Genomic DNA, 144,179 nt, shown 5'->3' with positions numbered 1-144,179 from the left:
AAAAATGCACTGTTCAAAACCTTCTGTGGATAAGCAGGCCTCCTCAGAAGTCTTTCAATGGGAAGTATATAATCACTCATCCTCATACTGGGCAACGATTTTGCTTTTAGTCTTTGATCCTATTGTCCTCAGCTAATGAGAAGTAACTTCGTGTTTGGGAAGGGTGGGAAGGGCTTATGGTTGAAGGAAATAACATTGTCTTGTTTCGCAAAGCTCCATAAAGTTTTAAATCCTTAACAGATTGAAGAGTGGTGACACATGAATTCAGAAAAAGTTTTTTGTTGTTTTCTGTTTCAGCCACCAAGGTTTCCCTTTCCCAGCTTACTTTCAAATGGACAGATCTGGAGAGGTTTTTGTTTACATGACAAAATTACTTCTAAGTAAAGATGTATGCACACAAGTGGACACATGCCAGTAGACGTAGTCATCACCATTGTATTTGGACTGATATTTGAGAACTGGCCAAGAACTCCCACAGGCAATGACTGTCCTCAGCAAGGTCCCAGGAGTCTACAGCACTGGCCTAGGCTGGATTGTATTCCTTCCTTCACCTGGTCTGCTCTAGGCATGCAACTGTCCCTCCACTCTGCATGTTTCTTAAAGACTTCTTGAGTTTCCTGACCTAATGTTGAAAACCTGGAGCTATCAGTGCTTGGCATGCTTGGCACCGAGTCCTTCTGAAATGATGAATCTGACATAGGAGGGATCTTCCATGTTGGCTGTCCTCTTTGCCAGAGTGGATGCAGAGATGTCCTTGCATGAAGTTCGATGGGAAAAAAAAAAAAAAAAAAAAAAGTGGTTCCTCAATTCCTCAATATTATATTTTCTCTGGAATTCTTTGCTTTGCAAAGCACAGACTGAAAAGGCTGCTTCTGGATGGCATTATGACCTGAGTTTTGACCACTCAGTTACACATGAAAAAAACCCAGAATACACTTAAGCAAAGATTTAAGCAAATAATCATTTCTGTTGCTGCTGGGCAGGGCAAGCATTTGACATCTGAAGATGAATCTAATCATAAATTACAGTGCAATTCACCTGTGTCAGCTTCAGTTGAAGACCAGTACATCTAGAAAACCTTGATATCTAGAGAGGATGAAGCAGAAAAGGTCAGCAAAGTCTTGACAAGAAGTACTAAACCTGGCACAAGAATGATTATTATTATATAACATAAGGACTAATACCAAGGAAATGGAATTTATGTCATTGACCCTACTTAGGAGCACCTAATCTTTTGTATCATTCATCAAGTTACTTGTCTCATATACCTGAGAAAGGGAGAGACTCCAACTTAGTTTTTGGTATGCCAAGTATTTATATGCTCAGGTCCATACACGTATCACCTCTACATAAAAATGAACAGTCCCAGCAGGCTGCATCACCTGGTTATGATGGGAAAAGTCTCTACCATAATGATCTGCCTGAGTTCTCTGGTCAGTTAAAAAGTCAAAATCAAAATGGATAATTTTTCATTTCTGTATCTTTTCATTCTCTTTTCACAGAATCCAGTTGCTTCATGACGCTCAGCTTTCTCTTTTCTATTGCTGTGCTTATCCTCCCCTTTATTTCATTACATCTTTCTCCAACAGTGAGAAGATTTCCATATTTGTAATTTGATCTTTCTCTCTCTCTACTTTAAACTCCCCCTGAAATGAACAAACAACAGAAAAACAACCAAATCTGTAAGTCCAAAAAACAGAACAAAAACATACAAAAAAAAAACACAGTATGGTATCATTTTACTTTCACTTATCTTTACCACTTTTTTCCTTTTTCAAGTTTTTTTCTGAGTTCATATAATCACAGAATGGTTTGGGTTGGAACGGACCTTAAAGCCCGTCTAATTCCAACCTCCGCTGCCACGGGCAGGGACACCTCCTACCAGACCAAGTTGCTCAAAGCCCCATCTAACCTGGCCCTAAATACTTCCAGGGATGGGGCATCCAATTCCTGTTTTCAACCCATTCCTTGAAGTATAAAGGAATACATCATCTTCAGGAAAGCCGCAACAGATCAAAGGGAATTCTTTTGACTCTTGGACTGTGTAATCAACAGAAGTGAAACAAATAAGCATACGTTTGTGCCTAGAATAAGTTTATAGGATTTGAATTTAGGATGGAAGAAGCTTTTCAGTGGTAAATTATGCAGACACCCTATGGAACCAGAGAAATACAATAAATCTGGCATTTCAAGCCAACATTTCTACGGTATTACATTTTGATTTTAAAATGTGACTTTGGAAAATGCTCCAGAACTCTTAAAAAGTATCAGGAATACCTAGCACATATAAAACAGTTAATCACTTTTTTCCCCTGTGTTTTTTTTTCTTTTTTCTTTTCTTTTTTTCCTTACTCAAGATGTTAAAGAAGTCTTCCTGTAAGATGACACCTACCATTTTCTAGTATTTTTACACAGCCTTTCCTTTACAAATAAATTTCCAAGTTTCCTAATGACCTGCTGCAGCTATTACAGCTTCTAAACTCTAGTTTCTTGTTTCCATACACCCTCCAAATAATAGCTCAGAAATTTACTTGGGATAGGCCTCTCTCACACCTTGCTGCAGGTACCAGAACCATGCTTTCTGGGAAGCCCAGGAGCTTCAGACAGAAGCCCAGGAGCTGCAGATGGATTGGTCTCATTGGTGGCCTCAGGACAATTGTGCCACCCTTGCTTGGTTCCCACTGCTGTCAGCAGAGTTATCCAGGCATCTCCAGAGGTTCGACTGGTCTACATGAGGCTTGAGTTGCCTCCATCTCAGAAGCTGCCAGTCTCAGAAGAGTTACACAAAGAGCCTAGGTTTTCATTGCTTACAAAACTCTACTACAAGCTGCATTTTGATTCATCAGTGTAAATTCAAGAGGCTCACTTACGCAGTAAAGTCTCGCACAGCATTAAGACATGGCAAGTAGACAGTGTTAAGGTGCTTTAACAGGCATCAAGAAAGCAAGAGCTCTCTGCCTGAGGCTGTGATATCAACAGAGTAATTCCAGAAAAACAACAACAATAAAAATAGTTGCCTGAGATATTGGTGGGGCAAGATCATGGTCTCACAAAGAGGGTATTAAGCTGTTAGTCTTGGCACATGTATTACAAACACCTTTGCTCCAAATACAACTCAAGGAAAAAAAAAGTTGAAATGAAAAATGTGGTCTTCAGAAATTCTGTGTTTGCTTCCAGGTAGCTCAGGACAATGCCTCAAATTTATTGTCTGGAACTCAGATGTCCTGGGGTAAAGTAGGTCAGGATAAAAACAGTCCCAAACTTTGGCTAGCAGTGTAGTGTATAGAAGTCCCAGAAAATTGCAGCAAACACCAGGATAAAAAGCTTACAGAAAAGACATACCTTTAGAAGAAATCATTTTGTATGCTGTTATTATAAGAGGAGACACTGGGTCTACTATGGGGAAAGAGCCCATAGGAAGGGCATAAACATGGATGCATTACCTTCTTGCTGCCTAGGAGAAGGTAAGCAGTCATACAACTTTTTGGAGCTGCTTGGTTGCTCTTCCCATTTGCTTACTTTGAGGTGAGCTGGGATTATTTCTCCTTCCCCCGAAGGTAATGACACCCCCTTCCACATGTAGCCTTCCTTTTAGTCAGTTCCTGAAATTTATAAAACAACACTGGCCCACAGACCACCCCATTCGTGAGGAGACATGCACAGAAACACCCTGCAAAATCTTTATGTGAATTGGTTTAATGTCCCAGAAGGTTGGGCCTTGCCCCAGCCCTGCCTCATTTCTGGTCATTTCCATTCTGGACTCCATTATCTGCTGATTCTGGAGTGCTTATTTCCAAAGGTGAGCAGAGAAAACTCCACCTCCTCTCTCCTGTTTGTGGTGAGGAAAACATAGTGTCTCAGCCCAGCTCCAAGTAGGCCATCACTGATGATCATATGAGTGAGGAGAGGTGGACATTCGCTGATTTGTCTCAGGAATTTAAAAGAAAGATGAGAAATGGCCTTGGAATGCTAACCCCTTGGTTTTGGAACATGCAGCTGGGGGGAGATAGTGTGTGCATAAGGGAGAGGTGAAAGGTTCGTCCCCTTCTCAGCAGCAGGGAAGATGGCTGAGGAAATAGTTCATCATTCCCTTGATGGTGGAGGGGCTGGAAGAGAGGGCTGAGAATCTCATCAGCAAGCATAGATCCACAGGAGGATGAGTGATGAAAGAGCAGAGAGAAATCATTTTTAAATCCTCCTGTCTCACCAGACTACACAGAAAGAGACAGAGAAGATTTGGTACCAATATAGTGGGTAAGGCGACAAGTGGTATCTGCAATGTCAGGTATCCTGTAGGGTGTTTAATGGCCACAAGTGGGAACCCAGGGAGAAGTATGTGAGCTGTCACTGCTGGAGCATTAGGCATGTGCAGGACTTTACTAGGACACATCCTTTAGTTGGAGGGTTTCTGTCCTATCACAAATGCCCACTTTCAGACAGAGACTGAACAGCAGCAATAAAATGAATGGTATGTCACCCGTGGGTTTGAAACTGCCAGAGGTTAAGATGTTAAAGAGTATTTCAAAAGCTGTGGGGAAAGGTTGGTGGTGAAACCATCCAAAGTTGCAAAATACCATTGGATTGAAACCTGAGAAGGAAAACTCACTGCTGAAAGTCCAGGAGTGCTGGAATTTGGCATTGCTGGAAAAGCAAACAGAGATGTGAACACTGCGAGTGTTACCTCTGACGGAAGGACAGGAGCACACCTGGGAGGAAAGCACGCTCAGAGAAATTTTTGGTTTCACTTAAGAGTCTTCATTTTTACAGCTGATAGGCTTGAAAGTTCATGGGACTGGCTTTAATGAAGTGATAAGTGACAAAAGCCTATGAAAAAGAGAAGCGAATGTTAATGTTTTCAGTTGTAGGTGATAGTGTTTTTAAGCTGGAGCCAGGAAAGTTTCCAGAAGTGCTGTGCTTCATAATTAACTGAGGAACTTTAAAACAATATGTACTCTTTAGGATTTCTCATATATTACAGCCATAATTTTCCAATGCTAAGGCTTCATTATTTGATATTTTATTTTGCTCAATGTGATCAATGCAAAGTACAACTATTAAAATAAGAAAATGCCCTAAAATAAAGGTTAATGGACAAATGACAGGACAATTAGAAATTTTACTTTTAATGTAATGCACAATTAATATAAATAAGATGCATGAAAAAGCCTTCAGTAAATGATTGTACTTTAGTGAGTGAAGAAATTTGGTAAAGTTCACTGTGATTTAAGTTCTAGCTTACACAGTATTTACACTTTTTTTTTCTTTCTTTTTTTTTTTTTCTTATAGATAGTAGTACATATCAAATGGGAAATCTAGTGGTACCTAAAGAAGGAGAAAACTGTGGATGAAAATGCACAAAAGGAAATTAAGGAAACTTAGGTGATAAAACAAACTAATCTTTCTTAAAGAAAAGTCTTTTAGACCCAGAGTCTTCTGAAGAGTATCTTAATACATCAGCTGGTAGTGATGAAACTGGTAAACAGACTAGTAAAACAAACAACTCTCATATTTATTCAGTGGCTTAAGATAACTACAATGTAAATAAAATCAGTGTTCTTATAGACAGAAAAAAAGAAGCTATCGTTTTTCCAAAAGATACATTTTTCTATAATAGTACTTTTCTTTAACACAGCAGATCACCCCAGTTTTGCCAGCTTTCTTACAGGCTTCAGAAATTGACGTTCAAATAACGTTGTTATTTGCAGTCAAGCCAGTTTAAGAGTTTACTGATGGTTTAGTGAAATTTTTAATTTGAAAAGCAAAATGTGAGTTAAAAAATAGTGATGTTTTCCATAAGATAGGATAACAATTTCAGAAGACATTATGCCTGGTTGACATTGGAATAACGCTGAGACATGATCACAGAATTGCTTTAAATCTATTAGCAAACATGATATCAAAACGTTGCTTGTTATTTTCAGTTATATATTTAGTTTTTATTTATAGTCACTGTTAACAGTAATACCCAGATACACATGATAATCCATGTTCACTCACTTCATACTATGAGGCTTCTCTATTCAATGAAAATGGGATACACAATTGTGTGCCACCTCTCTCCTCTTACTATATAGGGACAGTGGCTATTTGAGACTCTGAGAAGCTCCTGCCTTTACTCAGCAGATGCCATTCAATATTGTTAATGAGTATGGCAAGTGTAGGAATTCTTTCAATTTTCTTTTAAACATTCTGAAAACATACTGCTAAAGGGGGAACCAAAGACCGGAGAAACTGTGTAATAAAATATATATATATGGAAATTAACCTTAATATTAAGTATCACTTGCACAAAACAACTATGCTAATCCTAAACAGAGCACAAAATGCTTCCCATCAATAGTGTCAATTTGATGATGAGTTTCCATGTCAATACACAAATTCAACATCACTACACGGTGCTGGTAACTTCAGTAAGTTCCGCAGAGCACAAAAATATTTGGTGCCATGCTATCATCCCTTCATTTGTGTCACAACTTCTGGTGATAGGCTATGTATGAACAAAAGTTCTTATGCACTTGAGGCAAAAGCCTCTACATTGTGAGCTCGAAACAGATGAACAAACCTATAAACTGAAGGGAATGCATGTGGCTGACAGCTGCGGAAGCTTTATGTATTTGTGGAGGATCCTTGTGAGCAGTGTAGCTGTACATGAGTTTTAAAACTGACTGTGTGAAGGGGGATGGAAGCACTGACTTCCTATAGTGCAAGCCTACTGAAAATCTTATGCATTTTCTGGTACTTTTTTATTTCTTGCTGAGTATCAAAGGTTTCATGGCAGTGTTCTTGGTTGCATCAACAATAGAGACAGAGCAAAGCCTTAGGAGCTCTCCCTCCTCAACTAATGGAAAGCTCCTTCTTCCAAAATGTTTATTGGTCTGGAGGTTAGACATTTTGCAAAAAAAGGGCTTCCTCCTTGGCACAGAGCAAACCAGCACATTTTCAGGCTGAGGCTGAAATTAAGTGCAAGTATGCTAAGGTGGATTTCCACATTTCTGGAAAGGCCAGGTCTGGACCCTGGCAAGGAGCTCTGTCTTGATGACAAGCTCTGTAAGTACAGTAACATTTATGGTACTGCATATAATGAGCTTAGGTGAAACCCCAGAGCAACCAGCCAGCTGCTGTTCACTTAGAAAACTGTGGTGGGTCTCGTCTGCAGGTTGGTGGGAGAGACAAGTAAATGGTCTGCCTCTGCTGACCCAAAGCTGGCCCATGCCAACACAGGAGACAAGGGAAGACCGAGCTAGGAGCCTGGAGATCTCTCCTTCTCCGTGTTGGCCTGGACAAAGACAGTGATCACCGTCATTTGGGTGCCCCAGAATCACAAGCTTTTCTTCTTCAGCCTCACAGTCAACATACCTCTTGTCTCTGTGTTGCTCTCTCCCACCACGACCCCCTGCGCTCACTGCCTCCAACTTCCCCTCCCCCTCAGCCTTATTTTTTTTGTTGCTGAGTGTGAGATTTATAAACCCTTTGAAACATGTTGTTTCCAGATGCAGTCTCCAGGAGCCCTGTCCGTGGCTTCCTGCCCTGCTCCAGGCTGGGGCTGAGCTCAGGGAGGCACGTGCTCCCCCAGCCTGCCCACTGTCCCCTCCCCAGAGCCCTCCAGAAGTTGCTCTGATCCTGGCAAAACCCCTTCTGCACCCCCTTGCTTGACACACTGAATTACCAGCTCATTAGAACTGCTGGTTTTCCACTGACCGGGTGTCCCGGACCTGCATTTCCCCCTGGTCTTTCTAATTATCTGGTAATAGTGTGGTGTGCTGTGTTTGTACACCCCACCTGCACCAGCACATAGCACTAGAAAATCCTCACAGGTCTGAATGAATTGCTACTTTACAATATTAATAAACTGCGTCTCAAGCGCCAAAGAACGATGAGGTAACATTAATTATTTCTGCAGACAAGGTTGACTTAAAAGAGCAGATGACAGCAACTTATGTCAAATACCTGTTATGAGGCTTTGAAAGCATGCCAGCCTCTTCACTAAGCCAGGTCAAAAAAGATTAATAAAACAAAACCAAGCAAGCATTGCATATTGTGAGTTCAAAAGCAGACAACATTAAAAAAAAAAAAAAAAAAAAAAAAAAAAAAGCTTTGTTAATCGTCAGCTGTAATTATGCCACACACAAAAAGAAAAGCTTTAAAACTTGTTACTTATGTGCAGAAAATTAAAACCATAAAATTTTCATTCAACATTTTACTCCCACTATTTCTTCTCTTTGATGACGGAGGTTAAGAATAAAAAATTAAGTTCAAACTGAGTTGGAAGGGAACTTCAGTGAAACACTTTCAGCTCTGTCAGATTTTAAAATGGCTTTCTGCCAGCTCCAAGCTGGACCCTGTGGCCTGTCAGTGCATACAGCTGAGCATCCTCATGCACACTGACAGCCAGAGAGGAAGACCTTCCCAGCAGGCTGAGGTGGCAGCATGATTGGATTGAACCTCAAATATCCATGTACTTACAAAGCTTTCTTGTCAGAACAATGGAAGACAGTGGGGAAGAGGCACCTGAGGACCCATACTCATGATACAGCTGATACGTGCCCTTGTGGGGTTGCTCTACCAGTCCTAAAAGGGCACCTTGCAACTTGATTAGGAACTGGTGATCCCCTGCCCCTGCTCTGAAGCTCACCCATGATGCATGAGGACTCTTGCTGTGTTCATGTTGAAGCTGTGACACTTTGGGGCCTCCTGCTCCTTGCTGTCTTCTGGGCACTTTATTAGGCATGTCCATCTTGCCTTGAAGCCCCACACCCAGGAAGCTGCTCTTTTTGCTGGAGGACTTTATCTCTTCCCAGGCACCAGGTCAAAGATGAAAACCACACATTGTCTTTCACCTGGACCACCTGAACTTTGCTGATGGCCTAGCCAGGCAGGCCACCATCCTTCCCCACTCTGCTCTGAGCTCAGAAGACCCTGCCTGCGGGATATAAAGGCCTCATGCTGTCTTCCTAATTAAAAGCTGGTGAAACAAAAACATAATTGTAAGCAATCTTACAAACACTAACAACAAGGGACTCCTGTCAATGACTTCAGAGTGTCTGTCATTAATTTCATGATATTATTTGATGTGCTTTTTCTGTTTATATGTCACACTGAAGCAGCTACTTCTGTCAGTTTCTTCACCACATTGTCAGAAGTTAAAAGTAATTCAACTGCTTGTTCAGTACAATAATCTGAATAATCTGGTGAAAAACAACCAGTTGACCATGGTTCTAGTCCCAAGCATAAAACTAGAAAGCTGAAACCAACGAGCTCACTTCCGAATAGAGGCAAATAGAGCCCCTCACGTAGAACTTCTGCTGGCTGCTGCAGCCTTCCTTAGAGAACACCACATGTGCCCACTGGAAACATGAGAAAAAGCATGCAGAGCTGGTGCACTCTCTCAAATAATGGTTAATGAGGAGGAAAACTAGAAATATGAAGCGATAGTTTCTTGCTCATATACAGACATAACTAAAAAGCATGCAATTTCAGTTTTCATAATGCATTTTAAATGCCACAGTAAGGACTTGCCATTGCAGTTTCCCACTTCTAAGTTTATTGATCCAGAATGACCTTTTTTTTTTTTTTTTTTTTTTTTTGTGTGTGTGTGTGTGTGTGTGTGTCTACAAATTTATATATATTTAAAATATATTTCAAATACATATATATGTGAAGTGTTGAAAACAGAGATGATATAGCTGCCATGGTCATCGCGAATTTCTGTTGAACTAATCTGTGTCTAGCCATTGTAGATTTCCAGGTGTGAGCCAAGGATTTGAGGATGGAGTGAAAAAGAAAAACCCAGGTAATACATGGTAATGCACAGTCAGTGTTGGTTGAGTAGCTCAATAACAGAAAAAATGTGTCAAAGATATATCTGTACTATGAAATAAACATTTAAAGAATCTATATGGAAAAGTGATATTTTACAAGAAGATGAAGCCTAGGGCTCCAGTTCAGTATTGCTAAATCACACTTACACTGACTTTGCCTTAAGCTAGCCAGAGACTTCTGTGACATGTCTTTCCTCACTTTACAACATATCTGACCAGGCAAGAGAACAACCACAACAGCAGCAGCAGGTTCTGTCCAGTTAGATGCACACACCCCTTTCCATTAATTAAGTAGAAAGAATCCAGTGTAATGAGATGTCTAGCTGTGTAAGTATGCATGTGCCTGCTTGTGGCCACACACGGGAGCAGCAGTATGGGGATCAGAATTGGTGAGGTTCCCCTGCGGATTGTTTCTTGCTATAGTTTAATAACTTCTACGTGTGTGGAAATATCACCCAGGCACTGGATTCTAAACCAAGGAGTTAGTGGGATCAGTCCAAAAGTAAACTAGAGAGAGACAGGTCAACCTGCACAACCCATAGCAAAGATGTCCGTGTTTGCCATCCGGGCAAAGGTCTGTTCCATGGTTTTGGCCTTGCTGTGCCACTGACTAATGCTATCTTTTTTTAGATGGAGGCTAACAGCAAATGCTTTGACAAACTGGAGCCAACAAAGTGACCTTACAAAGAGGACTCTGTTCAAAAATGGATTTCGTTTCATTGGTTTCAAGAGAAACAATAGCTATTAGCTGTTGTAGTAAATCACTGGTTGCTAATTTATGAAGGCTTTCAAACCCTTATGATTATCTGTGTGAGTGATGGGTCCCATTGTGCAAGCTGCGAAGCATCCTGAGCCTGCTCCAGCAAAGCTATTAAGCATGTGCTTCATATTAAGCATGCGAGGAAACACAGTAAGATCAACATGTCTGCGTTAGGCATGTGTTTAAGTGCTTTACTGGACTAAGGTCAGAGTGCGTCGCAACTTGCAGGATGGAGTTCTACGGGAATTTAAGTGCCTGTGTCCGAAAACAACTGTCTGTGATGGACACCTAGCTGAAACTGCAGTATGTTCAGTATGTTCCCAGACATATTAAGATTATTATTACTTTTTTAATGTTCTATTTGGTAAAGAAATTGTGCTTAATTAGAAGAACTATTTGCAGATTGAAATTGATTAATGGCAGTGTCCTAGTCACCTACCTGACCTACCTTTGAAGCAGAGCACCTAAGAAAGAAATTCAATGACACACATGGCAGAATCTTCTTTTTCATTTTAGAAAGCATTGGCATAATCTAGGTGTTACATCTAGATTTCATCTGTCCTAATTGCCATCTCTTGCCAGACAGGAATCTAAATCTAGCCTCAGAAAGATGAGGAAAAGTACACAATAAGAGAAGTGCTAAAAGAATTATATTGTCACAGTCTGCTTGCGATGCAAAATAAGAGGATTGCAGCTGTTCATTCCCTCCCTCCTTTCCCTCTTCCAGCAACCACAATGACAGATTTGTTCAGTCCTTTTTTAAGTTTTACATGACATCAGTGAACTTCTTACATTTCTACGGGATTTTCGTGACCTGTGGCAACTCATTCCTGCTCAGGTTGGTGGAACGCATGTCCACAGCACAAGAACTGAGTCAAGTTGCCTTCTCAATTAAAACCATAAACCTCCCTAAAGCCAACACTGTTGTACATATGCAAAGTAAGTGGAGAACTGGGCCCACGACGTACATGCCAAAGAATGAGTGACTGAAGAAGGCAAGATAAAACTGCAGCTGGAAAAGAAAAGCAAACATATTGTAGTTGGAAAAACAGTGATGAGTGCAAGGTCCTAGCCAGCTGCCCTTTTCTTCCTGACTCAGGAAAGAAAATAGTGTTGAAGTCCTAAGGTCACAGACAGAGGAGAAGAGAGGGCAAGAGCCAGACCTGAAGCTGAAGCACTTCCACACTTCAAGGGGTGTTGCGGTGAAAAAAAACCTGACAGAATATTGGGAGGGGAAATGAAGCGCCTTCAAGGGAAATTAATGAATCAAAGCAGGAAAATCTCTCCCTAATGGTATAATATTTCACAAGCCTTTGTCCATACAACATCGAGTGCAAGTTTTTATTTGTTCTTTCTACTAGGCACCTGCAGCAACATTCCCCTTACTTAGTACAATTCCTTGCTGGGAAGATTGAATTCTGTTCATGTGCAAATTGTAGCATTTTTATTGTTTTTGTTTTTTCTTTTTTTTTTTTTTTCTTTTTTCACCATGAAGTCTTCTACATCTGGACATCTGTGTTCAATCTCATGATCCATGAATACAAGGAGTAAAATAAGGTGGTGTTATCTATTCATTCTTTCTTATAATATGTGGGATGAACCTCTTACAAGCATAAATCAGTGTAAGTCCTCTGAAGTGAATGGAACAAGGCAGATTTGTGCATGCAGAGTAGCTGTCCACAAGGAATAATGAATCTGTTTTAATGAGCAAATTCCATAGCTGAGGAATAAACCATACCTATATAAAGTAAAGGTATAGAAGCCCTTACCAAGCATTGTATTCCCTTGTTTGCTGTCCCTAGTGTGCATGATGCTTTGAAAATGTTCCTGCTATTAGCTTGTGGATTTCTCCCTGGCCCTGACCCCTTGGTGAAAGAAGGCATGGAAACTGAGATGAAGCTGTATGTCTTCAGCCCTGTGCAACTTGAGGAGGTGAAGGAACGGGCTGTCACACAGGCACAGAAATGAGGAGTACTGGAAGTCTTTGAAGAGATCCTCTGTAAGTCTGATCTTGTTCTGATGTCTGATTAACCTTTCTGGAAGAAGCAGAGAACCCCTTGCAATTCCTCCCCCTTAGTGTTGAGGAGAAAGCCAGCTTGCAGATAAGGAGGTGGTCAGGGAACAAAAGGCATAACATGGGCAGATTGGATATGATGAATGGATACTAATAACAGCCAAGTGAAACATCAGGCCTGAGCTGCTGGAAAGTTCTTGTTGACACTTGAAGCCAAATACACAAGCAAGAAAATAACTGAAGTTACACGATGTCTTTGTGGGGGGTGGAATATAGCAGTAGTGAGAGGAAGATAAGACACAATAGCTTCTGACATCTTGTAGATGAAGGGAATAATTGGTTTCAACACTTCATATATATATATGTTTGAAATAATTAGCTGAGCACAAGGTAACCCCTGCCTGTGTGCCTGTGAGTAATGCTGCACCCTCTGTTTCCCTCTGAATACTGTCAGGTGTGACACCAGCTGAGTTCCACAGACAAGCAACGGGGGAAGAAAAGAAGATAAGCTCTTTGTTTGTTCCAGTGTTGCTAAAAAGAGTTCACTCTGTCATGTCCCGGTCCTAAATATACACAATATTACGTATACACAAATACACACTAATAATCACTACTGTGTTGTTTCTCTGTAGCATATTCCATGCAGGAATCTCAAAAGTTTTTAGAATGCCACAGGCAAAACTTTTCTTACCTTGGAGTTTCAGTATATAGGAAATGAGATGGGACATCCTTAAGAGGACATCTAGTTTATCTGTTTACATCAAAGTAAGCCCAATTATTCCTGTGTCATTCCTGCCAGCCTAAGTGATTTTTATATATTTCCCATGGTTCAAGACTGCATGGAGCCCAATCCAGTCAGTCCCTAGATCCTTGCTCCATCCTTACCAAGAGAATATCGTTTCTGATGCTGAACCTTCCTTAGTGGAAGGAATCATAGATAATGTCCGCCCTTTTTGCAGTGGGCATTCATATCCTCTGTTCTCCCTTTACAAGTCCTTGCAAACTAAATAACTTTGTGTAGCTCTCCCTCACCAGCCACGTTTCACAGTTTGTTCTCATTGGCCTCCACAAACTCCAACTGTTTCCAAGTGATAACATCCTTTCCTAGACTCTTCCAACGATATGACATCAGAAGATACAAATAAGCTATTTTGACCTTGGAGTAAGGCAGTCAGTGTTATATTTTACCTAAGGCAATTAAGACACTAGATTTTCTCCTCTGAGCATTACTACTGATATATTCCATTCTTAAGCAAAATGCTCCTCCACTGGGCATCTACAGCTGACCATATGTCTCATTTATTTAGATTTGTAACTTTCCTGGAAAGGAGTTCTGTGTCAGTATAGTGCCTTCCAAATCTTGGCTTAAGCACCTTTAAAATCATTTATAAAGAGAATTGGACATGATACTCTTTATTTTTCCAGCTTTCCCAGAAATGAATATCTAGGCCAGAATCTTCAAAACTGTGCCTCTCAGATCAATTTAAATCATTTTTATCCATAAATAATGTTATTTTCAGGCTCTGGTAAGCTCTCCTAAATTTTGTTTTCACAACTGAGATCTCTATCTTCAAATAAAGACAGAAGAAAATATGCAGGCAGGCAGTCCTAATCTGTTCCATTACCCATTCATTTGTAACAGAATAACTATGCAGGCTGAAATTTCATGTTTTCCTTTGAGAATGAGAACTGCATTTGCACTTGCCTCCTAGACTCAAGTGCACAGATAGCCTACTGAGCTAACGTGTTACCTACAGGTAATGCTGCTGCTTTGAGGGGGATGAACCACTTTGTCCCTCTGCCCATAAGCTCTTTCGTTCTTTCTCCTTCACTCTAGTCCTTCAGGAAGCCCTGTGGCACAATTATACCCTCTGCATTGAAAAAGCAGCTGCTCTTTTTCTCCCTTGGAGGTCCCTGGGACTGTTACAGTACAGCTGTTTTTTTTTTAGGCCTGCTGCTTTCCTGTTCCTGTGAGCTGGCAAGGCTGGCACTGCAACCAGACCCTGCTTGACTTCCAGGCTGAGGTGACACATCTTGGACTCCAGGACGTGAGGGAGCTAGCTTAAATATCTGTGAATACTTTAAAATAGTCTCAACGCTTTCTGAATCTCTGTAGTATACTTGCCTTGTTCAAGGTTTTATCCACAGTTAAGACATTACAAATATCTATAAGGGTGTTAAGTCAATGAAGATGAGTTTCTCTTTCACTCTGCTGAACCCAGTAGATGAGACTGTAAGAAACAAATTAAAAACTTTAGTATCTGTGATGGACTAGTGGAAACTTCATTTGTTATTCCAAAAACCAAAGGCCATGTTTCAAAATGAAATCAAGCTGTATTTCATCAAGACATGACTTCACTTTTGTCTCACTGAAGAGACATGGAACAGACAAGTTTACGTGTTTCATGCCATGCCTACAATTTCGGGTACAGTTTACGTCTGCAGAGATGCCTGGAAAGAGATCTACACATCTGGTGAGACTTGACCAAACTCAGACATTGTGAACATTTCTTTCATTCACCAACTGAATCCTACTCCTCTAAAAGGGTCAATAACAACATTAAATGACATTTTCATTAAAAGGGATCCAGTTGTTCCTCATTTTTTTACAAGTTGATATTGACATCTTAGGCAAACAAACAAACAAACAAAAAAAAAAAAAAACAAAAAACAAAAACAAACACAAATGCTCCTAATGTATAGAACAAAAACGGGGGGACCGTCTCAAAACAAGAAAAGGAAACTATCAACCATTCTTTGGGCATAAGATGTGATGTCTATTTTCTTGCAAGGTTTAACGTCTTTCACCACATCTCTGCCTCGCAAGGGGCACTTGACTACCAGACAAAGTGGGTTAATGGATGTGTAATCACCTGGGAAAATGTACTACTACTTACCCGTTCCCAGCTTCCACACCACCTCCTCAAAACAAATCCAGACTGTGAGAAGAACCAGAACGGGCCTAGCTCTGCTGTTGCAACAAAGTGAGGACAAGTCCTCACATCCGATCAGTCCACACGTGGATTTACTTTTCTACCCTCCTACTTTTCCATTTAGTGTTGATTTAGAGTGATTTCCCTATGAAAGAATCCTCGAACACTATGTTTTTGTTTTGTTTTGTCTGATTTTGTTGATTTTTTTTTTTTGGGGGGGGGGGGGGTATTTATATTTTCACTTTGTTTTGCCTTTTTTTTTTTTCCCTAATTTTAATTTTTTTGGGAGGGTGCAGGGACTGCAAGGGAAAAGGTCTGAAGAAATAACAACTGCATGTGAGCTGGTGGCCAGCTTTGCACAAAGCATGTGTCATTCTTTCCCTCTACTATTCACATACAGTAATTCCCCAGCGACAGTGTTTTATTCTCCCACATCATCATGGGGGGAATGACTGCAACAGATTTCAACAGTCTAGTAGCCAATGGAGCGACGGACGGTACTGGGGAAAATGTAAGCTGAGAAGACAGACTAGCCAGCTAATGAAAAAAAAAGCAAGCTGTGAGATATATTACTGGAATCTGGACAAGAAAAATGTCTGTTCTGGCACCACTACAACCAAACAACAATAACAGGTTATGACCCATGCTGTACTTGGGGAATTAGGCATACAGCCTTTGCATTCAGCCTTCTCACAGGGGTATGAGGTAAGGCCACACCGTGCTGGTTCACAACCTTCTGTAACTCATCATCTTATGAAATACAAATTGGCAGATGGAGAGGGAGAAAAGGGAAAAGGAGTGGATACTTTGGCTAGGCTGTTTCCATCCACCCCTCTCATGCTCTGACAAAACCCTTCAGCCACACACTTGGACATTCCTCATTTATTTTATTTCTGTAGAGAGTGTACTGTATTGTTTACATGTCATGTTTCACTGGAGTTGGTGAGGGAGGGACTGGAACATCTGGAATTTCAGGCAGCTATTTGCAACTCTTGGTGTTTGAAGAGGGGGAAACACTGTTTTCAGTTACCTCTGCATTGTCAAGTCAGCTCCAGTCTGTGGACTGGAAATATGTGTGCATTTCTTTCTTTCTACTGCTTAGATGAACAACACTTATGCACATATATATAGAGAGAAAATATGCTGAGTGTTTTAGGACCCTCTCTGAAAGCTTAACCACCCCCCTTTTTTATGCAAAAGATGTCTATTAGTAAATTAATATAGCTGGAACTTTTTTTCCATACCAGAAAAATCTGTTGCCAGATCAGTTTTCATTAATCTTAAACCTATCTTGTTACTTTACTGTACAGCCCTTGATCAGACAGCTCTGTTTTGAATGTGTGCTACAGTTCTTTTACATGTTCTAAAATATAGCTTTGCACAGAGTCAGCACAAGACATAGACAAGGTTTATATTCAGCTCAGTCCCAGAAAATAGGTGATGTTTAAACAGAGTGCAGACATTATTCAAGTTCTCTGTGAAGGATTTCAGAACTCACCTGCAAATGTGAATTTAACCTATGAGGAAATCCAAGTTACTGGGGTGTTATACCATTAAACCTATAATATGGACAAGATGACACATGGGAAAGTATATGGTAGCAATTTCTCTATGAGACAAAGATTTTTCAATATGTCTTTCTAATAAATCACAGTATGATTTCTGGGCTACCCTCTCCTTTCACACACACACACATCTTTTAGAGAGTATTAGTCATTTAGCACAGATGACTTATTTCTTTCTCTCTAACTTTTTCCTAAAAATCAGAGCTGTTGGAAGCTCCTGTAATGCCGTACATTTTCCACAGTCTACAGCTGGAGAGTGTCAGGAGGTGTAGGCTTTCATGAAGCAAGCATCGTGAGCAAAACAAGAATGATGCCCCTTACAGCTCAGAGAATTATTTCCATAAAGTGGAAGCTCTGGAGACATTTGGTCCCTACTCACAGAGCTTGTTCTCTTCCTCTGCCATCGTGAAGCCCAGGGGAGCAGAAATCTCACTAATTTTTCTTAATTAGAATTTTCTCTTTCTACAGGTCCAAAAGACCAGCACTGAATACTTCATGTCAGGTTGCCTGCAGGTAGGCTGTGCATCAGCACCCCTGAGGTGAGCACATTGCCTATTGAAGTAGCTCTGCCAACATTAACCCTGTGCTGGAGAAATCATGCCCTTGGTACAGTCCAGACTTCTAACACAGGACAGACTGCCATGCATCCCTTCCCCTTGTACCGACCTGTATCCTAATTTACACTTTATTTCACTGAAACCACAAGGGTTTGTCACAAAAAAAAAAAAAAAAAAAAAAAAGCAGTGCATTTCTAGGGATTAGTAGTTGCATAAGTAGATCCTCTTATCCACAATATCTGCCTTCTCATGCACAGTGGGTTGACTTTGACTGAATAAGTGGAGAAAGCCTGAAATGCTCTAATTCATTCATCCATTCATCAGAATTTAAGAGAACTATGTATGAAAGGATGTGCATGTGAAGGATTGTAACAGCACTATTCACTTTAATTTTAACTATTTTTAATATTTAAAAGCATTTCTTATTTCTTGGTGTGTGTTACATCAACAGAAACATTCCTCCCACATGGGCATGAAAGAGCAGGCTAGCTGTAGTGCTCTCCTCACTCTAAGTGGGTCTGCTTTATCACAGAAAGAATCTGGCACTTCAGTTATCTCATGCCCATGAAATCTTCAAATATAAAAGTAATAAATGAAACCCAAGTGTGTGCTTCTTTTCTGATGAACATCCACAAATATTATCGGCAGCTTACCCCAACTGACCTAATAACTGCCCCAAGGACATTTGAGTAAGGAAGGTCTTTGTTTTACTCTTCTCCATCTCTCCTCTCTAGTCATTTGCTAGACATCTCATGCAAAAGTGACTTGCTGTAGGAAGCTTGAGCATATCTGTAAATTCACCTAAAATTTTAGTTGTGGAGTGTGCATTGTTTCTCGGAACAGTTCAATGCTCGTTATTACACATGTGTAATTAGTAGGTGGTTTGGGCTTTTTATTTATTTATTTATTTATTTTTTTCTTCTGGAAAGGCGAACTAGAAAGGGCTCCTAAGAGAACTGAAAATGGACGTTGTCAGAATTGTCATCTATCTTTGTGCTGGCAGTCCTCCCACTCCTCTGTCAAATAGGGAGCTTCTGTGGATTTGCTCATTTAGCAAAATGTCTCTATCCAAGATGGGTAAAAAAAGATCGAGGACTTCAGCTTAGTTTAAAAGCTAACCTACACCTTAAGCATGAGACATGATTTGAGTTAAATAAAAAAAATGATCTTATGATCATGAAAAGATTCCTATCAGTTTCTAAATCAACCCTTAAAAAGGAAGACTGTCTTAAAAAAATAGTATAGAACCTTTTGGATCTCTAAAATGATACCAAGAACAGCAGCAATGCTGAAGTTTAGCAACAGATTAAGTATATCTTCAACTGCTAAACACACTGAAAAGTCTTCTTCACTCTCTTTTGAACTAAACATTTTGACATTATGTTACTTTTTTTGCCAACCAGTAGGTGTTATGTACAATGTCCAGACATCACAATAATGGTGTTGGAGGAAAAAAAAAAAAAAAATCTGCAGTCTGGCCAGTGTACCTAACTCTCAAAAGGACAAAAATGAAGGGAGTAGGTTGCAATGGAAAACAAGTGATTTTTGTTTGTTTGTTTGTTTGTTTTTCAGAAAAGAATAGAATAGCTGTTCCAGTTTATACCACTGGGCTCCATGTGCTTGGATACTTTTAGATCTAATCTGGGTCGTGGTGGGGGAATGGGATCAGGGCAACACTATATGAGGACTCTTGACTTGACTCTTTATTAGAAAAAATAATAAATCAAAGATGAAAGAATAGCTGTGTTAGAAAAATATAATGAGACAGGTAGAAAAAAAACTGGGACCAATATTTCATATAAATATATGACCATTTTCTGCTTTATGCACCAGTAATTCTCCAAGTCATGAGTATAACTGGATTTGGTTAATATTCAAATACAATGGGAAAGTGTACTTTAGGTTCCCCAAAATTGTTACCTTTTTTTTTTTTTTTTTTTTTTTTTCCTAAGCTAATAGATAAACATCTGAGAAAAATGATGCTTCTGCTGTTAGTCATTGTGCATATAATTTTTGTGTCTGCTACATCATCTTATATGATTAATTAAATTTTGCATGTCAGTAAAAATTACATTTGGAAGTAAATAAAGGGTTGTATCCCCAACTTTCAAAAATCTGTCTAGCAAGATGAAAAAACTCTCCTTCGTCCTTCCATTCCCCATCCCTTCTCTCACAATTTTACATTTCTTGCTCTGTTCTTTTCAATATCTTTTACCCATTTTTACTGTTCTCTTGGTTCTTCTCTTTCACTGTTGGCTGTCTTCTGTCCTTGTGTTTTCTCAGTCACAACATGTCTGTGCATTTGTAACCTTTTCCTTATCGCAGTCCTGATGACTGCATTATTAGGTGTTAGAATAAGGCTAGCAATTTTCCTGTTGCTAATATCAGGCATGTTAAGTAGCTGATATTTTAGTGTTTGGGAACGGAGCACAACAGCGGTGAAGTGACCCGATGAAGGTTACATACAGAGCATAAGACAGAGCACTGAGTGCAGAGGTCCCTCTTTTTTTGGCCCTAATTTTGCAAAATGTTATTAAAGACACTTGATTTTGCAAAAGACTCAAACTCTGTGGGACTGCTTGTATGTGAAAACTGAAGTATGTATCTAAATAGGATCACTGCCATATTCTGTCTTAAATATGTGTTTGCTTTGGATATATATACTTGGCTTAATAGGAACAGATTTAGGAGTGTCTGGAATAAAGTGCAAATAGAGAAAGATATAATGGCTTCTAAACGTTTAAGAAAACGAAGCATTCAAAGCAGACCAGTGCAAACTAACAAAAGCTGGGAAGGCTCAGAAGTCATTCAGGCATGGCTTTCACCCTGATCTGAAAGATAGCTAAATATTTCCTCTTGTTCTATTTATTTTTTTTCCCCCATTTGTTTTATGGTGGAGTGAAATAAGAATATTCTGGCTTGCAGGTTAAACAATATTACATCAAGCATTTGAATCAGCTTTGTTTAGCTTGGTTCTGCCTTGGCTCCGGAAAGAAAGAGTACAAGGATATGGCATCCATGTAGGACAGAAGCAAGCACTGTTTACCACTTAACAGAGGTGCTTAGTTCTTCAAAAATAAAAAACAAAACAAAACAAAACAACCAAACAATATCCCTCCTGCCCCCAGATGCTGCAAAGTGTCCCATTGGCAGCAGAAACTGTGAAATCCTGATTTTCCAATTTTTTTCCTTTCTTCTGAAGTTCTTTCACCCACAAGATTGCAGAGCTGTGCAGATGGTGAGGATGATGAGGATCTCTGTATATGTGCTTGGCGCCAGCTCCAGCTGCTGCTGAACATTTCTACCTGCCAGCCCATCTCACTATTGCTGGGCATCTCCTCAGCCAGCTGCAGGTTTTGCAAAGGCTGCATGCCTCTACCTTCTCTCTCAAGCCTGGCTGAAATCACCCTCCAAGCTAACATGCTGTTTGTCTGCCTCTCCCCTTTCATCCTCTTTCCAAAATAGACAGACAGGGCAATTGAATAAGTCTTATTTCTTTTGGAAGCAAAGCTAAAAAAGAAGCTCTGTACAAAGACTGTCTTGTAGATACGTAGTCATAATGGGAAATATGCAAGATAACATTCAGAGAAAACTTATCAGCCTTTGATGGGGATGAAAACAGTACTGAATACTGAACATACTGGCCACTGTCAAATTTCTTCAGGCCATATTCTTACATGGTGTAAATCCAGACTGCTCTGTTAACTTTAACATAGCTATGCTATTTTCAGTAACAACTGATCCAAATTTTGGAATTTAACAACTACTTTTTTCTTTCTTTTCTTTTTTTTTTTTTTTTTTTTTTTTTTTTTTTTAAATTGCAGCATAAAAAATACTAACTGAGACATGTTTTCTGTCAAAATTTTTAAGGGACTTGAAAAAGGGTTAAATTTTCCAGTTAAATTTTAAAGCTTTTCCATATGGAGGGCAAGCTGTTAAAGATCAAATAATAAAACAGTGTCAACTTAGTTTCCAGAGGGTTTTTTTCCTGTCTAAGCAGAAATATAAAGCCAAGTGACAGCCCCGTGGATTTTACTTTATTTAGATTGTATTATTTTATTTTATTTTTTAATTCTGGGCCATATAATCTAGGCAGTGAAATGTGCCCTAGGAAATGGTTTGTACTCACTTTTTTTAATTCCATGCTGCAGCAGAACTGCACCAAGTGATGTCAATAGAAATTTTGACACAAACTGACAATGGATCTCACTTAACTCAGTGTGGTAGGAGTAACCAGTGGTGAAATTAATGTACTCCTCCACAATACTTACAAACATTACAGGGGTTAGGCAACACTGCTCTCTGTAACTTGACACAGCCTCTCCAATTCTTCCCTACACTGTTTCTCAGTGCCCTGTGTTGGTATGGACCTTTAATTATGGGGTTAGGTTGAACAAACTGGAAATGGAGGCTGTATAGTGGAGTGATTGCCTTGTTCCATTGGCTCATGGGCAGGTGATGTGCTCCTTTGTAGGGCTGTTAACATGAGCATCATTAGTCATCATGTTAGGATGTTAATTAGCACTCTGGAGTATCAGCCTCATAAAGTACATGTAGAATTTCCACAGAAATATCCTTGTAGAACATTTATATAACTACTGCTAGCATATGGATACTCAAACAAAAAGCAAAGCCCATTCTGAAAAAAAGCATTCAGACTGCTTCTGATATTAATACTTAAAGTCCATCCTTTTTCATTTTTTCTATTTGCTGTGTTTTATTCCTTGAATGTTACCATATGTCCTTTATGTGCACAGTATTTTATTTAACAAGATTTAGCACTAGCTAAGAACAACGATATTTTCTTCATGAAAACTGGGGGCTTATTACATTGACATTTAAAAATAATTGAGGTAAATGTTATGGAGGTACTGTCAAAAACAAATGTCTCAAACGTTTTCTTTCGAGAAACATGTTTTTGAAATCTCTTAACTCTTTTTAGACTTCAAAAATGTTAAGACATGAACGTACTTCAAATTTAGACTAGGTGGGCTTATTAGACATTTACTGGAATGCATAGCTATTTGTCTGGCATATAAGTTTCTGCAGTATTCTTAGGACATACAATATTTTAAATAGATTTCACAGTTGAGAATATAGGCAGGAAAAATAAAGGAAATATCCTGGGAAACCAAAAGAGTACTGATTTTCTATGCTACTAATCTCTGAATCACTTCTCTTTTTCCAGCAGTAAAGCAACTGCAAATGTATATTCCTATGAAAGTAAACAAATTCCTGCTGAAGTATACAACACCATGCATAAACATGAGAATCAGATTTTGGACAGTGGTAAATGATTCCAGCATTCCATTTGTTGTCACAGAAACATATACGGGTGTAAAGCTGAATCCATAGCCTGACTGTGTTTTGGCCTGAGAGTCCCTTTAGAGAATAAGTCACAAAGCTTTGGTTTGGTTGACGCAGCAGTTCAGAGGCAGTTGTCCCCCTGGCAGACTGTAGCTACTTGTGGCTACCACACCAGGAAATGGGACTGAGTCTTAGGAGACAGTGACACAAATGAGACATTGAACAATCCCCGCGATGACTATGCTGTTGAACAGTCTTATCTTATGTCTGTCTCATACCAGGTGCTGGCTTGTTGTTTTCTTGATTTATTATGGAGTTTTAGTATATCTCCTTGTAGCCTGAACAAGTGGACTAAAGCAACAACAAAAGATACTCCAACTTCCACTTTTATGCATGAAAGCAATGTGTATGTGTATCCTGTCTTGCTAGCTCAAGCTGGAAAACATGACCTGTCTGTAATCCAGTGGCTCACAAAACAAATAAAAACAATATTATTATGATCAGCATTGTGATTTTAAGTCAGCATCAGGTTTGTGCAGGGCCTGAAACCTGCTGGAGCTGGCCAAACTACAAACAAGGCACTAGTGTAACTGGGTGTAAATGAGGAAACCAGGTTTACCAACTTCCAATTTAAGTAATAAAGATTTTATCCACTTCTTCCCTCCTACTTCAGATACCCATCAATTGGGATTACTTTCATTTATTAGGTGGATATATCTCCTCTCCTCCTCCCCCCCCCCCCCCCCCCCCCCTTTTCTTTATATGAGATATGGACTATTAAACTTCTAATGCTTGTAATTTTTCCCTCTGCTTACTGTGCACATGACTCTAGCATTTCAGTAATGTAAAACTCATACATTGCCCAGGTCTTCTCCACTTACTCTTTAAGGAGAACAGGATACATTTTTTGCTGTGAAAAAGACTGATCACAAAGCTAACTTTTCCCTTTCCTAATTACTTTTCCTGCCAGCACCAATTAGCGTAATTATACATTAATACCAACTCCCATGAGGAAATCTCTTTCAGCTCGTAGACCATGAAGTTCGCTCCATTCAGAAAAACCAGTGAAAGACCTGGGAATCATTAACTGTTCAGGGGGGTGTCTGAAGCTACACTTGAGTAATGCATATCTAAACCCAGCCCATGGGTACTGTTAGCCATTCTTCATGCCCATTGCACAGAGGTATGAGCTGGAGGGACAAACAGAAGCTCAGGTGCAAGTGTGAGAAGCTCACGTCTGTCTTTCCAAGGATCTCCAGTCCCCAGAAGTTGATGGGTACCATCAGACCCAAGTCTGCTTTTGCAGTTCTGCACAGGAGTTCCTCCCCAAGAGCTTGTGATCAGCAATACCTACAGGACTAATGGCTAAAATGGCAGGGATGGTGCTGTTGGTGGGAACACTAGCAGAAAGCAGTTTCCATCACAGTTCATTCCAGTGCTGGAGCACACATGGTGAGGTGGACTCTTCAGAGTGACAGCACGTGAGCTGAGTGAAAATGGTGTGTTTCACTGTACAGACAGACTGCACCTCCTGTCACCTGCCCAAAGATGTGCACAGCTGGCAACTTTTAAGAGAAATAATAATAATAATAAAATCTAGCACAAACAAAAACCCTCTCATAACCTACCAGCTGTGGGTGTCTTGCTGTCACATGCTGACTTTTCAATGAGGCAGATTTGTCTGACAGCTACTTTCCCTCTCTGATTGTGGGTTGTGGTCTGGGGGGCCACAAGCATGATTAGAAAGTGATACCATTTTTCTAGGGCCTGCCATTCTCCCCCACACTCTGATATGAAACAAGCAAAGCCTTTCTGCTTTACATCTGACCTTGACAAGGGTGTTTCTCATTTCCTCTCCACTTTTTCCCTCCTAATCCTTCCTGAAAACATGTTTCTGCTGAGTAAATTAGATCCAGTGTTTTTAATTGGCATCTTTCTTTCCTTTTTTTTTTTTTCTTTTTCTTTTTTCTTTTTTTTTTTTCTTTTTTTTTTTTTTCTTTTTTTCTTTTTTTTTTCCCCTGTGATTGTCTTTTACACGTGTAATGTCCATTTGGGGAAGATGATTTGTCCTTTGACAATGTACCAGCCACGATCTTTCCTTCTGTTACCAGTCCCCAACTCCATGTTCTTGTGGAGTATAGCTGCTCTGCCTGCTGGTATGGTGTGGTTTGATGAATGCCATGCTTCAAAAACACTTCAGCAAATCAACCTTCCTCAGTGAGGCGCTGAAAAGCAGAGGCAAGAAATGAGGCAGCCTGTTTACACAGGTTATTTAACAGAGTCTGTTTTTCTTTTCTCCATAGGTGGGTCATTTTGACTAGAAAGTGAGGTATGAATGGTCATTTATTCATAGAAATCTTCCACTTAAATCTCATAATAGGTAAAAGACAAAAGAAAAAAGTGGGCACAGCTGCAAGGAAAACTCAGGTCAATTCAACACTTACGCAGATCAGACTTGGGACTGCGATAACGGCATTGCAGTCTCTAGTAGTGTATAATGTTCCCTCCTGAAAACAAAAATATCTATCAAGTCTAGCAGGCTTCTGTTTAAAAGCTAAAGGAGCAGCATCACCTGACCATTTTCTCTCTTAGGGACCATATTAATTTTATACAATAGCCAAAGACAGAATATATTTGTCTCTCCAGATGAGACTAGTCCTAAATTTCAGAATTGCAGCAGTCTTCCATAAAACCTGGAGAATTTTTTTCTTTTTTTCCCTCTTTCTATACAACCATTACAAATTAACTAGTGCTGAAGCCTCTGCAGAAGTGACTTACTGAGAACTATGAAAAATTGGATGTGTACTCATTTTTAAAATTATAACTGCATGCTCACTTCCTGATTCTCATTAAACGGCCCTCTTTATGAGACCTTCACCAATAAAATGCCACATTCAGCAATGTGCGCTGTTAAATGTCACATTAGCATCCCCTGACCTTCGTGTATTGACAGGATGTGGCTGAATGCCTGCTGCTACAGGCAGCCTGCAGTGGGACACACACAGGGCGCAAGTGAGAGACCACTTGAGCAACAAAGACATTAAATGGTTTGCAGAAGTCCACAGCTCCCTTATGGTTTGAGGAGAAAAGGGTGACTGCAATCCAGATGCAGTAGGCAGCCCCCTTCCATGGAGGCAGGCTCGAGCACTGGGAACCCAAGACAAGCAGGAAAGCCAAGTTCTGCAAGGCTGACACAGAGGAAGCAAAACATCAGCTTGTCGTGAGATCAAGGAGACATTCAGAGTCATCATGCCCAGCTAAAATATTTCCTTCAAGATGTCCTGACCAGACTTGATTTCCTACGTAAAAGATTTGTTACACAAAGCTTTCAAACACTGGGGTGATGAATAAAAATAATCAAGCTCTTCTATCAGGAAACATTTTACTAAGAAAAACTACAGGGAATGCACTCATCACAACGCTTCAGATTTCGTTCACTTGAGCAGAAGATGCAACTGGGAAAAAAAAATCAAAAACGAGTCCAGCCCTCTATCAGGAAATCCTATGACATTATGAAAGGATAAAAAATAAAAATTCAAAATAAAAGATAAAAATAAAGTGACAGAATTCAACAGTATAATTTAATAAAATGCTATTAGAGGGAATTCTTTGGTCTGGTTTAATAGTTGGTTTCCTAAGACTGTTGAAATTCCTTTCTGTTGCAGTAATTTCCATACATAGAAGAAATCTTTATTTCTGTGCAGCCTTATCAATTTCACTGTTTTCTTACTCTTTATTAAAAGAACACTAAATGAAAACAACACAGCAAATCTGCTCTGGGGAAAACAGCAGTTTCTAATCATTCCTGCTCCCGGTACCTCGCCGTATCACACAGAGAGGAAAGTAGCATTCAGACAAATACGCCACATTAAAGAGCCAGCATGTGGTTTAAGACACTTACAGGCTAGGGTGTTTTTTGTGGTTTTTTTTTGGATGTGGGGTAGCTGGGGTGTGAGCGAGGGAGGGGAGAGTGGGAGGTGTTGCTTTCCATTAAATTTGGCATAATCACATGGAAGAGGTGGCACTGGGCCAAAATTTTAGAGAATCCAAAGTTTTCCTGCCGACTTCCCAGGCCCTGATAACACACAGAACTCTGCATTGGCAGGATCATATACATGAATGAAAGATCTGGGATGCAGTCTGTGTGTTTCAGTTTCTGAAATGTCAAATATTCACGTTCAGCATAGGCTACTGGGACAAGGACGGACTGCCGCAGAAATCTTCCAGGAGGTAACAGAAAAGGCAAGCATCAATAGCTCCTCTGAAGCCCAAGAGAGCTAGAGAAGGGCTCAGCACTTAATGAGATCTGTCCCCTATTACAGCATGGATCTCAGATGACCTGGCTTCAGGACAGGCTGGACTCTGAACAACTCTGGCTGGTTCTCTGGTGGCACCACATGAGGACCCAAGGTCTGGCCCAGTGAATGGACAGGATCACCCCAATGGTGGCATGTATGGCACCACTTGATCACAGCCCTCTGCTGACTGAGGGAAAGAGAAATAAAAGATCCAACAAGTTCAGAACTTGAATTAGAGATTTGGAAAAAGTGACTCAGTGATTGGGTCTTCATTGTGGTCTCATGCTTGTTTCTCGTTCCTACATCATTTTATTCCAGTGCTTTGAGCCAACAATAACAAAAAATGTCAAGGCTGTCATAACTAGATTTAGGCATATCTCTGTCCATTGACAAGTTCATGCAGCAAAGCCAGGATGAAACAGCTGCAGTGCTTCTTGGACTAGAAAGCTCTGTTTCTAGGAATGTATTCTCTATTAGAAATACATTATCTCAACTATATCTTAGAAATAAATCTGTAGATTTTACTATGTAAAGAACCAGTGCTCAGCTTCTAGATTCCAAAAATTTGTGGCCAAAAGTTATCACTACGCATGCTGTGAAACAAAGGCTACATACTCTTATTTTAGCACAGGGAAAATGGTCCCTAAAAGGCAGTATTCAAAAACCAACAGTAAGATTTGTCCCCAGGGGTAAGATTTGTCTCTAGGAAGACAACCAGCACAAAATTCGTCAGTTTGCCGAAGACAAATGACATCTATAACGCAAATCCTAATACTGCCCTAGATATCTCATTGCTTCATTGTTTGGATTTTAATTCTGCATACTCATGTAAGCAAGCCAAACAAAGCCTCGTTTGCTGGCTACCACAGAAAACAAAACACAACTAAACCCAAAAAGATATTAACTTGATTTATGATCTGTGCCTTCAAATGTAAGGAGAAAGACACCGGTCTGATACTGATTTGAGCAAGGGAGGAAGCTGTGGTCTCCTCTGCATATTTAAGAAAAAAAAATAAAAGGAAGCACCACTTCGTGCTGAAAAGTAGAAGGACAAAGTAATTCCAGAAGCACAAAGGGCAAAGCAACAACCAAAAAACTTTCTGCTGCCTGCATGGTACCATAACTAGCAAGTAACTTTTCTTTGTGTCAGGAATTTACCTTACAGAATAAGTTATTATTAAAAAATGCAGAAAGGGAAGTTGGATTTTTGGTCCTGCAGGAACACAGACATTGGGCACTGGAGCCCTGCAAGCAGAGCTTGTGCAGCACACGGACTGCTGGGCTAAAAATGAGATCACCGCCTCTCCTCAGCCTGAAAGGAGGCGAGCAGGAGAGGTGAGCCAGAGGGCGGACAGATGTGAGTCAGTACTGGGGAGGGAAGCGAGGAGAAGGGCAGAACAGGCAGACGTGGAACACGCACAGAGAGCCGGAGCGCTGCAAATTGTCCTCTTCAGCACTTTTTCCCCACATCCCAGCACCTTCAGATTGGATGGGCTGAGACTCATTGCATTGTTGCCAGATACACTCTTTTTTTTTTTAAAGAAAAGTTGAGCAGCTGGAAGTCTGAAAACGTCAAGGGAGAGGGAAAAAAACCCAACAACAACAAAAAATCAACCCTACACAACAAAACAAGCAAACAAAAAACCCAACTAATCTCTGGATTTCAACACAGAAGTGAGAGTCAAAGGCTTGAATGTAACATTCACTAGGAATAAAAATGCCATGCTGTCTCAACCAACGAATCAAACCTGCCATGGCTGACTCAGCCGATGAGCACAGGCTGAGGCTAGAACCTCAGGACAGAATTCAGGCCAGCATTAAAGTGAGATCTTGCCCTTTAAAAGCATAGATGTGGCAGCAGAAATTAGTTTCTGAGATCCCTGAGGAGCCCAGAAAGCATGCCTGACCTTGGACCAAATCACATCAGCAGCTCACACGAAGAGTATCAAGAGCCTGTATATTTCGGCAAATGTTATAATCAGGTCTTTGGGAAACAATAAAAATGGTCATATTAAGCTTAGTAATATCATTGTCCTTATCAGACCAGCATTCCTCTGGTCTGGGACCCTGCACTGACTGTACCAGCCATTCCAACCATTCTTCTCGGTTCTGCTGTGCTTTGTATACACAGTGATGCTTGTAGCAGTGAGATCCAAAGGCTAACTTCACTCTTTCAAACTTCCATGTAATTTTCTAATTTCTCTAGCCTTCAATTTAACTGACACCAACGTTATGAAATTATTTAAATAAGACACCAGGACAACCCACTTTTCCATGTTCATTTTTAATTCTATAACATCCCTCTTCTCTCCCTTAGACCTAATAATTTCATTCTTTTTCATCTTTTCATAAAAAAACATCTTGTTATCTTCAAAAACAAGCCATTGACTGTCCAGACATGAAGATACAGGGGCATGATGGCAACATTCATGAGTGATAACACTGCAATTAATTTCACGTCCACTTTATGAGCTCTTCTTTATGTTCCTATCCTTAATATTTTATTAAGATGCATCAAACAGACATTTTAATAACAGCTCAGCCTTTCTGACAACATAGAAAAGGTTGCAGTTCAGTATGCCCAGCTGCAGTACAAAGACTGTGTGGCTTTTGAGCATAAAAACTTGTCTTGAAACACTAGAAGGTACATAAAGCTGCACTAAAGAACAGGATTTGCTATTGCCAGTGTCACAGTTACTGTGTGTGCAAGTCCTCCTATTTGTCCACACGCCTAGAGCTGTGCCTCACAGAGATGAAAGCACAGCAGTCACCCCCTTCCAGGAAACTTCTTTGGCAAGAGATTTCAATCTCTGGCATAATACCATTTCAAGCAGCCAACTTGCCTGCAAATCCAGAGGCTAGCACATCTGGGTGATCTTGCAGGCCACCTAAGTCACAAGGATGGCCTATAGGAGATATCTGAGATGCCTGTTAAGGTCTTCAAACTGAAAGTTAGAGGCAGCCTCAGTCTTGACAAACCCCCTCCTCTAATACAGTCACTCACAGTCTTTTATCATTTTCTGTGTTAGCTCAATTAAAGAAACATCAGCTCTAAGGGAAGTAGCCCCAGTAGAGCAGGGGCATGGTCGAACCTCAAAATGTCCCTGGAAACATCTGCCAAAAGTTGGTGGAGCACTTGTAAACCTTGTGAGGCGCTGACCCAGGAGTGGCCTGGCACTGACACCCTGCCTGCCACCCCTCCATAACGCTGATGGCCAGTGTGCCAGTGGGAAGGGACAAGTCCCAGGACTTGGTCATCATAAACAAAGACAGGCACAGACTTTGGCAAGATCCATTTGCAGTCCCAATGGAACTGCGTGGGTTGTTTGAAATTTAATGTGCCTGCTAGCATGTTGGAGGCTACAAGTAATTTATTTTAGTGCCAATGTTGCAGGGACTCCATTGACAATGTGATCGTTCTGGTTATGCACTGAGGAGACAAAGGAGAGAATATGTGGATTTTCTGGTTTTTAATTAAAACTCCGGCTGCAGAACAAACTTACAAAATGCTCCTTGCTGAGCTGTAAAATACCAGAGCAAAAAGTTGTCTTTTCCTCTTTTTGCACTATGCCAACACTTGCCATTTTTATTTGTAGTTTCCTTCCTTTAAAGAAAGGAAGACTTTTTTTTTTTTCCCCTTGCAAACACCTGATGTAACACAGCCTGCAGCACAGGGAATAAATATATCCTTTATTGCCATAGCTAGCTAAACACTGCTCACTTGCTCTTGTGCCCTAAAGAAAACACAGTTATATTCATTCACAGAGAATGACCACATTCATGGCACTCGGTATGCTGCTATTTTTATTTCAACCATATAGTTACATTCTATATTTTCAACAGTAGGAGAGGGAGAAGAGGAACTTTTTCAATGGAAGCTGTTTCCTGTTTAATAGGAACACATTAAATTAAGGACACTGTCCAGTAATTGTTTGAGAGAAACAGAAAAAACATGGGATTAAAAATGTGGTTTTGTTTTATAAAAGGCTATTTGGTGTACTACAAATGGACTATTTAGACAGCTAATTCTTTTATATGATTTTGTTGGTTTCCTACAATTTGGACAACTCCATGTACTAGTTAAATATATTCTCACATGTTAATACTCACTGCATGAGTGAACCAGTATGACTTTTGAAATCAGGCAAACCACAATGTACCACAACTGCACCTACGTGTTTCCCAGATTGCACCTTCAGCAAAGAGAGAGATGAATTAGAAGTACAAGTCTCATAAAGCTAAAGGAAACAAACTACATGGTTCCATTTCACTTTATTTATTTATTTATTTATTTTTTATTTTTTTTATTTACAGTGGCTTTCAAAGGAATTAGGTTTATAACCTCAATGTTAGACCCACAACCTTACGGCTTCCTTAAGATTTCATTATTTTCTTTTCTTACACCAAGCAGGTACTGTGCAATGGATGAATGGCAAAAATTTAATTGTTCCAAACTTGCTCTCAAATTATGCTGGTGTAAATCCCTTTTTAAAGCATTGCTTCAATTTCAATGTAATTTTACTTAAACCTTGATCTGTTCTTTTCCAGAGAGACAAAATACTGGGCCTTCATCCTTAGGATAAGATTGCTTGAAATGTGGTATGGTTAATGATAATTTTAACATGAGAGCCACAGTAGGTAACTACCCAGTAACCTCTCCAGTGGCACAAATTTTTCCATAAAAATACATATAACTTTTAGAAAATACCTATTTGTATTTCAGCACAAGGTGCAGAAGCAAAGAGATCCAAAATGTAATTCACCAAGACATCAGTTATATCAATTGTGAAGAAATCAGAGTGACAATTTCTTTGTTGAAGAACTTCAAGCTTTTTTCATCCACTCAAAAAAAAAAAAAAAAAAAAAAAAATGCAGTTGTGATATATATCACAAAAAGCAGTATATTTGTGTCATGAATTCCTTAAACATCTCCACGTTTCAGAGAAAGACAAATTTCTATTTCAAGGAACTAATTACAGGTAACAAAAACAATTTTTGGTAGCCTGAGAAAAAAATAATTGTTCAAATACAAGGGTTTTTGAATCCTATGATGTTTATTTGCCCTGTTTTTTCCTAACATCAATGATTATTCTAAATATGTTAGATCTTCATATGCACAGTAGGAAATGAGGTAGTACATGTATTTGCTATGGTGTTCCACAGGGGATAGTCACTTGATATGGTAAAATATTTGGAGAAGAATATATCAGGTGCATGCAATTTCCATGGCAAGCATTTCTCAACCACGTGAGCTAGCTGTTTGAGGGTGTATGAGCAAAGGTTCTGCTGTCACAAATTTACAAACTTAGGAAGTATTCTAAATCAAAGGATGAGTAGTCTTTCAGTTGTCATAAAACCAGAACTATTTCCTTTTTTTTATTCACCCCTAAAAAATAAAAACATTGACACCACTGAAGCTGGAAGAATTAAGAGTTCCCCCAATATCTGCACCCCTTTTAGGACATTTTCCACCCCATTGCTCTACAAGTTCAAAGGACCAGGAAGTTTGCAGTCCCCTGGGTTTTCAGTCTTTGAATGCAGAAACATTACAAAAGTGAGCACCAGACTCGTTTCTTGCTTCCCAGACAGGCTGTGACCCCAGCAGTCTTCTGGCAACCTCAGCCACTCACCCTGACCCTTTTGTGCCTGCCATACAGAGCAGAGGAGGTATTTTGTCTGTTGTGGGGAAGTTTGCATGGTGGTGAAGGTCTACCCACTGAAAGAAACTCCAAGGGACAAACTGAGCAGGATGGATCAACCTGATTCAGCTGCTCCACATCACATTCAGCTGCTCCCCATCTCTCCCCCTTCCTTGCCATGCAAGAGGTCTCAAAAGTTATGAAAATATTGAATCCCGGTGCTTTTCATTTTTTTAACAGGGGGAAGGGAGACTTCTGGGGCTGGGGCATTCTGTCAGTCAGCAAAGCACAGCCCCATGTGCTAACAGGAAGGACTCATCCAGCAAGCAAGGACAATAGCTTGCTTGTGCTGGGCTCCACCACATCACTGTCACACAGGAAGGGTATCTGAAGGTCACGAGGAGCACACTACTGCCCAACTATATTTTCACAGGAGGAGACATAAACCTGACGGATGGAAGGAACATTACATGCTAGACCTTGCTGGGAGGCTGGTCATATACAATAACAAATTTGCAGTTAAAGAGCACAGGGTTTTAATGAGCTTCCCTTATTTCAAAGAAACCCCTTCCTTTCAGCCAGGTTTGGGGTTTTTCTTTCTGATTCAGTGCTATACTACAGCACCTCAGTTATAATCCTAATTAGGCTTCACAACTGACATGACTAGTAATTACTCTGTTGGGTAGCCATGAAACCCAATTAATTGGATTTCAAAGAAAAAAAAAATCATCCAAACACTTGTTCATATGAATAGTGTTCCTAACCAGCCTGCAGAATAATCTGAATTCATGCTCACTAATTATTTTATAAGCCTCTGGAACAGAATTGACAACTTGGTGAATTCTGTCCCTCTCCCACAGGGCTCCAGACTCAGAATGTGATATTTGCAGTTACTGGGTAGAAACACCATCTCAAACCCTCTGTTTTTTCAGAATGACCTGCGAAATTGGAGATGAGTAAGCCATTCTCTACAGCTGTAAAAGAGATTTCACAAGAGGTTCAGAACATATATTAGGAGAAACTTTTAATGATGTATAGAGTCAGCAGTGTAGAAACACAGGAGTGAAAAGCAGGCCTGCTTGGACAAGCTCTGTTTCATGAAGCCAACAAGGAACTGTGTACTAAATGTTCCCTCCTGTTAGAAGTCGCACAATCACCAGCACTTGTTCTCATGGAGGACTACAGTTCAAAGAATCACAGTCATAGAATGGTTCAGTTTGGAAGGGACATTAAAGACCACCCAGTTCCACCCTCCTGCCACAGGCAGGGACCCCTTCCACCAGCCCAGACTGCCCAAAGTCCCATCCAGCCTGGCCTTGAACATCTCCAGGGATGGGGCATCCACAGCTTCTCTGGGCAACCTGTGCCAGGGCCTCACCACCCTATGAGTGAAGAACTTCTTCCTAACATCTAATCTAAATCTCCCCTCTTTTAGTTTAAAACCATTCCCCCTTACCCTATCACTATCTGCCTGAGCAAAAGGTTTTTCTCCGTCTTTTTTTGTAAGTCCCCTTCAAGTATTGAAAAGCTGCAATGAGGTCTCCTTGGGGCCTTCTCTTCTCCAGGCTGAACACCCCAGCTCCCTCAGCCTGTCTTAACAGGAGAGGTGTTCTAGCCCTCTGATCATCCTCATGGCCCTACTTTGGACTTGCTCTAACAGGTCCCTGTCCTTCTTCTGCTGGGGCTCCAGACTTGGATGCAGTACTCCAAGTACTACATGCTCGTCAGCCTGACCTTGCTGCCAGGAAAGGTGATGGAACAGGTCATCCTGAATACAATCACACAGCATATATGCGACTACCAGGGTATCAGGCCCAGCCAGCATGCATTCATGAAAGGCAAGTCCTGCCTTACCAACTTCATCTTCTTCTATGACCAGGTGACCCGCCTGGTGGATGAGGGAAAGCCTGTTGATGTAGTCTACTAAGACTTCAGCAAGGCATTTGATATGGTCTCCCACAGTATTCTCCTGGAGAAGATGGCAGAAGGTGAGGTTCAACATGGCCAAGTGCCGCGTCTGCACTTTGGCCACACCAACCCCATGCAGTGCTGCAGGCTTGGGGCAGAGTGCCTGAAACGCTGTGCAGAGGAAAGGATCTGGGGGTGCTGGTTGATGCTCACCTGAACAGGAGCCAGCAGTGTGCCCAGGTGGCCAAGAAGGCCAGCGGCATCCTGGCTGTGTCAGGAGCAGTGCAGCCAGCAGGAGCAGGGAGGGGATTGTCCCCCTGTGCTCTGCTCTGGTGAGGCCACACCTCGAGTGCTGCGCTCAGCTTTGGGCCCCTCACTACAAGAAGGACATCAAGGTACTCGAACATGTCCGGAGCAGGGCTACGAAGCTGGTGAAGGGCCTGGGACTCAAGTCCTGTGAGGAGCGGCTGAGGGAGCTGGGGTTGTTTAGTCTGGAGAAGAGGAGGCTCAGGGGAGACCTCATTGCTGTCTGCAACTGCCCGAAAGGAAGGTGTGGGGAGCTGGGGGTTGGTCTCTTCTCACGGGTAACTAGCAATAGGATGAGAGGGAATGGCCTCAAGTTGTGCCAGGGGAGGATCAGGTTGGAAATGAGGAGACATTTCTTTTCAGAAAGAGTGGTCAGGCACAGTGGATTAGAGAAAGAGAAAAACCTTGGAACCCTACAGGACCAGAAAACAAATAAGCTGAATATGCCTAGAAACTGAGCTGCAGTACACATTGCAGAGGAAGGCAATTATTTACCTCATCCCAAACAACTGTTGCTACTGTTTTGACAGTATAAGGGAATACCCTTTTCTGACTAAATCTTAAAAATGGTTTAAGACAATCAAATGAGATACATTGTCCAGGTGCTTGAGAAACTGAGCAGCAGCCACAGAAAACCTCACAAAGCTCTGGTGTCCCGTCACATATACTTTTACTGCCATGCATCTACTGTGTCAATGCTTCTTTCAGGCTTGTCATCCAAAGTGTGTAGTACTACAGACAGACAACTGTAGTGCAGAAGTCATATGTTCTAAAGATGATGAGCAGTTGCAATTCTCTCTTGATTAGCTCATCTAGCTTTCTCACAAGGTGGAATATCAAAGGTCTTTCATAGTGGCTATCAAGCACTGCAAGGACTGGCAACTTCTGCCTTCAACCATTCATTCAGTGAAGAAAACCATTTCAAGGTAACCTGCATTTTTAATTTCCAAATAGGCAAATACCAGTACAACTTAAAATGACAGGCCATGGCCAAATGTGTGCCACTACAACAGGATTAACATGGTGCATGTGCAAAAAAGACTATAAATTCTGTGATAGTTTTGGGGGGAATGTAAGTGTGAAAATTCATGTCAGACTCCAGGAACAGAATGAGAACAGAATTTTGTCAGACAGCTCCTATTCAGTGTCCTGCAATGAAGCTCTAGAAAGCACAGGTGTCCTTTACATCCAATGGGCCATTGCAAAGCTTCTGTTGTGCATGCAGAATTAGGAGCCCAGCTATGCCTGGATTGTGAATAACGTTATCTCTTGGTTTGCTTCTCAATGTGAGATCAACCTTCTCAGTGATAAGTTCATGGTCAACAGGAATTTTGGAAGAGGGCTTCTTTCTCCTGTAGTTTGGCTGAATAAGCCCTGGCAGTGAGCATTTTTGCTGCTCCCCAATTTTGCAAACTTATTGACACATAAACCTAGAGATGAGCAGGAGAAAGCCCATCTTTTGGGGTAATATGCTTCTGGAATTTGACTAAAGTCAAGCAAGCTTTCATTAGCCTTGGCCAAGGAGGCACAGAAGGTTGGACTAACAGTTCTCTAGACTCACTTTATTGTGATAATTCATTAATGCATAGAATAACCTATTTACTTCATTCAGGCCCCTACTTAGGTTGCAGGTTAAGTTATCCAAAAGTTCCAGGTCCCCATGGGATTTCCTCCACCCTGCAACAGCCACCCCATGGCCGTCCTATTAGCTTTAAAGCCCACTGCACAACCTGCAAGGCAACACCAACTTGAAGAGAGACTCTGCCTCCGGCCAGCAACAGTCTGGTAAATGGTATTTCATCATCATCAAGGTGCTAATTAGCAACATTTCTGACCTTTCACACTGTTCTTCAGGGTCCTCCATATCCCCCCTACCATAAGTTATTTTCTATTTTTTTGGACTTTTTATAGTTGTGATATGATATTTATTTTTTATTTTTTTTCATACTGCAACCTATGGTATATCTTTAGTAGCTGTCTAGACATTGTCCTTTCCAGTTGTATTCACATAAAAATAAAAAATAAAATTATTAAAAAAAAAAAAAAGTATATTTGTGCAGATGGGTAACTGTACTTTATTTATTTAATGAATAAAGGAATCTGGGAAGCAAAAGCAACACCCAGTCCCTCAGAAAACCTGTAGATTAAGATTACCTTCATGTTGTTTTACAGACACTAGTATGCTACTGAACAAACAAGAACCTCTTCCAAAACCTTAACTGAAAACAAAATGAAGAAAATAAAGGGAAAAATACCTATTTCTAGTAATTTTTTGAGGAATTATTTTTCCACCCTTTTCTCTGTAGGAATCCAGATAGGTAGAAAATTTCTTGTAAGCTTTTCCAGATACAAACATGGCAGTTGAAGAGATAATAGTACTGGTTTGACAGAATGGGCTTTCTGGAGAGGTTTTAATTTACTGAGGGGGAATCTGGACTTACTTGCTTAGCTTTCGGTACACTTATGGTAACATATTTGAAAATTTGTAGATACAAAATGAAGATGTGGGGAGTACAGAAATCAAATTCTCACTAAAAGAATGCAAGACTTGGAAGAAGGAAATTATATTATTTAAAATTATTAATTTTTATTATTACAATATCACATTACAATTGTAACCTTCAACCATTCTAGAAATTATGTAGATTCGTTAACTTCCCCTAAAGCAGCTGCCAGTGCCAAGGACAGGATACCAGACTGGATAGCCCACTGATCTGAATAATTTCTGTGAATCAGTGCCAGTTATATGACAGGAAATACTAGCCATTGTAATTACAAAGTTTTTAATTTAAAACATATTTTGCCACCCACTTGTAACATTGTGGGTGTCAGAAACATACACCCTCTGAGGCCAGGTGTTTAGACCAAGAATATAATCGTCCCATGTTATGTAGAAGTTATGTTTTGGTTTTGAGCCTGCTGACAGTGATATTCCTTTGAAGTTTACTCTACCATAAAAGTTTTGAAGAGGGGATGAAAAATAATCAGAATTGCATTGCAGGGAGATTAGTGCATGATTTGCTTGGGTGGCAATGTGAAGCACAGAGCCAGCAAGGAGCAACTTCATCTAACAAGTTTAGAAGTTGACTGGCAAATCTTCACAGTTATAGAAAACCAGAGTAGAGCAATAGGATAATGCCTAGCATGACTTAGCTACAGGGATGTGGTATCAGCACTAAATATCCATCGTTTCATCTTATGATAGTCTCCATATGCTCAGCTGAAGTACACAGATATTGTTGGTGTGTACTACCTGAGACAGAAGGAAATGGAAAATTTTACTGCTTTGGGGTTAAGCATTCAGTAATCCCTGCGGGTCATGGTTAACATTTAAAGTCTAAACTACACCACTGAAGAAAACAAATCAATTCACTCTGAGGCTGACAGTCTGCTCATCAGACTGCAGAATTCCTGGCCTGATTACTTGAATATGCTTAATTTTAAACACTGAAACTTTATGCAAAAGTGCCCTGAGCAGAAGGATGGGCTGAAAATTTTGTTGATAGATGATTATTCCTTTAGATACCATATTACAGCCACAGGAGGGAGAGTTTGGTGCACGGGTATCTAGATGTAAGCAACAGCAAGTGCCAGCCAGCTGCAAATAATGTGGTTCACAAATATGGGACTGGTGAAGCAACACAACAGCATTTTGAAAGAAAAATATTTTTGCTTAGGGGACATCCATTTCCCTCAGAGAGAGAGAGATTGAAAGAGAAAGAAGGCTTTCTCATACAACAGTGATTACTTCTATTTTCTTAAAGTCATTTTCTATCAAGACATATTTTGAAAGAAAAGTTTCAAGCACCACAGTCGTTGATGACTAACTACCACACATAAATGTTTCTCTGGTCTTGAGACTAAATGAGACTTTCATTGAATTATTTCCACGCATAGCATTATGTATTGCTTCTGTGATTCTGTGATAATAATGGTATAAGTTAATCAGATATGAATCAAATAATAAATTATTTTTCTGAAGGATCTTCCATCCAAAACCAAAATCCCATTATACACTGTTTAGATAGTTAACTTTCAAAACCCAACTATGAGGACTGTCTGGCTTAACAATTTCTGGAATTAGCTCAGAACAGAAAACACTTTCACAGGCATCCCTGCAGATTCTTTTCTCCTACCTGGGTTAACTGTCAAATTTTAGAAAGCACCCAAAGGGTGTTCAGAAAAAAACACTGAGTTCAAGACTGTGTGTTTTTAGGCCACCACAGAGCTGCTGTTGGTATCCTGAGACCACCAGGAGCCAGATACCACACAAGCTTAAGTGAATCTGGGCCTTCAGATTACACACCTTCCTCAGGATCACCTCTTGAGTGAGAGAGAGGCCTAAAGCCAGAGCACCTCATCTTCCAGACACAACATTACCCATTAACTTTATCCAGAAAAAAAAAAAAAAATACACCTGTGTGAAAGCAAGGAAAATATTGTGACCCTGTCACTGTAATGAGTAGTGCCTCATCTCCCTAGCAGATTTGTGTGAAGAAACAATACTGAGGTGTATTTTGCTGTCTTTTCCTAGAATAAGGCAATATTTTGCATAAGAGCAACTTTGTGCTCTGACTGCTTAGTGCTAGATGTGACTTGTGTTATAGCTCCTCCACTATATTCTGTTACCTCTGGTACTGAATCTGGACGTCTATGATTAGGGCACTCTTCTTTCTCAGCAAGTGGTTGGAGACAGAATAATTTATGGGTTCCTGGGATGCTAGGACCCCCACTGAGAGGGTGGTCGGGCACTGGAACGGGCTCCACAGGGCAGTGGTCATGGCACCCAGTCTGCTCGAGTTGAAGGAGTATTTGAATATTGCTCTCACACGTATGGTCAGATTTTTGGGTGGTCCTATGTGGAGATGGGGGCTGGACTTGAGGATCTGTGTGGGTCCCTTCCAACTCGAGATGTTCCATGATTCTATAATTCTAAGCTAGTACATTTATTTATTTATTTATTTATTTATTTATTTATTTATTTATTATGTAGATCATTAGCAAACGACTTCTCAGGGCAAAAGAAAGACAGTGTTGAAATGGCCAGCCAATTTTGGGATAGTAGAGTTCTTTTCTCTTTCAAGGCCTCTGTCCCAGGGTGCCTTACCTTTTGTGGAGTCTACCCCTTAGTTTATGAAAACAAAACAAACAAAAAAAAAAAAGAGAGAGAGAAAAAAAAGAGAGAGAAAAAAAAAGAGAAAGAGGAGAAGGAGAAGGAGAAGGAGAAGGAGAAGGAGAAGGAGAAGGAGAAGGAGAAGGAGAAGGAGAAGGAGAAGGAGAAGGAGAAGGAGAAGGAGAAGGAGAAGGAGAAGGAGAAGGAGAAGGAGAAGGAGAAGGAGAAGGAGAAGGAGAAGGAGAAAAAAAAAAGAAGGTTAAGGGAGTAAGATGTTAAAAGATGTGGAGAATGCAGGATGCAATTCATTATACCTAGAGTGAAAATCCTCACTGTGATATGCATACACTGAGCCAGCAATTCCTAAAGCCCTTTTGCCCTACTTACTTCCCCCTGCCTCCCAATTTCCCTGTAGTGTCCCACCCGAAACACACAGCAACACCGAGTTCCCAGCCACATAGCCATGCAAGTGTTAGCACAGGGTCACCAGGAGTAATGCAGGCAAACAGCAGGGCATTGAGAACGAGTTTCCAGAGTTCCTGGAAAAATACACTGGCTACATTATGTTTTGCCCAGTGGAGCCCAGCCAGCCTTGCCCTGATTGCTCTGCTTTCCAAGAAGTTGCATTTAGATAGTAAGTCACTTACATGCCTTCTTTGGCTGATGCTGCTAAGCACAGTGGCACACAGAAGCTGCAATGTCTCTCCTGACTGTCACGTACAGAACTTCATGAGTCGAACACACAGCCTTCATGTTGTTATTTCACATACAAGACCTGCCTTGCTCTTCTGTGGATTCCTCATTTACCTGAAAGGTTCTAGTTCAGGTGGAGTTATCAAATGCACGCACTGAGTCAATGTCTAGGGTCAGATTAATGGCACAGTGATTTAGAAATGACTTCAGAGCCCTCCTTCAAAAGGACGAGAAATTGAATACTTGAAACTTCTCTGGATTTGCTAAGGAAACATCTGGGCCATTGATGGAAAGCAGAGCTCAGTCAAAAGTGATGCTGCTGAGACTGAATGTCTGTGATATGGCAAAGCTACCCGTTTGCAGGGAGTTGGATGGGACCAGGACAGAGACTGCAAGGGTATCTCCAGCTTTCACTTCAGCAGTAGCTAATGAGTGCTACAGGTACCTTCATCTTTTCCAGGACTTGGAGATCACATGAAGGTAACTCTGCATTATGCCCTTGACGTATGACGTATTAGTTGATACAGCTTAAAAATATAAATGGGAAGTTAAAAATGATAGCACACACCTTTTGCTGTTATTTCTATAATGTTTCAAGCTTCCCTGCATATATCTGGCAGCATGGTCACAATCCTTTTTGATTTTTGAGAGCTTTTTCCTTTTTTGGGTAAATAATCCTGTTGGGAACTGCAGGTGTGTGAAGAGAGGGCTGGAGCAGACGGGGGACAGTCAATGCAGGTAGGTTAGGAGGCAGAGCGCTAGGGGTGAAAAGAACTAGCACAGATCATCACCCAATTTGTGCACAGAAACACTATTGGATTAAACCTTTCCCAATCAAATTAGCATGAAAATGAAAGAAAGAAAGAAAGAAAAAAAAAAGGACAATTATAATCATGGATGGATGGATGGATGGAGCTGCAATCTGACAGGTTTTCTCTCCTTAAATATCTCTATCATTTCATGTCTGCATTCACATGTTCTTTGTGTCCATTCTTCAGGGACATCCTGCAGACCATCCTTCAGTGTTAAGTGGTTGTCAGCCTTCACTTGCGTCAAGAACCAGTTTTCATAGGAAGAGGTTTCAGGTGAAACTTAGTGTCTGCATCTCCATGTCTTGGGTGGGGTGCAAGTCTTCTATTTTGCCCACGGGAAAGTTTGCATGTCTTTGCGTAGCGGCACTGAAAAGCCCTACGAGGAGCTGTCTCTTGCAACCAGAAGCCTTGCTCATGCTGGAATCTGCTCCTGGGTGGTCTCATGCATGTGCAAGGAGTCTGGGAGAGTGCTGTGTGGCTCCACCCATGCAGCACTCACTGCAGTTTGCAGCCTCAGGCTGGCGGGCAGGTCGGGTTGTCTGCTGTCAAAGTCAGGAACACAGAGGGGCTTAAATCTGTGAATGAATCTATTTTGGCTCTGAAAAGAGTTTTGAGAATGTTTCATATGAAATCAGAAATCGGGGTTAGGGGAAAAATAATTTCATTGCAGATATCTGGAATTTCTTAGCATGAAAGAAAAATAACTGTGTTACTTGCAGAAAAACAAACCGTTCCTCTTTATGTGATTTTGGGAAAGTCTATGAAACCACAGTTCTGCTGAAGAGTAGCTCACCTCTTGCCTTTCAGAAATCTGGTTTTCCTCAGAAGGCCTCTGACACCAAGACACAGAGCTTAAAGAGAGGGCTTGTGTGTGCACAGAAAGGTTTACCATGTTCCTGTGTACTGAAATTCTCACTCGCATATGCAGCTGGGACCTACAGTTCACAAATTGTTTTGATTTCTTCTAAGCAGCTAACATTTATTCAAATTCACAAGGCACCTATCCACCTGCCAGGAGAATACTAACAAGTTTAACAGCTCCATTATGTTATGGAACCAAATCACACCTAAAATACTGATGCCACTTTCCTCTGACAGAGGGTGAGTTTCTATAACCAGCTGCTAATGTATTCTCTCAAATACCAGGGTCTACATTTCCTACCCCGAAAAGCATATACTATGAAGGCTATAAGTGTGCAATTTTGTTTTCTCTTTAAGTACAAATTTATTTATTTTGTTTAGTTATAGAGGCTAAAGATCTTTCAGTTTCGTGCTTTGTTTCATGACAAAATGTCAGGAGTAGTTGAATGAAAATGGTATGTACACAGTACAAGAGGGAAAGGGGATAATGAGAAGAGAGAAATAAAACACACACAGCAGTGTGTGCTCTTCAGTTCATTCACGCACTGATTTGCCTTTCAAACACCTAATTGTACTCTCAGGGAAGGTTACAAGAGGGCAGCTTTGTCTGAAATTGTTGTATGTGCTCAACATCAGTGGTCACTGCACTCCCTTGAAGGTGAGCAGGTAAAGGGAAGCAGAAAGGAAAAGAAAATCTCTGAAGAGATGACTTCCACTTCTCACTGATAAAAACCACAACTATAAAAGAGACTCCAAGTTCAAATGGATGTACAGCTTGCTAAAACCACTGATTTCTGAAAATTATGCAAAGCAAGATGTTAGTAATTAAAAGCAAAGGGATTTTCAACACATTGCAGAAGTTGCAAGATGGAAGAGACCAGCTAAGCTGTCTCATTATGTCCAGAAGCATATATCCTGGCAGCATATTTCCAGAGCTGTGCCCAGTCCAGGTTTAAATGGTCAGGCAGTGCCTGTTCTTTAAGGCATGCCAGATACACAGGTGTAACACCAAAAACTACGTAGATGTTATGGCAGCACAAGGCCAGTCATGCAGACAAGTAGAAGAATGCTATCATTAGGTGAGTGGCAGTGTTGAAGGGAAGCTGGAGCCTTTCACAGGACTTAGGAAGAAATCTAGTTCAAGCAATTCTCACCCAACTACTGCCCCATTAATACTGATAGCAATGAGACAGTGATTAGAAGTCAGGAGGACTCACATGCAGAGAGTGTTTCACCTACTGATTTCACCCCACCAGAATTTTTAGATTATCTGCAGAGAGCACAGCTTCACCAACCAGCAATGCAGGGGCTGTGCCTGACCTCTAGGAGATACAGCCCATGCTACAAAAAGAACCGAAGGTGAAGCTTGCTTGGAAGTCACCTTGTGTTGCGTGTACCACTGCCGGGTAGGTCAAGATGCAGCACTTTGGTATCTGACCAACTTAATACCTCATTGGTTGAATTGGGATGACTTTATCTACAGCTAGATGGGAAAGTTTCCATCAGAGACAGCTTGGACTTACTGTATACCCATAAGAAGCCAGATTACTCAGTCTGAAAGTACCAGCTAGAGCAAATGAAGACAAGAGGTTTGCTTCCTGCTTTCTGCTTCTGCCAGTCTTCTCCTGGGGACACCTCCTGGCTGCTCTACACCCTAGAATAACCCAATCTACATGGTTTGTCCCAGCAGCTGTACTTCCATTCTTTTTGCACTTACCATCATTTCATTTTCTGGTCTTTCTACTGCACTCTCTCTAATGTTCACTTACATATATATATATATATATATATATATTTAGTAGGTCACCTCTTTGCTTCTTCTGCAGTGGAGTTGATTCCTACTTGATCTGTATTGCAGCATTAGCTAAAGCCGCAATTTTTCTTTATCCAGGAGCTCTCAAGCATGCTGTTTGGAAGGGGTTCTTGCCCTTGTTTTATGCGAACTCTGTATTTGCGTTAATACTTTTCATTTGGGGGAACTGGAGGAAAAGGGAAGAGAGGGGAGTGTTTTTTTCAATTCAATTAGAGGTGCTCAGGGTAACCAGTATCCAGCACAGTGCTGCTCTGCATTACTGCCACATGGATTTCATTTGGAATTAAACACAGAATCAGAGCTTCTCATGTAATTTCCTAATGAAAACAAGGTGCTTCCAACCCAGAAGTGCCATGCAAGTACCATGCCATATTTTCTCTGAAAAGGTTAAAAAGCTACAAACGTGACAAGAAAATTGGCTTACTTACCAGTCTTTGAAACAAAGAAGATGGAGAAAGAAGAACCCTCTTTTTCATTACTTGTAAATCAGCATCTGGGAGAAGTCTGTCTGCTTAAGACACTGACCTACTCTCCTCTCAGAGTCCTCACTATCATTATTCTGTGAGAAGTTTATTTCAAAGCTGCTTTCAAAAATAGATGGTTGCAAAGATCTGCAAAACAGTTTTGCAAGATGTTGCCCTGTGCATACCCCAGATGTAATGGACACCTGGGCAAGTGAGAGTAGCATAAACAAACTGCTTGCCCACAATAGGGAAGATACCAGCACAGAGCAAAGAAAGCCGCAGCTCTTTGGCCTGTTCCTGGAAATGAGGGAAGGGAACAGGAAAAAACTGTGAGTTCACTCTGAAGAACATGAAAAAATGATTTCCTGCTATATGAATTTATATCAGTCCTCTCTAACCGCACTCAGAGAAATGGTTAAAGAGCTACCGTCCTTGGACGAAACTGAGACCATGAACATGTAACACGGAGACTGAGTTCTGAGGGAGAAATTGGGTTCTTCAGAGTGTGCGGTGTCTCCCAAATACTGCAGCATGAATGCACAACAAACTCACTGTTTCTTACCTATTAAAGCAAGTCATATTTCTAGAGGCAAATAGCCTCCTGAAGGGCAATAAACACTAACTAATCATGAACACATTATTGAAGCAGGAAGATTAAATAACAAAGCAAAACAGAATTTAATGTGTTTAATAGACCTCAGTTTGTGATCAAGTTACTTGGAAGATCAGACTTCCATGACATTCTATACAGTGCTGCTGTTTCACTGTCCCAGATGACACAGCTTGCCTGACACACTAGAAAGTGTAACCTTGGATCCTCATAATTCATGTAGGAAACCTAACAGCAGCAGAATTTTCACCTCGTGCTACACATATGTAAGTCCTTGAACATGAAATGGAAGAACAGGAACAACTGCTGAATGAAAGTTTTACCGGAGTACGTTCAGTCCTATCAGTTACTGGCTACACTGCTCTCTGAATAACAGCATTTTGGTGGTGGTGGATTCCTCTGGTTTTGTAGTCTGAAGTCAGCATTATGTCAGAAAAAGCCATACTGTATTATCCTCCCCTGCTTTTTTGGCTTACAGTTTCCCTTATGGCACTTCACAGAATCACAGAATAGTTGAGGTTGGAAGGGATCTCTGGGTCCATCTGGTCCAACCCCCTGTTCAAGCAGGGCCACCTAAAGCATGTTTTAGGTTGACCATGGCTTTTGAAGATCTCCAGAAGAGACTCTGCAGCCTCTAGGCAACCTGCACTAGTGCTCTGTCACCTTCACAGTAAAGAGTTGTCTCCTGATGTTCAGCAGAAAACTCACATGTTTCCTCCAGTTTGTGCCCATTGCCTCTTGTCTTGGCACTGGACACCACTGAAAAGAGCCAGACTCTTGTCTTCCTTGCACTGTCCCTTCAGGTATTTACAGACCTTTTCTGCCAGGCTGCTTCCCAGCTGGATGGCCCCCAGTACATCCCGGTGCCTGGGGTTGTTCCTCCCCACGAGATGGACTTTGCATTTCTCCTTGTTGAACTTCATGAGGTTTCTGTTTTACCGACCTGTCCAGGTTCCTCTGGGTGGCACCACAACCTACTGATGTTTCTGCCATTTTTTTGATGACATAGAACACTATAAAATTAATATAATGTAATATTTAAAATTTAATATAAAATATATATTATAAAAACTTTGTAGATTTAGGTTTTCTCTGTTGCATCACAACTAATTAGAGGGTGGCTGGCATTCGATAGGATTCTGGCATTTAAGTCCTTGAACTGCTGGGTAGCATAGTGATTCATATAACCAGCTATCTTAAAAAGAAATAATAATAAAATAACAACTAAACCTAACACATTTAGCTACTAAAACACATATTTCTAGCACGTTTTATTCTCATGTTAATTTTAGACACCTTGGGTGCAAATGCATTTGATGCTTCCAGATACAAACTCAGAAAACTTCTGAGAAGAGATTCCCTTCTCATATAATGGGAACAGTGCTGCTTGTCTCCTCTCCCTCAAAAAAAAAAAATAATTGGAGGACTGCGAACACAGTTAAACAAGTACTGAAGACTCCTATTCACACCCCAATCAGATTTATTGAATCATATTATGAAGGGACCCACAGGGATCATCGAGTTCAACTCGTACTTAAAGGTTATTACTTACAGGTGCATGAGCAGCAAGCTATAAAGTTCATATCGTTGTTCAAGTGGACATTTTAAATTAAGACAAAAGGGGCCCCTCAAAAAGATGAAATTGTGGTATTCAGTACAAAGCAGAAGGCGTGCTTCAGTGTGCAGCGAGAACTGCTAATCATTACACTCCACCATAAATGCAGTTCTTTTTGACTCCTCAGAAAAACTCAGATTGCAAAAGGAAGTTGCCACATGACTTTCTAGAAATACGGCATTGGATGGAGAACTGGAAGATAAGGCAATATGACTATCTTTCTGAGAAAGCAATAAACATTTTCAGGCAAGTCCTCTCAAATCAAAGCCACTACCTAGGAACAAAGATGTTACACAAATTTGAACAAATTTTAGCAAAAATGCTTGTCTTTGTCAACAGTAGTAAATCTGTTTTCAGGTCAAAACAATATTTTCCACACTGAAGAAAAGAAAATGCCCTTTATAATGAATAAATTTTGCTACCTTAGCAAATACCTGTGATACCCTGAGGAATATCACAACCACTTCAACTAATAAAATCCTGCAAAAGGACAGAACAAACAGACGTGTCTTTTCCTTTTTCTCTTAAAAAACACTTCTGTTGAATGTTATTCAGCATCCAGAAAGGGACCTAGCTGTATGTACACAGTCATGACTATAAACATTAGGAACTCCTCTAGAGTTTTCTAGCATTAATTTCCTTCTGTAATGACATAATCTGGTCTTCAGTGATATGGAAAAAAGACAGAAAAGGATAGGAAGGGAGAGAGTATTGGGACTGAATCCTCCTCTCAGCCAAGGAGGAGAAGACACTCCGAAATTGTTCCTACATTGTCCCCTCTCCTTCCTCTTTTTAAATCTCTCTGTTTTTATTTATTTTTAAAAACCCCAGACTGCTCTCTGTCAAATAAGCTGACATCCAATCTTTTTTAAAAATGTTGCTTTTGTTTACAAACAGCTATTTTATGATCAGACACACTGCACAATTATCTGTAGCCATCTATGAGCCTTCCCTAAACACATTCATGAAGAGAAGAACAAAGAATACAATTTCTGTAAAGTCCAAATTCACTACAAATAAATTATCTTCATAACATGACCTCAAGAAGATTTCTGGATGAGTAAGCAGAAAACGAATTATGAGGTAAAAGGAAAGCCTTTTAAATCTGCCTCAGTACCAGCAGCAGGTTGAATAAATTACGTATATTCAGAAAAGGCATGTGATATCTCCCCTGGTCTAGATCCTAAGTGCATTATCGCTTAAGCCGTGGGGCACTTTATGAGCCACACTTTCCTGAAAGAGTTTTACTTCAGTGACTGGAAGCACTGCTAAATAATCTTGGCTATTTGTTCTGGTGAGTGGTTCAGACACATTTCTGGGAGAGACCAGACATGCCTGTTCCTTGTAACATTTGTGGGCTCATTTGGAAAATTCTGTTTCTGTGCATCTCTGTGAAGGTCTGACCTACAAGACCAAATGTTATCAACAACAGAAAAATGCCCCCAGCTTTAACAGTAAGCATTAAGTCATATCAGCCACCTATGTTTCCTTTCTGAAAGCACAGTACAGTCTTCAGTCTATTTCCATTACAGACAGAAACTATTTTTCTTTGTATATCGAGGGTCAAGCATCAGTCTATGACCATGTCACTACAGGTACGAATAAACAATTATTCTTCATGCCACGGGGTAAATGTCTGGCTTTTACGAGCACTCTCATGACTTGAAATTCTGCAGCAAAGCCAAACTGTTCTTATTTGCATTTTAATGGAGCCAGCTGTACCCGAGGAGAGCCAGAGTTGCCACCTACTTAGGTAATCTTAAATTTCAAGGATAACATTATATGTCATGTAATGACATAATATACTTTGGACCCTACCTCATTCTAATGGAACCCGATATTCATGTAGAGGAAGCCATGGTCGCTGCACTGACTTCAGAAGAGTTTTACTTCCACCATCTGATGAGTTGGTCCAAACAATGGTAGTTTTAAACACAGAGAAAGCAAGGTTCATGTTAAGGGTGCTGCAAAATTCAAAGAAGCCAGGGTGCTGCTACCTGATTTGCTGGTACCCAAGACCTGGAAATTCAAGCTATTTGCTCTTTCAGGCATCTGTTGCAGCCCCTAAAGCCTGAAAGAGTGGTAAGCCTGAGCCTTCAGACATCTGCCCCGCTTCCTGTTTATGTCCTAACTTTTCTCATCCTTGTGTTTTCTCCCTGAGGCAAAAGTAGACCTGTTTCTCATCTTTGGTTAGCAAAGCTTTGTTACCAAGGCTTGAAAGTCCTCACCTGGCTCTCATTCAGAATGGCTCCATCAGGTGAGAGGATAAGGTTTCTCCCTGGTACAATCTCTCAGAATAACCTTGCTAAAACAAAACCCTGGTCCTACTAAGCCAATAGGAATTTTATCAGCTTTATTAGGGGCAAGATTCAGTAATATGTGTCAGCTCTCCATGTTTAACCCTTAGCTGAAAATTAATTTTCTGTAAGCAGCAAAATTGATGCTTCCACTCAGGAAAAAAAAAAAATCCATCCTATTTAAAATGACATAAGATCTCATTGTCTGGAAGACAGGGACAGCAGTGTTTGTTGGTATTTCCAAGCATTTCTGCTCAAAGAGGACCTTTGTCTGAGTAGTAAAGAAAAGTTCAGCATAAAAATCACTGTATTCCATTAGCTGGAGCACACTCACAAATATCCCTTATTAGCTGGGGTACGCTTCTCCAGAAGAGCCAAAATAACATTAAGCTAGCAGCCAGAGAGAACTCCAAAAGGATTGCTCTGAAGTTTTGTAAGGCTAATTTCCCCAAAGTATTAAAATGTTTATACTGGGAAGAATATTCAGAATTCTAATAGAGAATATTCAGAATTCTAATAGTAAATTTGTAAAAACTAAGTAAAATGCATAGGACTTTGAAATTGCCAGCTTCTGGAAATATCATTTACTACAGGGACAATTATTTACTACAATGGTCAGGAAAATTTATTGCAGAGGAAGGTTATTCCATAATAAAAAATAAATAAATTAAGATTGACTTGGTATTGATCAATGCTGAGAATCACTGCACATTAAGCTAATTACAGTACAATTGTTGTTATTCTATTATTCTACAGTAAATATCCATAGGAAATTTGCCATCAGCCTCAAGAATTCAGAAACACTGACATTCACAGCCGTATCAAAAAGGATGTGATAGCTATCAACAAAAACAAAAACAAAAACAAGCAAACAAAAAAAAAGCAATTATATTATTTTCAGCAAAATAGCTTGCACTTAGAGAAAGCTAGCTTAGAATCAAGCCCTTTTCCTAGAAAATCATATTAAATTTATTCTACTAATTCCTCACCACCGTCCATAAACCACACAAAAAGTAATTTCAGTTGAATACAATTTTCATTGACGTCTTGCATGAAGAAGAAAGTTTTTGAGTAATTTGATTGAGACCCAGCCCAATGAATTGATCAGTCAACACAGTGTCACTCAAGTGCCAGGAAAAATTTCTTGCCAAGGGATAAAATGTCTGATTTGGGAGCTTTTAACTTTAGAATAGCCCTGATACAAATTACAAAGACTTGTCTTCTATATAGATTTCTCTTCCTCTGGATTGCTAACCTGGCTCAAACACAATATCTACAACATGGAAAACATGCTGAATCTTACAGGATTTAATTTCTGGTAGGTGAAGAGTCCACTCACTGATGGAGCTTGTACCAGCACTACAGCAGCCCTGCTCATCTGTGCTCTTTTGGTGTCACTATCAACAGAGAGATTTGCAACCACACAGGGGCAAGGGTAGAACACTGTGTCCTCCAAAATACAATAGATTGCTTTCTAAACTTACACATGATATAGTCTTTTTCCTCCCTCATCCTTTGACGTGATAAAATTGAGGTTTTGAAGAATGCTAACACAAGAGAGATAACAATAAGGTTGTCTGCAACCTAACAGTAGCCTATGGTGTAATTGCTGGGCCTACTAGAAATCAAGGTCCTGAAGGATGAAGCTTTAACTCATGACTTTTGCAGCAACACAGGATCATTCCAACCACCATTACTCACATAAATACAGAATCACAGAATCATCTAGCCTGGAAGAGACCTCCAAGATTGCCTAGTCCAACCTCTGACCTAACACTAACATACTACTAAACCATATCACTAAGTGCTACATCTAAATGTCTTTTAAAGACCTCCAGGGATGGTGACTCAACCACTTCCCTGGGCAGCCCATTCCAATGCCTAACAACCTTTTTGGTAAAGAAGTTCTTCCTAATATCCAACCTAAGCCTCCCCTGGCACAACTTCAGCCCATTCCCCCTTGTCCTGTCACCACGCACATGGGAGAATAGACCAACCCTCACCTACAAGACCTCGTTCCCCTGTACTCTGCTCTGGTGGGCCTGCACCTCAAGTACTGTACTCAGTTTTGGGCCCCTCACTACAAGAAGGACATCAAGGCCCTGGAAAAGGGCCCACATGTCCCGATATGGGCTACAAAGCTGGTGAAGGGCCTGGGACACGTGTCCCATGAGGAGCGGCTGAGGGAACTGGGGTTGTTTAGTCTGGAGAAGAGGAGGCTCGGGGGAGACCTCATTGCTGTCTGCAACTACCTGAAATGAAGGTGTGGGGAGCTGGGGGTCAGCCTCTTCTCATGAGTAACTAGCAATAGGATGAGAGGGAATGGCCTCAAGTTATGCCAGGGGAGGTTCAGGTTGGAAATGAGGAGACATTTCTTTTCAGAAAGAGTGGTCAGGCATTGGAACAGGTTGCTCAGGCAGGTGTTGGAGTCACCATTCCAGTGGGTGTTTAAGGGAAGGCTGGATGCGGTGCTTAGGGACATGGCTTAGTGGGTGACATTGGTGGTACGGGGATGGTTGGGCCAGATGGTCTTAGAGGTCCTTTCCAACTTTAATGATTCTATGATTCTACGTTTCTAAATGTTTTCTAGGTTGCTTGTGACTGGAGGTGCAACAGGCCATTTGTGAGGCATTTGATAGAGAGTATGAAGAGCCAGTGATTTCAGTCCTTCACTGACAGCACCCACATTACATTGTATGAAGCTTTCCTTCCTACTGTTTTTTTTAAAGACAGGATGGATTGGGTCCATTTGCTTTATGCAAAGAAAAAGCTCAGGATACTGCATACCCTCAGGAGGACATGGACAGGTGGGCCTGTACAGCAGTGTTCACAGACAGGTACTTAAAGAATGCCAGATTATTATGGTGTTTTCCACTGAAAAAAAGTGTACTTATATATAGATACCTCCCCAACCAATATTCAAGAAACACTGTGTTACAGAGGAAAAGGATTATACTATGTCCAGTTCTACTTCTCATTCTCTTCCTTCATGTACAGCTATTTACATTCCCAAAATGAAGAAAAAATGAAAGAAGGAAAGACAAGGCAGTTTTATAGTTACTAGACAAAAATTTGTACCTGTAGAAAAATTAGAAGTATCACTCAGCTCTGGTGAAACCATCAGCTTCAGATGCCCTAAGGGAAAATAAAAGTCTTCACTTAATTTCAAGCATGAAAATATGAGAAATTCTTCAGCAACTTAAAATCAAGCATCCCTTTAAATAATGCACTGAACCATGACCACATGGATTGGTGAACAGAGAATGTTACCAGGTGAATGCATTGAGCTCAAAGTTATTGTGAGTTGATCACTTCTTCTTTTAAAATAATGGCTATGGCTATGATCCCTAAGCACAAAATTGCAACACTATTTAGTGTCCATTTCTAAGTCCGCTTGCATTCTTCACACTTGGAGTACCCCTTTGTCTCACAAAGAGCGTTTCCTAACAGCCTCACTGTACCTCTGTGCAGGATAAGAAATTTAAGCAGACAATGGAACAGTGTAAAAATGCCTTTGTGCCTTTCTGCTCCATCAATTCCCAGCCAAAACAGGAGAAACCCACACTGTAACATGCACATGAACTGAGTGATGTGAGTTTGCCCCTAGTGTTCAGAAAGCAGGCCAGCTAAAAGCAGGTGAGAAGAGCACAAAGGTCAAGAAGTGAGACCTAAAAATAACTTGCTATGGTGCGTGTCACTCACAAGGCACTCCATTATACATTTAGTTGCAGGCATATGCACAGAAAAACAACAGGATAAAAGAAAATCATCTGAGAAGTACTGTGGCAACAGACTAAGTACCCAGGCTGTAAGCTTTAATAAAACCAAACAGGATAATTCTCCCTATCTCACCTCACAAGCTTTTACTGTATATTATTTCAAAATTATTTTGCATGGTGTTCACTGGAAGTATTGTTCTCAGTAATTATCAGCTCAAGTAACAAGCATCACTACAAGGTATGTAACTCCCATTCAACACAAAGCTTTGGTGCATCCTTGATATGATTCAGGTAGCCAAAAATATTTCTGCTTAACATATGCACGTGCTTGAAGCTCTGGCTTCTGCAACATGTAGCTCTATGCCATCAACCGTAAGCAAATTATCTGCTCCTTGTTCTCTGTAATATATTTTCCTTAATAAGAGACCAGGTTTTCACACTGCTGCCCAAGTCTTGGCAGTTCATGTAAAATAGGATGCATATGCCCCATACTGTAAGTAGGAAGGTCTTCATGGCTGCAAAATAAACTGGTGACAGGTCTGTGGGTTGGAAGTGTAATGTACTATTTTATCAAGAAGCAACTTCTCTTGTAGTAAAAGATGTCTTGGCGGTGTCATCCTCCAAAAAAAACAGGTCAACACAAGGAATCTTCTAAGAAGAGCATATGTGGAGATGGAGAGGCAGAAGGGAGAAAGCAGGACTGGGATTCCTGCAAATCACTACTTTCAGCAAGAACCTGTCCTCTGACATCTAGAACATGAGAAAATGTTAGGTATCTTATCACGCATAGCCTGCTCACTAACTGAGCACACCATCAGAGTGTGGTATCAGCAGTCTGCACAACATGCCACACTACCTCTACTGAGCCTAGACTTCCACTCTCACCTATCCAGGTTAATCTTTTCTCCTTGGTCCCTTCCAATTTCTTCTCCTGACAAGTCAAAGTCCTCCAGCCATCAAATCTCCCCTTGTTCCTTGTCATCCTGAAAAGTCATTTCAAATGCAAAGCCCCATCTCTGACTCTAGTGTCTCCACTCCAAAACTTCAAGTACGTATGTTGCCACCATCCTACCACTGTTTTCCAACCGTTTCCTTCACTCTCAGCATCTAGTCCTAAAGAGTCTCCATACACACACAGATGTTTAGCTCCTGTAGCCTTGGTATTTAAAGCATCTTCCTTTCCTCTCTAATAATGTGGTCTCAACAGTAGGGTCAGTGGGAGCCAAGAGAAACTCCCTGAATATACCTCCCACAGCTGCAGCTGCAGCTGCAGTTGTTGCTGAGGCTGTTGAGGACAGAATTATTAGGCTTGGCCAAAGACATAGTAATAGGGACTGGACAAACGCACCAGAATTTCAGTAAGAAACTTAATCTCAACTCTAAGACCTTCATTCTATAAAAGTTAAGTTGCTTTTCAAAGTGAGAGTAGAATTATTCCAAAGAAAAAGATAAACTAGATTAATTTGTGCTTTTTAACATGGGTATGACTTAGTATTTTCTCCCTTTACTTTATTTGCAAACTTGTTGCACTACAGCTGAAGACAAAGAAAAGACACTTGCCTCTCCAAACAAGTCCACCTCTTCTGTCTCCTTCCTCCAACACTTGAAGTGGACTTCCTAACACCTCCTTTGTTCCTTTAACAAAGTTTAAGCCTGGGGTTTGTCTCAGACTGTTTCACCACCCTGTCAGCTAGAGCAGTCTTTCAGATTTGTGGTCCAGCAGGGAAGAACATAGAGGAAACTTCACCAATGCTCAAGTCATGTGAATCGTGCCATGGGTATAAGGATGGAACAGTTTGCTCCCCAATATATTGGCTCCAGTATTTTGCAAGCTGTGAGTACTTTTTAGTGTCTTGCTTCTCTGTGAGTGCAGGGATTACTGAGAAAGAGGTAAAAAGGCAAGCCAAGAGTTTTCCCATATGGTCTTGCAACAAGGTCCTGTTGCTCTTTGACCTTTAGGTGCCAGAGAGCAAATTAACTGTGAGTTTCTCTCTAAGTGAGTTTCTTACATTTTTTATCATTTGAAAGGAACCTTCAAGGATATATTTTGGAAATACTAGGAAAACAGGAAATTATAAACCATAAATTGCAGAGAATAAAAGAAATGAAAATTCTTGGAGGATCTTTAAGACATACACAGATCCTGTGGATTACTGACAGAATAACCCGTAACACAGCTATATCAGCTGTGTCAATGGGAGTAGAGGTTTTCAGAAAATGAAGCAACCTAAAGCACACAGAGTTTTAGCTCTGACAACTTCTATTCTACTGATTGTTTTATTAAACAAAAGAAAAATCTCTTCAGTACAGACTCTTCTCACATCTGAAACAAGAAGCAGCTCAATTTAGAGCAATATTGGGATAAACAGAAGTGATCTGCACGGTCCAGTGTATAATACTTACAGTGTGGAATAGGCAGAGCCCTAAAGAACCAAAGCTGCTGTTTAACAGAGATTCCAGCAGCCACAGAGATGAATATGTATGTAAACACATGCCTACAACATATGGCATGTGTTTCACAGTAGTTCCTCTGTATCTGATGAGAGGAAGAATTCCTTTCCTAAGAGCACAGCAGAAACCAGAGCTGGTTTTGTTCTGAAGACCAACCTACAAGCTTGGCCTAAGGGTCAAACTGCAGAGGACAAGGCAGAAGTCAGCCACAGTGTACACTGCTGTGGAGACCCAGGAGATGACTTTTTATCCCGAGGTCATCATGTGCCTCTGTTACCTAAACACATGCAAGAGGAAATTAAAATTTCCAGGCTCTGATTCTCAATGGTCTCAGCAATAAATGCAATGAGATGTGGAGGACAGCCATGAACTACCCAGAAGTGATTATGGTTTGCAGTTTTACAGATGCTGTTCTTTGGCATCTCAGAATATAACTGGCGAGCCCTTTCCAAGTTCAGAAAAGTTATGGGCAATACAGCTTTTAAACGTCATCTGCTTCTCTCTGTTCCCTACGTCTTGAATGCACCAAGTATCCTCTGCTGCTCCTGACAGAGCTCAGCAATAGGTATGGGCAAAGAGATCTACACGTGCAGGGGCTTTTATTTTTTATCTACGTCTTGCCCATTTTCCTGGCCTAACTGTCTCTGTCTCTGAGGCTCTCTGCACAACAGGTTGCATGGACCACAACACCTTCACCTGATACCAGAATTTTCTAGTGGAACCAGTCCAAAGATGCTGCTCTCCAGCAAGCTGGTCTTCAGCACAACACAGGCTCAAGGGCAAGTCCTGCTGCATCAGCAACCAAATTATCTCCTAACAGTTTGATCCAGTATCACCCATCCCACAACAATAAGCTCTTCAGCCAGAGAATGAATCATCCAGAGCTGGGAAAAAAGGAAAAAAGACATACAGGTTTAGGTCATCAGTGAGAACAATACTTAAAGAGTCGATAGCATAAAGTAAATAGCTTAATATTACAACTGCATTTGCATCCATACTTGCTTTTCACCAGATCACATTCTTTACCCAACTTATTCCCACTACCAACTTGGAAACAAAACACTGGATTTTTGTAGGAACTGGAAAGAATTTCCTTCTTCTCACCTTATAGTCATAGGATTGTTATTTCAGACCTCAAGGTGTTCTCTGTTCATAATGCAAAGAGCAGCATGGTACAGTTTCATAGTATCCAGAGGAATTTCAGTATGGTTAAGTTTTATGCAAATATAGTTTTGGGACACTTCTGTTTATGCAAGAGGGAGAAAAAAAAAGTCAGTATCTGTTTCTTAACTATAAAGGTATTCACTGATCCTACTTCACAACTGCTTCTGTTTTTGCATTTGAGCAATCAGTACTGCAGATAGAAATAAAGATTCCCGTCACTTCTGATGCACAAACACGCAGGCTTTTTAACATCATCTCCAAAAGCGGTGTTCAGGTCTTTGCTGAGCTGCTGCTCCTCTCTTGCTCTCCCTGTCATCCATATGTTCAATTTTAAATGTTCTCTGGGTGGACTTGAGCACGTGCCCAGGACCAGAGAGTTTGGGATCCTTGCTCTGTAACATCTCACCACTGCTGCCCCTCTCCTGGCAGCTCTGCGGCAGGACTTGACAATGACCCCAGAGAAGCCTTCGCCCTGCCACATCCTGCAGCACCGGGCAGCAGCAGCTGGGCGAGCTATCTGTCATGCCTCTGACATAACACAAACCCGAGGCTGTGGGGGGAAGCAGGTGGCACATTTCTGCAGGTGCCTTGGCAGGAGTGTTGCAGCCAGCGAGTCTGACCATCCCCGGCATGTGGCTGAGCTTCCAGGCACCCTCACCACTGTTTAAAGAAGTCGTGCTATTCCTGCAGGTGCTCCTGGGCAACAGCTTGGAAAGCAAGTGTTCAGCCATATGGGGCCCTGGGCATGGAGCCACCGCTGTGAGATACGTTTGGCACGTAGGCTGCTGTCCGGGAGGAGATTAAAGCACGTCGCTACTGGTGGCAGGGGAAAATGAGACTCACACATGGCATGCCACTGGTCGCAAGCAAGGTGGGTTGAACTCTGACTTCCAAGATGAGGGAGGCAAGGGTGGCATAAAACTAGAAACAGAATGATCACCAGTGTGGGTCTGGCAGGACATCATATACTAGATGTGGCTGAAGAGGAGGGAAATGAGAGCAAGCATCCAAAAGTCTGTGGTTAGTCGTGTCTGCAGGAATCCCCCACGAACACACTTTTTGTCCTTTCAGCTAAGCTCACAGGAGGCAAACTGTGAACGTGAGGGTATATGTCCCTGAAACAGCCATGATCGCAGGCAAATTTGAATAAAGAATTTCAAGGAAATAAATAAATAGATAGCGCACACACACATATTCATACACAAAAGTTGGAAATGATTAAATATTTTGTCCAGAAATTAAAAATAAATAAAAGTACCTGATTTCTTCATGAACTCTTTTACAGTAAGAGTGCAGGCTATAGCTATGTTGCACCCTTAGGTATGCTTCAGTTCAACTAGGTGTTTCTCTCTCTCCTCACTGTTCACTGATTTCCTTCTAAATATAGGGACTTTCTTCTGTGATGGCCTGACTTGACTCATCATGGTAATTTTCATCTTATATTTTACCCAAAAATAAGATTATGCACTTGATATAACTGCATACCAAATAGTAAATACTCAGAGTGGAAAGTTTATGAGCTAAAATGTCTAGATGAATAGGAATGAGGCTGCATATATTTGCAAAACAGAAGGATTCAACAGAGGAGGGGCATAAATTCATTATTTACACTTACAACAAGAAAAGCTATAGTTTTAAAAATTTAGTGACATGCTGTGCATTGCACTGCCTTGCATGATGCCCAGGAGAACATCTATTTTAATTAAACATTGTGTTTTTAGGGTGTTCTACTTATTTTCTCACCCTACATACTAAACTGTCTTGCACAAGAGATCTGGCACCCAGGACTATGGGCAAGACCAGAAAAAAATAAATAAATAGATCTAGATCTTTTGATGACCCATTAAATAATAAGAAACAGCTTTCTCACATTCTTGGTGTCACTGAATACATTAGTTACTGCTTGCTGACCATTAGCAAAACAAACAAACAAACAAACAAAATATTACTGTCCCTTAAAATCAAATTTAATTGCCAACTACACATTCAGGTATGCTGTACCAGTGGAAATTCTTCTATTATCTATCTCCACCACTTTCATAAAAACTTCAGAGTGTTCAACATCAGCAATATAGTTAGGCAATAGTTTAATGGAACAGCATCCAAAAGAATGACACGCAGACCAGCTAAAGTGTGAGACCACAGAGCTCTTGAACTGAATCCACTCCCCATGTTAATAAACTAGCAGAACTCTTTCCTGGCAAGACTGACGACATATGGAAAAAATACAACACTGAATATAAACACCGCAACCTTTAAACTTCATTCTCCAAGCCAGAGCCAAAGAGATGGTATCAGCTTCATGTCACAGAAACTTCAGTTGTGGTACCATTTTACAGGCACTCTGGCATGTGTTTAAAAAAAAAATCAACGTTTAATTGTAAGAAGGTCTTGTAAGATTATGTAGTACAAGCATTGAAGCAGAAATCTGTAGTAGGTGATGAAGAAAACAAACAGTAGGCAATGGCAAGTAATAACAGGCTGCCTCTCAAGTACCTCACAGTGGACAGCAATCCCCTGAGATGAATGGCAGCCTGGCTGCAGCCATCTGGGCACTTTGCTTTGGAAAATAAGGTGGCACAAGGCCACCCCAGCTATCCTACCCTATGTGACTGCAAGAATCCCCTCTACCTGGTGGGAGCACCTCCCTCAGGGTGTGCAGCATGGGAAAGCAGTGCTTGTATTTATTAGTGGTCCTCTCATATGCTAGTTATTAAGAAGACTTTACAGAAACAGTGGGGTTAAAAAGGGAAGCTCCTAAGAACTCCAGACGTTCATGCAAAGCAAACATGAAGGGACTCCCTGCTTAGTATTACAGAGCTTTTTCAGATGCAAGGTACAAAACACGACCTGGAAGGACTTGATGTCATTGCCATTGCTGAAGGTAGACAGCAACAATTCATACAGGAGAGAAATGCAGGGAAATGATACTGTCATGATAATACAACACTGGCACCCAGTGGTTTTACAACGAGGGCACGTTTGTATTCTGTGTTTTCTTAGAAATGTTGCTGTACGAAACAGACTCCTGATGCATCTCTTTGGTTAAGAAACTTAGACACACTTTGCCAGCTAAGACTAGATTAAAGACTATGACTTGTTCCTAAGAAGAATGCACAAAGTTTCAACTATTTGTGATTCAGTTTTGGCACTTGATAATGTCATTTGCTGCAGAAGAAATAAGAAAGTGCTTAGGTTCTGTACAGGTTCACATACCAGGTCATCTGGTTTTCTGCAGTAATCTCCTTCTGTGTGAGAAGATTCGTTGAGCTGGTAGTCCTGTCCTTAACTCACACTTATGCCATGTTCTGTTTTGTTGTTTACCTGCAAAAGTGTTCAGCATAAGACAATACAGTCCCCTGAGCTTTCTTCTTTGTGCTATGCTAAGAGGAGTAGATTACCTTTGAGTTATGCATATGTGCTATTAATATTCCAAGGAACATTTTGAGTATGAGGTACAACAGGAAAAATACTTTTAGCACTTTATTTGTGACGGAATACAAAATGTTGTGGAGAATCAATTTTTCTTAATTTCAGCATATGCAAACTTGTTATCTCTTCATATAATAACTTTACAGTTAGTCAGTGTAATAACCTGAAGAAGAGATCTACATTGCAAGGGCAAAACACAGTAAATAAAGAGGGAAATCATACTCCACTCCTCTCAAAAGGAGTCCAAGGACTCAGAGACTACCACCTTCACAGTTGTAGAGAAGACTGAAGAAGAAAGCTCTACACATTCAGTGATTTTGTGGCCATGGGAACATGGAATCCGTCTTTTTCTTAAATTTCTTTGAAGCTCTTGTCTCTGACAGAGACAAAAGGGAGCAGTCAAGAATATGTTTGGCATGCAGTAGCTTCTTTGCATTACAAGATACAATCCGAAGCCTACTTTCTCTCAGAAAAAAATGAGCAGACGAGAACCAGGAAATAATATGTTGTGAGGGCACTAACAGGAAAGAAAGGAACAGGCATAGGCTTGTTTATGCAGGACTTAATTGCAAATGGTAGCAGTATTAAGCAGGGAACACAGCTGGCCAAAACACGTGGCTTTGCAGTTGAATTCAAGCAGTCAAATACTGTGCGCAGCAGGCAAGGGAAGCAGTTCCTCAATAAATATGCTAGCAGCAATAGCTCTGGGGAGAGCTTTTCTTTGGTCCACAATGAAAAAGAGGTTGAACATGCTCAGATGTGCACATGCATGCTCTGTGTCAGACTGAACTTCCTCTGCTGTCTCCTGCCACTCTGTCCTGGGACTGTAGGAAAGCAGTTCATTCAAGGTAATGCCTTCACCCTCTTGGCAATGGTGGGTGACCGAAGCAGAGGATCAGCAGGTGTTGATAGGGACTTCTCCATCCATCCACAGCATCATCTTTCAGATGCTGCAGAACTCAGCCAGGCTCAACACCATGAGTGTAAAAGCTTCTGCAGACCATTACCTGCATCATGGACTTAGCAGCGTGTTTGTTTTCTTTTATTTTTAACAACTTTGTCCCCAAATTGTGACTTTTTAGGTGTATATCTTACGGTAAACCTCCCAAGAGTGTATATTTGAAATTCTGATTCCTCAATGCTTGTATGCTTGTACATTCACGAATGTACATACATTGCTCAACCAGGATCTTTACTGAAGGAGCAATGCAAATAAAATTAAATAACTCACAAAAATAAACACTCTAAACCTCATTGGCATTCCTGTCTTTACAACAGTTCTCAAATCCTATAATAGCCCAGCCTTAAACCAATACTGAGAAATAATTATCACTTTATCCTGCCTGCAAAACAGTATAAAACTGGATGGTTCTGTTGAGCTAGAGAACGATGGGAGAGCACAGTTTACAAGATGAGACTTGTCACAGCTTGAAACACCCCCCTCTATATGTCTGCTCTTTCTTTTTAAAGAAGCACTTGCACAGTGGCTCACATCTGATCCAGCTCAGTAACATAAGAGTGTTCCCATTTATTTCCATAAGAAAAGAAAGAACGCTATAGCCCCGAGTACATTCCAAGAAAATGGCTTAGACTCAGACTATATTATAGCAGATAATGCAGTTGCCAGTGGGCAGAAGGTTACAAGGCCCACTTCATCTGTGTATGTTTTATCTCTTCCTGTTTTTCCTCAAGCACTCACACCTCCTTCAGACAGAGATTAACTTTTTATTTAATTAGAAAAACAACAGAACAGAGTAAATGTTATTTTTTTTCCCTTTCTTTTCACATTTGAACAGTTTTCAGGATTATAAATTCCACTGTATTAAATATCATTCAAACATGAGACCAGATGTCTTCATGTTTACAACACATTCTTTTGGCGTAGCTTGTCAAAACAAAGTCAGTCTTGGAAAATTTGGATGCGAGTGCTTTCATGCAAGTGGCCTCCAGTGCCTTTGTCAGTCCTGGCTGTTTAAAACCATGTATTTTTAAATCAAGTGCCCAAGTGTCCTCTGGTCCTTCTGAACACAATATCCTCTTTAATTTAGATGCTAGTTTAGCTTCTATCTCTCATTCCTTTGACAGTTTGAAATTCCTTATCTCGTTGTCTGATCAAGCAGGCACCTATGAAGGGTTTGTGCCCTCTTACAGAATCATGGAATGGCTTGGGTTGGAAGGGACCTTAAAGATCAGCCAGTTCCAACTTCCTCCAGATGTCCTTTGCAAGTACATAACACTGACAGGCAAATAAGCACTAAACAGCATGTCTACTTCATGTTTTGGTATCTCCCCTCATCCCACACCAGAAAGTATAGAGTGACAAAAGTAGATTTTAACAGGATGTGTTTGGTGGCTTAAGAAGATACAATATTTACAAATACAGGATTTTGTTCCTTAGATTCAAACATTCAAATACAGCTTTGTCTTCTATATTTGTCAAAATGTATTGTCTTCTAAATTATATAGTCATCTACTTTTTGTTAGAAAGATGTAGGTCTCCACAAGGATTCAAGAAACAAGTGTTTTTAAGAGAACATACTTTGTTGTTGTCTGAAGTGGTCTTCATTAATATCTAAAATGTGTATTCCTGAGATAAATTTACAAGGATTAGTGGAATGGAGAGCTGTCATGAAACTGAATGAAACTGTAATCTTACTAGAGTATGTAGACTTCTACATAAAGCAGGCAAGCAGGCAATTAAAAAGATGCCATGTGCTCTGAAGTCTCTGTTATTCATGCCAGATGCTGCAGTCCCTATTATTTATACAGTTTAAGACCTTTCTGAAAAATATCTCCAACTTTAATATATATTTCCAGACGGAGTTACAGAAATTATCAACACAGAAAGAATGAACCCTGCTCTTGTAGCAAAACTGTGTGCAGCAGAGGTCCAGAAGTTGTACCCAAAATTCATCAGAGGGACACACAGTTGTTGATAAGAGCAAAGCAAGGTTTTGTTTTGCAATGCTTTTCTTTTTTTTTTCTTTTCTTCCATTGTCATTCCCTTAACTGTCTCTTGTTACAGGTGAGCATGGCTTTGTCTGGACTCTTACTTAAAAGCAAATAAAAACCTATATTAAAGTTAAAACCCAGGTTGTATCTTTTTAGAGCTGTGGGACCTACTTCAGGACTTAGCAAATCCTTCAGAAAAACAAACAAACAAACAAACAAGCAAAAAAAACCTTAGTAAATAACTTTTTGTTTGTTTTTTTTTTCACCTCTTAAACTTGTACATGTAATTTCCAGCAAGCAAATCTGAGAGTTTGTATTTTTGAGACAATATTGGACAGATTTCTCGTGGCTATTGAGGATAGTGCCTTTTTTTAAAATACAGTTCTCCAGAAACTACCTATTTTGTAATGCAAAGGGTTGGTTCTGTTACTCACTTTATGATGAATACATGTCTTGCATGGTCACTATTTGAAATTTTACTGTTTTACTGAGGCTTGTAAGGTTACTATTTAGAAGGCTGCAGCTTAGAAAACCATGGAAGTTACAGGAGATCACTGTGCGTTATCAGCAAAGTGATGCAGCTGACAAACTGAGCTTGAGAAGCCACTCAGTGACATGGCAGGATTCTGTGCCAGAGCACAATCCATCTTTTGTCCCCCACATACTGGACCTCCAAACTCGATCACTATGAAATCCAGTCCCTTTTTCTTGAAAACTGTTTAACACACTAAATGCAAGTCCTGCCTTTGCTAGGAAGGGTCAAAATGTAGTCACTCTGTGTTCTGTGCTCTCTGTTATGATATGGGAGACACATGGGAACAGTTCAGAGACAGAATATTTTCTTAGAATATCTTCATAGTGCAGTACAGCCGTGTACCACTAAGTCAGGTGAAGAGACAGGGCATCACACAGCCATAAAACAGAAACTCTTCACTTTTCTAAACTGAATGGCAGCCTGATCTGATGGCAGCCACTGTTAAAAGTGTTCTGCACTAAGTGGTCTAGCACAAAGGTTGTTTTCTTCCCAGCTCACCTTCCGGCTGGTCTCATCTCAGGAGGCCTGATAGCTTGCAGCACATGTTTCCTGCAGGCAGGAGGAAAACAAATCTGTCCTCAGAGTCACTCCTGTGCTCCCTGTGCAACCCAGAAGGAAAGGCAAGGTAATTTAGTGAGGCTTGCTATGGCAGAGTTATTTTAGCCAAGCACTGTGCAATGAATTTGAATTAAACAAAATGATGTGGTTCTGTCAAACATACTACCAAGCTGAAATCAAAAACCCGTTTACATTTTACAGTTCAAAATTGAAATCAGAGTTTCCAAGGCTGCCACATCCTGGAGAAAAACAGAATTCATATAACATGCAAGATACAGAAATTCACTACTCAAGTAACTTAATGACTGCGCTAGTTTTATAATACTCATGGATGTGTAAAGAACACCCCTAAATACTCTAATCCCTTTTTATTTTTTATAAATAAGCCATGAACCTTCAGAATGGTTTCAGAATAACTTGCTGGTAGCTGCTATTCAATGCAAAGCTCACGAGGACAGTGAATATGTATTTTTCCTGAAGTGCTCAATTCAGTACCCAGGAGAAAGTCCAGAACCTTTGTTCTATCTGTCATGTATTCGTGTCTGCTACTTCAGACACTCTTCAAAAGGTTGTGACTCACAGCGTGCTCCAAATGCCTATCAATTCAAGACTTTTCTTCTCTCCTGCCCTTCTAGGCAAAGGGTGGGAAGCTGAAGAGCAAACAATGGACTTACTGTATAAGGAAATAGACTGCACATACTAATTTTTATACACACATCTAAAAGACTTTGACCACGTATGACTTCCTTTTGATATGTGTAACAGTTCTGCTTGCAGAATCTCATAGGATCAACCCCAACACATTGTTTAGTGTGACAAAATTGTCAAAACACTCACACCCAAAAAACTCATTATATTGAACATTTTTTTTAATTATTATTATTTTTTATTTCTTAACAGTGTTTGGATTGGTAATTCATCTTTTTGAATACATATCTGCATGGACTCATGCATGTCTAATGTAAACATAAATGCAAGCATTTTCTAGAAATAATTAACCGGACAATTGGTCACAAAACCTTAACTTTTTGAAAAAGTTTTTTGAGCAAATTAAAAGCAGCATTTTTAATGGTGTTACTTTTGCCCTGTGATTTCTAAGGTGACAGGCTGAATTCAGCCTCGCTCAGCAGGAACTGAAAGCTGCCATTATTTAACAGCTACTTACTGGCACATATGAAATGAACTGACACAGTTAACTTGGCCCAAACAGGGCTATAGTCATGAAAATGGGAACGCTTTTTGCCCTTAAATAGGGCACAAGGATAATTCACCAGCATACACTGTAATTTAATTATGGAATGCAGTAGTGGGTTAGCAGCTATCCAACAAATGCATTTTAAAGCATTCCCATTGGAAAACTTCTGGAATATGTTGTCCAGTAGTGATTTTCACATTTTTTTAAAGTGAGAAATCATAAACTAAATCTAGCTGAAATTTCATACATTTATGAATGACATCATAGGAAGCTATTGTCATATATTTAATTCTACCAAACAGAAAAATGAGATTTTTCTACAAACTTTACTCACACTTAGAAGTGTTTTGCTCTATCCGTTGCTATCTACTAAAATATGTAAGCGATTTATTTCTAAACAGAGTTTCTTCCTCTTCATTAGTCAGGCAGCAAGCTCACTATCCTCCAAGTATGTTATCTGACTTTCAAGCAGGAACGTAGTACATATGCACGATCATACACAGCATGCAGTTCTTTATATTTTACATTTATCTTACATCTCCAGTGACAAAAATTTGGCAAAAGAAAAGGCAGGTTACTAGACAGGCAGTTAGTTCTTTCTTTTAAACTGGCACAGAAAATTTCTTTGTTCTCCTATAATTAATTCTATTAATCTTCAAAGAGCTTAATAGGCAGCGCTATACATTTCTGTACTTAACACTACTCATATTAGTCACATACCTGAAGTTAAGTAAGAACTGAGATTGTGGTATAATAAAATCTGAGCAATGCTAAAGGAGTGTAAAGTCAGAAACCATTTGTTGCGTGGATGGCTAACAGAAATGTCAATACAGCAGCTGTGTTTCCATAGCTGCTTAGGTCTCTTTCCTTCATTGATAATCATGCTCCAAAACATGTATAAGGACCTTACACGAACTACTTCCAAATAAGAAAAAGATCGTTTTCTTAGTATTTCTCTAGCCATTAATGCCTTCCAGTGCACATATTTACAACATATAGCTTAGCTATTCCTACAAATTTAAGAAGTAATGTACATTATCAATATAGCACGGGAAATACAGAAAATGAAAATGTAATGATTGCAAATTCAGAACGGAGTATTAAAAGCTGCAAAACTTACGTCTAATTAAGTATTTTCAAGGTGCTGAAAAAGCTCTGCAGTTTCACGTCGAGCCCCAGTACTCTCCTGCACTTGCTTTTGGTGAGTTTTCTTTGTACCACACAATCAGCAGGGTCATGCAGCCGTTACTTAACAGACTCTCCACAGGTGTGTACACCTGTGAAGGACCCCAATATACCTCATCTTCTGACCGTATACCTGATCTTCTTCACCCTGTACTACAGCCTGCAGGTCTGCCTTGAGACGTTCAAGGTTACTCTGCAACAGGTTACTCTGCAACAGAAATCAGAGTGAGTAGAAGCATCGAAAAACAATTAGCAGCCTTTTACCACCCTGAGCAATCACACTACTGACTAGTATGCAATTTTAAATAGATCGGTACTGCTAATTAGAGACTATTATTCACTTTCATAGCATTTTTTCCCTAAGTTTTTCAGGGCTATATATTCACACCATTTCAGTGTGATAGTCTTAAATATGAAATCCAACTCACCATTTTATCCTCACAACATCAACAGGAAAACACTATCCTAATTTAAGGGAACTATGCCACTGAAGCAGCCTGTTCCAACACAGGATGAGTATGGGTCACCTATGCAGATGACATTACCAATATGCTGCCATGGCAAAACCAGAGAAATTTAAGAATTGTGTTTGAGATCTCTGCTTTACTGAGCAATTCTACCTCTCTTTGGGGACATTTTTATGGAAGAAGGCCAGAAAAAGAGGGCCAAATGACTCTCTAATGGGTGTGCTAGTTAAAAAATGTGTTTATAATAGAACTGGATAGAAGACACTGATGTTTTTGTCATGTTGTCTTACTTCAGTTCAGCAACGCCATCTGGGATAAGTTACTTATGTTTGGTACTGGACCTATATTTGTATTCTGTGAAGTGCATGTTCCCGGTTTAGTATTTGTTTCTACTTGGTTTAGTCTACTGGAACTGCCACAGCTGCTTATGCTCCAGAAATTCCAAGAAAAAAGAAAACTTCTGAACCTACGGCTTTTTTTTTTTTTTTTTTTTTTTTTTTTTTTTTTTTTTCTGAGAAAGCTCTCAGCAAGTTAGACCGCATCACACAGTATGCATTTTTTGCATGAGGAAATTTTATTGTGTGATAATAACCAGTAAGCATTTGGCTCATGTAAGCTCTATCAGCTTGTCTTTCAACAGAGATCAAATAGAGAAGGGGAAAAAGAAAAAAGAAAAAAGTGTTTTTCCCTTTTCCATGAGATATGGACACACAGCTTACAGACCTACCTGAGTACTGACTGAATTTTGCTTTCACGCTATGAATTAAGCTGCAAAACACCCAAGTAGCAAGGAAATCACAACAGGGCTACAGGTTTTCTAGTGTTAGCCTCGATCCGCTGGTCAGTACTTGAAGGTTTTGGCCGCAGTGATCACCTGAATGCTTCCACAGTGAGTGGAGGAGACAACCACAAGGCATGGCACTGAACACTGGTCTTCAAAGAAGTAGAAACTGGGGACACCTGAGTGTCTAAAATGATTTTTTGTTTGTTTGTTTGATTGTTGTTTTTCCTTTTTCTTCCCTGCACCTCATCCAGCTCTTTATACTCTGAGGCAAACAGCAGTTCTCTGTCACATGGAGTAGGTGGGGAAAGCAGCAGGAGCAGCTGTCTGCACCCCGGAGGCCAGAAGGGGAAGGCAGGATGGAGGACAGGTGGAGACAACACCACCCAACAGCTGAAAATCCCCAGAAACGCAAGTGCTGTCCACTCAATGAGGCATCAGGATGGTGGAGTGGGGGGACCCATTTTGGAGAGCCTGCAGCAGCCATGCTGCAGACAACATGAAGGCCAACCCTATAACTGTCCCCCAAGTGGCTGCCAGGTGCCAACTACTCGTGTCTTTCTCCCCGGGCTCCAGCAGGTAGACATCCTCTGACCCTCACTGCCTACCTCCTCCAGCCTCCGCCGTGGCAGGAGGTAGCCCTGACAGCACACCGTGGCTGCCCGGCCATGCCCCCAGGCTACCCGCCGCCATCTTCCCGGGTGGCCCCAGGCCGCCATCTTCCTTCAGGGAGCCGGGGGGAGCAGGGGGCAGCCAATGTGTTATGCAAATCTGCCATCTGCTGGTGTTAAACGGATGTTAAACGTCTTAAATGGATGCTTAGAAGAGCCAGCCTGAGCAAATTAGTAAAGAGCAGCCTCCCCTTTCCACCTCCTTCCCCCCTTCCCCCCCCAAAAAAGTGCGGTGGAGATTGAGAGTTGCACATAGCATACCACATGCTCTCTCTCTCACAGCAGACTTACAAATCCACTGGGTTTGGCATTTTGGACATGCAGTCCTTTACCTTGATTTCTTCCCTGTCAGGCTGCATGTTCTGGTGCTGTGTGGAGCCTTCTGTGCCCCTATAGGTACATACTCCTGAGCTCTGGGCTTCCACTGCACACTCTGCCTTCTCCTATGGCTGCCACCATGCTGTGAGGATGAGAAATATGAAAGCAAAGAGCATAAACTAGGAATCTGGATAAGATCCTTACCCTCAATTACAGGACAGCTTGTTGAAACTGAAGATGAAATACATTTTCAAGCCTAGTAAAACCAGCTGAGAAATGTTTGCTGACCGGTAACTGTCTCTCTCTCCCTCTCTCTTTTTTCCAGTAGGTAACAATGTTGAGATGGAAGCATTTTTCACAACCTTGTCTCATTTTTAACCTGAAGTGATGCTGTAGCTCTGGGACAGCGAGGAATTGATCATATTTCCACATTTCTGCTGGAGCTCTTCTCCACAACCCTTTAGCTGCAGGTATGCTGGTTGTGATGCAGACATTTGGCTACAAAACCAACGTCATCAGTAATAAATAGTCTAATTTTCATTTCAAATAATTGTCTATTAACTTTTACTGAACTAAATCCAATATCTGAAAAAAAGCAACATCTCCTATGATTATATATGGATTTAAATTAAATGTTTTATGACAAAGAATAAACTTTTGTTTGTAACCAGCAGGTGGCAGTTATAGATTGTTACAGCTGCCACTTACTCCTGGTAACTGAGTAACTGCAGGTTATAGGTCTCTTATCAGATACAGGTTTCATTATTTACATTTGACTGTTTTAGCTATCATTCTGTCAGTAAAAATGCTGCCTAAGTGTGGTGGTTTCACCCTGATGGACAGGTAAACTCCACCACAACTGATCTCTCATTCCCCATCTTCAAAGGGAGAGGGGGGAGGAAAGTAGGATGGGAAAGAAAATTTTCTTTTTCTTTCCCTTCAGGGTCACAGGTTGGGATAAGGATAATTTAATTAAGGGGAAATGAAAGAGTAAAACAACAAGAAAACAAACAAACAAAAGACAAACAAAGGTTTTGTGGAAGCCAAGAAAGTGACAAAGTGATTATTCTCTACTTCCCATCAACAAGTAATCTTTGAGCGCATCTTGGGAAACAGGGCCTCAATACATGTAGTGGATATTTGGGAGGACAGACATCTCAGTGATGAGAGTCCCACCCCATTTCTTCCCCTTCCCAGCTTTTACTGCTGAGTGTGACACCATATGGCATAGAATATCCTTATCCTTTATGTCAGTCTAGGGCAGCTCCCCTGGGGATGTACCCTCCCCAGCTCTTGCCTAACCCCAGCCTGCTGGCTCTGGGGGGCACTTGAGAGAGTTTTGATGCTTTGTCAACACTGCTCAGCATCAGAGAAAACATTGGTGTGCTATTAGTGCTATTCTAGCTACAAGTGCAGAGCACAAACTATATGGGATGCTGTGGGGAAAGTTAACTTCATCCCAACCAGACCCAGTACACCAGGGCACCAAGAAAGCAGTTCTGGAAATCAGCTGATTGCAGCAAGACTGTAGATTCCTGACAGGTTTTTCTAGATTTTTGAATGCAGTCCTTAGTTGTTCTCTGGAAAGTCTGACTAGTGCCAAGTAATTGGTTCAATGGCTTACATGATTTTGAACATTTTTCTTTTGCTGTTATTCATCTTCTAAGAAGTAAGGAAGTACAAAGTTTTGAACTAGTTTTCAAGGAACATCTCTGCAAGAAACTTTATGCAGTATTTTGGAAAAGTGACTGATTTGTTTTGATTAGAAAAGTAATTTGCTTTCTTTATTCTTTAATATCTAATTGACACATTCGTTAATATTTGTAGGCAAATTGCACTTTCTCCAACCCAGCACTGTAGCTAAATGGTCAAAAGGCTATGTAACATATTTTCTTTTAGTTGTTTAATTTAACCTGCTACCAAATATTTAAGAAGCTCTGTGTTCTTAAGTATGTAGGGACAGTGTATGAATGGGATAACATTTTCATTACTCATTTGAGATGTTCCTACTTCCAGTCTCACAGGCATTATAGTGAATTGAGAAACAATGCAACTTCAGTGGCCTGGAATAGTGCATTCATATTTTAAACATATTAGTGAGACCCAAAAGTGTGCTTTTGATCCAGAATACCATATACTCTGTGAACATGAGTTCACAGGACATTTTCAATATTAACGGTACCAGTTAATTTTGAGAAATAAAATGACAAGAAAGAAAGTGAAGCTGTAATAGGTACAAAGTCTAGGAATGCCAGGAAAGTCAACAGACTTCTGTTGACTAGACTGGAAGAATAAACTTTCAAGTGTTCCAGTTTTCAAGTGCTGAAGCTATGCAGAATTTCAGTGTCTTTCAGCACAGGCAATTGTCTTGCTGACCAAGGGATGAATGGTGGTTCTCACCATGTATCCTTAGCCTGCACTGTGATCTCTAGCAAGTCACAGAACATTTCCATGCCTTAATTTCTTATCTGCTAGCACAGACCATAAAGCTTTAACCATTGACCTTCAATGCATGCTGGGCTATTTTGAATCTTATCAAGGAGCCAATTTGCAAAAAGACTGCTCAACATGTTAGCTCATGTATAGACGTGCACATCATTAACAAGCATCTTAGGATGGACAGAGACATCATCCAGGTACTACGGTTGCTGAGCGGGAGTTAGCAGGTATAATCTGGTGTTTTATAAAGTGCAAAGTATCCTGCCTGAAGGACAAACTGTCTTGTGCACTGCTAAGTCAGTGCAGTAACAGCAACTGTGTATTCCAGACTGGAGTTACGGTCTGGAGCCACATGGATTGTGGCAATCCAAACTGTCAGTACAGACTGGATGACAAGTGGATTCCCAAGATTACACAACATCTTGAGTCAAGCAGGCCAGTGCATTATAGAGTTTTGAACTGGGTTCTTTGACAATGTTTAAGGCTGCCACTTGACTGCTTTTATTGAAGAAAAATGTAATAATAATAAAAAATAAAATATATTTCACAGGTATTAAAAACTGTCTTCTAAACAGGAGTGGAAACAGATGAGAATAAACACTTAGATCTACATTTATCACAGTCTAACTGGAAGCAGAAACACCAGCATTGGTAATAATATCGGGATATTAGAATTTGCAAATTGTGTTCAGAATCTCTGGTGTTTCAGCTCATTTTTAAGAAAGGGGCTAAAAGGATATTCAGGTTTCTGAATTTTACTTAATGTCAACATGCAACTGCTGTCTAGAGACAAACATGCACACAGATGTAAGGAGTGCTATTTACTTTTACTGGTTGCCCAGCAACAACCATACTTTCACCTTATAAAGATTATTAATTTTTTTTAATCTCCAGGTTGTTATTTAGTCAGTTACGTGCAGCCTTGGTTCAAAAATGTGAAAGATGAAAATAAGTGAAATTAGGCAAAGTACACTGGTACAGAGCAGGTATATGGCAGAGTTATATGCCTCATGTCTGCTGGCCTATAACATCATATGAGCACAATGCCATCTACATTTTGGAAATAAAGTACATATACTTTACAAAATAAATCACCAGACCATTCAAAATCTGTTCATGTAAGGATATCTATTTCCTTTAGGTTTTTGATGTCAGTGGCATCTTAAGAGCATTTTAGTTTAAATCACCTGAGTTAGTGGTAACAGCCTATTCACTGACAGGTTGTTCCCCATCTCTCTTTCTTTCCCTGAAGGAGTTTTCGTCTGTCTACCATTAAGGACTTCACTAACTAAACTGACAGACCATTCTGCTTACACCTGGATAAGAAATTTTTAGACTAGAGCTTTTGAAACGAAAGCTCTAGGGATTGAAATACCCAGATCATTTGGTTAGAAAAGAACAGTAGAGACTTGTAAGTAAGTAGAGACCAGTAAGGTTTTACAAGTAACTTGTAAAACACTTGCAAGATATCTTAAATTAGTCTTCAACAAGAGGGTGTCAGGCACTGGAACAGGCTCCCCTGGGCAGTGGTCACAGCACCAAGCCTGACGGAGTTCAAGAAGCATTTGAGCAGCACTGTCAGACATAAAGTTTGTTTTTTGGGTGTTCCTGGGTCAAGCCAGGAGTTGGACTTGTTGGTCCTTGTTGGACTTGTGGATCCTTATTGGTCCCTTCCAACATGGGATACGCTATGAGTCCATGATTCTAGTCTCATAAGAATGTATACAGGGGTTAAAAATAGCTTGCTTTGCAAAACCACTGAGTAGCTCTTTCACTTTTGGCAAATCAGGACCACATTGATAATGACCAGGCATTTAGGAGTCCTATTTTAAGCAACCATCATAAGTAAGTTTATGTTAAGTGTCTGCACAAGTGCTTTTACCTGCCTCTTTGGCATTGTCTCAGGAGTGATTTACTAAAATTGTACTGCTGTCATTCAGCTGTGCCTACAGAGGGAAAGGTGGAACATGCTTTAACACAATTTCAGTAGCATCCAAATCATCAGCCCCTCTGACATCTTAGCACTGTAGTATTGTTGTTTTTCTGTAAGTAAAAGAAGTGATGAGTCTTTTTTTGATTTTTATTTTTTAACCTCTGGGATCTAGGGTTTTGTCTGTTTGTTTATTCTGACTGCTATACCCTAGGAACTTCAAAGCAGATGTTGTAAAGTCAGTGTTGCCCTGCCTCTCCTATCTACTTAGAGTGCATTCAGTTTTTGAGGTACCCTTGAACAACTACACTTTTAGACTTCCTAAGTCCTCTGAAGTACATTTTCCATTAGAGAGAAAATTGTTGCTTCTTTCTACCACTAGAATATATCCCTTCCCCATCTCCTAGAACCAATTTTCCTCTTTTCTGCAGAAAATAACTCGTAGAGTAAGTGTTTCTAACAGTCTTTTAAACAGGCTAAAAAATATATATCTTTAAATGAAACAGTGAAAAAGCAAGATTTAAGTGAAATCTTTAAGAGCTAAGTTGAAGATAGAGGTCATTAAAAATATATGACTGTCCTCCAAAGAAAAGACATTTAAGTTAGAGATAGAAAAATAGTGGTAAATGAATTATTGTACAAGCATTTTGTTACCATTACTCTACCAATTGTTAAATGAAGGTGAAATTTGCTGACAGGAAAATTGAGTTAATTCTGGCAATTGATATATGCTATATTTTCCCCATAATTTAGCAGAGTAATAAAGGCCAACTGCTCATAATAATAATAATAATAATAATAAAGTTAGAAAGTCCTGAAAAAAGTTAAATCAGTGTGACAGAATCAGTGTCACACAATTATTCATTCTGGGACAGCACACAGAGGGGGAAACAATTTTGAAGGAAATTGAAATATTTCCTGGTGTGCTGAATGCCTGATGCAATCTAGGGAGGGAGAAATTTGGCTCGCAGTTCTGCAGCCAACACTAATTCAAGGTTTGTGAATTTAGAGTAGGATAAGAAAATATAAAGGTTATTCTGTTCTTATTTATCTACACCTTATAAATGCACTGCTGTAATACACATTCATTTTATGCTTTCATTTTACATTGTGACAAAGCTAGAATAAAAAACTTATTTCTGAAGAAATCACTTTCTTGCTGTCATTTCTTTGTGTGGTTCTAACCATCAGTATTTTTACCTTGAACAAATGAGACACTGACCAGAACTTCAAGTCTCTGGTAACAATGAATGAATGTCACATATGCAGAATTACGTTTGTGATTTTTCTCATCCTAGGACCATACGAGTTAAAAGATGTTTGTTGTTGTTGTTGGTTGGTTGGTTATTTTTTAAGTAAGAAACAGTAAGAGTTAATAGAAGAGCAACACCCTGACTAGTGAGATCACTAAAAAAAATATTATGTTAAGAACAGTAATATTTACCCTACCTAAATCCAAGATAGTGAACTTTCAAAGAATTATTACAGAAAACTTATGCATAAAAAGGCCTCATTACCAGAGTTACCCACTAAGACACATTAATCATACATGGTCATTTATGATCTTTAATTATAGTTTTGATTTTGCATGGCTGACCAGGTGGAAACTTGCCTTACTCTTTGGTTGTTTTGTCTAAATGTCCCTGCTGTGAATATGGATCTCTCTCTTTCATTCTAAAAGCAAATCACTTAGTAAGAGTTGAAGGCACAGGCAGAGCCATGAATTTGCAAACATAGTTGAAAAATCTATATTAGACATGTGACTGGAATTTATTTTGCCTACATGAAAACATAATTTGCATGGCATTTCTTAAAAGATGTTTAAATTGCTTGGATTCTGGCAATTTGCCCTAGGACCTGAGACTTTTGTTGCATCAGCAAGTGTTTTTTTTTTTTTTTTTTTTTTGTTTTTTTTTTCTTGTAGATCTCAGACAAGCCAATTCTTTCAGCCCAAAGAAAAATGCAGACCATGCTTTCAGAACAGCAGGCGACACTAACAAACACTGATGCCAGTTCTCACAAGAGACAAGGAAGATGACAATCATGAGGTAATGGCATCATGAGGTAAGTCCAGATATCCCTCGCTTATATCACTCTGGTTCATTTCATGTATCTCCTGAGTATCTCAGAATTCTGAACAGCACTTTGCCATCCCCCCCTAGCAACTGAGACTTATTCTTCCTTTAATGTCCTTTTGTCCTTAGCTAAATCAGACCAAACTAATGTTGAACCTTGTGTTAGGAACCACAGTTCATCAGAGATGACCAGTAAGCCCTGCACCTCTATCTACTTCCTTGCTTGCCTGTCAAGTATCATTCTCCATGAATTCCCATTGCCACCTCCCAGTATCTAGTTTTTATGAAATCACAGGGTGATGTTCCAGTCTTCTGCTGTGCCAGTGGCCAGCACTCAGGAGTAGTCGTCAGAGTTTACAGTAAAGAAAAAGAGGACAGCATAACAGAGCAGTTGGAGTATGTCTACATTCTATCCAGGTCACTTTCAGCCCAGAAATCCAGTGAAACACATTTGTTCAACACTGAAGTAAAAGTACTTTCTCACTGTGTGATGACATGTAAACCACTGTCCTTGCAACTCTGATTTTTGATCCTGCCTGCTACTCTTCGCCTGCTCTCCTGGGTATTTCTTGCTCTGTTCCTTGCTCCTGTAACCACAGGTATTTGAGCTGTTTAGATTCTGTTAGAATACATATAGCCCATAGAACTTCATACAGTCCTATTGTTCATACATGTCTAGGCAAATATGAAATATATTTTCTTTCTGTTTTTCATCTATCCCGGTTTTAACATTTTTCCCCATTTATTGGGCACACTTGTCAACGCTGGTTAACCCAGGTTTCAGTGCACAGTTACAATATGTACACTACAGTGCGCCATATATTGTATATAATATGATTATCTTGCATAACTTGACTTATTTTTAAACAGAAGTGCCTCCCAAGCACACAGGAACAGAGTGAGAAGTGTTGCTTCTTGAGAAAGTCAGAGTCTGGCCTATTGGCTGCCTGCTGTGAACAGAGTGATGATAGGTCATGTTCATTCCATGACTGGAAGTGAAAGTGATCTCAGACTGCTTTTCAGAGAGAAAAGAATTCTCTAGAAAGATCGGGGTTCAAATACATTCTAGTTACAATACAAAAAGATGTAGCTCTACCACAAAAGCTAACTAATTCATTTAATTTGCATCTTCTTCTCTCCACCCCCCCTTCTCCCCTCCCCATCTTTTCTTTTTTTTACCAGAAGAACAAGGTGTAAGTTCGTTTAAGAACTGAACTTATGAGCAGGGTATTTATTGAACCACTGCTACATCAGAAGTAGCAAAAATAACCCCTGTTATTTAAAAGAATGAGCCACTTGTGCTTAACCAAAACCACATAAGTAATCTTGTCTTCAGCTTTACCCTAGCCACAGCTCCCCAGTGGAATTTCAATTTATATCTCTTACATAATCAGAGCACACTTTCAGGGGAGAATTTGACCCTGAGGGAGGCAGGAGGGCTGGAGATACTTGCTAATAGTCATGTGGTAAAAATAATCTTTTCATAAGCCCTGCACGGAACACGAAGAATGCCTTGAAACATGCCCTAGCTAGTATCAGAAATATCCAAGCCAGAGATGAAAAGCATCCTTTTGCTCAAATGTAAAGGGGAAAAATCTCTTAAGATATTCTATAATACTTTTAATGAGTCATGCTCAATGTGCTAATGAGTTCATCACAAGCCACCATTTAAAACGACATACCTTTCTCATCAGCACAGAAGAAGAAATGATACACCAGTTCCCTGGGCATTCAGGTTTTCATGCACCTCTTCTTTCCTTAAATGCAGAATGCATTAACATCAGGCTGATTTCAGGGTCTCCTTACTCTCAGTCTGTATTTGTTCTCCAATATAAAAGTGAACAAGACTGATGATCCCAGGGAAGCAGCGCTTTCTCTAGGAGCTGTTACAAAAGCAGTATTTTATTTTTATTTTTATTTTTATTTTTATTTTTATTTTTATTTTTATTTTTATTTTTATTTTTATTTTTATTATTTTTTTTCTATATAGTGTACCTCATTTTCCTACCCCTTCTGCAGGTAGCGTGGCTCTTTAATTCCCTGTTGTCATGAGGGGAGCACACTCCTTGCTGGTTTTTGTGACTGGGGAAAGAGTGATATTATGAACCAACGCAACAATTGATAGTGGTCATGCAGTAGTGTAGAGCTATCAGTGTTAAGAAAATAAAATGCCCATGTAAATTTAGTAAAAATCTCTAACTCCACAGCCAGTCTCAAGCAGATATTCTAGGATAGGAGTATACTTGGAAATCAAAATAAATCAGTGATGGTATTGTTCATTTACTAATACTACAGAAACCCCAGAAAATCCCCCAAAATCAATAATGCCCATTTTTGAAGTTAAATATACATAGAATTCTGTGCTGATAATTACCTAATTACAATGAAAAAAAAAAAAAAAAAACACCACTTGTTTGTTTTCAAAGCATGAGAGCCCAACCTAAAAGCAGCTCATAGGAGAAAGGTGGAGAGCCCTTGCTAGAGCTTCTCAGGCAGCTCTCCCTCACATAACTTCAAAGCTGGATAGCTGTGCTATCAGTGTTGGCTGTGAGCCTAGGCAGCATAGCTTCCAGCAGGGAAGGATATGCCTAGGGTCCTGATAGCCTCTGTCAGGATTGTTAGTGCCTTGTTTATTCCTCACTGTTCATGCACTTACATAAAGAGAGAGGAGATTATGCCAAAAAAATAAGTGACAGTAAACCATAGGGAGTTTCAGTGGGCATCAGGCCTCTGGCTGCTGTTGGTGCCTTTGAGAATCTCCTGCAAGGTGGCTCTTTTGAGAAGCTTACTAGCCAAGGAATTATACAAATTATAGGGGAAGTGAGGGAGATGTAAGTGAGAAGACACAGTTCAGTTCCTGTCTGATCGTTGTCAGAGCAGAACAAAGAAAACACATGATGGCAGAATCATACTGACACCCTATGTATCTTGTTAGCCTGCCTGTACTGGAAACCATTTATGACAGCACTCTGGAGTGCGCTGTCTGAAGGGAGACATACCAAATGACTCTACTACCAGAGGCAGTAGATAAAGCTAATTGGCTAGTAGCCCTAAGCAATATGAAGGTAAAATCATGGAAACCACAAATCCTCTTTATAAAACCGATTTAGTATGCCTACATTTTTCTTCGCAGTGTGTTCTCAAGTTCTTCAGTCTGAGGCTAGTGTGTCGTTGGAATAAGTGAAGATACGTGCCAGCCATCTCAGTCAAATTGAGGCTAAGTGCTACATCAAATGATAACTGCATGTGACTTTACAAAAGCATATATTAGGTTATCCCTACAGGTGAATTACTTTGGGTATTTAGATAAATTCTAGCCAATTTTCTTTCCTGTGTCTTCTGTCAGCACTTCAGACACTGTTCTTTATGTCAAAGCTACTGTGTAAATAGTAGATTAATCTCCATTTGGGTGCTAACATGACAGAAATAGAAGTTGCTCTCCAGTGTTGTCTGTTAGAAGGACAGCATGTCTGACTTCAGCAGAGGAAGTAATGTACCCAAAGAAGCAGAGAATCCTGAATGGCGTGGCAATCTTTTCACGTTCAGTAGTGTTTGAAAACCCTCACTTCTCTCACTGGACTAGGTCTGACAACTAGTCAGTTGCGAAACAGTCTGCAAGATGGCTTCATGCCAAACTGGACATTTACCAAGTTCACTCCACTTGAGGCACAGATTTACAAAGTTAATTGAGATGAAGCTTCCATCAGCAGATAGACTGGGATGATAAACAAAGAATGTTTCCTACCTCTTTCTGGAAATGTGACATTTATTTTAATTAAAATATGAAAGAGGTTTTGTGATTAAGATCCTGGTCTGCATTTGGGATCACCAGTCTCTGTCCATAGGGAATGTACTCATTCCTACAGTCAACACATCTATTCTGCTTACCATTATGTGTTTTCTTTAATCACTCTGTATTTCAGTATTATGTTGCTCAAACTGGGATAACCCTTTCTCCTTGTGAAGAAATACAGGAAAAACTTTGTGTAAGGCACCTTGGACTAGACTACCAAGGAATGGATAAAGGTCACACTAAAGGTCATTAAAAACAGGTCAAACAAACATCTGTCTTGTCTGACATACACAGAAATGGCCATAACTTGAGGAAATAGTTCAGGACCCCTGTTTCATTTCTGGGTTTTTCCAAAGAGATCATCCAAAGATTAAATGATCTTTCAGTTGCAAAAGGCCAAAAAATGCCCATCCCAGTGACCTCTCAACATCTCTTAGGAATCACTGGTCTCATGAGTCCCAAGAGATTCAGAGGCTATTGTGGCATATAAGGATGTCTTTCTATTTGGGGTGGAGGAAGGGTTGAAACATCAATAAATGTGCAATAATAATGTAGATAAAAATATAGGCAGAAAATCATTCAAGAATTCTGTAAACAGAAATGAGTCATGCAGTGAGAATGGAGGAAGAAAGGAAAACCCCGTTAAGGCAAAATGTAGATTTCAGTCAAATGTCACTGCAACCGGTGGAGTGACCAGTGCATCTATGGAGCATGATGCATGTAAGAACAGAAATATCCCTCAGCTGCTATCACTCACTGACTACTAGATCCTCTCTAGTAGGTCTTAATAACAGACAAGATTTCTGTTTTTAAGAACTGCAGACATCCATAACATTTCTGCCTGTGTAGGAGGACTGAAAGATGGGAGGCATTTGAGAACATCAGTGATGTTCCGCTCAATTTCTTTCCAAACAGAATTGTTCTGTGCTGAACTGGGACCAACTCTCCTTAAGCCTCTTAGACAGTCATCCTGTCAAACTGAAATACATTCTCACGTTCTCTGTCTTACGGAATGCCCTTTCAACAACTACAGCCTTGACATGCTTCATTACAGTAACACAAATCCAATGATTAATTCAAGCAAATCCCTTGGTGCAGAAATCTCTTTTAAGTTATATACTTAGACTAAGATTTTCTAAAGGTTAATCACTTTGAAAATGATTCTGGTAAATGGTTCTGGTAATATTGCTAGAAATTACTTTTCTAAAATATCTCAAAGTACATATTTAACAAGTTTTATTCAGCAATATTTTAACTACTGTTATTTTCTATATATATGGCATATGGATATTTTAGATATAAAATTGTTCACTTTTACAAACTTTAATGAAAATGTACGTCTTTATCAATAGCAACAGTGATATTGCTCATAGAACTTTGAAATATCTTTATTTTCTGTTCATTTGATACTAGAAGTTATTATTAAGTTAAGGAATTACATGGGAAGCATGTTTGTTAAGTGACCATCAGAGCACAGCCAATAGATATAAATCTGCAAAATTGAAGTTATTAAAGAAACTTTATTTAAATCAGGAGAAACGTCCCCCCCCTTCTCCCCCCCCCCTTTTTTTTGTTTTGTTTTGTTTTGTTTTCAGGTGCAAAATCTTTCTAAGAGGGGAAGCCAAAGAGACGTGTTAATGCATTGAGAAAACCAAGTAGCAGTAGGCGGAATACTTTATACTGGACTGAGTCTGACTGTTAATAAAATAACTCATAGTACAATGCAATGTTAAGATGTTAACGCAAATTATGGGGCTGCAGATAATCAGATAATGTGCAAGCAAAAAAAAAAAAAAAAAAAAAAAAAAAAAAAGGAAAAATATTAAGTTCGAGATGACCAACATCTTTATTCAAACCTGTTTTTGATTTCCTTCATATACATAGAGTTGTAGACAGACCTGAATAATGTCTTACTCACTAATCTCTCACTTCTTTTTAGCATGGTGCCTATATTTATATTGCAAAACAGTCACCACTGGTTTTCTTTTTAAAATTTTCAGGATTTAAATGCAGAAGCAGCAGTGTGCTACCCAAATATCTAGGATAGATTGTAAAGTTAGATAATCACCAACCATTCATTTCCATCCATCTTTAATTCAGTATTCCTAGACCGGCTTCTTGTTCTTGGCCACTTTCCAGGAATTCTGAACTCTGTGACGGACAAGTAGCTATAAAGGTAATGTATGGTCCTTACAGTCCTTGAACCATGATATTAATGCCATGTGAATATTTGGCATCCCTACTGAAGAAAATAGGATCAGTCTGGTAATCTGTTGGCTGCTGTAGGATCTAAGAAGTTGTAATCCTTAGCTTTCCTGCCAACAAATTCCTCATTAAGCACAAGATATCCTGAAACAAATCACTAGTAAAACCTCTCCAGGTGTTAATATATGTAGAGTTCTTCTAAGCAGATAATTCTAGCCAAAAATTATGTTTTTTCTACTCTCTTTCTGTCATTGCGCCAAGCTGAAATAGTCTAAAGGTTTCCATATATTGCAATGTGTGATTTGGGTTAAATGCTCATAGTGAAGCACAGGGAAGCACAGCACAACTGAGGTTTATGATTTCATTACCAAAACAAAATTCCAACCTGAAACTTTATGTTAGTTCATTCACTCTTGGTTCATTCAAGCTTTTATGAGTGCACCCAAGCAGATTTTAAATTGACCTACAACCACTTTCAAGATGAATAGGGCACACGTTGCATCAAAGTAACTCTTTCATGCATTTATGATGTGACAGATTGTGAAGTTCAAGCATGTCAACTAAGGTTCTTAAGGTGAATTTGGGCTGAGCCAGAATTCCAGGGAAAATATCCAGAAGAGCTGAATCATAACTGACATTCAGTGTTGACAGTGACTTCAGAAAACAGAAATAGCACTAGACACATCTTTTCAGCATGGCTAGGCAGAGATCTATTTCACCTGTGTACCAGGTCATGTCTCAAACAGAAGTTGTCCATCACCTCCAGGGATGGTGAAATTGGAGTCATCAGACTTAAGATAACTCAGGTTGGAAGGAACCTCAGGAGATCTTTGCCCAGGCCCAACTACGTGTCAGTGTTTATTTCCACAATATTGTTTCATCAACTATAGGACGCTGTCTAAGGGTCAGATGCTACCCAAGCTCAATAAGGCAGTGAAATAAAATCCTTCTGTTGCTCTTCCAGGTTGGAGCTGACAGGGGCACAAACATCAACAGTCTGAAAGTGGGGCTGCCCCTAAGGCAAGTGCTGATTTTTCAGAGAGGTTCAGCAAAAGTGTGGTGGAGTGTTTCCAGCCTGCACTGAGCAGATGTAGGGTAGGGTAAAAGAGGAGGAGGAGGCAGAACATCTGCAGCAGCTGGAGTTGCTAGGATTGGCTTGCCTAGCAACCCCCCTTCTTAGGCAGGGGCATCTAATTCAGCAGCAACAGCAACTACAGAAGCAGCCCAGACACTTGGTGAGCTGGATGCATGTTAGGGAATATGAGAGCTATCAAAACACTTGCCTTAGGGCTCCGAATCCTCCTCAGTTTATTGGTAGGTAAACTATGGAGATCCTTTTACTGTAATGTGTTCCTCTGGTCCATGCATACTATAGGAATGGTAGATGGCTTATTGCAGTGAGATGGCTATTTTATTAATGTGCATCTATACAAGGTTAATAGCAGAATATGTTGGAAAAAATATAATTCTATCTTATTCCTTAAATAACTGGATTAGTAATTGCAAAGTCCAGTAGATGATTATTTTCCAATAATATATAAAGAAAAATAATTATTTTACTAATTGAGGACTAAACCCAGGGTGTATTATCACCTGTTCATATATAGCCTAGAATGTCTATTTTAATACCTGATTCGTATAAATATGTATAAAATTTATAATACATATACAGGCATAATCATTTATATTCTGCAACTGTTCGAATTCACTCTGTATGCTATTATGATGCTGTGTTCTACATTTAATAGGCGTATGCAATCTTAATATTGTCTATAATTACATATTGTAACATATGTATAATTAATTATATTTTATTATTAAATCTATAATGAAAAATGATCATGGAAAGAATTTCAATGTAGGAAGATAGCATTTTAAAAGCAAGGAGAAAAACTCTTTAAATCAAACGTTTCTCTGCATATGGTCCTAGAACTGCCCATATTTTATAGAGGAAAACTTCTGCAAGAGACAGTTTAGTTAAGTCACTACATTATCTCAGGTCTAATTTCTTTTAAGTTATATACTTAGACTAAGATTTTCTAAAGGTTAATCACTTTGAAAATGAAATTCCTGTTGGATTCTCTGAGAACTGCAAGTTCTTTTTTTCTTATCCAGTCCTTTTAAGGGTTTTCCATCATGTGTTTTACCACATTATGAAGACCAACACAATTTTCAGCTAGAGAATCACTATTACTTGCTAGATTTCTCATTACGAGTACTCTGTGAAATTCCAGATGTCATCAGTCTTTCCACCTTCTCTTTAGACAAAGAAAAAATACGGATTGCTTTACACAGTGAAAATCTTAGAATGTTACATGCCTTCCACAACAGCTCATGTACTGGCCAATTGTCTAAACTACAACGTGTTCTCTTAAAGGGAAATACTACTTTGAGTTTGCAATATATCCAAGACAACAGTCTTCATACAACCTGCAGGTTATGTGCTATTTCATGCTTCATGTACCTGCTACTTCATACCTCAAGTTTTGATATACTTTTTAAATCATTTTTGAGATGAATTATATATTTAGTCTTATGTAGTGCTGCAGAGCAAACTCTGCTGCAACAGCAGAACAATTCTTCCTAAGATGCTATATCAATTAGAGTGGACCTAACAAATGCATTTACATGTATAAAAGTGTAAATTTGTTCAGTATGCACAACGACTTAAGAGTCCAGTGCAAACTACTTGTCACCTTACCAATGAATGTTATTTGCATTTTTAAGGTTTGTGTGTGTTGTGAAGTATGTATAACATCCTAGATGGCAGTCAGAAGAAGCAATTTCTTAGTTGTAATTTTCAATGTCCTGTAATTACCTTTTCATAAAAATCTTTCTCTGATCTGTCATGCTTTCATACTGCCTCCCAGCTCCATTCCTTTGTGTAAACTATGTAACTGTTTGTTCCTTCTGCTGCAGTTGAGTTAAACTGTCATCAAAGATTAATCATCTAACATTAAGCTTTCAGGTTGTTAGGAACAAGTATGCCATTACCTCTTTTTTATTTTATGATTATCATGCTTTTAGCCTAAGGCCTCTTTCTTTGGAATTCTTTCAAACTTCCAATATTTGGGAGAGTGAGAGAAATGTAAAGATACTACAAAGATATGTGATGGTGTGCTTTATGCAAGGCTTCAAAGCTTGCTTCCTGTGCTCCAGAATTTCACCATACCCTAATCTGGTGTCAGTTCAACATTTCCAACAAATTGAAGACAATCAATAATGTACAATACAAAATGTATGACAATATTTAGTCTTTTAATTAAATTACCATGTATTCCGGAGAGAATCAGATGTTGTTTCTTGATCTTGCTAATCCAGGCTCATCTATGATCTGAGTTTCACTGAACCACATCATGAGCTCACATAATTTTCACTTTACTTGAATATGAGTTGGTTTGCAGACAGAACAGATGAGGAAAAACAGCGGGTGGGAGGAAAAAACACTTAAGCCAGTTAAAACTAATGCAGTAGAACAAGAGAAATTAAAATAATAATAATATCAGCAGAAAGCCTGGAGTACCAGCAGCATAAGGAGAACGCTCAAGAAGCCCATGCTGGAAGGTCTCTTTTGACATGTACACTTCTTTATGTCAATGTGGAACTACTATACAGGATCAACACTTTTTGTGGGCTGCTAGGTAGAACCGCAAAGCACCTTCTGCAGGGAGATGACATGTGAACAAATGGTTACCATGATCCAGTGGATGTGTAAGTACTTGCTATGCTGAGGTAATGTGTCCATATGCCAAAACCCGGCAATTTCTTGTGGCTCTCCCCACTGCATCACTCTGCTATTATGAAGGGAAGGGAGTACAAGGCCACCAGCTGCTGCCTCACCTCATTCCCAGGAGAGAACCTGAGATAAAGCCAGTTCTGTGCTGCTTGTAGACAGGTGACACTGAAGGTATCCCATTTGTGGCACCTTTTGCATCAAAAGGAAGTTATACTTGAACCAATCTGCGCACACAGAGGAATTGGTCTCCCGTTGTTCTGCTGTTAAACCACTAGAGGGAAGTCTCAGAGTGCTCTGGGCTTTTTTGCAAACATGATGACGGTCCGAAGCTTCTGTTTTATGCCAGGTGGTGCTGGGCTGGTATGTCGCAGTACAAAATGCAGTCAGACCATTCATTTAGCATGCTTTTTATTAGAGCTAAGATTGTAAAAAGAGAATATCAAAAATAATCTTATGTCCTCTCAGAAGCTGGGAACCCAGGCCCTGAAGCACTGAATGGGAATCCAACCAACATGCAGTGTGTCGTGCAGACCTTCTACGTAGCACAGCGTGTCCCCCTTTGGTCATTCACAACATTATATGATTTTCTTTCAAGGAAACAACTCTACTTATAATTTCTACAGTGAAAACAGAAACACCTCGCTCATGAGACCTTCTTTCTGTGCAAAGATAACAGCATGAACACACAAGTGGAATAATCACTGGGTCCAGGGTGTTTGTGCAGCATAACACCAGACTGGTGGCCGCGCAGCCCAGCATGGCACAGGTTCACTGAGTCCTCAAAGTACAGTGGTGTTTTGGTCACGAATGCCTGGAATTTGTTATCTTTAGAGTTATAATATCCCTCTGTGTGAATACATGCATATAGCATATAAGATTTCAACCACTTGCTTCTATAAAAGCCCTCTCTTTAGGAAACATAAATGGTTATGCAATTTTTTCACCAACCCAATCAATTCACTTTACTTAATACTTGCCCAAATTTTCACATTTTTCCCTCAATTGTCCCTCTTGATTCAATACAGAATACATTTGTGTACTCCATCAAAATATTTATAAAAAAAATTATTTTTTTTTCAGTTTCTAAATCTGTCTTTTCCTGTGTACAAATAAAGTGATCTTATAACATCTGGCTAATAACATAATCTGCATAGTAGAATTTCATATTTCAAGGAATTGTGTTTAAAATACTATTTTTTCAAAGAAAAAACAATGCTGAAAAAAAAAGATGTCTTTCAAATTCCATCATTTTGAAATTACAGATGAGACCTAGTATTGATTTTTGAGACTGTTTTATGTGGCAAATAATTGTCTTTCTAGAAAATTTGATCCAATTAAATAGCATAAAAGTCTTTATTTTGACTGCAGCTTGTTACCAAGACAAGAACTGTCTGGAAAGCTTGAATTACATATTAAATAAATATCTTCAAAGATATTTGAAGGTTTAATCATAGAAATTTTTGTTCTGGTAATATTGCTAGAAATTACTTTTCTAAAATATCTCAAAGTACATATTTAACAAGTTTTATTCAGCAATATTTTAACTACTGTTATTTTCTATATATATGGCATATGGATATTTTAGATATAAAATTGTTCACTTTTACAAACTTTAATGAAAATGTACGTCTTTATCAATAGCAACAGTGATATTGCTCATAGAACTTTGAAATATCTTTATTTTCTGTTCATTTGATACTAGAAGTTATTATTAAGTTAAGGAATTACATGGGAAGCATGTTTGTTAAGTGACCATCAGAGCACAGCCAATAGATATAAATCTGCAAAATTGAAGTTATTAAAGAAACTTTATTTAAATCAGGAGAAACGTCCCCCCCCTTCTCCCCCCCCCCTTTTTTTTGTTTTGTTTTGTTTTGTTTTCAGGTGCAAAATCTTTCTAAGAGGGGAAGCCAAAGAGACGTGTTAATGCATTGAGAAAACCAAGTAGCAGTAGGCGGAATACTTTATACTGGACTGAGTCTGACTGTTAATAAAATAACTCATAGTACAATGCAATGTTAAGATGTTAACGCAAATTATGGGGCTGCAGATAATCAGATAATGTGCAAGCAAAAAAAAAAAAAAAAAAAAAAAAAAAAAAAGGAAAAATATTAAGTTCGAGATGACCAACATCTTTATTCAAACCTGTTTTTGATTTCCTTCATATACATAGAGTTGTAGACAGACCTGAATAATGTCTTACTCACTAATCTCTCACTTCTTTTTAGCATGGTGCCTATATTTATATTGCAAAACAGTCACCACTGGTTTTCTTTTTAAAATTTTCAGGATTTAAATGCAGAAGCAGCAGTGTGCTACCCAAATATCTAGGATAGATTGTAAAGTTAGATAATCACCAACCATTCATTTCCATCCATCTTTAATTCAGTATTCCTAGACCGGCTTCTTGTTCTTGGCCACTTTCCAGGAATTCTGAACTCTGTGACGGACAAGTAGCTATAAAGGTAATGTATGGTCCTTACAGTCCTTGAACCATGATATTAATGCCATGTGAATATTTGGCATCCCTACTGAAGAAAATAGGATCAGTCTGGTAATCTGTTGGCTGCTGTAGGATCTAAGAAGTTGTAATCCTTAGCTTTCCTGCCAACAAATTCCTCATTAAGCACAAGATATCCTGAAACAAATCACTAGTAAAACCTCTCCAGGTGTTAATATATGTAGAGTTCTTCTAAGCAGATAATTCTAGCCAAAAATTATGTTTTTTCTACTCTCTTTCTGTCATTGCGCCAAGCTGAAATAGTCTAAAGGTTTCCATATATTGCAATGTGTGATTTGGGTTAAATGCTCATAGTGAAGCACAGGGAAGCACAGCACAACTGAGGTTTATGATTTCATTACCAAAACAAAATTCCAACCTGAAACTTTATGTTAGTTCATTCACTCTTGGTTCATTCAAGCTTTTATGAGTGCACCCAAGCAGATTTTAAATTGACCTACAACCACTTTCAAGATGAATAGGGCACACGTTGCATCAAAGTAACTCTTTCATGCATTTATGATGTGACAGATTGTGAAGTTCAAGCATGTCAACTAAGGTTCTTAAGGTGAATTTGGGCTGAGCCAGAATTCCAGGGAAAATATCCAGAAGAGCTGAATCATAACTGACATTCAGTGTTGACAGTGACTTCAGAAAACAGAAATAGCACTAGACACATCTTTTCAGCATGGCTAGGCAGAGATCTATTTCACCTGTGTACCAGGTCATGTCTCAAACAGAAGTTGTCCATCACCTCCAGGGATGGTGAAATTGGAGTCATCAGACTTAAGATAACTCAGGTTGGAAGGAACCTCAGGAGATCTTTGCCCAGGCCCAACTACGTGTCAGTGTTTATTTCCACAATATTGTTTCATCAACTATAGGACGCTGTCTAAGGGTCAGATGCTACCCAAGCTCAATAAGGCAGTGAAATAAAATCCTTCTGTTGCTCTTCCAGGTTGGAGCTGACAGGGGCACAAACATCAACAGTCTGAAAGTGGGGCTGCCCCTAAGGCAAGTGCTGATTTTTCAGAGAGGTTCAGCAAAAGTGTGGTGGAGTGTTTCCAGCCTGCACTGAGCAGATGTAGGGTAGGGTAAAAGAGGAGGAGGAGGCAGAACATCTGCAGCAGCTGGAGTTGCTAGGATTGGCTTGCCTAGCAACCCCCCTTCTTAGGCAGGGGCATCTAATTCAGCAGCAACAGCAACTACAGAAGCAGCCCAGACACTTGGTGAGCTGGATGCATGTTAGGGAATATGAGAGCTATCAAAACACTTGCCTTAGGGCTCCGAATCCTCCTCAGTTTATTGGTAGGTAAACTATGGAGATCCTTTTACTGTAATGTGTTCCTCTGGTCCATGCATACTATAGGAATGGTAGATGGCTTATTGCAGTGAGATGGCTATTTTATTAATGTGCATCTATACAAGGTTAATAGCAGAATATGTTGGAAAAAATATAATTCTATCTTATTCCTTAAATAACTGGATTAGTAATTGCAAAGTCCAGTAGATGATTATTTTCCAATAATATATAAAGAAAAATAATTATTTTACTAATTGAGGACTAAACCCAGGGTGTATTATCACCTGTTCATATATAGCCTAGAATGTCTATTTTAATACCTGATTCGTATAAATATGTATAAAATTTATAATACATATACAGGCATAATCATTTATATTCTGCAACTGTTCGAATTCACTCTGTATGCTATTATGATGCTGTGTTCTACATTTAATAGGCGTATGCAATCTTAATATTGTCTATAATTACATATTGTAACATATGTATAATTAATTATATTTTATTATTAAATCTATAATGAAAAATGATCATGGAAAGAATTTCAATGTAGGAAGATAGCATTTTAAAAGCAAGGAGAAAAACTCTTTAAATCAAACGTTTCTCTGCATATGGTCCTAGAACTGCCCATATTTTATAGAGGAAAACTTCTGCAAGAGACAGTTTAGTTAAGTCACTACATTATCTCAGGTCTAATTTCTGGCTAGATCAAAGTAATAAACTGATCCCTAAGAAGTTGTCATTTTTTGCTTCAAAAGTTGAAGAAACAAGTCAAAATATGCCAGGTTCTGTTTCTATGCTTGTTTTATTTTCTTTAGAAGAAATACAAACTTTCCAAATGAAACTCATCTTTCCCCTGTTTCTATAGTGTCAATTTGTACGCTTTTTTTTTGGCAGGTCATGTTAGCGGGGGGATGGCATGATTTAGACAACAAAGACTATGACTGTTGGCCCCTGGAAAAACCAGATGAGTATAACATGCTGGACTGCGGAGGTGAGTTCTAAAGCTGCTCATAGAAGATCATATCTTGCTTGAGAAACCCAAACTGAAGTGCTCAGAATAATACCTAACTCATAGCGAATGTTTCATGTGGTGTAAGGCATCTGAGTCAGTAACAACATTTTTTTCTAGAGAAAAAGTGAAAGAAAATAGTCAAAAGAAAGTTCTGAGTAATTATTTGTCCAATATTCATTGATTCCAAAAGAAAAAGTAATAGCAACAGCTGAATCCCTTCCCCCAGAAAATAATTGAAAACATTTCATTTCTCATTAGAAAACCAAATGCAACTTAATCCAAACAAAGCAGGCAGTCAGCTCTGCATTGCAGCAAATTCTATTGAGTCATTCCTGAAATTTTATACTGTCATTTCAAAAGTGGACTGTTTAAATCCTCCAGCCAGTAAATAAAATTACCATTTCTGCACATAGTGCTTCCCTCTCCTTGCTCAACACTGTTCCATGAGTACTTAAAATCTGAGATCTTTAACCACTTATTCCAATCATTTTCAAAATTGAATTTACATGATGATATAATACAAAGTGTGTTGTTTTTTTTTTTTTTAATCTTTGAAATTGCTTGAGATTTAAAAATAATTAAAGAATAATTGAAATATGGGAAATTCAATTTAAATGTAAAAAAAGCTTTTATTCTCTGTGGGTGATGAAACATTGGAAGAGGTTGCCCAGAGATGTGGTTTCTCCATCCTTGGGGATATTCAAAACCCAACTTTGCAAAGGACTGAGCAACATGTGACTGTGCCTTGCAGCAGGGGACTCTGCCTTGAACAAGATCAGGCTGGACTGAATGATTTCCAGAGATAATTTCTGTTTTCAACTGTACTGTGATTCTGTGACTCTGTAACTGGGAATAAAGGGCTAAATAACTGCTGTAAAAGAACACTTTTGTTTGTGTTAGAAAAGATTAGATCAGAGACCTTTTCCCTTCCCTTCCCTTCCCTTCCCTTCCCTTCCCTTCCCTTCCCTTCCCTTCCCTTCCCTTCCCTTCCCTTCCCTTCCCTTCCCTTCCCTTCCCTTCCCTTCCCTTCCCTTCCCTTCCCTTCCCTTCCCTTCCCTTCCCTTCCCTTCCCTTCCCTTCCCTTCCCTTCCCTTCCCTTCCCTTCCCTTCCCTTCCCTTCCCTTCCCTTCCCCCCCTTTTTTTTTAATTTTTAATTTTTTTAGAAAACAACAAGTTTACCTGAGAAATTCTAGTAGTTATATAACACTCCAGGAAATAAACTACTGGGTCCTACTCTGAACTCAATACTGTAGTCAAACATTTTCTGAAGAGTTCGGACTGAAGAGAGGAATTGAAAGACTATCTACATGGCTGTCAACCAAGGATTTTATTCGTGTATAAATTTATTATTGTTTTAACATTGGAACTTATCAGAACATATAACTTGTTTGAAGCTGTTCTTATTAAATCAGTGTGAACTGAGTACAAAGGAAACAAATATGAGCAGGTTTTATGATTAACATATACCCTTTAGAACCAGTTTTAGAATGAACACCAAGCTTTATCCTGCCTTTCTCTGTGATTCTTCCTTGCAATCCCCGGGCACTTATGAAAGCAAAGTGAAAGGCATCTACTGCAGCTTTATTGCTGTCAATTTGACTTCTAACACAAGATCTTCAAAACACTTAGATGTGGGAGTATCTATCATTGAAATAAGAGTTTTGTTTATTTTTGTGAGACCTTTAAAGGTGAGTAAAAAGTAATTTTTCTGAAGTTTATGCTGACCTTCTACATTCATTCTCTTACATTCTCTGAACCTCAGCTCTCTTACCTTTTAGTGCAAATTGCTCTTTGTAGCAAGAGCTTTTTTATTTTTATTTTTTTTATTTTTATTTTTTTTTTAACCTTTGTTTACTTTACTTCTTATAAAACTACTTTGCAAGGGGGAGGTGATGCCTAGAGGTTCTTCTACCATTTGCTTCTTTATATCTGAAAGGGAATTATGTTTAAGAGAAAGAATAATGTCTTATTTCATTATCAGTGCAAGTGAATAATACACTTGTAAAAACTACTCTAGAGTATTAAGAGAATTTATAACGGAACAACAATAAAAAAGTGAGGATCTCTTGAACAGCAGGATGGGAACTCTCTTACCCATCCTCTGCAGAATGGATTTATTTCCTGACAAACTGCATACCTGCATATGTTATTTGACATGTCAAAAATGTAAACCTTCATCCAACAACATACAAAGAGGCTGGTGAAAGGAGTGAAAAGATTTTGTAGTTGTTGTGGTTTAACCTGGCAGACAGCTAAGTACCACATAGCTGTTTGCTCACTCCCCACCAGTGGGATGGAGAATAAAATCAGAAAAAAAAAATGGTAAACACTTGTGGTTTGAAATAACAACAGTTTAATAAGACAAAAAAGAAAGGGATAATATATATAAACATAAACATAAATGTAAACATAGATATACAAAGGAAGTGATGTACAATGCAATTATTCACCATCCACCAAATGATGCCCAGCCAGTTCTTGAGCAGCAGTAACTACCCCACACACTCCCCCACCCCCCCACTGTATTTTATTGTCTCACATGATGCCTTATGGTATCGGACATCCCTTTGGCCAGCTGGGGTCAGCTGTTCCTGGCTGTGTCCCCTCCCAGCTCCTTGTGCACCCCCTGCCTCCTCCTCCTGGGGCAGCACAAGGAGCTCGAAAGGCCTTGGCTCAGTGGGAGCACTGCTCTGCAACAACTAAACCATGGTGTGCTGTCAGCATTGTTCTCATCCTAAATCCAAAACATGGTATCATAGTAGCCACTATGAAGAAAATTAACTCCATCTCAGCCCAAACCACTACATAGCATTGTTTGAGAATATGAATTAAAAGCAGCTCTTACCTCCAATCTCACTTCACTCACAGGCTCAAAGCAGGTAATAAGGTGTCCCAGGGATAAGAGAGATGACCAAGTTAAATTATTTTTCCTGGTAAGGGTGTAAAAATGGAAAATGACAGATGTCTGAGCAGCAGTACTCCCACTGTCCTCTGCTCTAGATGTTATACAGTTTTATAAAAAGAGTGAGCTTTCTTAAGTATGGAATTAGCATAAGTAGTATCTAGTGAGGTTAAAGTTTCTGGCTGAATTTCATGTGTCCTAGAGTTGTCTGTTCTTCTTCAATAAGGAGGTGCACCTCCATGAAACCAGACAGGAATGATGAGCAGTGCTTATTACCTGATCTAAGAGGAATCATAGAATCACATTATCATTAAGGTTGGAAAAGACCTCCAAGATCATCCGTCCCCCTACCACTGATATCACCCACTAAACCACATCCCTATGTACCACATCGACTTTCCTTAAGCACCCCCAGGGACAGTGACTCCACCACCTCCCTGGGCAACCCATTCCAGTCAAAGCAAGCGTATCGGGAAAAGCAGCACTGCATTGTGCTGAGAGTAAATTTATTATAGATAAGATGAACAGACTTTTTATCATATTTCTCCAATTTCTTGATCTTTTCTAAGTGAATGTCAGAATTGTAGTAATGAGCATTTGTGCTTACTTATACAGCCACTAAAATGGATGAGTATTTTGGGCCTGGAAAAAGCAAAAGGAACAATGGATGAAAATTACACTTATTTCCCTTTCAGTACACAATGCTCCCTACCACAGAGGAAGATTTACATTTGTATACAACTGTAAAGTAGAAAAGTACAGCAAATATATTGGCTCATAATTTTATTTTTTCTAGGTCTGGAGATGGCATGGGTGAAAAGGCCTCCAGAAAAGGCTGTGAGTGGGGAATTCTTCAATGTGACCTATGCAGTCTTTGCTTCAGATGGCTTTTATCAATATGCAGTGCAAAATGGAATCCTTTCTCACAGGTATTACCTCCTATAAAATGTTTTCATGGTTATGAGTATATGGGGATTCTATACACACAGACATTTTCTGTAACATAATTGGAACACATGTTCTTGTGCTCCTAGCTAATTCCTTGCACTTCTTGACTTCTCTTCTAGCAGTGTTTGCACTGATATTTGCCCTTCTGGAATGGATGTGCTTTCACAACACCCATCATGGCACACTCACCTGCATGTCAAGGACAGCATGTGTCATCCTGCATCTGTTTAACAGTATCAGTGCAACTCTAAATATCACTTGTTAGCTTCTCTACGTGAAGAAATAAATGTAATTCTAGCAGGAGTCCCAAACTCACTGTGTTCTACGTCTGTTGTAATAATAAGCATATTCAAAGTGCACAATATAAATATAACAAAGGGGTTGGTCCAAACTTGAATCCAGTGTTTCCAGTGAAGAATTTATTTCAATTTCTATGGCATTGAAATCAGTCCAAAAGGAGTCCAATTCAGTCACTTCAGAGACTGTTAGTAACTAGACAACGTAGGCTAAGTACAGTATGTGTCTATGTACAACTTTAGATCACTAAAATGCTAGTATGCTGTGATCTTACAGTTGTAGACTGTACACACCAGTTTTCCAACTGTATAAAGCAATGTCTGGGACAGAGGCTGCAGCCACAATTCCCCATATTCTGCTCTGTATTTGGCTACTCTAAGAGATGCTTATGGAAAAAACTCACATTCTTCTTTGTCTATGTGAGTGTTCACATTGTGAAGTTCATGTTGTAAAAGCTGTTATCCAGGGTGATTTTATTTAAGATTGGAAGATGACATATAATCCATTTGCAATAGAAAATAAATAAATAAATAATCAGAAAACTTGACCAAAAATCATTTTTTTTAGCTGCTTGGAATGAATAAGTTTTTCTGTTCTTTCCAAGGAGAACCACTCTCTTAAATCACTAAGGAATTTAGAAAATCCTGCTCTTTGCGTATGTGCAAATATTTGTTTCTTCTGATACAGTCTTCTCTCTTAAATCTACTCAGTATGGGCTAGTTGTTCTTGCATTAAAAATAAATAAGTAAATAAATAAATAAATATTCGTATATATATGTATATATATATATATATATATATATATAAAAATCCTGGCGTCAATCAGTTTAGAGAGCTATTGTGCATAACATACAAACTAAACTGTACAACTAAATCTGGCTGTATCTGCTGAGTAAGCCATATTTGGAGAAAATGATTTTATTTTAAAGCCAAATCAGTTTATTATGGTCATAACCAGCTTCACAGAAGTTGTTGCTCAACTGAAAGCATAAATCAGAAAACACATTGGAAAAAAGTGTTGTGATGCATATCCAGGGAACTAGATTCGTCTTTCTGTGATGAACTTCCAAAAATCCTAACTTATATATATTTCTTGTAATGTAGTCTTCCCTTTTAAATCTAATCTCCTATGACTAGTTCTACTCAGCACTTGTCAGGCCTGGAGTGCTATGTCCAGTTCTGGTCCCTGAAATTCAAAAAAGGCTGGTCAGGGTCCAAAGGAGAGCCACAAAGATAATCAAAGAGCTGAAGAAATCCTTCTTCAATGAGGAAAGACTGAAGGAGTTAGGTCTTTACACTCTTGAGACAAGACAGCTTAGGGGAAGACCTCATTACAGTATTCCAATGGTGGCTACAAAGTGGATGGAGGCCTCCTAACAAGGAGTCACATGGGGAAGACATGAGGCAAAAACACAAAGGATAAAAGTTGCATTGGGAGACATTTAATCTTGATACTATATATGTATATACATATATATATATATATTTTACAATGAAGACAACCAGTCACAGGAACAACTTTCATAGGGGTGTGCTCAAGTTCCTATCACTGGAGGTTATTAAGATGCAGTTGGACAGCATCCAAAATAATTTCATCTAGTCTCCTTTTTCCCACAAAAGTTCAGACCTGATGGTCTTTTGAGGCCCCTTCCAACCTGGGCTGTTCTGTGATTCTGTGGTTGTTTTGCAGAACAGTCTAAACATACAGACCATTATTTCCTCTAAGTTTTTGGTTTTAGGATTTGTATATGATATTGTAGTAATTATCATTGGTTCTTCAGGTTGTGGAGCAAAGACTGAAGCCAAATAGGAATCACATGCATAGATTTATATAGATTCACATACATAACTGAAAACAGTGAGAATGAAAATAACCAGGGACACATATTTCTGATAGTGGAAGTACAGTAAGTGGTATGTTCTTCTAATCCAGTTGTAGCAGTGCCAAGTAATCTGGTCATGCAGTCAGTCTCAAGACATAAGTGGAGGCTGGTAGCTGCTTGAGGTATAGTACCTGCCAGAGTTGGCAGCAATCTTAATTGCTCTAGGAGTGCTTCAACCAGAAGTAAAACAAAAGAGAAAGAAAAGAGAGAGAAATGGCATTACAGTGTTTCTCTCACTGCATATGTTTTTGTTACTCATTTTTCTATACAGGATTTTCTGCGCTTGTTACAGTTTTGAGGAATAAGTAATGAATATAAAATTATGTCCTTTTCTCTGCTCCTTGGCTAGCAATGCTACTGCTGCAAGGGAATTCTGTGAGGAGCATGAGTGCCCTGCCAGCTGGAAAGATGCAAATGGCGAGAACTGCTGTGTCCATCATGCCAACATTCACTCCTGTCCTTTGGCCTTCATGGTTAGTATAAGTGTGTGACTTCATGTGCTCTGTTTGTGGTATTGGATGAAACAGCATTGCAATAACTTTTGTAAAAACTTTTTGCAATGACTTTTGTGAGGTCTTTTTGGTATTACAGTTAGACCTAATCTATAGTTTACTGAAAAAAGAAAGTGAGAATTTGTCAGTTTCAGAAATCTTTGCACTTGATTCTGAGGCTGCAAAGCAAATAGCTTTATTTTTGTACAAGATGGTATTCAGAAGTACTCATTATTCTTAAAGTGTCTAGTTACATCTCTTCAAGTTTACTTGACTCAAAGCTCTATACAGTCAGTAGAGAAAGAAAGATAGATCATTTCATTCTATAACAAGTAGGATTAATTGTCAGCTGCAAGTATCACTATCTCTCTGCATCTTATAGAGGGAACCTGAATGATTTGCTTGAATTACTAAAATTGACTGGTGTGAGTCATACTGTCTGTGACTTGTAGAATGGAAGCCTGTATACACAGGTGCTAAGATGAACTAGTTTTTCTATATTAGATTAGAAAAAAAAAGAAAAATAAAGGAATGGAAATGCATAATAACAAACTTCCTTTCCCTTTCCCTTTCCCTTTCCCTTTCCCTTTCCCTTTCCCTTTCCCTTTCCCTTTCCCTTTCCCTTTCCCTTTCCCTTTCCCTTTCCCTTTCCCTTTCCCTTTCCCTTTCCCTTTCCCTTTCCCTTTCCCTTTCCCTTTCCCTTTCCCTTTCCCTTTCCCTTTCCCTTTCCCTTTCCCTTTCCCTCTCCCTCTCCCTCTCCCTCTCCCTCTCCCTCTCCCTCTCCCTCTCCCTCTCCCTCTCCCTTTCCCTTTCCCTTTCCCTTTCCCTTTCCCTTTCCCTTTCCCTTTCCCTTTCCCTTTCCCTTTCCCTTTCCCTTTCCCTTTCCCTTTCCCTTTCCCTTTCCCTTTCCCTTTCCCTTCCTTTTCTTTTTTTTCCTCTTCCTCTTCCTTTTCATTTTCCCCTGTGAGGAAAGCCTTACCCAGAAAAATAACCTTCATGCAGTTGCCCAGTTTTTCAAGTTGATTTCCCTTACGGCAACTTACATATTCTTCATGATCAAACACAGTGTAATAGTAAACGTAGCCTTACATGTCTTGTGGCTATTTCATGCACTGTTCTGTGTGAAGGCTTAATGCCTTCTAACAACTCTATTTTACTTCATGGCAGCCCTCTTTGTATGGAGCTGTTTTATTAATGACTCCCTGAGGACCTTAGCTGATACCAAGACTTTTATTTGAAAGAGGAATCCCTGCTGGAACTATCGCATCAAAGCTTTTGGCTAGAATCATACTGAAGAACTTTTTTTTTTTTTTTTTTTGATGGTTGGTTGTGCCTTTTTTTTTAATTATTATTATTTTTTTAATGGTGTAACATTTAAAGCTTTTTGTTGTTGTTGTTGTTTTTGTTTTGTTTTGTTTTGTTTTGTTTTTTGGTTTGCATGTACTGTTTCTTTGGATTAGGTCTGTGCTTTACACTGCATTGAAAGAAGTTCCTGCAGAAATATCTGGAGTTAGTAGACAGACTTAAGCCTTTTGAAACATCAAAACAATGCACGATCTTCAAAGATCCAAAATAATCCTAAGTGTTTGCAATTGTTGAGAAGTTTGCTTTTTCAGAGCTTTACTACAAAATGCTTTGCAAACAGACATTGACACATAACAGATCGCTTCCTGATTTGTTAAAGAAAAAAGCCCTGTCATACTAAAAGTCAAGCTGCAATAAAATACCTTTAGAAAAAATATGAAATATGGGATATGATTCTGTTTCTGGTTCTAGTGCAGCAAAACCTGCTAAAAAGGGATATTAGGTGCATGGAATTACTGGAGCTAAAATATGCAACCAGATTTTGGTTCATGTATTTTAGACAATAATGAGCTTTTGTGAGATTTTGACTCAATTTAAGCCCATTTCTCTCTTACTATCTTTTATTGTATCACAAAACAATGTTGTTTGTACTTTGGCATTTTAATAGAATTTGTTATTTTCTGAAAAAGAATACAAGACATTTTAAGAAGGTGAAAAAGGGAGACCTAGGATTTTCATTGTGTCATCATTTAGTGACATAACCGATCTGTCTGATAAAGGGTAGAGGAGGAATATGTGGTCCATGGATTCCTGATGATGGCCAGATATTTACCCACACTTTATCTACAGCTGGCAAAATGAGCCAAAGAAACTGGACTGCCAAGGTAAGGTGTATTTGTTGTATACAACAAATGCTTTGCTCTTTTCAAAGCTTACTTGCTAGTAGTTTGATACAGTTCATGTGCATGTTCCCTGTCTTGTTAACTGATGTCAGTATTATATATGTAAGCAGTGCATATGGCTGAGTATCACCAATTCAAAACTGACTCGATTGGAAGCAATAGCTTTTCATACTGCTACTACTTATGTAGTTAGTAGAAATAATGGGGATGGGAAAGAAGAAAAGAGCCTAACCTGTTTGTTTAGGGCCTGTACTACCAAAATACTGTGCTCCTGACTAGATTGTGTTACAGGTTAGCATGATCTCTACGGGTTTCTACCAAGCAGAAGTAACAAGCAAGTAAATGTGACAGGGATGCATAGGCTGAAAGCTTTGCCTGATTGAAAGAACAATCACCAGTCAGAGGAATCAGACCTGGCTTTCCAACATGGCTTGCCTCTCCTGCTACTGTTTGTTTCACCAGCCAAGCAACCCTGACCTTCCTGACTCTGAAGAAAACCGCACATATTCTTTTGGAAGACACCATAACTGGGTCATTCTTGCTAAAATGACATACTGTATGCACATGAAGTTTCAATCCTTGCAGCTTTGTTCACTTATTTGGCAGGTTGTTTTGGTTCATGTGGGTGTGACTTCTCTCATCGCACACATCAGAGTTGGGAGAATGCAAGTTGCTCTGGAAGCAAAAACCACAGTCCTTCCTGCAGTAGGTATGATATAGAGTGAGGGAATTGCTTATTAAATGCAAATGCTTTTATCATTCATGTATGCATACCAAGAACAAGAGTAACTCCTACCCTTCCTTACAATTATGTATAAACAAAGATCTTCCTAAAATTCTTCTAAGGCTGAAAATCTAAAAAATTATTTGAGCTTCTTCTTACCTGTGAAAGAAGCTAGAATAGTAGGAAGCCATTCTGGCCAAACATGTAAAGTCAAATATCATGACCAATGGGTTCAGTTGACAGAGATATGAAAATATTCTTCCATCTGGTATGTAGTGAAGATGTGGACATTCTTAATCTGAGGGGGAACAGATTAGCCTTAAGCACATTGGAAAGGTAGAAACCCAGCTTGGTTCCATTATTCACATTAAAATCCAGTTGCTCCCAAAGGCATCAGAGTTCTGTGCAGCTTAGTATAACAGTATAGTATAACAACTGCAGGGAAGCAGAAATAATAATAACAATTCTCTTAGCAAAGCAAAAATAAAAAGTGGGTATTATTTAATAAATTAAACACAACTTGAAGAATATTGGTTAAACAGAAATGTCATCAAAGTTTTCTTGTTAGCTACTCTTCTGGAAGTTTATATTCCTCAATGTTGTTAAAAACAAAAACAAACACAAAAACAAACAAACAGAACCAAAGAAATTCCAGACTGGATGAAAACTGTGGATTTTGTTTTGTTGAGGATTTTTTTTTTAAATATTTTGTAGTGACAGAATAATATCTTGAGCTTGTCTCAGGAGGCTGAAGTAAAGAATTATATTAGTTTAGGCATAGAGGTAAAATTGAAACAGCACTCAGAACATGGGAGAAGGAGTTTTGTCCTCTAGGGCTTTTGTTTTAAATCACGGCTGATGCTGCTGATAATTTTCTTAAGACCTTGGAGGAAAAGAAATCCTTGAAGCATGGGTAGCAAGGTTTCAATCTGAAGTACTCATAGTCTGCTGCTTCTGAGAAAGAATCTTCTACTTCTGGAGGTCTCAAGGGCTGACTTATGTGCAAAAAACTCAAAAGACAATGTCCGCCTTGAGGAACTTCTTGTCTCAGAAAAACAAGCAAACAAACAAATCAGATGGACAATGAGAAACAGAGTAGTAATTAAATTATTTGTACACACAAAAAAATCAAAGACTCTCATTTCATTAACAATTTGATCTGATCAAAGAGCACCTACATCACTTTGAAAACCAAAATAATGAACTCAGCTGCAGTAGTACTATCTCTGGATTCTTCAAGATGTGTTATTTCTGGTACTCTGAGGTTACCTCAGTAACCATGTGTTTAAATCTGAGTTCAACCATGTTGTTGGATGAAACTGCCATAAAATATCCTGATATGGGTTTCCTTTTCTAATCAGTTTGTGGAGATGGCTTTTGTGAGGAAGAAGAAGGCTGCTCTATCTGTCCAGCAGATTGTGGGGAATGTCCGCTATCAGCTGATGCTAAGATAGCAATTGCCTTACCAATAGGTTTAGTCTGCACTGCCTTCATTATGACAGTCCTGGTAAGTAAGCTTTCTCTCCTCTTATTTCTTCTCTCTTATTCCCATTATTCCACTAATTTGAATGAGTATTCTCTTAGGAGAGGTATAGATTTTCTTCCACATCCTGAACCTGCATGCTAGAAAAGAAGCCATTTTTGGCTTCTTTGGCTTTATGAGGGGAGGATAATTGTGCTAGGAAATTTCTTCCCCTAAGAGAGAAGACTAAAGAGGAATGTAACAAGAGGGTTGTATAATGGTAAAGGAAGAAGCAGTAGTTATTAACAGTCTTTCACAACATTGGAAGGAGGGATTGCCAGTGAAGTGAGAGTGCTTTTCACTCAGAATAAAATTGTATTATGATAACTGCTCCAGAACCCTACGGAGACAAGAAGTATAAATGAATTCAAAAACAAATTAGATACATTCATAAAGGCATTAGGTCCACCATAGGTCATTAAGTCTTAGAGTTCAAATACAACATGTAATAGAGTACCTTCAACTATATTTTTAACTTACTGATAGCTAGAGGTTCAAAAGGAATAAGGAGAAGATCTATCTTTTCTCTCTCTCTCTTTTTTTTTTTTTTTTAATTCAGTTATTTTCTTAGTGTAACTGATTTAGTTTGGTTCAGTTGAAAGTGATTCATTTTGCTTAAAATTTACCAGTTATAACAGACTTATGATGGAAAAAAAGAATAATGAGACAGTAGTGTATGAATATAGGAGAAGTACTTTTGGATCCCTTTGAACGGAATAAAGAGATGACAGCAAATTATTATGACTTACTAATTCACAGTGAAGTGGATCTGTACTCCTCATGTATTCACATCTTGAAAAAAAAAATCTGAATTTCAAAACAAAGACATAACAGGTGAATATGCGCAGTGGTAGAGTCATTACGGTGGCTTTGTAATTACAAGATCATTTATTTGGGGTTTGGCCTATAGATCCTCTAAATCAATAGACTCTTGTTTTGTCTGTTTTCATTGCATACTGCATTTGCCATTTGCACTGAGCATCTGAGGTAGTTGAATGTGCTGAAAAGGAATGGGAGGAAAAGTCTCATGGCCCATAAAGGTCAGGAGGCCTCAATAACAATTTTTTTTTTCTTTTTTCTGTTCTGTGCCTTTGTGTGGCTTTGCAACTTAGGAACTGAAACACTTCTGAAAAACAAGACTTAATCTCCCTGTGTCTCTGTTTCTTATTTGAGCATTTGTAATCCACGTGGACACTGTGACAATGTGCTTATAGTAACTGTCCTATAAAACAATATGCTCTGATAGAAATGTGTGGTTGAACAGATGAGAAGTTCAGACAGTTTTAGACAACATGCACTGTACAAAGGGAAAATAGAGTCTGACCTTGCATATATTTACCTAAACCAAAAGTTACTTTATATAGCAAAAGTTACCTATTAGTTTTGCTATTTTTCTGTAGGGTTTGAGTGTGGCTTTTTAGGGGGAGGGGATTTTTATTTCTTTGCAACATATGCATTCTTCTAACTTCTTTACTAGCATTTTTTAAAAAATTATTGAGGTGATGAATAAACAATATAGGAAAGATCTTTTTAACCAATTCAGTTATTAATATCACATAAGAAGAGCCATCTGGGAATCTAATATCTTCTTTAATCATTCAAGCAAAGGAGAGGATTCCTTTGATCTAAGTGTCTGTAGCAAGCATAGTGGTCACTTCTAGCTGATGTGTCTTTGTTCAGTCATACCTTTACAAGATAAAATGTAGATATCTTTTCTCAGAAACCCTTTGAAATAAATGGGATGACTTCATTATTATTTAATGAGCTCAATAGCAGTCATAAATTTCTGCCAAAATATGGGCACAGTCTCCACACCATGTTTCTTGAGTAATATCAGGACTTTTGCTACTTATTTCACTGAATTCATAATTTCTAATGTTCAATTCTACAGTATATAAAATGGTATAGTGATGGTGAACTGTGGCCTTGGTTTGCTACTTTGGTACTGATTGCATGTATTACATGTATGCAGCTGCTCATCTTTTGAAAGTAATTATTTACACTTTTTATATCTGTTTTGCAAATATAGCAAATCAGCTATTTATAAGACCTATGTCTTCTTTAAGAAATAGCCGATTATCGGTGTTCCCAATCTAATATTTTTATGCTAGAGTATTTGACATAACATGGTCTTATTTGTTGGTCAGGGTGTAATTTTGTTACAGGGTACAATATGTACTGACAGTTTTCTTGAGGCTGAGCACTAGAGTATTCTTGTCATGTGTTTAGGCAGCACACGAAATTTCCATGGCATGAGGTGATGTACACAATTCATTTGATGTCCAGTCTGAGACCTAAATGCACTGCATAAGAAGTATTGACAATAATGAAAAGAGTTTATAGCCAATGCAAAATATTACATGTCATTATATTCCAGAGTATGGAATACACTGTTTCAAATATCTTAGATTCTGTTTTCCTCTAGGAATATTAGTTCTAATGTTACTCATATGATGTATATTGTATGCTTAAACATCATAATTTTGGGGGATACTTATAAATTTTCATATTAAAAAAAATAAATAGATGAATTCTTTCAAAATCAGTAGAGCTACATCTGGAATGAATGTTATTTATTTTTGTAGTGGTTTCAATATCAGAAACAAAAGTTGTTTTGGGACGAGAGCTGGATTATAGACTTCAAATGCATCAAACAAGGTCTGTAACTTGTCATTTTGTTACTATTATCAGTTTCATTAATAATTTTAAGAAATAATCTATATCATAATTACATCATGTTTTAATGGTCTTGCAAAAGGTGTACAAATTTGTGAAAGACATATCCAAAGATTAATTCCTGTAACTTCTGTGAGCTGATTACTGGCATTTTTCTTTACTGAAACCTTAGTTATCTAAGCTATTTTAGTTTCTTTCTTATTTATGGTGATGTGTCAATTTAAAAAGACAGGCTTATCCCAGAATAAACAGATAACCTCTGGACTTGGATAAAATAAATTATACTTGCTTCAATGGATACATGAATTTGTATAATTGGCCTCATTAATTTGTTCTGTATTTGCACAAATAGAATGAAAGATCTCCATTTTTCTCAGTGAATACTGAGAACTCTGGCACTTTTGTTGCAAAAAGTAATTCATTGAGACCTGAGGTGGTTTGTTTTGCTTTGTTTTTCCTTTTACCTTCAGGATATAAAATAAATTTTAAATTTGTTGTAACTAAACATGTTAAGAATAAAATGAGATGCTATTTATCTTTTACTATGCTGCACTTAAAATAAATGTAGATTATACAATTCGCTTTGCTGCTCAGTGCTTTAGCACTGAGGAGGAAAGCAGTGCCTAGACCCTCAGAAGAGGAAAATCTGTAGTTTGCTGAAGTTGGTAGGTCTGTATACTCTCTTGTTTTCTGTCTCTATGGGGTATTGCTAGAAAGATATCAGCTTTACCTGTGTTATATCATCGTGCTGCTAGTAGAAATACCAAGACACTGTTATGCTAATGTAGTAGAAATACTTGCAGCCTTAGACTTGAACATTAATTTCTGTGTAGTTTTAATATGAAATCTTCTTCGCAGTCAAGAACAGACTGGCTTAGAAATTAATTTGAGGACATAAAATGAACTTCAATCCAATTTTGTAAAAATGGAAGTAGAACTTTCAAGGACAAGTGTCTTTTGATATGTAAAAAAGGAACATGAGTAGATTTTCATCTGTTAGTCAATTATAAGAGGTCGTAAACACCACAAAGGAGGAGAAACAATAGAGAGAAACTATGGGAAATGAGAGACATTATTTTTAAAAAGTGCTTTGCAATTCATTTTAAAAATTCAAAATTAAAAACTTTTTTTTTTTTTTTTTTGAATAATCTGCAAAACAGCAATAATCACAGAATCACAGAATCACAGAATCATTTAGGTTGGAAGGGAACTCCAAGATCACCTAGTCCAATCTATGACCTAACATTAACAATTCCTCCATGAAACCATATCACTAAGCTCTACATCTAAACATCTTTTAAATACCTCCTTGTTTAAGACCTAGCTAGAAAAATAATTAACAACTTAGAGTAACGAGCACTGTGAATGTGAAGAGACTTTGAAATAGACCGTACGTCTCCTCCAAACAGAGTTACCCAGCAATAGCCACAGTGGCCTGAAATGTACAGTTATTTAGATGGAAATACATCAGCAGTGTTGCAGCCAGGGTATGTAGCCTGTGCCGTGAAATATTACTCCTCTTAAGGACCATTGCACCTATATTTATATTATCAGAGTTATCTCAGGGATCTCTAACATATTTCTAAGTGGAATGACATTGAAAGACTCCAAATGTCTATGCAGTTTTGAACTGCATGTGGATAATACTATGGTGTGGGAACATGACAGTCCTGATGCAAGGTGAGATACTGAACTTCCTCAGCAGCACTTTATTGCATACTGATGATACCAGGGAGAGTTGCTGAGAGTAATTGGCCATACCTGGTGGAGATGGTGAAACAATATGTAATTCATTAAATCTTCTTTGAAACACATTTTTTTTTACCTTGAGCTGGTCAACAGATTAAAAATAAATAAATAAATAAATAAAAATAAAGAAAATGTTGAGATTACTGATTTTTTCATCTAACTGTATTATTGCTCTTCACTGACTTCCTTCTGGTGTCAGAATCACTTCCCACATCGCTGTACTCTACAGTCCTCTAGGAGCTCCAAATAGACTTGTTAAAATCTGGCACAGAGCTTGCTCTGCTTCCCTGGGTTCTGTCCTTTGCATCTCCGTAACCGGAAGGCTGATCTCCATCCAGCAAGGGGTGATCGTACTGAGAGCAGAAAAAATTGCATACAATGCTGAGGTTTAATTGGAAAGATCTCTGGCAGTGCATCACCTCTGGAGGTGTTTTGACTTTTTATGCAGTAGTCGCATTCTGAAAAAAAAATGGCTTTCTGTCTTACGCATTAACAAGACCAGTTCTGCATGCAAAGATTTGGAAATTTCCTTATATTTGTCTGCCTCTGGAGTCTCTACCTTGGTAATAATATTCATCTTCAGCCGCCTTTGCTAATCCCACGTCTCATTTAGATTCCATAGCAGGGGCAGCAACAGGAAGCATGATGAGTGCTCCCCCAGCACCTAGTGAATCCAATATCAGCTGTATCACTGCTCTGAGCTCCTGCACAGCAGCTGCTAATGCATCCAAGAAACTGTACTTCACCCAGACTGGGAGATAGTAAGTTAATGTATTGCTCATTTTCTGCAATATCTATTATCCTATTGTTTCACCATGGTTTCTGGTTCATGCAACTTTGCCATCAACAGGTATCCCAAAAAGCTTGTGCTTCTCTTGTTACATGAAATCCAGTAAGTTAATATCATCATTTGACTTCTGTACCACTTACTGGCTGTAGAAAGTGTAACGTGATGGAGTCTGGTTTTATTATCATTTCTCCTTTTCTTTTCTGGACTTGTTACATGGGTATGACCGTATAATGTGCCTCACATCTATTAATGAATGATGTCTACTGTTAAAATATATTTGTAATCAAGGTTTTGATGTAGCCCTGTTTCTAAAATGCAGGTAGAGCACAGCTAGGTTATTTGAAATGAAGATTGGCAGTGTATTTATACGGGAGGCATCAGTTAAGTTCCTGCATACATCTTCAGTGGATTCTTATAAGGGAAAATTGTTTTGCTATCTGTCAAGCTCAGATGCTTCATTGCATAGAATCCTTCATCCCATGAGAGCAGAAGGATGCTAAATATCAGTGGTGGATCTCCAAAGCAGTAGACAGAGAAATAAAGGATAGCAGGGATATTGTTCTGACATTTCCTTTGCTGCTACTCTATCATCCAGATGCCTAAATCGATTCTAACACTCTCATGTTTCAAATGGCATACACAGATCAAGGATGCTTGAATATAAGCACTAATGCCTCCCTTATCATGGAAGCAGAGCCTTGTCATTTACTCAGATTCAGATTCACACCTGCATATGGAAATGCTCAAATTCCCTGCTTCATCTCGCTGCCCACTCTGGAAAATATATTTGGTCCATTTTCCTAGCCTTATGAAGTTATGAAGTTGGCCTAAAACTCTCTGAACAGCATTTCATTCTGTTTCAGTGATGGTAGAACAGTGGCCATAAAGAAAATAATAAAGAAGGCGTTCACCCTGACCAAATCCATACGTAAGGAAGTAAAGCAAGTAAGGTAAGAAGGGAAACCTGAGAAACATATGCTATTTGATTTTTATACTGGTTCTTTAGACATTACAATCTGTCCTGAGGTTACAATAAATTCATACTCTTCTTCAAACTTTGCTTTGACACTAGATCGAAATCTCCTTAGGACTGTTTTGTTTTTCTTTATATATTTCAAGACAAAGCATTTGGCTTTCCCATTACTCTACAAAAACTAGGAGGGACATCCACAAAAATTTGTGATATCTTGTGTTTTCTGTTAACTTTCACAGGGAACTCGACCATCCCAATCTCTGCAAATTCATTGGTGGTTGTATAGAAGTGCCCAATGTTGCCATAGTGACAGAGTACTGCCCCAAAGGCAGCCTGAGTGATGTTCTACTCAATGAAGACATCCCATTGAACTGGGGATTCAGGTACAAGTTTAAAAAAAAATAAAAAATGAATAAATAAATTGAAAACCTAAAAGATGCAAACTATGCTGATAGATGCTATGTGCTGTTTGGGACAATTTTCTAATTATAAATGAAGTACTTGGAGAGATAGACCTACACTGTAATATGGTGAGAATAAAAAAGAAAGACAGTGAATTCAAATATCTAGTCTTGTCTTCTGGATTTTTGAGCAATTGTACGTTGAGTGCAAGTCATGCTAAGCCAATGACTTTCCGACACCCCTGTTTATTCTGTAAACCCACCCCTGTTCATTCTGTAAAACTGTTCTCAACCCCCCTTTTCCATTCATCGTTTCCCCAAATATCTTGGACATCTGCAATTAATTAAAAAGCACCATAAAGGCACCTAAGTGAAACAATTAGCATATCTCCCAATGCTTTACTTTATTTCCCAATATAGAAAATGAGCACAGCATCCTAATGAAACTTCCACAAAGGCACTTCTATCATTTTTTGAGAATAATCTTTTTGGCATGCTCTTTTTACTTCTGCCTGTTTTTTGCCTTCAGCAAAGAAAAAGAGTATATGGGAGGAAATCCTCCAAAAAAGTGAGAAAGTTAATAAAAATGTGTGTCTTTTGTAAACATTTGAAAAGAACTTGCAAGAATACAAACATACTGGAAAGTTCTAGAAGTTCTAGAGTAAACTGAACTGTCTTAGTAAAGGCTGAAGACCTTGAATCCAGACAATTTAGAGTTGAGGGCTTTCAGCCACCCACTTCAAGTGTTCTGAAAAACGGGCATGTAGTAACAGATTTCAGAAATATTTCGGTCATGAGAAGCCTTTCATGAGGAGCCTTTTGGTCAGCTTCAGTAGGGTTTGTGCCCACTCTTGAGTGAAGATCTGGTTTAGTGGAAATGCTAGCTCATTGGGTTTTGTCTTTCAGGTTTTCTTTTGCTACTGACATTGCCCAAGGAATGGCCTATCTTCACCACCACAAAATTTATCATGGACGGTTGAAGTCTAATAACTGTGTGATAGATGACCGATGGGTTTGTAAAATTGCAGGTAAAGAGAAGATAAATGAAATTTCAAAACTGTCCAGGTAAACTACTAATGCATGTAGATTTCACAGTGAACACTCTTCACAAGCACTTTCATCATGATGTGAAGTTTTTGTGGAAGTGCTGACTTTAACAGCCTTCACTAAAAGTTCCCTGTGCTGATTCAAGCTTCATGTTACATTATCATGTCAAGTCTCTCCTGTAACTTGTTCCTGATGCACACATCAGATCCCTTAAATGTCGGAGTCTATCAACATCAGTCTGAGCAGAAACTCTGTCTCATTCTCAGTTTTGATGCAGAGCAAAAACATTAACCATGGACTTCACTATGAAGATACGGAATAATTCTGATTGGTGAACACAAGATTTGTGTTTATGGAGAGAAGCAGACTCGACACAGAGCTTTGCAGTCCTGTAAACAAAACAGAATTTTATTCTCCGACAGATGGAGCTATAGATCTGTCCTGCGCCTGGTACAGGAGGGCAGTCTATGGGGGCACGAAAACCAGTGGAGAAACCAGTGTTTTATTCGGCAGTTGCCAGAGGGAATGGAAGTTATGTTCATCTCTCCTACTCACTTCCCAAACTAGTTATTGCACTCTATAACCTGCAGCTATCTTAAAAACAACAGCAACTGATTTATCTTTCAAAGGTTCATACTAAGAGTACAGGCCCTACACAAGGCCATGGCTGCTTCTCTACCTCTGTTACTATCCTTCTGCCTGCAGGAATATTTGCTTTGCTCCTTTCCTGAGGAAAAACATAAAAAAAAAAAAAATGAGATAGCTAGACTACATCAACTGCATCATATTAGCACTTCTTGTCTGAATTAGATGAGGTCCCTGTGGGATTGTTGAGATGTTACCTGGTAACACTGTAGAGAATTTGAATAATCTTGGTTTATTCAGATTTTATAATGTAAAACAAACCTCACAAATAACTGATATGGTGACTAATAGAAAAACTTCAATAAGCACCAATATAAAGAATGAAGTTTTAGGACCATCTTAATCAGAGGTCACTCCATAAAAAAGTCAAAGATTTTAATCCTGCCCCCCTAACACTCTGCAGACAGCTGAGTCTAAGAAAACAGATGTCAGTTGTGTTTTTTTTTTTTCTCCTCTACAATGTGGTCAGATGTTGAGAGCGTCTTCTGTGTTAAGCTGAAAGTATAGCTGCAAATATGTTTCACATTTATCTGCCTTTGTTCTCAAGCTAATGGTGTGAAAGTAAAGCTCACCCTCTGATTTCTAGTAGCTTTAGTCTGTCTAACTTGTAATTACTCTTAACAACCTGCCACAGATGAGGATCGGGGGATGAGTAGAACAGAAATCTACATTTGCATACTAAGTCTTGCACTGAAGGGAGCCTACTGTGTCTGAATGTAGTTTTATGAAATGGTAGAATAATTCGTCTTGGAAGTGGCCATTTATTTTAACTGTCCTACTCAAAAGGCTGTTAAACAATCTCATCCAAATATTTGCTGTCCAGATCTTACTTTTTTTTATATAGACAAAAGGCCACCAGGCACACCTCATTTTTAGATAGAGACAAGTATTTCAAAGAGGGAAAATTAATTCCTTTGTCAAGTTGTGTCACTATATACCGATTCATGTGTGTTCAGAGAAATGCTGAACAGTTTTATTTCTTGTTTTCTTCCATGTTAGATTATGGCTTGCAGTCATACAGAAAAGAAGATTCTCCTGAAGGGTTGAGCTCATACCAGCAGCACTTTATACAGGTTTACATAGCTCCTGAAATCCATTCACTTTCAGACTTTGAACCCAATTCTATGACAGACATCTACAGGTAATTTCCTGTTTCTCTCACTTAATAATCCCATCTCAAGTCTAATATTCTTTCATCACTATTAGTCTCAGTGTAATTCTGTGATCATCCCAGGGGTATGTTTGATTGCATTTATAAAAGGATTTTCAATAATGGCAATATTAAAAATAGTTAATGGCATCAATTTTACAGGAGTCATAATATATTTATGCATTCCATCATTCTATAATTTGTGTAAACACATAATTTTTTTCTGCACGCACACAGTGACAATGTTTTGTTTGCAGAGAACAATTAGAGCTAGAAAAAGAATGAATGTACAAGTGAATTGGTCAGTCCCTCTCCTGAAAATCTTTGTGGAAGATCATTGCAATCACTTATTTGGCTATCAAGTTTTGCCTTGTCAGTGATGGAAGGCTAAACCTGTCAGCCAAACAAGTTATTGCAAAGTGATAAAGGAGATCCAACCACTCTTCAGATAAAAAGGATTACTATTGAAATTTCAGAGAATAATAATCTAATAAAAAAGTATCGTACTGCATTAAAAAATCATCAATATTTTTTCCTTTTCCCACATATTTTCTCTATTAAACATTACCGTGTTCTTGGTCTGTGCTGTTTCATAACAGTGATACTTCCCCTATGCTTATTTCCAGTAGTTAAGTAAAAGAAGTTCAAAGGAGAAGTTATAGGACAGATGGGACTACAAAATTTTTGTGTCCCCTCCTCTCCCCCCCAATTTTTTTTCCCTTTTTCCAGTACAGCAGATTGGCAAATCTGCAAAATCTGGCAAATTTAGTAGGTAGCAGAACATAAACTACTGGAATTCAAACAAAGATTGAAATGCAGATTGAGTAGACAAGGATAGTTATTAGCAGTGTTTATTAACAACATTCTGAGTTCTACACTGGGCCACAATAAATGCTGATGGCCTTAAGTGTCTGTTGCAGGGCTTTTACTGAAAATTTAATTACAGTAACAGAAAATGTTTTTTTTTTTTTTGTTCAATTAGGATACATTAAAAATTATGTAGGGTGAAGATGTGATTTTGTATATAAACAGAAGATTTATTGGATTCATGTACATTATTCCCTGGTGTGCATATACAATAACGATACCTGCTAGAACTTTATTATTTTAATCTATTCTATCAGGTCAGATTGTGTAAATAAGAATTTGAGGTCTTTGTAGTGGTTTGTTTTTCTTGCTTGTTTGGTTTTTTATATCTATGGGTGGTCCAAATATGCCATTTTAATTTGCTTCAAAATAGCCAATCTAAAAGCAGTTTGTCACTATGTTGATATATTTGGCTATTGTTTTTCTGTCCTGTGGAGGTCCTTACTTTTCAGTATTGACTGGTCTTCGAAAGTACTGTGCTCCAACTAAACAGTAATTTTAAAGTCATCTTATGCATTGAAACTTATCATTGCTCCACATTCAGAAAGCATTCTATTTTCCAGGAAATGTTATTTCCTTGCTGCTTGCCTGGTTTACTCTTTGCCCATATTCAGGTTAGATGACATTACTTGACTCTGCAGACAACCTGGCCTCCTGAAACCATTTATTGCCAAGGACTCCTCTTAAAATAGTGTTAACAGCTGATTTTCTCATATCATAGATGAATGAACTTTTGACAGGTTTAGTGAATGCTTTCTGAACCTATCTTGCTGTCAGTTCTTGTGTCCGAAAAATGCAGGTCTCTTTGTTGTACTGCAGATAATCCTCGCTTGGTAAAAAAAAAAAAAAAAAAAAAAAAAAAAAAAAAAAAAAAAAAGAGACGAAATATAAAGTCAGGGAAGAAGATGAAGAAAAAGAGACTGAATAAAACGTATCCTGTAGTATTAACAAGTTTTTCTATTTAACTGAGCTAGTCTTCAAACTCTGTGTTTTATCACAGTTTGTGTTCATTGATATGAGCAAGTGGTAAGCCTTCCTGATAAATGTGTGGGATCACCAACTGGGAAGTAGTGACCTAGTCTTGAAATCCTCAGTGTCAAAAATTCCTGTGCAAAAATTCCATTAACATTCCTGAAGATATGGCCCAAATAAAGAAAGAGCAGAGACTGCAGGTTTTGTAATTTTGTGTGCTTTTACAGATGAATCATATGCTTTTAAAGTTCTCCAGGGAATGTGTTGGTCAGATGGGAAAGCTAAAATGGAAATGAGAACAGGAACATGAAAGAACCTCCTAATCCAGCTGAAGTGGCTGTTTCCAGTCACAGTTTCTCCTAGATTGGCTTCTCTTGATTTGTAATGGTTATGTGAATCTCACTTTCCACTCTGTTAGGACCTTTCTTGAACACTGCTGCTAAAGATGAATGAAATCAATACTGCTTTCTTGGAGTTACCATCATTTAATCATTCTCCATGAAAAATCTGAGCTTTGCTGTCTCACCAGGACTGGTAATCCTTTCTGATACCAAATCACCCCCCAAAAGAACATAAAAATCTCATCAGATTAATTCTACATTATTCAATATGGTTTATACAGACGATTCTGTTTGGTAGTGGTGTGCTACCAGTAGTACAGAAGATAGATAGCCATACCCATTGTATGGCTAGGATGCCATGCTGAGCAGAGCAACCACTAGCAATACAACAAATTGCAAAGCAGTTTTCCCCATAAGAATAAATGTATTCAGGAAAAGAAGCGTATAGTGTGTTATTTGTTACGCAGTTTGAATATACAGAGGCAAGAACAGCTTTATCAGTATTGCTGGCTGCAGGAGTTGTTGGCTTCTCAGAGATCACTGTTCCAAAAGGTCTCTTGTGAGTTCAGCAACAAGACTGAACACAAAGTCATTAACCCATTTTTTCCATTCTTCACCCTTGATGAATGTGTTTAACCTTGGTTCATGTAAGGAAGATGTCAATGATGAAAATATCACTCAGAAAGAAGCAGGAAGAATTCATTCTGTATACAATCTGCTCTGCACACTGTGTCTCATTGTTAACTTTACGGAGATTTTCCAGAACAGTAATCTATGCTGAAAAAGGGACCACTCTTCCTGATGATGATTCTGATGAACCTGCTCCTGCCCATTGATTAGAGCACAGACATGTTCTGTATGTTTAATACATGGGTGTCATGTAGTCCCTGCACATAACCCTTCTGGATTCTATTAAATTCCAGAGAAAATTGCTTTGCTGTCCATCAAACTGAAATGCTTCATCTCTGAGAATGTTAACTGTGCAAGTAGGTTACTGTTAAATTATCAGTGATATATCTCCAAAAACACAGAGAAGTAACAGCAGAAAAGTTGCCATCCTCTCTTTTGGGATACTGAGCTTTCAGTCATAAAGTGGGGAAGAATGAGAAGTCCCCACAAGTTAAAATCATTGTCTCCATTAGCTGTTACTTCATTAAGATTTTGGTTTCCTTTTATTCTGCAGTTATGCCATCATTTTACTAGAAATTGCTACAAGAAGTGACCCTATGCCAGTAAGTAAAGGTGAACTTTGATGTCTGCCTGGTAATTTTAATTCTGTTTCTGCTGAAGATACAAATCAAATGCTGAGCACCTGTACCTTTTTTTCATGTTTGTTTAAGCATCCATTTTCCTCTTGATTTTTGTGGTGCAAATTCAGTTCCAAAAGAACATGCAACTAGGGCTTCCACATAAACCTAACAGTCTCTCCTTCAGGACTTTAAAGAAGAGTGTATGAAGAAAATAAGTGTACTTCCAAAATTGCTTTTTGTGTCAGCTCTCTGACATTAAATGTGAGGACAAAGATATGCCTTAGCATCTTTCTTTGTCTGCAGTTGTTCCTTGCCCTTCCTGCCATTCACACACTTTCAGTGGAGTATTGCACTGGTAAGAATATCTTTAAAGAGCAACTGACCTCTTTATAAGGAAAATGTCATCTTTGCGTGTGTCTCATGATCAATCCTGAGTGACAAACAAAAACATGCACCTTGAAAGTGAGACCAGAGGTTCTGGACACGTAACAATGTATTGTCTGAAATAATTTGCACAATGATAGTTCTAAAAACTAAAACTCAAAACTAACATTCTTCCACTTCCAGGGGTTTGTGACAACAGACCAACAAAGATCTTGTAGATTCTCAAAAGTCACCAAATGTCTTGCCAGGTATTAATTTTTAGTTTACCTGGTGCAAACACTGAGACTGAACCCTTCCAGCTATGAAAAAGTTTATAAACAAGGCTGCTCAGATTAGACTGAACTTTATATTATTATTATTATTATTATTATTATTATTAGTAGTAGTAGTAGTAGTAGTAGTAGTAGTAGTTTCTTTCTCTCTGTTCTCTTATTTAAAAATATAAGTGATCTTCTGCTGATGGGAGGTTGTCATAAAAATAATGATAATCACAATAATTTATTGTCAAAAGGATAAAAGTGGTGTAAAAACACACCACTTTTTCAACTTTGTTTAATCCCTTTTTCTCTAGAAAGATGATGTGCATTCAGCTGAATATTCTTGGTGTCCACCTTTGGCAGAACTAATTTCAGGGAAGGCTGAGAATTCTTGCCCATGTCCCACAGATTACATAGAGGTGAGATATAGTATTACATACAAAAATTCTTTGTGGAAGTACACTTAAGAAATGTGACAGAACTTTTATGGCAATGAATGTAACCAACTTAGAAATCGAGAAGCACATCTCAAACAAAGCACAATGAAATTGCTTTAATATCCCTCTTTTTTTTTTTTTTTTTTTTTTAAAAAAAAAAAAAAAAGGTCAATTTTTCCCTTCAAATTTTCAGTGTAATAATCTTTTTTTTTTTCTTTTTTTTTTTTTTGCTTAATATTCAGTCATGATTTGTGTGCAATTTCAGTTTATTTTACTTGTTGATTACATGTGTAATTTATATTAGTTATATCTGTTTAGCTTACAGATAAATTGCTTTCAAATTCTGAAGTATATGTTTCAGGCAAAGTATAAGTTCAATTTGATGCTCATGCAAAATATCTGTGTTTTGTAGCCTCAAACTGACTAAAAAGAAACCTCACTCCATCTCTGTTCAATTAAATCAGAACAAAATTGTGACATCCTTATTTCAGTTTAAGAGCTAAATAATTAATCTTCTGTGGCTTGTAGCAACTTAAATGTATCAAGCTTCTCTTAAGCAGTATTGGATTTCAGTGGGAAGTTAATGTTTTAAAGATATATTTGAGTTTTTAAATGCTTGTGAATATTTTGTACAGACAAGTCTTCATGTGACTCCAGTTGCATAACAATATCTTAAAACACAAGACAAGAGTTTAAGCAGAGTTTGGCAGGAGGAATGTGAACATCTACTTCATGATTTCCCCTAGCTGAATTTTCATGAACTAACATTCTTCATTCAATTATACATATAAATATATACACACATATATATATAGATATCTATATATATGTGTGTATCTATATATATCTATATGTATCTCTCTCTATATATCTAGATATATATCGATTCAGGAAACCTTAGTATAGTCCCACTGTTTTTCACAAGCTGTAGATTGGCTTCACACACATTTTTAGCTCCAAGAAAAAAATACCAGTGCATGAAATGACAAAAGGCTGTTTGTTTCTCTCATTCTCTTTCTGTGTCACAGCTAATCAGAAAGTGCAGAAAAAATAATCCAGTCCAAAGGCCTACATTTGAACAAGTCAAGAAAATGTTATACAAGATGAATCCTAATAAAGTTAGCCCTGTTGACATGATGATGACTCTGGTAATTTTAGATTTTTAATCCAGTTCAAATTAATCTGGTTACAATGGTCTCCACATCTCTACTTCTGGTTTTGTCTGATGTGGGGTTTTGTGTATGTGTTGGTTTATTGTTTTGTTTTGTTTGATCTCATTTATATTTGATAAGAACACTCAGTCATTCACTCACCTCTAGCAGATTAATTGCAATTTGAGCTAAAAAAAAAAAAAAAAAGCTGCAGTTCTGTTGAGGCCCATTTTCCTTCCCATCCCATTTCTGTCAGTTCTTAAATTTTTCAACTTCACAGTGGGACACTTTTGTTTCTTCATTCAAATGCCATTGTGGTTTTTTTTATGCACTTGCAGGAAATTACAGCCTCCCTCCCCCATGGCTAGGAGGTGGTTTGAGGTGGTTTTACAGAGCTGGGGGTATAGAATCCCTGCATACCACAAGTATGTTTACAGATGCATTTTGAGCATCTTAAGCCCACCAGGAGAAAAAAAAGGCTCTTGTCTTCACATTTTGTTGCCTTCCACAGAGGAAGGATGCAAAAAACATAGCATAGCATAGCATAGCATAGCATAGCATAGCATAGCATAGCATAGCATAGCGTAGGAAGCATAGAAAGTTTATGAAAGAGCTTTCTAATATTTTGACAAAAGGTTGAGAATTACATGCTTCTTCGGTTTTGGTAACATATTTAAATATGCATCTGTAGCTTGATCTCTGTATTGGATTTGTCCTCTAATTTTTACATAGACTGAAATCTCTAGGATTGATGTCCACCCTCTTAGGTATAAGCAACAATTTAAAATCTGGAATCATGAATTTACCTATGGAGAAATCTTGTCTTTGGATTTTTAAAGAAAATTTAGTTGTCTCAGACCTGGGCCTTTGCTTATCTAAATATTTTCAAAGCAAAATCATTCAAATGCTTAAATCTTAAATACTACTGTAATACTACTGTAATCTGTTTCAGTAAATGGATTATTTTGTACATTTCTCCATGTTATTTAGATGGAGAAATATAGCAAACACCTGGAGATACTGGTTTCTGAGAGAACTCAGGATTTAATGCATGAAAAACAGAAGACTGATCGTCTGTTGTATAGTAAGTTTTCTAGCAAAAAAAGCTGGATGTTCTTCTCAATAATATTTGATTTTAAATGTATGATTACAAATAGAGAAATGCCTTAATAGGTGATTATTTAATAAATAACGTTTAGTTGGTGATTAATTGATGCATATATTCCTTGCACATTTGAAAAGATATTGAAATGCTTTTTATATTCCCCCCAGTAAAAGTCAATATCGGGAGTCTTTGACTGGATAATCTGCAATGCACTGGCTTATTTTTATCTTGTTTAGCAGTCCTTCTGTATAGTTGTAAATATTGGGGAATTGCTTTTGGATTGATGTTACTTTCAATGGAAGTACATATTCTGGAATTCCTCAGGATAAAAGAAATGTGGAATAGGCAGAACTCTTAGGAGAGGAAAAGGAAAAGGACGTGAAAGTGCAAGATCAGAGAAATAATGAAGATCAAGAAAATCTAAGAGATAATAAACAAGCTTGGAATGTATAGATATTGTTTTATCTTAACCAAAAATCATGGGTCATCTGGAAAATCTGAATTTGTTATCAGTGAGATTTACTGTGAATTCTCACCTTACAACAGAGTGGATTTTGTTGCTGAGCTATTTTCTCCTTAAAAATATTTCACCTTTATGAACATTGTTTTCATACCTTTAAACAAGCATGTTATGATTGCTGTGTTCTTTTATCCATGTCAAAATAGTAACAGTATGCTACCTTCTATAACAGGTATGTTGCCAAAGCAAGTCGCAGATGATCTCAGGCAGGGAAAACGTGCACAAGCTCAAAGTTACTTAAGTGCCACCATCTTTTTCAGGTAAATAAAAATGAAATATATTAATGGAAATGACTCCAGAAGAAACGTCTAGGCTCTTAGCAGAGGTGAAGCTCCTAGCTGAGCGCTGAATCTCTATCAAAACACCACTAATTGTATCAGGTGGCAACATTTGGCTCTGCAAATGAATGTCTTTCAAAATTCTCACGTTTTTATTTCTTTCATTAAAATAATGCAGATAAAAAATAAGACTACTGCGGAGCTCTAAAATCACTCTATGTATGTATTACACAGGATAGGCCTAAGTAAAGGTTCCAGCATTTAGCTATATAGAGGAAGCATATCTTTGCTTAGAGTCCACATACCTTTACAGGTTTTGACACTTGGTGTGGTTATGTGTGCTAGAAGCAACAACTGTGTTATATCTTCACCTGTTATAAATGGATAGCTATTAAGTTATCTTTCTTCATTTGTACATAATTTAAAATTGAAGACTAAGTAGTCTTTGAGAGATTAAAGTCTAGCTGTAAAAAAAAAACAAACCAACAAACAAAAAAACCCTACCACCAACAACAAAAAAGACAGTTTACTCCATTTGTAAGCAGAAAGACTTAGTTCAGTCAGTCCTTTTAAATGGGAGGCATTTATTTTCATTTTAAGCAAATGTTTGAAGGTATAACTATTCTGTAAGATCCTCAGCCGAAGAAATACTAAAAAAAAACACAAAACAAAACAAACAAACAAACAAACAAAAAAAAAAAAAGCACATTGAGTTAATTCAACTGAGAAATTATTACTGTGTGCCTGGGATTATCAGTTTGTTGTGGTTAAGACAGTGGCTATGTGCTTTTTGTTGTGTTTTACAGTGACATAGTTGGCTTCACTCAGCTTTCCAGCAGCAGCACACCTTATCAAGTGGTAGATCTCTTGAACAAGCTTTATACCGCTTTTGATGAAATCATAGATAACTATGATGTCTATAAGGTGGAGACAATAGGAGATGCCTGTAAGTTCCTTGAATTGTGGACAATGATGGGACATCAGCATAGAGACTGATGACAATTAAGAACAGGTGAAGGAGATTTGCAAAGCTTATTGCCACTGAGAACACACAAAACAATTGGGGCAGAAGTCCTAGCACAGCCTTAGCAATCTTTAGGAACATTTTCCTACATACATTTAATCAGTTCTACAGTTGGTGAATGTCATGGATGGGATGTTTGGGCTGAGTGAACAGTCCCTGATGTTTATTTAGTTCCTATGACCTGCAAGGTCTGAATTTAAACCTTGGCAACTGACTAATCCCAATTGGAAACTTCTGTGTCACAGGAACAAGACTGAAAAGTTTATCTTCTGCATGGGAACATAAGTGACATTCTCTAAGCTATACTATATCTGTCTTTGTTCAAAGACAGCAATAGTCTATATGGGTTTGGCTGCCTATTCCTTTTGCATTTTTAGGAAAACAGCATTTTAATTGCCATTATAGAAACCTTCTGGCACCTGACTACCATTATAGCTGAGTTGCATCCAAAACCCAGCAGAATCCAGCAGTTTTGGATGAGACAAACAGGAATTCTTTAGCTAGTAGAGAATTTAAAAAAAAAAAAAAAAAAAAAAAAAAAAAAAGCTAGGTTTTTGATTGAACTCTTTATAGAGCACAGAATTCTTGAAAAAATGCACCTGAGAAATCCCCAAGAGACATGTTTCTTCACCCACATAGTAAGAGTCGCTGCCAGTAGGTATAGAACAGAGTCTGGTGGGAATCATATACCCAAATACAAAAGGTATTAAGCAGCCACTTGCCCAATATCTGTCCCATTTGAAAGATCCAAAGATCCTCAGGAGAGGGAGGGAGGGATATGCCTTATGACAAGTAAGAATGAAATCCACTGTTTTTCAGAGGCAGTGTAATTACATACATGAGCTGTTGCTCTGTACTTCTTGTTTCTGTCTGTCTCTGCACAGCAGGTATAGCTGTGCCTCAGGATATTAAGAAATAGTGCTTTTATTTTTTTCTAACTTAGCAGCAACTGGTAATTATGTGTGTAATTCAAAGGTTAACACAGTTCCATTGTTATTTAAAGATATGGTAGTGTCGGGAGTACCCAGAGAGAACGGGATCCTTCATGCCGGTGAGATCGCAAGCATGGCTTTAGACCTTGTGGCCGTCTGCAAGACATTTAAGATCCCACACAAGCCCAACACCCTCCTAAAGATAAGAGCAGGAATACATTCAGGTACGTTGAGAGGGCTGTGAAAGAATCCCCCTCTGGTTTAACAAATGTTTCTGTACTGTCATTTCCACTCCATTTAAAAATGAAGCAAATTTCCTGACATGGGATGGAGCACCTTATAGAGGTCATCCCAGCAGAATATGTTATTGGGTACATGCAACTTTGGGAAAACAGTGTGGAATTCAACACTGGAAAGACAGCATGGCCCCAGTACTTTAAGGTACTGATCTAAGTGGGGACTGCACTGTGTGTCTGTTACTTGTCCTTTTCATCTGTTCTGTTCTCAGAACAGTGAGTTGCTTCTTCAGTCTTTGTTCTAGCCTTCACTCTCAGACTCCTGGCTCCCTTATCTAAGCTGATATGTGATTGCAGCTCCTTTTTGATAGACAGAGTTGGACATGTATTGTGCAGCTCAGCATCTGCAAGTTGAGTGGCTTATGTTATCTCAGCAAAGATCAGATCTTCTGTATTTCAAATCCCCTGGGGCTGACATGAAGGAATCAAAACTAATATTTGAAGCACATGGTCATTTTCTGCCTTCAGCAAGAGCAGGTTGTTTCCTATTCTCACTTTTCCATATGACTAGAGGATGTTTTGTGGGCAGCTCCTACTGTGAGCATTCCTATCTCCCTGTCCTACAAAATATTCTTTTGTAGTGTTGAAAAATGATTTCTGCAGGTGCAGAAACTCATGCATGATACGTCCATCCCATCCTTACTTCCTCCACTATTCTCTTTTGATGCCCTTTTGAAGTTCCCTTCATGGCTCTCTGCAAGCCATCTGCAAACATGATGTATAATCCATCCAAGATAGTACTGGCATTTCTTCCTTATCATATTAATAAATGGGATATAAGGAAATGTAGGAAGCAGCCAGGAGACTCTGTGGCTAAGTATGTGATTTGAAAACACAACATATTTTATTTTATTAACAGGGGCAGTTGTAGCTGGGGTTGTTGGGACCAAAATGCCACGGTATTGTTTGTTTGGAGATACTGTGAACACAGCTTCCAGGATGGAATCTACCAGTGAAGGTATCAAGCTGCAATCTGCAGGTGCAGTTCTGACCACCCCTTAATGAGTACTGCAGAAATGTTATGCTGAGAAATGTCAAGTCCTGTCCTATTTCAATGACTGCAAGTTCTGTAAGGATGGTGTTGGTTTCTGAACCAAATTTGCAGATGTCGTTCTCTACAATCTTGGTAACCATGCCCTCGATTTCCCAAGTCTTAGAGGGGGATTTTCATGGCTTTGCAGTTCTCTACAATAAGAAATGGTGACAAGAATCAGATTTTAGAGAAGATAAAAGAAAGAGTTAAACGTGTAGGTTAACTGTTCATATTCTTTCCTTGTACCCAGCTGTGTTTATAAGAAAAATATTTTAATGAATCCTATTTTTAATTGATAACTTACGTTCCGTGAAGAACACAGGAGACAGTAAGATGCCAAGGGAGCTGTGTCCATCTTTAGCCAATATAGAAGGTTATATATGTGTTTCCCCCCCCAAAAAAAAGAGATTAGACCCAAAAAAAGAGAGTAGGCAGAAATCTCTGTACCTTAAACCACGGAGGTATCCTCACTTCTTCCCAGGGGATAACAGGACCCCATGTATAGCTAACAAGCTTTATTTTTAGCCAGTACGAGTATCTGAATCTCAGCTTCTGAAATATTTTAGCCTGAACAATAAGAACTGGAAAAATAAAATAAAATAAAATAAAATAAAATAAAATAAAATAAAATAAAATAAAATAAAATAAAATAAAATAAAATAAAATAAAATAAAATAAAATAAAATAAAATAAAATAAAATAAAATAAAATAATAAAGGATGAGGGAATTAATCAAGGCCAGACGTCATGGATGCCATGTTTTTGTTTCTTTCAATCATGAAACGAAGCTAAATAGTTTTATGGCTTATATTGTGATGCTTTCTAAAATGAATTTATGAATTAGGCAAAATCTGAGGTGTTGTCAAATTTAATTTTAGGATAGAAAGTGATCCTCAGTATTTTGCATGATCCACTAAAAACAAAGCAGGAAGGCAGAAGAGTGGTCCTACATCACGGCTTTGGAGGATTAGCCTGGGGATTTGAGAATCAAGCCAGATCCATTCCTTCTTACCATTATAAACATTTTTTTCCAAAGCAAATGCTAGCTAGAGTGGAACACATGCAGCATTTTTCCTCCCGTCACTCTTCCCAAAACCTCCTCTTCTCCTCATCCTCTTTTTAGGCTCCTTGTATGGTCTCATTGAAAGTGTTTTAAAAGTGATGATTTCAAAATCTACTTCCATCATTCTTGATATTTCATTTTTTGTTCTGTATGTATTTCATAAAGAAGAAAAAAAGAAATGAAAATAAAAAATAAAATAAAAATAAAAATAAAAATAAAAAATAAAGGAAAATAAAAGATTTGGGGGGCAATTTTCCACATTGTGCAAAAATCTGCCTTTTTTTTTTTTTCTTTTTTTTTTTTCCAAAAGCAGGAGTATTCTGAACTCATACTATCTGTCCTCCTCTTTGATCTTTATTCTCTGATTTGCAAAAGGCAATCAGCCAAAGTTTCTCAGCTAAGTAAAAAAACATTGTCAAAAATAAATAGATAAATAGATAAAGAAATAGTGGAAGTATCATAGTATTATCTCTTACCCCTGTTTTTATTCACAGGCTTGGAGACAGAGCAAGAATGCCATTTTCCTTTATGGTTAGACTTTGCTGAAAACATTTTGTGTGAAGGCAGTGCTGGGTTTTTATTAACCATGATGTAAAACTACGTGTGTAGAGCTTTCTTCACTAGATGAAAAGGGTGCTTGAGAGTAATTTCAGTCAGGTGGCTATGAGGAGTAGAAAAATAATATTGGATGCAGGATGTGAAGAGTAGAGTTTGCTGACAGCCATGTATTTGTCCCGAGATGCCCTCACAAAGAGGCCAGGATATTGGAGCTTGTGTGTGAACATTTCAAATAACAGAGGAATGACAGCAAAGACATGAAAAAAGCAAGAGGAAGTTCATTAATAAGCCTTGAAGTCTTTGGCACGCAGAGGGATATGTGTCTGTCTCGAATGGTTAAATCATTACAACAATATGACAATTGTCTCTTTTTCCAGCTCTTAAAATACAGTGCAGTTCAAGTGCATACCAGCTGTTGGAGCAGATTGGAGAGTATGTGTTAGTATGCCGTGGGAATTTACAAGTCAAGGTGTGTATGCAACGTTTATACTCAGCTTTTCAGAGAGGAGAGTGTGAAAATACTCTGGAGTTCCTGAATTTTAACCCATGCACTCCTCTGTGTCTCAAAATCCGTGGGTTTTATTTCCTGACTCATAAAAGAGGGCCTTAGGCTTTAAATCAGGACCTTGTTAAAGGACAACCCTGATAATTCAGAGAGTAAGGGACTAAGCCCAACTTGGAAGTACTACTTGGCAAGTCATTCCTTACTGAAATCAAATATGTTAATTAAGAGAAAATATAAATAATAACACTTCCATAAGAAGTCTTCCATAAGACTAGTAATAATAAATAATAACACTTCCATAAGACTAGTCTTCCATAAGAAAAGTATAATCTGGAACTAGTTTTGAATGGGACTTCCATTTTCCATTACAGCACGGTTTTTCAAGGCAAGGTTTTGTGCCTGTTTTCCTATGTGTAAAATGGCTGACATGCACGTCAGTTTCCTTTTGGGACTTACTTTAAGGTGAAATTAGAAGATTATTACACAAATGATGGGTGTTATTCATTCTCTTCCTCAGGGAAAAGGAGACATGGTAACTTACTGGCTTGAAGGTAAGAAAGTCTCTGCCACCCAGAAGGAAGTCCCCAGCCCATCTGTGACTCTTCAAGATCCCAACAGAACTTCGTTTAGTTTAATACCAGGTGTCTTTCAGGGTGATCCTCTCTCAAATCCTGCTTACTAGCCTCTCGCTGACCCCAAGATCCATACTGCTTTCAGCCTGTTAGATGATCCTGCTGGTTTAGAAAGTAAGAAAATAGATAGTGTGTTCCTCTGGCCTCGTGGTTGTATTAGCCTAGATTTTATTCACTGGTGTTCCTCTTCCATCCTTCTTTCAAGATAAAAAATAAAACAAACCAACAAAAACCCTGGGCGTTACTGGGTTATGCCTTGCAAGTAGCCTCCATCACTTCACAGCAGGTCGGCTGGACATTCAAGCCTGTAGCTGCTCTGACAGTAAAGAAACAGATGGAGTAGTGTTGCTGTTTAGTAGTATGATAAACCTTGTGGGTGTGATTGGTTTTGTGGTGAGAAAGGAAAAAAATATATGTAGATTGTGATAGAAAACAAGGCCAAGTCATAGAGGGAATGAAGCAGTGCAATCATAGTGGATACAGGCACAAATGAGAATTTGGATTCGTGCTTTAGTGTCATCTCCATGGCCTGGAGCACAGCAAGAAGAATGGTAAGAAAGTCTGGGGTAGTTCCATAGATTTAACACTCAGCAATACCTTCCATCTTTGTAGAGAGATCTGTAAACCTAAGGAGAGTGATGGAAAGTATTTCAAGCTGTTAAACAGAGGAGAGTCCATTACAGCTGCCCTTGTCTTCAGCTGCTCTGGGACCTCTCTGAAAAACTACACTTAACATTAGCTTGTATTATGGGGTTGCTTTGACTAAAGTGGCTGTGAACCCCCTATTGCTGGCTAGTTATCTGACTGTGAAATCAGGCAGGCCTCTGAGTCACAGTGTAATTTAGGACACGGTTTAGAAAAGGTCATTCCTGAACAAGCATTTCCTGTAAAGAGAGACGCATTACTACAAGTGGAGTAATCTGTTGATGAACATGGTCTGTAAGCATTGCTGGTATTGACTTTCTTTAAAGAAAAAGTGTATGTATGGTAAACCCTGCCTGTACTTTTTAGGGTTCAATTTATGGCAGTAGATAACCTTCCAAGGCTAACATATTTTTGAAGAGTTTGGGCAGTCCAGGTGAACTGATTAAAAGTGCAACAGAATTATATATGTAAAATAGGTGAGGAAAGCATAGTCACAGCAGTTCCACCATAACACCATCTGGACAGGCCAAACCTGACTGGGAGGAGGTGAAAAGGAAGGGCTATAAGTGACACAGCAGCATTTACTCTCCTTTTTCTGCTTCCTTACCCTCCTATCTGTTCCTGATTCTAGGTACATTTACAAAAACGTATATATAAAAGCAGGTTTTTTGTCTGTAAATTTGTGTAACTCAAGCAAGCAGCTGAAGAATTGCCCATGTTCCCATGAAGTCAGAATAATTTTAATGCTGAATATTTGTGTGTGGTAGTGAGAAGAGATTGACGTTACTGCTCCTTCTTCAGCTTCTGTGGGAAGTTAATGCAGCAATAGCATTAGATTTTTCCAAGGTGCTTAATGGAAGTGGAAACCTAAATCTTCTTGTATTACAGAAGACTTATTGGAAATAATAAAGAAAAAAATAATTAAAAAAAAAAAAAAAAAAACACATCCTGAGTGAAATTTTGTCTCTGAAATCTGTGGGAATACCAGCAATCTTGGCAAGGAACATGCAGAGAGCTGATCTTAGAATGTGAGATCCCAACATGGAACCTGTCCTAATTTTTAAAAAGTTGAATTTTAAATTCATTTCCTATTTTTTTCTAAACTTGAAAAGGTCCTTTCTCTATTTTTGATTCTTGTATTAGTACCTGGTGCAGTACAGTTACCTGATTTGTAATCTTAGCAAAATAAACCATTCAGCTGTCCAGAGTATAGTGCTGACTTTTAATAAAAACATTTTCTTTATCCCAGTTATACCTAGATATTTTGAAACTCTCAGCATGTAGTAGTACTGCATGGTGTATAATCTAATTTACATTATCCCTTTAATGAGTTAGCATGCTTTCTGTTCTTACTAGAAAGATGCATATCAAAGGATCTTTTATCAAATATGAATGTGAAAGCATGCGCTTTGTTATATGTTCATCTGTAGAAGCATTGCAGTTTTAACTCATCTGCTTTCTTTTAATGTTTTCGGAATTAAAAGCTTAAAAACGAATGTGTTCTGAGTCTAAAGTTTTCTACATAAAAATGAATTCTGAGTGACCATTAGCAATCTTGTTGGATGGACAGCCTCCACCATGAATATGTCCTTGGGTAGAATTCAAATTCTGCTGATGATAATGGACGGACTCCTGTTGACTTCAAGAGGCTTGGAGTCTGTATGGCTATTTGCAAAAGAGGTACAGCTCAGGGAATACCAGTGCCATCCTAACTCTCAGTTTTTTCACTGTCTCTTCAAGAGAGTATCTCCAGAATGAGATTATTAAGTTCTGTTGAATCTGTGGTATCTCTCCTGAGACTTCAAACAGTAGTCCTCGTTAATGTTATTTGTTGGTTGGCTGTGATACTACTGTTCATTTTCTAGAATATAGAAGTAATGAAAGTTACAGATGCAAACTGAAGTGTCCTCAGTCAACTGGCAAGTATGTAAGATTTAACTCAAGACTTTTGAAAGCTGCTGTCGATGCCTACAGCCGTATTTCATTGCCACCTACCAAAACAACAGGCAAGTTACAGGGACATGTGCACTACAGAGTTACACAGATTTTATCAGGCATTAGATAAAATGCAGCAATCTTCAGAGGTTGTACTACACAGCTAGCTCAGCAAAGGTGGCTGCAGCATAAAGCCTGTGAGATGTGCCTTGCTTTTATCTTCTGAGGATGACATAACTGCAGAGATTTATTTTTTTAAATTTTTCTCTGTATTGTGGCCACACATACATATAAGTACATATATATATATAATATATATATGTAAATATTATGGTTATAAATATAACTATATGAGGAGACATTAGTGCAAATCAATATCCAATATAAAGTCACAAAACTGTTGACGTCTTATTAGAAGTGTCTCAGGTTTGAACACTGCAGACATCTCAAGTGTGATCCCACTGAGGGAACACAGGGTGGTTGTCAACATGAAACTTCAGATACAAGGGCAAGGTGGTCTTTGTATCACCTGCAAAACAAAAATGCTGTCCCATTCTGCTGCTCTAAATCTATACCCTTGTGTGGGGATTCACTTGAGACGAATGCTACTGAAATTCAGCTCTCCAGAAGGTTCTGCTATAGCTCCCAGTTTTTCTCACTGCCTGAGAAATACACAGAGGTGTTGTGGCTCCCCTGGAAGCTGCTGCCTAAAGTCCTCGTGACCATGGCAATGCAGAAAAGCTCTGTCGAGTGATTGCTGTCTGGTCACTGTGAAGTCTGACAAGCAGCATGATGCACATCTATGAGATGTGTTAAATCTGCAAAGATTCACATCCCAGTCTACAGCTACGGAACATAAGGCAATGGATACCGATAATGTATTCATGATGTGGTAATCTTATGAAAAGTTTGTGTGTTTTATTGTTTGTTTATTGTATGATTATTGCTCATTGCAGCCCGATCTACATGCAGGTGAGGACGCAGGCATGTACTTTAAATAAATCTCATAACACAAAAAAATGACTTAAGAAAGTCTTTAATTAGATTGATAAACCATCACTTTTTTTTTTTTTTCACTTCGAATGTTGAGGAATAGATAGAACAACCACAACATTTAAAAAAGTCGCAACAAGTTAAAAAAAATGGTTGATGTATTTAAAGGTGTAAAACTTCCTAGACTTTTTTTCAAACCATTTACATTGGAAAGAGACTGTGTTTTGCCACTGAAAAGTTAGTCTTTATCCCCAGCAAATATCTTTTATTTAGTTTGCTATTGATATTTGCAGATATCTCCAGTTCCATGCTCCTTTTAGCGTAAACAGAAAAGCTGTCTGCTTCTTCCTACAGCTACGAAGTGAGATCAGAAACATCGGTTTGTTTAAAGAAAATGAAAGGAAATCAGATGGAATGAAAAACAGTACAAGGGCATAGTATGAGTGCTGAGCCTAACGATGGAGTCAGTGACTGTGTGGTGTCTTGAAGGTCGGGTCTGAGGAAGAGATTGGCATGAGGTTCCCCAGGATGCAGAGCAGGTAGTCGACTCTCTCTCCCACCCCACTTAGATCCCCGATAGTAATTAATAGCCCTTCCATCTCAACTGACCTCCATAGTTAAGTCTTTGGTTTTTAAAGAGTGTCTTTCTGGGGCTGTCCTTTCAAAGCAGTAAAAAGGCAAGGCTATGCAAGTTTATTCTGATTATTCTCCAGCTGGCTAACATCTGCTTTTCGGATAATGAGTACTCTGTCTTCCTAACTCCTGTCTCGATTGTGCCCTACCTCACACCAGGCAGTACAAAACGCTGGATTAAACATTATTACATTCTAGCAAGGAATACAAAGATAAAATCGTTTGCAACTGAATGTTCTCTCCAGGGAAAGTGGGGGAAAATTCCCTCCTTTCCTAATTTAAAACCTATTAAAAATGCACTTTCTGATATAGAGGTATGAAGTAATCATTTTGAAATGTGAGATATTTTTTTTTTTGGTGGTGTGGGAACCCTGATAATTGAAACTTCCAATGAGCATACACAAGTCCATACGGTGTCATTTAGAGTCCCATAACATACTAACCACAGCCCTCTGGTTCGGACAGTGAGTAAGGGAACCATGCTACACCACCGTCTGTATTTTTACCCCATTTTTGCACTGCCCTAGTTCTTATGCACATATGTACTCTTTTTGAAACTAACTTGTAGTATTGGATTTAACAGTTTCTATATTTCACTGAGTTTGACCTTGAAGCTCTACATTTTGTTTTTTTTTTTTTTTTTTTTTTTTTTTTTTACTTTTAACACCTTTTGGAATTTTACCTTGTATTTCTGTGGCAAGGGAACAGGTTCTTCCTAGCCAGTGAATGTTAAAAACAAAGGTACCGTCATTGCCTCCTTTTGTGCTTGATTGGGCACAATTGGTAATGGTTATCGCTGCATTTCATGGTCAAATACAATCATGTGTAAATAAGAGGTTTGATGAGATCTGAAGACAAATTGGCATTCCTGGCATCAGACCCCTGCTACATACCTTTTTTTTTTTTTTTTTTCTGTAACTCTTGCATTATTCCTCCAGGCAGAAAAACACTCACTGTCCCTTCCTGGGGAGCCTGTTCAGGGTAAGCTACCAAACAGAAGCCGCACATAATGAAGAATGCATTAGACGTATTTTTTATGGGACTAGAATATAGCTATACAGTAATGCAATACTGTCTGTGAAACCTTTTTGGTCTCTTCTGCTTTCAAGAATAGTGTTTTTTTTTTTTTTCTTCCTGCTCTTGCTGCCCTAGGACAAGGTACAGAGTCAGATTTTCAAAATGTTCGCCCCTTTTTCATTCCCTAAGTAATGAAACTGTATGTTGAAAAGATACTAATACTGAATCTAGCGGAACTAACCAAGGGCTTAAGGCTTTTACCAAGGATTTGGGGAATTGCTGGATGCAAAGGAGTGGAAAATCTGAATTTTCTATCGGTAATGGAGCCACAATTTCAAAGGGGCTATGACAAAACATGGTACTGGGACATTCAAAATCTGTATCCTGCTAGAAGAACTATGTCCTTAATGAGCCACAATATAGGGATTTTTTGAAAGATTCTCTTCTTGTAAAGAATATGATTTTCAAACTTTCAAGATAGCAGCAATAGGGTAGAGGCAGAAAATTGATGTGAGGTGTCTGAAAGACTGGGGGTCCCGTGTGTAGGTCTCAAATGGATTTATCTCTGCATCCTGTTACCTGCTCTTGCAAACAAGTGGTTGACATATATACACCTATGCATGATGCAGTGTTTCTAAGAAATAAGAATAAACCTCTCTGCAGGCATCTGACAATAGGATAGTCAGGAAAGGTCCTCGCAACTGTTCTCAAGAGAAAGTGGCAAATGGTTTAAAAAGCAGTGATAGCTGGCCCTTCCTCTCTGGTAAAGAAATACGGTGTCTGACATTCCTCCTCTGAGAGGACTGATAAACTAAAGGCAATGTTTACTGATGAAAGTTTGCCAGAAAGCATTACAAGTGAACTCTAGATTTGGTCTCTGCGTTGCTTGAGAACACAAGACATAAAAGTGCTGATAACACCAGATAAGTAACAAACGTACCTAGTCGTCCCAGCAGGCATCACGTTCGGACTGGCTGCAGGTTACAAACAGGCTCAGCAGAGCTGCTTTGCAGCTGATGCCCCATGCCGTGTGTCAAGAATGTGTCAAGAAAATTGCTCTAGCCTACATATCAAGAAAAAAAACACTAAACATTTTAATACTATTGATAACAGTATTTACACAGAAACCTTTCAGGATTCAGAAAATTGTTCCTTGTCCAAACTGCATTCTCTAGCATGCTGTCTTTACTGGCAACATGTTGAGAGTCCAGTGTCTGAGTGCAGGCTGTGCTCTGCAAATAAATAGATCAGTTCCTAAATGCTCATGAAAATCAGGCTGAGATTTTGAGGAGTGACAGCCGCCCCTCCTTAACCCATGTCTACAGCATCTTTAGAATGAAAGGCGTTCATTCATACACACAGAGATGCAAAATCCCAGGCCTGTGCTGCAAGAACTTACTATTTAGTAGATGTCTCTTACATTAGGTCGATGCTGCGGGCTGAGATTCTACCACTCTGGTCAAGAGCAGGAGCTCTCCCTGCAAACAGTCCTGTCATGTATCAGATCTGCAGAGAGGGGGTCATAGTGCCTGTTACTCTGCTAATTGCAACGTGATAAATGCTCGCTGGAGCTGGGCTGCAGTCAGTTTTCATCAGATGGGGAGGAAAAACTGCCTGTGGGAAGGCAATTTCTGCTCAACTCAGATCAGGAACCAAACACTGGTCCTGAGGGATGCTCACCTCCCACTCACTTGGTTCTGGTCAGAAAGCACCAGCTATTGTTTACTTCTCAAGAGGGACAAGCCACAGGCTGATTAAAAATCCCAAATTCCTGCTAAAGGCTTTGCAATGATCAGCTCATATGGCTGTAAAAATGCTGCTTCTGCCCATGGATATCTAAACAAGGCAGGACAAAATTGTCCTGAATACAGCTGATTTGTCACATGGCTTCTTAAAAGAAGGTAAACTCCACTGTAGCAGTATGATAACTTCTAGTCTAAAACCGACCTATTTATATATTTTAGGAACCTCAGGGTGTCTAAATCACTGTCTTTCCTTAAATGCTAAAATATGCCCTACGGTAAGACCAAGCAATGTGCAGCTGTTGACCTCAACAGGACCACAAACAGAGCTCCACTACAAGTGCCTTCTTTGGAGAACAGCACTGAGGGGAGAATTTAAACCCAGAGAGATTATAAAGTTAGCAAGGATATAAAGCAGCTCTCATCACCAGGTCATGGCTTGGAATCGCACCCAAAACTGTGGTATCCTGGAGCCAATTTCAGATTCAGGACAAGCAGCAGCTGCCTCTGAAAAGCAACATAATTATTGCTGCTTGTTCCAGGATCAGCACTGGCCCTACAAGTTCTAGCAGCCATCAGAAAAGAGCACATGAGCTGAATGAAAATAAATCCTCAATAATTCTCAGGCCTGGACATGTTATCTGCATAAAAACCCTGAGGCTGCTGTCATGCTGTCTTTGATCAAATAAGCTGTGGATTTTTACTGGCAAAACTATAGTGTATGAAAAATGCTCACTTGGGGGGGGGGGGGAAAAGCTTTGGTTTTAAATGGCCAAATTCATCAATTACCATTTAATTCTCTGCTTAGGTAGCAGAAAAGAAAGGAAAAAATCACAGAGATAGGGATTTCAGAGGCAGTACAACTATATTTATTTAACTTAAAACTCTCACATGTTCAGAAAAAAAGCCCTGTAGTGAATTATGATGGATTAGCCTAGAAATATTGCTCAAAGTTATATTTTGTTATAAAGTCTTACCTCAGCTAATTCAATGGAGGAAAGACATTGCCTATAAGTATGCTTTAAACGTACATTTTTAATGTCTGTCTCTATGTTGAGGGAATATTTCACTCCCAATAAACTTGGGTTTAATACAGATTTTCTTTAGGTTTTAGATTTAAAATAGGAATAAAGCAGATGCCTCAGATCTGCACGGCAGCATCTCAAGTTATGTATTTACTGTTCCATTTGTCACTAGGGTTTGCTGTCTTGCCTTGCAAAACCCCATATAACTTTTGACAGAGAACATCTAATCCTAGACAAAATGGAAAAAAAAAAAACAAAAAAACTTGACCTCTTCCTATATATATTTGCAGAACTGTACAAATCTAGGCTCCCAGCGGGCTGATGCTTTGCTCTATTATGCAATGCAAAAGGATTGCTCACAGCCCTGGCAAAGGCAGCATTCAGCTACCTGGCAGCACGCTTCCCCTCGGCGGGTCTGATCTCCAGGGGCTGGGTGAGACCCTCACCTGTGTCCCCTAGGAACAGAAAGAGATTAAAGACCCCATTCCTAATCATGTACCTGAGCAGCAGCTCAGGTGTTGACTTCAGAGGTTACAAAATAAGATTTCCCCGTACCATCAAAGAGCTGCTTCTGTACGTTGCAGAGTAAAGTCCTGCAGCGACTGAGCCTGCAGGAGAAAGCCTGTCTGACAACGACAGAGAGCTTTTATCTGGACATGGGAGCTCGGCGCTTCTGGTAGATGGTCTCTTTTTATAAAATTCCTTTGCTCTGTGTATGAAACGTGGGTTGCACAGAGTATCGGAGTTTTTTCATTCCCACAGCACTGTTAATGCATGCCAGAGCAGCAAAGCTGCCCTGTAACCACCTATTAAGAGGCTTTACCTGGCTCAGAAGAGATAGCATTTTTTATCATTATTCTTTTTAACTTCTTGTAATGGCATCCAGATGTCCCGTTAAAGCTTGGCCACAGCAGAAACGTAACATCTCATTTGGTCTGACAAAAAGAAACCTTCCATAAAAAAAATGTATTTCTCCTTTTTGAAAACCTCTTCAGAGTCTGTTAGTCTGTAAGAAGTTGGCAACAACAATCAAGTTTCCAAGCAAATAGACTAAGGGACGCGCAAAGTTGCCCTCTGCTTCCCAGTCAGTTCCACAGGCTGCAAAGAGTGGCTCCTTTCAGTGGAAAGTTCTTTGCCACTTTCTACACGGCATTTCTGGGTGCTACAAGAGAAAGACTCTTTCTTCTTTCTTACGCTGATAATTCAAAGTGTTTGTCTGCTGCAACTTATGGTCGATCGAAAGTAGGTGAAGTAAGAACAGTTACAAACACTGCCGTCACAGAGGAACTTTTCAAAGTAGGTCTGAGAGTTGAGTGACAGGGACTGAGACTTTGTGAGATGCTAGCAAATTACTCCATGTTTTAGAAACCACGACCCTAAGAGCTTAACCCTTAGAGTAGCTGTTTAGCGTACACATCACACAAGGTCGCATCTCTATTATCTACATAGCTGCCAGATAAAATTTTGTACACTACATGGAACATGCAATTTTCTGCTGGGGAGAAGAGGCAGGATTTGCATTGCTGTATGTAAGCCGCAGGCTCAGAGTTTGAATTAATCCTCATTACTCACTTCATACGTCTCATGCTGTATATCCACAAGTAGTTAACGAAAACATCTGCCAGCCAGGTCCTCTGTTCCCTCAGCTCCTGTGTGAACTGTAACCACTCATGAGCCGCAGAGAAACATCTGGCATTTTAGAAAAGGCACATGAAAATGACATTTTCCAAAGAGTCAGATCCAGCTCTCAACAAAATCCATGCAAGTCTATTCCCTAGAAGTACTGGAATATTCCCTAAAAAGTACTGGAATCATTTTTTTTAAGATCCTGAGTCCACTGACATCTGCAAGAGCTGTGTCATGATCATGTTGTAATCCCCTTGTCAAGTATGCCTTGAAAATCCAAACGTGTTATGCGTGTCCCAGTGAACTCAATACCGGTAAGGAACAGAGCTAAAACCTGTACCTTTCGTGCCACTGATGACAGCTTAGTCTTTGAAATCTCCCCCGAGCTCATCTAGCTCCTCGGAGACTTCCAGAAGAGCCCACAGGGTCGGCACGTCGACACCTTGAAACAGAGGAAAGTAAAATCCTGCCAGGAAGGAGAAGGAAGGGAAAAAATGCTTCCAGGCTCCCTAACATCGGCCAGCTGTTTGAGGGCATGCTGGCACCTCTCAGTCCCTCCCGAAAGCAAGGGGACACTATTGACAGGATGTACCAAGAGCACCACAGAGTTTCCTACAGACAGCTCCAGAGTTTTGACTCAGCTCCTGCTCCCAGCTGACCTCCTGCCAGCGTGTCTATGGGCTCGTGTACGACAGACAGCAGGAAAACAAAAGGGAGAGGAGGGGAGAAAGTAAAATTATAATGGACTTTTTTTTTTTCCCCGCAAAATGAAAAATTGAATTCTTTAACCTTTAAACATGCTTGTTTACTTACAGAAAGAGTATTTCAGGCACAAAAGGTTTGAGTATCAGTCACATACCAGGTTAAATTGTAATAGTATCAGGATTGTCCCATGCAGTGCAGTCAGCTATATTATCCCCTATCAAGAAGTTGGAGCTGTAGTTTTTGTATGAATACGTACATATATATAAAGTATGCATTGTTCACACTATGGTCTCCTGGTCTGAGGCGACTCCGGTAGGGTTTATGTAACAACAGTATCTGTCATAAGGGCTGTTCTCCTTGTAGGAGCAGACGATGATGCTGTCCTTAGGAGCAACAAAAATGTTGTCTTCAACGTCTGGGCAAGCATCGCTGTCCCTGGTGGGAGAAGAGCTCGTCTTCTCCAAGGCACTGTACGTGGAGCCGTCTCCCACAAACACGTTCCCGGGCATCTCCGGGTAGCAGGTCTCCAGGTATCTCAGCATCTCCTCCTGGTCCACCTTCCTGATGAGGCTCTTGCACTCCCCCGCCGTGGTGGTGGTGGTGGTGGTGGTGCAGATGGACACCGAGTCCTCGCCGCGCGGCGCCCTGCGGTCCCTGTGGTACACCTTCTTGGCCAGCTCGTTGCAGCTCCCCTTGCCAGACTCCAGGTCCGAGGGCGTCCTCAGCAGCTCCATCACATCGCGGTCCCTGCCTTGCTTGCAGCACGGGCACTTGTTCTTGGGCCACTTGGTGCAGCCGTCGGTCTTCCTGGTGAGCGCGATGGCAGCGATGCCCGGCAGGCAGATGGCCGGCCCGATGGCCAGCAGCGGGATGTCCCCCAGCGTCTCCCCCTTGATGCCGGACACGGTGAACATGAAGCCGAACACCAGGAAGACGCTGACCAGAGCCACCACCAGCCCCGTCCGGGGGTTGATGTCGTCGGGTCTCATGGTCCTCGCCATCCTCGCTGCCCTACGAGTGGACCCTGGAGGATCCCCGACGGCTGGGACGGCTTTCGCACGGCTTCTCCTCGGCGGCACGGGGGCCGGGAGCCTCCTGCCTTCCTCCTCCTGCCTTCCTCCTCCTCTTGCCTTCCTCCTCCTCTTGCCTTCCTCCTCCTGCCTTTCTCCTCCTGCCTTCCTCCTCCTGCCTTTATCCTCCTCCTGCCTTTCTCCTCCTGCCTCCCCGAGCCGCTCTGCGCCGCGCTGCGCCCGCCGCCGGGCTAAGGAGGGAGCGCCCCCCCCCGTCCCCCCCTCTCCAAAGCCCCGGCGCCCTCCCACGCGTGACGGCGGCCACGGGTGGGCTCGGCCGTGCCAGCCCGAGCCGCGGGAGGGGGCTCGGAGCCTGCCAAAAAAAGGAAAAAAAAAAAAAAAAAAAAAAAAAAAAAGCGAGGGGTGGGCGCCGGGAGGGATGCCTGTCCTTTTTCTTCTCCTTCTTCCTCCTTCTTCCTCCTCCTCCTCCTCCTCGCCCGCCCGCCGTGAGTACGCGCACCGCCCCCACGGGCGCGGGGGGCTGCCGCCGGGGGTCGGGGTCGGTGGGATGTGGGGCGGGGGGCGGCTTTAGGAAGGTTGGTGTGGGGTGTGCTGGGGGTGTCCCGGTGCACACAGCAGCGGGGGGGTTCCTCGGACACTCCCCTCCCACCCCCCCCGCCCGCACGATGGGCACCGCAAGCCGGGGCTGAGCTCCCTTCCCCTCCAAGACCCCCAATTCGCAGCCCCAAATGTCACCGGGGGACGAGCAGGCAGGGAGCAGCACCCTAGGAGATGCTGGGCTCCCACCCCAAGGACCAAGGCCACCCCCTTTGTCACCCCTCCTAGACCCCAGCCTGGCTTTTGGGGTGCAGCTTGGGGGTCCCGTGGTGCCAAAGTGCCGCTGTATGCCGGGGTAGCTGGCCGTGTTCGGTGTCTGTGGGGTTTGGTGCATGCGGGAGGTGGGGGCCCAGGGCAAGCCCCACCTGTGAACAAGCACAGGAGAGGACCCAAAGTGCATGGGGATGGGGAGAGGAGTGAGGAGCCCACCAGCAGCAGCATTTTCTGGCAGGTTGCTTCGACACTTAATGGTGATGTAAAGGAGTAAATGCTTTCACCCGGAGTGGAGGCACTGGGAGGTGGGAAGGAGTGCCACCAGAAAGCCTCGGAGGGAGTAAGAGGGCATCCTGTACCAAGCTGCGAAGCCCTGGCTCCTGTGAGTTACCCCAGACAGCAAGCCCAAGGATGTCCTCTGGGCAGGGGTCACAGCTTCTGCCTCCCTGGCTCTTCCCTGGTAAGCAGGGTGCCAAGTGGTGGAGCCTTTGGTGCCTTAACTTGAAGGAAGCACAGGTGTGAGGGAGCGGGAAGCAGGCTTCCTGGGGAGGGAGCTTGAAGTGGTGGTAGCAGCCTGCGTGTGGATGAAAATTGACAATAGTTATCCCATAACAAACTTCCATCCTTTGAACAAGTCCCTTAGGAAACCATCCATAAAAAAAAAAAACTCGTTCAATCTCTGTGTTTTCCGTGGACGGTCCCGGACAGGAGTAGCGTGGTCTCTGAGAAGCAGCACAAAAGTGTGTGACATTAAAGGCTCCAGCCTGAAGCCTCCCAGCCGGATTTCAGCACAGGGTGACTCCTGCCGCCGAGCAGGATTTTGCGGGGCGAGCTACAGCTGTGGCTTCTTGGCTCGTATTTTCTGGAGCGAGAATTTGCTGCTTGTTTCCATCTGCTGTTATTTGGATACACAGCTCATGTAATGTCCTCACGTTAGAGTGAATAATGCCTTTTCTGCCCCTCTGTTAAACTCCGGATGAAGGGAACAGATTAACCTCCAGCCCGTCTGTCCCACGGAGATGGAGAGCTGCGAAGGCCACGCAGGGTTATGCCGGTAGCAAATTCCTTGAAACTCATCCCTCCCTGCTCCCCGACCTTTCCTCCCCTCCCCTTGCACTCGTCTGAATAGTTCTCAGACTTCTTTTTGGTTGGAAAATTGGTGATGTGCAGAAAAAATACACTATGCTCTTTGGGAATAGCAATTAGCTGTCACTGCGTTCATCAGGGTCCGTCAGGGAAAGGAAAACCGCCTGAGTAGATGACACAGAAATGTAAATGTCATTAGTGGCATCAGTGGAGGGGAAAACACACTGTAAGAATGGCAGTACATGTCAGAAGGTCTAACAGGAATAAAAATGGCTCTTCAAATGGTAAGCGACAGGGTTACTGAGATGGAAGAGAGAACATCTACTCTGGAGCGGGAGGATGTTAGCAGGCAGGAAAATGCTTACAGGAGCTGTCAGGACAAAGGTGGAACTAAATGCCTCCAATTTGTTCCTTTGTGAACGGTCCCCCAGACTAACAGCATGGAGATTTTATGCTTTCTGGGGAAGGATGGAGACGGGAAACCAATCACGCTGTTTCAGGGGATTGTGCTTCAATTGCGAAAATTGTCTTTCCATGCTAGAAATCAAGAGGTCATCGAGTATCCACTTAGGCAGGGGAGCAGCGATGAAAACAGTTGAATTTTCTTTCCTGGTCACAAATAGAGAAAAAAAATCTGACTCCTGTGGGCTGAAACACATCTCCCTTGTGGTTCCTTGCACAAAAGTTTTTGATTAAGTACCACGGTGACTGAAAATTCAAAGGATTGTTTCTTGTTAATTGAGTAGGTGAAGTGGTCATTAACCATCTCTTCGTGCTGTTACCAATAACTTTGTTAATTCAAAGCAAAACTGAAGCAGACTTCAGAAACACGAGTGTTCTTGCTTGTGATTTTCCAGCTTTTTTTTTTTTTTTTTTTTTTTTTTTTTTTTTTTATGACTCAGATTGGGTTAGTCTTTCTAGAAAAGACTTTTGGAGAAGTCTGGGGGTTTGGTCACCACATCTCCCCTTCCAGAGCAAGCAGGATTCAAAGGCTAGACGTGGGTCACCCCATTTGTATATCCTATATAAACAGAGATATTATGGTGAGCCAGTATGTCCCAGACTGGGACACTGATTTCAGCTTGTTCGACGTGCATTTCCCCATGTGCTCATTTAGATACAAAACCCTTTTCCTGTCCCACATAACACGTTGGTGTAGCTGCTAATCAGGTAGTGTGCCTCACTCTCTCACTGTTTGCAGCTCAGAGAAACAGCCAGTGTTGGTAAAATATCTGAGCATTACCCAAGTTAAAAGCTACTACAGAGGTGTCACCTGCCTCAGCTCCTTATGGCCATGGTGCAGAAGCTGGAAAACTGCAAATTACAGCTAGTTTCAAACTGGAAATAAGGGCCTAAAATCAAGAGCTAGTTCAAAGTGCATTCAATGGCTACAGTAGTTAGTGCACTAATGAATACAGCCATTACAGAATGAATACAGAATGAATACACCCATTGAATGTAGTAGGTACCCAAAAGTGCACAACCCCCTTTTTCATCAACCAGACCCATCACGTGTAAAACGCATAAACTGCAATAATCCCAAATGAATAAAATGAGGTTGAACATATGCTAGGAAGTTGGGAACTTTAACATGTTAGAGATCTGAGAGTCTTCAGCAGCTCTGATCCCAAGTAGTGCTGCGAGCCTGGTACATCCATACAGGAGTAACTCATTCTCCCAAGGGGCCGGACCCCTCATGCAGGGGTGACACCAATTTTTTTTATCTCCAGTGCTTTTAGCACTTACCTCCTCAGGACTGTAGAAATCCTCAAACCTTTTTTTTTTTGGTACAAATCAGGACAGAATGGACCAGGAAGGATGTCATTAAAAGGCTACTGGCTGAGTGACACACAGAAATTTTCTTGGCACTCCTTTCTTGAGCCTGCTCTGAACCTTCTCTGTTGCAGACCTGGTTGTCCACTTCTGTCGGGAACCTTGTGTAAAACCAAAAACTACCTGATGAGCAAAGTGTGTAGTATATTTTTTTTAGCATCCTAAAGGGAAACAGACCTGGGAGATGTAGTTTCAAGCCAATACATTACAGCTGACAGCTGGCCTATCTATAATGTCCAGACCATCCCCTAATGAGAATTCAGGAGCCCTTGGTAACACTGCAGGTAAAATGAGACTTGCCACCTTCTAACCTTGGTGGTGATGCTAAAACTTGACACAACTTGATACCACTTCTGAGTGTGGGATCATGTACATCCCAGCTGTAATTTGGATATGAAACACAGGATTTGCTTTGCTGACAAGTTCTGTGTGGGCAGGGATGCTCAAGTTTCAAGCTCTTACACTGATGCCGTTGTGCACACACTTGAGCCTCTCCATTAGCTTGAGCATGCTGGTGTCATTCTGCTGAGGTCACTGGCTCTTCAGACCTGCTCGAGAGCTGCTTCACCACATCCTTCCAGCCTGTTATCTCCATCAAGTAGCCAGGGCTGGAGGTGGATGATGAACGCCAAGTCCATCTCCAAGTGCTCTTTAACATTGTCTTTTCTCAGCCACGCTGGCAGAAGAAAGTACTTGCTAATTTCTCTGTGCTGTGCAGAAGTGTGCTGAAATCCTTGTGTTCCTCAACTTATAGCTGTTTTGTTTTTTAAATATATTTTATTTTTCTTCATTTGAAAGAACTTGTGGGTAACCTGGCTCCACACACCAAACTACTCTTATTTATATCACTTTGGGGGTCAGTCTAGCAGGACCTTACAGCTCTCCCATCCCTCCTCTGAAAGCCACAGGTGGTTCTCCATCTCCTCTTGTCCTCAGTTACAAGGAGCTCACCTGAGGAAAGATTTTTAGACTGTGGCTGTTCAGTAATACCCCTGTGTCACAGTGTTTGCAGGCAATCATTTGTGCTTGATTGCTGCTTGCTGGCCAGTTGGCCGTCGGTCAGATGTGGTAGGGCGCAGCTGGTCCTCTCAAGAAACAAGTGGCAAAAAGGAAGTAGCAGATGCCTGAAGGGCTCGTGCTTTGCTACCGAGCCAGCACACCAGGAGCAGGGCTCAGAAATCTTGATAATGAGTCATGCATCAGTCTTGAGGTGACCTCGGGAACTTCAGCGGGGTTGCTCTGGAAGAGGTATGGGCTGTTGTATGAGTCACAGCACCAGGCAGTAAATTTTCTCCATAGGAGCAAAAGTACCCTGCCCATGTAATTCAATGGGAATTATGTTTAGCTGTATCACTCTGCCTGGTGTGCTTTTTTCCCCTTAATATATTTCTGATTAAATACACTTTATGCCTTCTGTCTAAAACCGCTCAGACAAAAGATGCAATAATCTCAGCGGAGTCGCTGACAAGCGCTGCATGTTATGAATAACGGCGAATAATAGGTGTCTTGCTTTATCCCAAAGAACACGGCAAACTGAGGCTATACTTCTTAAAAGGGGTCTCTAATTGGAGTCACATCTGTGGAGAGGGAGGGAAAATAGCTCATGTCAGGTTGTTTTGACCTAACTCGACAAAAGAAGCTAATGATTTCAGATGTGCTGAAAAACCTTTAAAACAGTTTTGAGCATAATCATGTAGAACTGACCACATATTAGGGCACTCAAAATGACAAGTGCTCCCTGGGAGGCTTGCTGGTACTCTTCCTGTCTCTTTGGGGAAAATTGGTGACAAACTAAGGGAGCTGAATCAAAAGAGTCCTAGCACTTCATGTTATTTGGAGGCTCTGGAAGTCTGGAACTCGCCAAGCCAACTAAACTTGAAGCCAATGAAAAAGAGAGTGGGCATGCTCAATGGCTTATTCAATAGCTCATTTAAACAATGCATTTAATTATTCATTCGTTTATTAATTACCCCTTGTTGTAGGTATGAACAGTTGAAATCTTAGTCCGAACAGTCCTGCTGCGTCCCCTCTGACTACTTTGTGCCACACTGGATCTTTGCCTTTAACCCTGGAAAACATTTCCAGGCACAAGGAGAGCAAGAAGAATCACAGAATCACTAAGGTTGGAAAACAACTCCAAGATCATCTGGTCCTACCATCACCCCACCAACGATGTCACCCCCTAAACCATGTCCCTAAGCACCACTACCATCAGGAGAGGTCAGCATGGACTCACCAAGGGGGAAGTTGTGCTTGGCCAGCTTTATAAGCGTCTGCAATGAAACAAGCAGCCTGATGGAGGAGGAGAAGGCATTGGATATTGTCTTCCTGGACTCCATCAAGCCTTTGACCCTGTCCCCACCACACTCCTCATAGAGAAGTGGTTGAAGTATGGGCTGGAGGAGCAGACAGTGAGGTGGATCAAAAACTGGCTGAACATCCAGACCCAGAGGGCAGCGGTCAGTGGTGCAAAGCCTGGGTGGAGGCTGGCAATGAGCAGGGTGCCCCAGGGGGCAGTGCTGTGTCCTCCAAAGGGAGGCTGCAAAAAAAGGTGGAGATGGGCTCGTTTCAGTGACGCCCAGTGCCAGGACACAAGGCAACGGGCACAAACTGGGATAACAGAGGTTCCTCTGAACATCAGGAAGTGTGGTGAAGCACTGGCATGGGTTGCCCAGAGGGGTTGTGGAGTCTTCCTCTCTTTAAAGACACTCAGAAGTCACCTGGATATGGTTCTGGGCAGCCTCTGCTGGGTGTCCCTCCTGAGCAGGGGGGGCTGGACACGATGACCTCCAGCAGTGCCTTCAGCCTCAGCCATTCTGTGATGGCAGAGGAAATGATGGGTGAGAGAGGATAAGGCACTGCAGGGGCTGTGGATAGAGGAGGAGGGCAAGATGTGCTTTCCCAGACAACAGGGATGCAAGCAGATCTCTTTGAAGGGGGTGAAATCAGCTCGGCACACCAGGGGGTCTGTGTGTGGGGAGGAGCGCGATGTGCCACAAGGAGCAGGGCAGCTGTGTCCCCGAATAACGTGAGATCTGTGTTTCCAGCAGGCAGCCTGTCTGATCCTCGTCAAAACCTCACCCATCTGCTCTGCTAGGAGAATCTGCCACCACGGTGGCTCCCAGCTCCCTGGAGACAGCTGCCACCTTGCCTGGCCACCCCTTGCTGTCCCTCCAGCCAAATGTCTCAGCGGGCCTTCCTCTAGTGGTGACCCCCCTGCTGCCATCATCATCATCACCACCTCAGGCCCCCAGGGCATGCGCTCTGCAATTCACCTGTCAGGGGGCACCAGACACCAAGGCCAGGGACAGACCATGTCTGGGATTCCCTCCTGCACTGCCAGCTGATGGAAACTGCCCACAGAACAAATGCAGTTTGGGTTTGTGAGGAGTTTTGGGGGGAAGGAGGGGAGAGAGAGGTCATTAGATGCCAGCATCTTCCTCCGTGGGTAATGCAACAAAGTGGTAGGAGAAGGTAGGAGCCGTAAGGTCCCTCATGGAGTGGGATAACATCAGGAGAAGTTCTGTTACCCAAAGGGAAATGCCTGAAGCTTGCTTTGGGACTTGCATGGGTTTGTCTGAAGACCAAAACTGACTGGAACGGGCACTGCCCACAAGAGCCATCACTGCCAGCAGTGCCCAGCCATCTGCCTGGGGGACCTCAGTGCCATACTGACCGTGTGGTTATGGGGACAGCTCCACAGACTTCACTATTTCCTCCCAAAGGACACACTCTGCCTTTTCCTAAAGCTTTAGCCACGGTAATTGTTAACCAAGACCTTGCAGCTAGAGAAACGATGAAGGCTGTGAGCCCCCCATGTTACTGCTTGGTATCGGGGAGCAGGATTTAGAGGCAGGCTATTTGTACACGGTGCTGGGAGCGCAGCCATGTAAATGCTTGAGAAATAAAATAGATGGTATATTTACTAGACGAGGAGATGTGTAATCACAGAGGGAGAAAGATGGCAGTGGAGGAGGACTTTGTTACACACCTTTCAGTGTCATCTACCATATTTTTTTTTTATCTCAGAGCATTCAGCACAGGGGGTAATGTTAAAGTTTACACTGTGGTGCGGATGGAGTGATTGCAGCACTTGGAGCTGGTAAAAACCTTGGATGCTAATATGTGAGGATATCAAATGGCTGCTGATTGCAAGCGTGGGTGTAAATACGCTGCTAATTCACTCCCTTTCTGCAGAACAGACCCGTCTCTCTCAAGACACGGGGAAGGATGCTGTGCAAACAGCCACATATGTTGCAGAGGAGGAGTGGAGCACGGGCAGGTCTCCAGCCCGCCCCGGGAGCGAGGGCTGTGTCTGGTGGGTGCGCCGAGCCTCCGAGCATGGGCTGACGGGACCACCATGCGGGATGCTGCTTGCTACAAAACTTCTGAGCATAAAATCCTGTCACTCGCTGCTGCCAAAGCTGTGGTCTGTCACTTGTAGTGGCAGAGAAACTACTGTAACAGCAGCTTAATTACAGGGTCTTTTCCTTTCCCTGTGGGCTCTGGAGGCATCTTGAGCTGCTCTGTCTGGGCACCCATGCTCCTCAGGAGCTCAGCAGCAGCAGGACAGCTGCTGGAGGTCTGTGCCCAGGACCTGTGGGTGAGCAAGCTGCTGGAGGAGGGTCCGTGATGCTGCCCTGCCCTGAATACCATGCCATGGGCAGCACTGTAATACCCTCACCCCAGGTGCATGCATCCTTGCACTTGCAGTTTCCAGGATACCTGCTTCCTGAGACTTATTCCTGCTTTCCCTTCTGCAGGCTGCCTCCAGCTGCAGGACGTGCTCGTCCTGGGCTTGGCACCAACCCCAGCACCCCCTCCATTGCAGAGAGTGAGCAGAGGCCAGTCCATGACCCTCACGTGCTGCTCTTGTGGTCCCCAAAAAAGGAGCAAGCAGCCACCAGCGTGCGCTGAGGAGTGCCTCCTGCCCTGACGGGAAGCGGCAGTGTGACGGGATGAGTAATTAATTAGCTTTGTGCTGCCATGGGCATTTCCAGTCCCAGCTGACAACGGACTAATTAAGAACCTCCCTGTGGTGTCTATTTTAGATAACCAGTTACTCTGGTACAAATTAACAAAGGCTTCTTTAATGGTTTATTTCACAGGCGACACATTAAATTAATTTATGGGACAAATAGCAGGAACCTGAATGGACATTTCGAGTTCCCAGCCACCAAAAGCCCAGGCAATTCTGCTGAAGAGTGCTGTAATTTTATCAAGGCAAAACACTTGCTTCCTTCTAATTTTGTGTGTTGTGTCACTTGTTCTCAGGCATTAC

At 39.8% G+C, this 144,179-nt stretch overlaps 2 protein-coding genes and 1 long non-coding RNA gene across 12 annotated transcripts; 1 reads left to right on the top strand and 2 right to left on the bottom strand.

Moving 5' to 3' along the window:
• Positions 1 to 56,363: 56,363 nt before the first annotated feature.
• Positions 56,364 to 68,947, bottom strand: LOC311427065. Of its 2 annotated transcripts, XR_014687191.1 has the most exons (5): positions 67,769 to 67,901; positions 66,510 to 66,782; positions 64,135 to 64,235; positions 59,934 to 60,041; positions 56,364 to 56,437 (listed from the first exon to the last, which is right to left on the bottom strand). It is a non-coding gene; the product is annotated as an uncharacterized lncRNA (long non-coding RNA). The 2 variants fall into 2 exon arrangements; XR_014687190.1 differs by lacking the exons at positions 56,364 to 56,437; positions 59,934 to 60,041; positions 64,135 to 64,235; positions 67,769 to 67,901 and adding an exon at positions 68,826 to 68,947 and having other exon boundaries at positions 65,876 to 66,782.
• Positions 67,532 to 126,024, top strand: LOC311427063 (atrial natriuretic peptide receptor 1-like). 9 transcript variants are annotated; one of them, XM_084504051.1, is made up of 25 exons: positions 67,532 to 68,667; positions 69,137 to 69,281; positions 75,105 to 75,228; positions 89,690 to 89,786; positions 93,506 to 93,638; positions 96,187 to 96,310; positions 98,413 to 98,517; positions 99,142 to 99,244; positions 100,621 to 100,766; positions 103,367 to 103,439; positions 105,820 to 105,967; positions 106,860 to 106,946; positions 107,209 to 107,352; positions 108,277 to 108,398; positions 110,062 to 110,203; positions 113,576 to 113,624; positions 114,598 to 114,702; positions 115,749 to 115,868; positions 116,862 to 116,955; positions 117,669 to 117,756; positions 118,581 to 118,720; positions 119,802 to 119,954; positions 120,886 to 121,005; positions 123,058 to 123,149; positions 123,703 to 126,024. In XM_084504051.1, the coding sequence occupies exons 3-25, from the start codon at positions 75,187 to 75,189 to the stop codon at positions 123,865 to 123,867; spliced, it is 2,592 nt and encodes an 863-aa protein (XP_084360177.1). In that variant the 5' UTR covers positions 67,532 to 68,667; positions 69,137 to 69,281; positions 75,105 to 75,186; the 3' UTR covers positions 123,868 to 126,024. The 9 variants fall into 9 exon arrangements, with proteins under 9 accessions (XP_084360177.1, XP_084360178.1, XP_084360181.1 ...); XM_084504053.1 differs by lacking the exons at positions 67,532 to 68,667; positions 69,137 to 69,281; positions 75,105 to 75,228 and adding exons at positions 85,317 to 85,349; positions 85,455 to 85,773; positions 87,279 to 87,454; XM_084504052.1 differs by lacking the exon at positions 75,105 to 75,228.
• A 5,535-nt stretch (positions 126,025 to 131,559) lies between these two features.
• On the bottom strand, positions 131,560 to 135,279 carry TMEM215 (transmembrane protein 215). The gene has a single exon (XM_084504979.1). It carries the CDS (start codon positions 135,137 to 135,139, stop codon positions 134,417 to 134,419), a length of 723 nt encoding a protein of 240 aa, XP_084361105.1. The 5' UTR covers positions 135,140 to 135,279; the 3' UTR covers positions 131,560 to 134,416.
• Between the last annotated feature and the right edge of the window lie 8,900 nt (positions 135,280 to 144,179).

The sequence above is a fragment of the Aythya ferina genome (genome assembly GCF_964211825.1).
Source record: "Aythya ferina genome assembly, chromosome: Z".
In the NCBI taxonomy this organism is placed as follows: domain Eukaryota; kingdom Metazoa; phylum Chordata; class Aves; order Anseriformes; family Anatidae; genus Aythya; species Aythya ferina.
The sequence above is the reverse complement of the archived record's forward strand: the minus strand, read 5'-3'. Positions and strand labels throughout refer to the sequence as shown.

Bases quoted from the DNA above. Each gene is read 5' to 3' on its own strand.
- TMEM215 (XM_084504979.1), bottom strand. From the start codon at position 135,139: ATGGCGAGGACCATGAGACCCGACGACATCAACCCCCGGACGGGGCTG.
- LOC311427063 (XM_084504049.1), top strand. From the start codon at position 88,732: ATGTTAGGGAATATGAGAGCTATCAAAACACTTGCCTTAGGGCTCCGA. The intron at 100,767-103,366 runs GTAAGTAAGCTT...TTATTTTTGTAG, and splicing joins CCTTCATTATGACAGTCCTG to TGGTTTCAATATCAGAAACA. The intron at 116,956-117,668 runs GTAAGTTTTCTA...CTTCTATAACAG, and splicing joins GACTGATCGTCTGTTGTATA to GTATGTTGCCAAAGCAAGTC.